The sequence below is a fragment of the Pagrus major genome, chromosome 15, assembly GCF_040436345.1.
Source record: "Pagrus major chromosome 15, Pma_NU_1.0".
Taxonomy (NCBI): domain Eukaryota; kingdom Metazoa; phylum Chordata; class Actinopteri; order Spariformes; family Sparidae; genus Pagrus; species Pagrus major.
Window position 1 is genome coordinate 11,075,209 of NC_133229.1, and position 134,812 is coordinate 11,210,020.

The following is a 134,812-nucleotide window of genomic DNA, read 5'->3' on the forward strand; positions in this document are numbered from 1 at the left end:
ATCACAAACGAACATATCATAACTTTCCAACAGGCCAAATGGCGCAAGGAGGAGGGAAGCGGACCTTTAAGTGTCCCGAGGGATATTTTCGCCAACATATTGCCAGCTTTTTAACTGTCATAATCTTTTTTATCAAAAGCCACTTCAGAATGGAAAGCTAATGTAGAAGAGGAGTGGCTGACAGTGGATAAGCCTGCTTTGGATGCTTATCTCTCCGAAACATGCTGCAGCTGCAGTGTAGTGCTGCATCACTGTTGTCTTTTTATATTCAGCACATGTATCGTCATGTTTATACATGTGTTCATACATTAAGCAGAAGTGATTATAACAAGCTAATGCCTGACTGAGCACAATGAGATGTTGTAGTGTTTTCTATTTCAGATTGTCTTTATTCCTTAAAGACAAGAAAACACAGAAGCCACACTTGCAAAAACAGTAGGCTGGGATATAGCGAAGGCCTGTTAATTACTGGAAAAAAGCTGATTGGACAGCTTTACATCCCACAGGCTGCGTCCCTGCTTGCTGCAAATCCCCTGAAGCAGCAGGTGTCATGGTCTATTAGTTAAATCTGCTATCTCAGAAAGTCCCATTCCACATCTTTACTGTACATTTATTTAGTGCCACTTCTCAATTTCCTCAATATAAATGTGCTATGATGCAGCAATCACCCAAGATCGCTCCTCCTATTTATTACAGGATGATGACGCATCAGCCACAGAAAGGAACAATCGATCAATCCCCGGATAATATGTATTCCTGTTCATGTTCCGTGTAGGTAGAGTTCCTTTAAATTGGAATCTTGTTCGGCCCGTTGAGACTTCAGTGAAGTACAGTGAAGGAGATGTGACTCTCCCTGCAAATCATTCGTCATGCTGACAGCCGCCTATAGCTTCTCCCTCTCTCCATAGGCTCCATCTTTCTGTTTGGCCAATTTGCCCACAACTTTTTTAATTTAGATGTGCGGAGATGATAGCATTGCAGGATAACACACAGGGGATACACAACATACATCCTTGTTGCCGGTATCTGTGCGGGTATCATAGACAAGGCTATATCTGTGGATATCTACAGTCAGATGGGTTATAAAATCAGAAGTGTAATTTCCACAGGGGATGTAGAGACCTCACTTTTCAAAATCCTATTACTGTCCCTGCTCATTTTTTATAGTTTTCAAGATTATTCAAGATTATTGAAACTATAAAATTGAGCAGAAACTGAAAGTTTAATATTGTTTTCCCACTAAAGTCACTCTGAACAATGTTGTCTTATTTTGATGTTGCCGGAGTCGAGATGAGAGAGGAACTGAGCCGGTAATAGATGCTATAATTGAACATCAGTCAAAGTCAAGACAGTAAAGCAGAGTGCTCTTTGTAGTGCAAATACAGACAGTCCTGGTATCAGCTATAAAATGTGATTTGAAGTTGGGTAAGCACATTAATGACACAGAGATTTACATAACTTTGTTACACTCCCAGAAGAAAGGCTGACCAAATTCATCCAGAGACATTAAAGCGAGACAGAACACTTAAAGGTGCAATATGTAATTTTAGTTGTTGTCCACAGAATGTGAAAACATAACTTATGTATAATGTTTCAAGGATATCTGTTGAAGGTAAACAGCTAGCCCCCAGCCACTTTGTAACTCAAGAGGTGATAGTCTGACAGGAAACATCACCAACACTCCCCCGATGCTCCAAGCCCCCAGAGTCAGCTAGCTTCATGGTTAACTGAGCATACGAGCTGATGGCAGCTGGAAATAGGCTGCCCCCTATTAGTTTGGAGTGTGAATTCGACAGGTGGCCAATTCTTACACAGGGTGCCCTTAAGGCGTTTTAAGTGGAAAAGATGTAAAGTCGGAGATGGCGGTTCTAAGACACATACAGTATACTGCCCTTTCGCCCAAAGCCAATGGTCTGCTTTATCGCAGCCGAATGGTGTTGTTGCATTGACGGGGAGCACACAGTTGAGTTTCATGACAGTTTCACAGATCAGAAATTAGACTTGCATTTGTTTAAATTGCTATTCGTAAGAAAAATTGACTTTTGAGTCTCATTCCCAAATCGTCAAAAAACGACACTTTGGGAGCACCACTCTGTATTGAGCCATAAAAGAAGCTGGTGTCATGAAACAAGCGCTGCAGAGGTACAAGCTGTAGGAAAAGGACATATTAAACCTTATTTTGTCACCAAACATTTCAAGCGTTTTTTTTTATCAGATTCTATACAAGCAGTTTTAATATCCCGGTTTTTTACCATTAAAGTAAGATAGGGGCCTGGTCTTGTTAGCGCGAAATAATTGCCTGGGGGTGTTGCAAAGACGGCTGCCGAGTGGCATGCCTTGCCTGTAAGGATTTTGATTACTCATACTTTAATTTAAATTTTATATTACATTACCCCCACCTCTGAAACCAAACCTACGTCCTTGTTATATACAAACAATTTTAATTGGGTTTTACTCTTATAGCAGGCAATTTAATCTGTAGTATAAAGGGATAGGAGGTAAAGGAGGTAAACAGGCACTTCTTAGTTGCAGTCACTGCTCTGACAACCTAACAGACAATACAGACTCTTAAAGCTGCCTTAATCCCTATAAGTCCTGTCGCTAACAATGATGCCTAGACTGTGCTTGCATGCCAAATAAAAGCAGCCTGGAAAGGTACTTTTTTTCGAACATGTTTCTGATTTAGTAATTTAATTTATGCTTGTTAATTTAGTCCCTTTAGTCTTGTCTTGTCTGTGTTTTTTATGGATATTTTGCCATTTTTATAAAATGACTCATTGACGGCTCAGAAATCCTCTCATCCAGAACTGGATGTTCAGCAGGTGCTGTGAGATGTTGAGAGAATTAGACAGCATGTTATGTTGTTGTGGAACAGAGGCTGTAATGTCACAGTACATTAAGAGTGATTTGATAAGGTATGCTGCGTTCTTAGCAAGCATCTTAGTCAGCAGATTGTGGGAGACGGTGCAGCCCCACGATGCTCTTTATAAAAAAACAACAACATCTCTTTCAGCCAGTGGGAAGATTTTATCAGACTATGTGTTGATGTTATGGATCCAGCCTCCTAAAGGTCATGGCCTAGATATGTGTGAATATAACTCATGCCCACACATTTCAAAATAAATGTTTCTTACACAGTGCTTTACCAGCGAGACAGGACATAAACAGCAGAAATATGTTGCTATAAAATACACCCATCAGCCACAACATTACAACCACCTGCCTAATGTTCTGCAGGTTTCCTTCCTGCCCACAAGACAGCCCTGACTTGTCGAGCCGTTGACACAGGACTGGCCTTGTCGGCAGATCCTCTCAGTCCGGGGGCTGCAAGTTGGGCCTCCATGGAACGGACTTGTTCTAGCAGGTCCCACAGATGCTTGATCTGATTGGGATCTGGGGAATTTGGAGTCTAGTTCGAAGCCTTGAGCTCCTTGCCACATTGCCCCTGAGGAGTACCGTTGCCATGAGGGGATGTAGTTGGTGTGTAATGGTGTTTTTCTTGGGTGTTTGTCAAAAAGCATCCACAGGAGTGCAAGGACCCAAGGTGTTTCCAGCAGAACATTGCATGGTAACAAGAGGATGAATGTTGTTCACTTCAGCTGTCAGTGGTTTTAATGTTGCGGCTGATCGGTGTGATGTAACGGCATGAAGCAAGTCACTGAAAATATAGAAAACGCTGATCCAGTTCTAATGCCGCACTGACATCGCTGACATAACATTCACGCTGACGACTGTAGTGCTGATGGTAATGAGACGCACAGTGACATGATTAAAATAATAGTTCCATATCTGAGGAAAAAATGCCTGCACACTGACAAAAAAAGGAAAAGAAAAGCAGAAGAGAATCCTCATTCAATATGAATCTTTATACATAAATATTACATGTGCAAAAGGTGACGATGTGAAAATGTGACAGAAAATGGACGTTTCCTTCTCAGCACTGCTTCCAAACTCAAAGAGCCACCTCCGGTTTCTTTGTCAGTGAGTTTGGGCATTTTTCTGATGATCAGAATGATCCAAGAGCAAAAAACTCTTCAGTTGATTGTCTTGTAAAGCAGGAAATCATCAGACATGCCCTTAGGGGGGAAATAAATTATAGTAAATACCCCACTGTTGATTTAATGAGATACAACTCATTTCTCAAGAATTGATTTTGTTCATTCCAAATATACTCTGAACGAGGTGAGGAGTTGTGAAAATGAATTTCTACCATTACTGTAAATCTATTCTTCCAAAATCTAGACTATAAATGGTATAGTCAAACACTGGCTGAAGCTTTAGAGCAGTATTTGATCAACTTAGACAAACTAAACATGAATGAACTACAGTCTTTTTCAATCACTGTTAGTGACTGTCACCTTTTGGCACTCGTCCAGCATGCAATCCACTTAACGAGCCTATAGAGCCCATCTATATGTTGTATATGCTGCTGTCAGGTGAGTGACGGGTTATCATGATGATACAGACACCAGAATATGACCGGAATTGCACAGATGTCATCTGATGTAAGCACAGAACAAATGGGAAATTGATGTTTGCTCCGGGGCAGACAGTTGAGATTATAGCACCATTGACTGATGCTGCATTTGCTCCTATAGGACATGATCAGATTACTGCTCCTTTCTCCTCTAATGGCTTCTCAGTCTCAGCCCCGCCCCCACAAGCTCTGAGGGAGAGGAATCAAAGATATCAGCAGGGCTGCTTTTATCCTCTGCCACAAAGCAGCATTTTATTACCACTGGCATGGTGATGAGGGGGCAGATAGATAACCCTTCTAGACGTTGCCCAAAAAGAAACTGCCCCTGTGTGTGCACTGTGAGACTCTACCCACAGCTGTTCACACAGTCTGATTTTTATCAAACCCCATTCAAGGTTGCACCCTGACAATGGTGGCCACAGTAAGGACACACTAGAGACATTTTAATAGGCTAGCTAGAGTGATGTTTGTCTGATCATTGTCAGCAACAGATGAGCGTCTATCTGTGGTGCCAGATGCTCCGTAGTATTCTAAAAACATGAAAGTGTATCTAATGAGACACATCTTTGTATAAGTGTACAGGCTAATTGGAACTCACTTGATGGGATCTGTGGAGATGAGTGACAAGTTTCAGCTCTGTGGTTATTATGCAACACTGCTTCCTCCTGTCTGACATCCATACGGAGCACTCTCCTATTATTTCTGCATAATAAAGTTGTACAGCCAGGGCTTTAGAAACGCTGCGGTGATGGGTCTCTGTCCCCAACATGTGATGCACAACCCCACCTCCCTCCAACCCTCCCTGCGCTTTATAAAGTGTTTTCAGAGTCATCTATAAAACATTTTTGTGTGTTATGTTTATATTAAAGTTGATTCGGTGACTCCTGCTATTGCATTAAAACAGCAAGTGAGTTTAATGCTCCAGAGAACAATGAAATACAACACAACAGAAACTGGTGTATCCTTTTGCAGTGCAGCCAAACAATCTCATGCTGTTTTAATAAAGAAGTCATCCGAAAATAACTGCACAGTCGCAACCGACATCTGATCTAATGTTGCACATGGTGCAAGTAGTTTTTGACACAACAGCAGGTCTTGGATTTATTTAGCCTGTTCATCTAACAGCTCACTGTGGCTCCTAAAGTTGTTCCCTTTGCAAAAATCAAAAATGGTCCATGCACAAAAAAATCCAAAAATGACTGTTTTTGTGGACACATTTTTGAGAGCAGCAGTCTCCTGTTTGTGTCCCCTGTGTTTGTTTGACCTATCAGTCCTCCCCAACCTCCTTGATATGCAGACTTTGTCCCTCTTTTTAGAAAGTCGCTGGATTTCCTTCTTTGCTGTGAAAATATTACAACATCTGCTAGAGGTTGCCACCTAACAATAAATGTGAATATGTGTTGTAATAAGCTGCTTGCGCAGTCAACCTTTATGGTCGTATATATGGCTTCTGTTCAGGACAGGCTGGATAAAACCTGGCAGGCAGGTAATTTCAGTCCATAGCGAGAGTGGCAGACTCTGTCACTGCCAGTAAAAAATAAAAAGGTGGTAACAGAATGTAAATATATTGAGGTGCTGGTGTTTAAACATAAATGCTGACCATGATATCAAAAATAGGATTCATTACATGAAAATCTTAAGGATTCTTACTTGAAGATCTAAATTGTGTTTTCACACTGCCAGGGCTCAATATCTAGTGGGAAAACACTGAATCTTTTGTTTTCTCACAAGATACTGAAATCAACTCATAAAATACCCTCCACAAGTTACCTTATTTTAAATACGCAATGTAAACTCTACCCGTGTTGCCTTAACTTTCAAACAAAGAGAAAAAATACCACGAGCATTATCTCAATTTCCTCGCCAGCCCTGAAAACAAAGTATAAGCGCAAAAGATATGTGCTATGCAATATTGCATACTTTTCAGTGGATCTGCCCTTTCATGTAAAAGAACTATAAGGGAGCACTAATGGGTCTTGTAGATGAGTTAAGACTTGGATGAATATGCTGTGTATTTGCCATCTGGAGATGCCAGTGTTCCTGACCACAGAGAAGGATGGAAATCCAATTGCTTGAGTGATAATAACACTGGGACCTGTGCAGCCTTCTGGACAGATTATCCTTGTTGCATAAAACATGCCCATCCAGGTGTATCCTCCTCCCCTCAAGATGCTGCATCTTCTAACAGCGGGGGTCTTTGTAACTACCGCCCTCATTCTCATCAAACAAACACAACCAATCCCCAGATGGAAACACACAGATGCCTGAACATTTACCAGTACACGTAGATCATCCTCCCCGTTTTTTCTCTTCAACTCCGATGTTCAGCTCTGCTTTTTGTTATTTCTAAAGCTGCCATAGAAGTGTGGCAGCAGCAAAACAAATTGCAGCAGTAAAGTTGATACCTCCAAAGAGCGAGATCCATCCCACCGCAATTAGATAGAAAATTATGATTTACTGATGGATGAGACAAACGGAAGAAACTGAAAAAAGCAATTATGCCCTCAGGGGGAATGTGTGGTTCAGTGTGAATCCCCAACTGTGGAGAATGTCTTGTAATAGCTTCTGTTTCTGAAGGAGACAGCAATTTAACCGTTTAACATTCAGTGTCTGAGTCTCGTATTCTTGGCCACGAGAGACTCTGGCCAGTTATATTATATCGATAGACGCCCGTTCTCTACGCCGAATCACATCTGTGACATTACTTGCAAGGTGAAAAAATATGTAGAAAGTTATGTGGTGGAAAAAACCTCCATAACTAACCCACAGAGACATTCAGTGGTCTTTTGGCTGGCATGTTTATCACATTATTCAAAGAGCTCACATATTGTTCTTTTTCAAGATTTATTATTCACACTCTTGCTGGCAGAAAATTAGATTCTGATTTATGTTGGGGGAGTCACTTTTCATGTGGAAATAAATCGAAGCGTGTAAGTAAACACATCTCTGATCTTTGATTCATTCAAGGTAATAGTCCTGAAGAGTCAATCAAATGCCAGCCGGCCCACCCATCACACCGAAAGCATGCCTTTATTTGACCTCTTTTTATGCGTTCACAATCATTTATTTTGATGTTTTTTTCACAGGTTCTCATACTTGAACATAATTGTGATTTATTGTCAGTGAATTCTTCACTCATATGGCCATTTTTGGATTGGTGCTGCTACAGCACACAGTTAAAGTTTGTGGAAGAGACCGTGGTCATGGCGAGGTGCAATCACAGTCTCATTGTGGTGTCAGTCTGCCAGTCATGAAACGGAGAGTAAATGCATATTTTGCTGAACAGTGTATAATGTAGCCAAATGTTATGAAGGAATATCTATCTAAAGTTTGGTAGCCAACTAGTTGATGGTCATACCACACCGAATGAGGCTGTAGCAGATGCATCCCAGAGTGAAGTGGATTGAGCAAAGGTGTGTTGAATTCTTAAAGAATCTAACTTTTCATTGGCAAAAGGAGGAGATGTTTCAGAGGTTATATTGTCTCGCTTAAGCTAATGCTATGGTATATGGTATGGTAATTACGTACCTTTTTAAGGTAGTTAGCATTGCCCTGGTTCCCTCGTCAAAAAGCCTATGGGATTTTTCCATTGGATTTTCGGATTATTGCAGAAAATAAGCTCTGTGGCAAACACAGGTTTATGATACTTACATGTTTTGTTCAGGAGGATAATCGTCACAGATAAACACCACTTTTATACATTTTTTAAGCATAAATGAGTCTGCCCTGTAAAGACGGACTAGTGAGTGAGATGCCACCCGATCTGATATGATAGGCTGCCGGAAAAATAACGACAGTGATGAACCCCAGTGCCTTTCTGAAAAATTTAAAAAGATTGAGTGCTCTGATAAAAGATGCTGGTTCTCAGAGAGAATTGTTATGTAACCTCTGGTATTATTCCCTTCCTTTCTAGCATTAACGTAGGGTGACACACGCACAAATTCAGACATATGCTGATGCAAAGTTTGCATCAAACTCCCTAAATTAAATACGCAAATTTGAGAGGAAGAATTTTATCTCTTGGTTCATTTCCTTCCATTCCAGCGTTAGTGCAGAGTCACACGTACAAAATTAACAGTGGTGAGTCTTTGGGAGAGGAGGGCCGAATAAAACATTAGCAAAACATTTGTTCTATTTGCATCTTTGCCTTGCATGGAGTCCAACTTTGGTGAACTTTGGCTGTCGAAGTCGCAGCCTCAACCAACTGTCATCCAAGCATTCCCAGTGTGTTCCCCACTGTTTCTCATCACCCGCCTGCACGTCTGCTCCCAATTCGTTAATTAGCTCCCCAGCACACAGTTCACTGTATATCTTCCCTTTCGTTATAGTATGTGTCCAGAGCCTTTGCTTTACCTGACATCCTGCTTATGTTCCCTTGGACATGACTGCCTTGTTTTACTGACCCAGTACAAAGATAGTTCCAGTTCATTACAACTTGGGTCTTATTTAGGCCTTTTTTGCCACAATTTCCTCTTGTTATGATATCCCCTTCACCAAGTGATTTCTGAGATCTGGAAAAACACTGACATCCACAGAGGTCCAATGGGGGGCAGGATACAAGCTGTCTGACGATTAGACAGGCTGTGAACAAGCCAACAGTTGTTCCACCATGAGCTGCAAATATCAGACAGCATTAGGAAGTTCAGCGTCTACACTGTCATGACTTACCGGGGCGCTTGAATAGAACAGATCGTCATCGTTGATGTTATTAGCAACACCTGTGCTTCTCATACTATGACATGTTCAAATGTCTGGCGTGAAAAATGCACAATCTGCCTCACCGTCACAGCTTATTGGCTCACCTGTATGGAACAGAGCCATCGTTAATGTTATTGGTCACACCTGTGCTTTTCCTTCTACGTCACATCAAAATATCTGCTGAAGCAACAGACTTGTGCCAACGTTTCACATGAAGCTTTAAGAAGCTGGAAGGTGACAGAAACTTTTGAATGATGATGACCTGCTGTCGCTACATATTATATATCAGGCTACCATAAATACAAGACAAGTAGCACATGAATGGATGATGCTCTGTCACGTATACAATGAAAGTAAATGCCATCTCTGTAGGCTAAGATGAATAATCAGAGGATGATCCAGATGCAGCCAGTCCAAAGAGACAAACAGAGCTGCATTGTCTCTCACTCACTCACATTATGACACAAAACCTTATACTGTGCTGAGTAAGGTGGTTGTGATGCAGTGGTAGCTCCCTCTAGTGGATCCATCCTACATGAAACCACAGCATCAACCTGCAGCAACATGAAAAACAAAGAAAAAAAAATACCATAGAGAGCAATGTTTCACAGAATTTCCACCCAGTTTCACCACAGTACATTTTGTGTGTAATGTTTTTTTTGAGACACTTAAAGGAGACATATCATGCTCATTCTCATTCTCAATTTTACTTTGGGTTACCACTAGAATTGGTTTACATACTCATTTCTCATACTGTATTCCCCCTCTGTCTGACACACTTGCTAGCACTAGCTCCTGTCTCTTTAAGGCCCGCCTCTCCTTAATATCCAGTCTGCTCTGATTGGTCAGCTTGCACATGCCTGAGCCAGCACTACTGAAAACAGTGGAGAAGCTGTACTTAATGAATTCTTATGTGCTTAACTAGCCACTAGGCTGACTAGACATAGTGTGATGTCACAAATTCACAGAATTAACGGCCGGACTACAAACAAGTGTTTAAGGCGCAGGAGCAGTGTTTTCTGCCGCAGACTCTCACCTGTTTAACTTTCACGATCTTTTACATGCACAAGAAGCTATGTAAAACAAAAAGCATAATAGATGTCCTTTAAAATAAGTATCCTTTTTTTTTTTTTACTTTTTTGTGCTTCATTTGGTATTTGGCCTTATCATACTTTCATCACTGCATTACCAGTCCAGCTAACTGCTATTCAAGCTCTTATTGAAATTCTACACAACAAGGTTTGCAAATCATCACGTACCATTGTTTCTGTGGACAGGGCACCAGAGTTGATGTCTGTGCTCTTAGCTGTGCAATGCTTATGCCCCATGCCAGTGACAAAGACGTGCCCGGGATCTGCTTTTGAGGCTCTTCAAGCTGGCACGGCCTCACTGTGACAGGAGGCATGGACACAAAACAACCAGATGATGACTCCATGGGAGATGGGAATGGGGCTGGAGCTGGTCAGTGTAGCAGCCCTTAATCATCCGTCAGTATCCAAAACAGTTGTTACATCAACTCGAGCACAGGACTGACACATTTTTTCAATTAATGGGAACATAAAGTTAAACTTAGTGTGAAAATCAATAAGAAGCTCTTGAGCATTTTAGAGTTAAAGCTGTTGTATTTAGTTCTTTGTGTCTGAAGCCCTTTGGTCGCACAGACAGCTTGCAGATCTGGGCAGGGAGGCAGATTGTAAGTAGCCTGGAAGATTTGTCGTGGTACAAATCTGTTTGAATAAACCAAATGGACATCATCGAACACAAGGGGCACAACTTGTGGCCGCAAATGTTGAAATCATGTCAGATACTTATGGGTCTTGTAGTCAATAGTCAAATAGTCAAATAGTCAAATAGCCTTTAAAACAGGGGTACCAATAGGAATTATTCAGACTGTGGTGGGGATTTTACTTCAAGTTTGTCCTTTATTGCCTGCTTGACCCCTCATAGAGGAGACTGTAAGGAAGAAAAACTGATAAGGATCCAGTGAAGCAACAGAATTGGTATTTTTGGGGATTTGCAGCCCCTACAGTGTTGGATTGCAATTCACTTATGCTATGCTGTTGTAAATATGGACAGCTGTACACATGCATTTGTAATGATTACATATAACACAGCCAAATACCAAACAAGTGCAACAACACAAGACATACTTACAAGTCCACCAAAGCCAGCTCGACATCTGTCTTTCAGCCTTTAATTCCCCACAAAACTCTCTAAAAGCAAGTCTGGCATTTACTCTTGTCCGACCTCTAGCTTGGTTGCTGTGTCGATTTCTCTTCCTAGCTCCCTCCAACAATCAATCAATCAATCAATCAATCAATCAATCAATCAATCAATCAATCAATCAATCAATCCATCTTTATTTGTATAGCACCAATTCACAACAAAAGTCATCTCATGACACTTTCCAAATTGAACAGGTCTAGACCACACTCCTTGATTAATTTATTTACAGAGACCCAGCATTTCCCCCATGAGCGAGCTCTTGGCGACAGTGACAAGAAAAAACTGCCTTCTACCAGGCAGAAACCACGAGCAGAACCAGACTCAAATGTGGGCGGCCAAAACGTCTCTTTGGTCTTTTCACCTCTGTCATGATGTCCGTAGAGGCTGGTGCCTATTCCCCGCTCGATCTTTCCCACCATAACCTAGCTGCATGGCTAACTGAGCTAACTAGGTGACAGGAGCTACAGTAAGCAGCAGTTAGCAGTTACTTTAGCAACAAGTAAAGCTATGTGTTCATCAGGAAATTCTGTAAATCACAGAGACAAAAATAGATACGCCTGTTTCAAAAGATATAATCGATTTAATTGTCACATACTTCCATGCATTCTTCACGTTAGCATGGATGTTAAGCTACACACCCACTACAGTGCGCTGATGAGGGTCTCGAACGGACCACTTCCCTCTCCACCGTCCAGTCTCCTCCCAGCGGTTCTGTAGTAACTATTTGTCTTGTGCCTGGGTAAAGTAACATCATATAGATGTCCAAAATTTTAAAACTTGTCCTGTCGTCGTGTCTCGCTTGAGCTGGCTACACTGCCACACTGCCCGCAACGACTACCCGAGGTACTGCTCTGTTGGTACATATCTGTACGGATAAATACGGATGAAATAAACACAGAGTACAGACAGAGGGCTTGAGCATAAATGAGCCTTTAGCGCTGTTATGCACTTTTTGCAGGAGGTCTTACCTGCTCACCCAAGTTAAACAGTGCAAGAATAAGTTCGGGGCGCAGAGAGGGAAAAACAGAGGCACTATTCTCCACAATATGAGTCAGTTTACCATCAAAATGAGTTTGAAGGTGTTTTGTGAAGGTGTAATTTTAGAATAAAATAGTTATATAACGTTGCTTTAAACGTGGCAGCAGAGAAAGCGAGGCTACCTCACATGACCTTCCTTTGTGCAGGAAGAAGAGGTGCAGCCAGGATCCTGTCTTATTGTGGAGAGGACTTTGGAGAGGAAGGAGGTGAGACAGTGTCGTGACAAGCCAAGGCAAGTCAGGTGAAGTGTATTAATATTTAATGAGATTGGTTCTTTTTCTCAGGGGGTTCGCTGCAGGAGAGTGTGAGGAGATACTACATGAGGCAGATATACAGTACAGGACCTCTACTCCTTCAAAGCTCCCCTGCACTGTGAGAAACCTCTGAGTGCAAAGTGGAAAGTACTTATTATTATTATTATTATTATTATTTTATTGTATCCGATTTTATTAGTTATTGGTTATCAAACTATTTAAGAATGCACTGTTGTGTTTATGTTTTCTGAGAAAATGACTCATGTAGGTCTTCCTATGGTAACTCTTGTCAGCATTTCTCTCAGTCTGATCCTCAGAGACCGAGCTGTGTAACTTTTGCTCGGTCTTCAAGTGCTCCTGCAGATTGCTTTAGATTGGGCATCAATAACCTCCAGGGATTTATAGCTTTCTTCTTATTGATCTGGTCTCTGAAGCCCGCTGTGTTGTCGGCAGTGAGCTGTCCTGTGCGGTGTATATTGGACAGCTTTACTCCCAAGTGAATGTGCTGGGTGGTCTCCCCCTTCAACCTGCTGTCCAACAAGGTGTCAGTAAGGTGGCGAAGTGGTGGAATGTAACTAAGTACATTTATTCAAGTACTGTACTGAAGTACAATTTTAAGGTACTTTACTTGAGTGTGTACATTTTATGCGACTCCACTACATTTCAGAGGGGGTATTGTAGTTATTACTCCACTACATTTGAAGGTGAAAAGTGAAAAGTTACTTGTTTTGGGCCTCTTGTTGCATTTCTGATGTCTTTATTGGCAGCTCCATCAAACTTCTCATATAAATGGTTTGATTTAAATAACTGTTCAAGGTCCAACTTGCATTATGCAATATTTCATTTAAAAAAAAGCTAGAATTAGAAATAAGTCTGAAAAATGACTATATTTTTGTAGCAGAGTTTGTTGTTACTTCTTTCCAACAGCATTAATCATCTCAGAAGCCCTCCAATTTATCTTGTGATAGTTTTGAGTGGGTCTGAGCCACTACTTATGCATGGAAGCATCAATATTACCAAACTAACCGTGTCATATATAATAATTTTCTGCAGTATGAGTACTTTTTACTTTGATACTTTATTTTGTGACCTTCTTAATTGTGCTTTTACTTCAGTGAAGGATCTAAATACTTCTACCATTGAAAATAGTAAACATTTAACAGCACTGGCAACATTGCTTTGTTTTTGATTGGTAATTGATCATTAGTTGATAAAAACACACATTAGTTGTATTACAGTTTACTTGGTTTATTGGTACACATGTTTCTTGAAACTGTTCTGAAGGCTGCAGTTTGTGGTAAAGCATCTCTGTGCACAACAAGGACTGAACAGCTGATGAAGACAGAAAAGCAACTTAATGGACCTTGTGGTGAGACTGCATTCTCAACTGCTGTTTCCAAAGCTGCGACTGACAACCTGCCAAACTCAATTTGATGATGAAGCTCATGTGATATAATCCAGAGCTCCAAAACAGCTACTCAATGGAAACAGGTGTTCCAAATGTCAAGAACGAACGTTGAACCTTAGTATAATTCTTATTCAGGGATATTTGCATAGTTTATGTTACCAAAGTACTACAGTACTGTGGTTACAGTTAAAGTATGATATTTGGACTTCTTCTTGCAAATCAAGAACTTTTTTAAAACAATTTTTGCTATAAACTACTTCAACTCACTACTCGCCTGTTTTGACTGTTTCCTCTCTGCTGTATCCCTCAGGGTGTCGAATAGTGGGAGCACCATCACTCTGCCGTTAACCACCCATCGTTCATACTCACTGTTCCGGGCACCCACCGTAGATCAAAAGCCCTGCTGTGGTGTAAACATTAGAGCCAGAATGGTGAAAAAATGCAAATCACATATTCATTCTCCTCTTCATTTCAATGGATTCTGTCCCCAAAATGCCATGTCTTGTATTCTGTCTCCACCAGACAACAAATTCTGACTCAGAAATGTTTATTTCAGATATTTGCACATGGCCAGATCCCAAAGGAGGGAAAATACCACCTATTTAAACTATGACTCATACCTCCAGTATGATCTCTTCTATCAGCTTCTGTAGCTGAGACACTATGACTCAGATGCAGTGCAAACATACAGACTTTCTATCTTTAGATATGCACTCATATAAGATTAATATAAAAGATCAGAGTGCAGGGACTCTACCACAGATCATTAGATCATCAATAAACAAGAAGACATTGATCTGTATGTGATGTACGTGTCGAATGGAACTTGTTTTTTTGCTGTTGATTTTTTACTGTGAAAACAAATCCAATAATCGTAAATCACTGTGGCTCAGTATAGGCCTCACAGGATGGGTTGCCCTCTGCAAAAAAAAAAATAACGCAGATGAAATATGTTCATACATTTACAGAGTTTGTGCTCTCTGCCGCTTTCCAATCGACAGGTTTAATACCCTGAAATCAAGGGGTACTAGAATTTTGTGGATGTAGTTTGACTGAATCGGAAATAAAGTTTCGGCACCAAGTTGGTGCCAACTTTATTGAATACATGAATCTTTGAAAACTACATTACGGCAGTAGAAAATCTCCATTCTGCTCAGTTCCACATAGACAAAAAAACACTGCTGTGCAAGATAGAGGCCATCTGCTTTAATTGCAAGAACTCAGTGTGCCCAGCTCAATATAAACACACTGGTAAGATTGACAGTGCTTCAGGTGTAGTAGCACAAAGGCATTAATTACCACCCCAGAAGTCATTAAGTTAGCAACAGTGTGTTAAACTGCAGGTTTTCTCTGTGACATTCACTTTCAGGGATGCTGCCAATGACTAAAAAGAAGTAATTAGTGTTCTTTTAGCAGGGGAAATGGTGCCAACCTTGAAAACAAGGTTGCACATAAACATTATGCAAGTCTTGTTAGTTGTGCTTTTAACTGGCCTGAAGCAAAATCACAGTAAACATGCTTAAGCAGTGCCCTCTGCTGTCCAAGCAATACTACTGTATGCTTCTGTGGTGCCTTTTTCTTTCTGATTTATGCAAACATGTAAATACAAAACACATTTTTACAAAGCAAAAGCACAATTGTGGATGTTGAATAGTAAGGATGTTTTTTTGTATTTTTATTTCATTTATTTTTGTTGATTATATTTGATGCATGCACTTATGTAGATGATTAAAGGAAGAAGACACAGACAGAATAAAAGCACGACTCTTAAATTGCATCAAATTCTGAGTTTTATGTAATTTGAGGATTTTCTTGTGAATTATCAGATTATTGTTCCTCTTTAGGCTTGTGAAAATTCTTTAAATGAAGCACTGCAAGAAGGAAAAATCACTCTGACTGAAATGCTACCAACTGATACCCACAGTAGCCTCCAGCTATAACTTGAGATGAGGGGTCATGAGTGTGTTGCTCAGTTATAGAGAAGTTACAAGCCGAAAAGGTTGGGAGCCACTGTACCACTGAAAATAAATCAGTATTGAATGAAGAAACATAACATTATTTTTAACGACATCACAGGTTGCATTAGGAAAAACAATTATACCTTTCTTCCTCCAAGGGTGGCGCTGTAGCTAATTTATCCCGGACTGGCCCTTTAACTCTGACGTTTCAGTTTTCCTCCACGTTGGCCGCACATGCGCAGAGAGCGCGTTCACCTGCTGGAAATCAGAGGCGAACAAGGAAGTCTAGCACCGAGCATTGGATGTCAGCTTAAAAGAAACTAAATACATCTCCGCCGGATAGTAGTCATCTGCTCGTCAGCTGTTTGCTCCATCGGCGTGACGAGATGTTTAAAAAACTGAAGCAGAGGATAAACGAGGAGCAGTCCCCGCAGAGGAATGCGCAGTCACCACAGCAGGCCCAGGTTGGTTGTTGTTGCTGGGAGCTAACTAGCTAAGCTAAGCTCTGTTTACACTGCCGAGCTGCTAGTCAGTGAAGATAGCTGACCTATCGCAGGAGTTATAATTGCTTCGGAAATTGTTTAGTACTATATGGTTCGCATAACTCATTAAGCTGTCAACTTTTGTTAATTGTTTGTCCCTTTTTAGCACCATGCTAGGTCATTTAGCTGCCTAACTTAGCTGTCATTAACTGCTGCTAGTAAGGTGCGTTCAGGTGAACTTGTAACTGGTAAAACTAGTTGTCCCGGGGGTAGAGAAAAAACAGTAACATGCACCCAGCCGTGAACTTCATTGTAGCCAAAACACTGGCAAGAAATATTATAATACTTACACGGTATGGGCGTGGATTGGCTGGGAGTGGATGTCAGCTGGGAGCTTTATTTGACACATGCAAATACTACCAGTGCCAAAGGCCTGCCATCATAGTACAGGAATACAAAAGGGCAGGCAAGTAGCGTACTGACAAACCCTGCTGGTCTAGTTCAGCCTGTCCTTATTTGACACTGCAGGTTGTCAATGTTTTACAATGGGAATAGCTACTATTTGGCATTCACTTTTATAACTGTGTCCCAGTTGCTTCAAGCCGTTTTTCCATAGTGCACAACATTTTTTGTCTACTTTTATTAATGTCTGAGCTGCTCTTTTTGTGATTTGGGGCTTGTGTGGAGCAAACTTACATTTATTCCTCAAAGTTTGTTTGTTTTTGGGTTCAAGGCACCCATTGTGTGTCTTTAAAACCAGCATGTTTAGCTGATTGGGTTCAAAGGTGAAGACTGGGAAACACTGGGTGACATTGTCAAGAAAAGTTAGGTAAGGCTAATTGTAATATTACAGTGTATGTCAGGGAATAAAAGTTATCAGAAAAAGCAATAAGATTATAGTTATGATCGTGTGAATTCAGTATTTTTGATACAAATATGGTTTGATTCATGTTAACAGACGGGCAGTGGAGACCGGCGAGGCAGCCAAACCCTCCCGTTTCACCACGATGGCTCGCCCTCTCCCAGTGACAGAGAGGTGAGCATGGTGTCGGCCTGTGATAGACATGTGTTTTAATATCTGTGAGCTTAAACTGCAGCCTGCAGAGATGTCTTGTTCTCTCCACAGCTTATATTCTAATTTTCAACGTGTTCCCTTCAGTCCTAAAAAACCTGCCATGTGTTTTGTTACGCTTTATCCTCCCTCAATAACAAACTGGTGCCTTTTTGATTGCTGTGCCAAGTGAAAGTAAATCAGTGACCAAGTAGTTGTGTCAGTTTTATTTCTGTTTTATTCTGTTCTATTCTTTTTCAAGACATATAATCTACTCTCAAATTAAGTTTAAATGTTAACTCTGTCCCAGACTGATCAAAATGTATTAATATAATAAAAGTTATATCATACCGAGGCATATTTCCTGAATCGTTGCAGTTCCATGACTTTAGCCAACAGATGACAGTCCATCACCACAGCGTTCTTTAATTTCATGAGAACACAGAAGCCAAAATAACATTGTGATAACTGATGTTGTAGAGCAATGAGCACAGTGATTTAATTAAATACAGGAATGGTCTGTTATTCTTTCTTTTCATATAACTGTATGCGTTATTACAAGGGACGATGAAGTTGCACTTTGGGTTATAATCGGGTGTTTTAATGTTCATCTTTAAGAGCATTTGGCTAATTATTAAATGTGATAGCATTCAGTACACTGTATATAGAGTAGCTGATTTAACGACACATTATCAGTTTTTTTTTTATTATTCTGACACTGCTCGTCAAAAAGAGACACTGGGAAGGTCATTCTAGCTCTGGAGAGCCGGCCATATTTCAGCATGTGTATGAATAATTGATGCAACCTCCTCTCAGTGTTTTTCTCTCTGGTGATTTGTTTGGGGAATATCCCTCCCCCCTGCGGATATGGGCAAGTTTATGCAAGACTTCTTTGATTCATTGGGGGGCGGGGGGTAGTCCCACGATGAGGTACTGACCACGACTGTAAGATTGATGATGCAACATGTGGTTAATAATCTGTTTTGGAGCTCAGACATGGAAGTTTACAGTCTCGGCTGTTTGATCTTCAGATCAAAAACTGGCCCTAATAACTCATTCATGACAAATTTTCTACATTTCAACACTGCAGACCCAAAACTGGAAAAGTGATAGTGCCGACCTTTAGTTTCTCTGCTCTGCTTTCTCCCCGATCCTTTGGAAGCACAGGTGTGTTGTAGTAACTCGGCCTCATGTGCCGTCAGTTTAGAAGCTTCTTGTCATCACAGCATCTTTTTTCACCTCACAAATCTTTAACACTTTGACATCTCTGGAAATGTTAATTGGATTTTTCAGGGTAGATTAAACCCTTTTTCAAGACTACATGCAGAGATGTCAAACTGTTATCCATAACATTAATGTTGATTGAGTGTTTCACTTTCCCGTTTTTTCTTATTTTTCTTCCTGTCCCATGTAGTCTCTCTCTCTCTCTCTCTCTTCCTCTCCATCCATCTCAGTCTCTCTCGGCCAGACGCCCCCTCCAGCACTATTTCACACTCATGGTGTTGTTTTTCTCATTGCTCTCTGTGTTCCTCTCCTTTCCCCACCTTTCGTCCCGTTACTGCACTGACGGGGTCAGGTGCTGGCCGGGATGATAGCAGAGCCCGCTTTTCTCTCTGAGTATACTATCTTTGCTCTGGACCATTCAAAACGACCCAAAACGGCCCAGGTAGCCAGTGTGGTGAGTTTGCCCTCACTTCCTGTCTCTTCCTCCTCCTCCTCCTCCTCATCTTTCTCCTCCTCCTCCTCCTCCTCCCGCCCTGTTCCTTCCTCCCGTCTCCGCGCCTTTGGGGAATCGGTAGAGGACTGTGGCCCGAGTAGGGACAGCTTGTTCCCTGCTCTCTGTCTCCTGTTTCCTTTGGATTAGCATCAAGAAGGCATCTCATATGTAGGCTAACCCTGCATCTAATGGGATTTATGGTTTACATGGTGGGTTAGAAGCTTGTGTGCTTTCTGCTGTATGTTGGTTTATTGCCCTACCTTTCAGTTATTATTATCTGTCTCAGATTTGAATATTGACCCTTGTCTTTAGGTCTCCTTAGTTGCTTGCTTTAGAGACCCTCAACACCCTGTTATGTTGCCTGACGGCCTTTGTCCCCTCTCCCCACAAGTCTGTTTATTTGGAGAGTTGACGTTTCCATCTTCCAAGCTGTGGGCAGGCTTTCTCAGCAGTTTAAATGTTGACTTGCTTGTAACTCTTCCAAGTAAACAAACAGACCCAAAACACCTTTTGTAGATGCCTCAAAGACTAAATGATGTGTGCTCATGTGGAGGCAGTAAGAGGACTAGAGGAAAACAAGATTTGAAAGAATGCATCATTTGTGATACAGACAGATTCTGAATGCATACAATACATTCATTTTGCCTCCGTTTTGTATGTCTGTTCAAATGTCTCAGATATATTTGTGTAATGTAAAATGTTTGATGTAAGTAGATATTTGTGTTTTGACAACTAACTAACTCCTCACTATAAAAGGGCTTTGGCCATAATGTACATCTTATTTTTAAAACCCTAATTTTAAGTGCTGATTGAGGTTGTTACCCAAACCGTTTATATTCAGTACTGTTATTGTCCAGTGATATGAATATTTTATTTTAGCAAACACAGTTTGACATTAATTGTAACTGGGGTCAGTGGTAACGTGTGATTAACCTTGTCAGTGTTTACTAACACAAGTAAGGGCATACTGGTAAAGCGGGTAAATTAATGTTGGAACCTTTAAACTCTTTATTACATCAAATTGAAATGAAGATGTATAAGATATACATATAGAATTAAACTACACAGGTTAGCGGAAAAATTTTTCCTCTGTTGATATAACGTCTATTGTCATTATTGGGAGATCAGTGAAATATTTTTACTACAGTGTGGAGAATTTTAACTTGTGTTGCAGCTACAGAAACAAACAACTGGTGTCATTGTCATCTCTTGTGATGAACCACAAATATCTTAAACCCATCAAACTGTCTTTTTTTATCATGTTTCACCTACATCTTGTTAAAATATCAACTCATCCTCACAAAATGTTAATTGCTCAACCCAACAATAGTAATCCATCAAACTATCTCAATTATTTTGTTGTTTTAACATTTTATTTTGGAGGTAAAAACTTTCTTTGTCTTTGACCAGAGATATACCAAGGAGTCGTTCTGTCTTTTGGAGTTATGTTTGTCTTGGTGCTTGATCAAGGTTGTTGTAGTTGTCATTACTGTTGTGAGTGACATTCAGAAACACTTTGAATTTAGCCAGTCATTCTGTTGGGATCAAGTGTTTCCACATGTAGTGCTGAAACACAGCAGAGGCATTCAAGTCTTGGTTTACTGTAGGCAAAGGTGACCATCATCTACATGGTGAAGTAGTGAAAGAAGTCAGTAAGTAATGTGTGCTGTATGGAGTTTTTAAATGTGGTCCTTTATCCCTGTTTATTCACAAAAACCTGTGAGAATGAAGTAAGTATCGGTTTGTTTAAATATAAATCAATATTTACCCTTCTACTGTTGATAGCGAAACCTACAGTGAAATTAGTGCTTCCTTTGTATTCAGTTAGCTCTGTTGCCCACAACACAAACACACATTAACAAACTCATTCATTCAAAAAACAGGAGAATGAAAATAACAGTTTAAACATTCAGTTGTGTGGAAAAGACCTTTTCCTAACCTGCAACGCCCTCTTAAACAGATCCTGGAAGTGACTACAGTCAAAATATTTCCATAAGAAACAGGACAGATATGTTGAATGTTTTGCACAGTAATCCCGCGGAGCGAGTAGCTTGGAGCCGGACAAGGGAGGAGAAAATGTGCTCACTGATCCTGCTTCTAACAAGACAACTAAACCAACTAAGCCGCTCGATGTTCACTTACTTCAATACTCTCTTGTGCTCTTGTAATACAGCTGCACACGGCACTGCCGAGCATCTTTAATTCAAATACCAGCTCTCCTACTTGACTTTTAACTGTTTGTTTGTTCTGACCTCATGGCTGTTCTGTAGAGTCCAGTTTTAACCCTTTTTGTTTGATGTACAGTAGAGATGCCTTCTTTTATGTATTTAACCCCTCTGTTTTTTCCAAGTTGCATGAGGGTACCCATTGCCCCTGCATTGCTCCCAGCAATACTAATATTGCTCCCTCCAGAGTAATCAGGGAGAGCCATGCTGGGTGTGGATGACTAACTTGCCCAGGACAAGTCCACTGGCACAGTTTTCCTTTCTCTCATGATGTCTTTTTAACTGCAGAGTGCCTCTAAAGGACCAGCAAGATCTCCCAGAGGTAGCATCAATGGGGACGGAAGTGCCTCTCCTCATGTATGTTCACCCTTCCTCCTCTTTGATTTTCGAGTTAAAGTTATAACACTGTTGCTTATTCTTCGATATGTTTAAAATGAGCTTTTTCCTCCCAACAGAGAGAGGAGACACCGTCACTTGTCCAAAAACTGCAGTTAAAAGTTCCCTCGATGGAGTCGTTGATTCGTGGCGGCGCCAGTCGTGCAGAGAACCTGTTCCGCTCTCCCTCTAAAGAAAACCTTGTCCGAAGCTCATCACGAGATTCTCTGACACCTTTGGGAGAAAATGAGTCCCCTGGCGCCCCTACATATGATCCCCCCTCAGATATTGAGAGCGAGGCTGAGGAGCCACCAGGAACTACAGAGTCCCTCTCCAAAGAGCAGCTGATGCACCGACTGCTCAGAGTGGAGAGGAGCCTGGGGAAGTACAGGGGGAAGTACTCAGAGGTAAGAGTCACACTAAGAGTGTATAGCACTCAGTCATACAAGTGTGTATAACTATAGTTACTTTTGATGTATCCTTATTAATGATTTTGTCTTTTTCTTACTCTGTTTCTCTCCCTTTTATTCACCTCCACTCCTTCACCCTCCAGCTGGTCACTGCGTACAGAACAGTGCAGCGAGATAAAGAAAAAACACAGGTAATTTGTCTTAACTGTCATTTTGAATAATACTTAATTTTTGATACAATGTTTTTGGCCAGAGGAACATTTTGATCATCCTGAGCTGATCATATGAGTCTGCAGGAGAAGCTCACAGGAGTCATATCTGTTCTCCGTCCCTTCAGGTTATCCTCAGTCAGAGTCAAGATAAAGCTCTCCGCAGGATAGGGGAGCTGCGGGAGGTATGGCTATATGTTATGAATGGTCAATGGTCAATATCTGTCTTCCTTTTATATTAAAGTTTACGCATGAGTGAACATATTGAATGATCTGCAGGAGCTTCAAATGGACCAGCAAGCCAAGAAACACCTACAGGATGAGTTTGATGCTGCGCTGGAGGAGAAGGATCAGATGATCACTGTATTGCAAACACAGGTGAGTGTTGGCTTCATGTGAGGCAGAAAAATGTAGTCTTTTGAAAACAACACAAAGATGCCATGTTTGTTTGCCACTAGTACTATAATATAAAATACTTTGATTAAACGTGACTGATTAACAATGCAAAAAAGTGGTATTAAAGTTTAACATATGGTGATTTTACTGCAGTGATCATCAAATAAATGTGGCTACATTTTACATTAAATCTGCCTGCTTAATTTAGTGAGTTCATTAAAAAAATAAGGATGCAGAGTATAATGCCAGATTCTGGTCTTGAACCCAAGTAGTCAGAGGTTTATTTTGCTAAGTGTTTTTTGCTCTTGCTAACAGGTTGCTCTGTTGAAGAAACGAGCTAAGGGTTTCACTGACGGTCCTGTGCCTACTGAGGATGACGTCCCTCAATCTGAAGATGCTCCAGACTCTTCCACACAAAGTCCTTCGAAGGAGCAAGGAGAAGAGCCTGAAGGCACCGAGGGTGGGAAAAGTTTTTGTGTATACTTGTGATTTGTTTGGGAGCAACACTAAAACATTTAGTTGCTTCAATCAAACTTATATGAGAATCATTTTCTATTTCATTCTAATGTTATTTTTGTAACCAATGCATTCTATTTTCTGGGCAGGAGAGGGCAACAGTGATCCGACCAAACTCATGGAGGCCCTGCAGAAGAGAGTGAAGAGGCAGGAAAACCTCCTGCAGAAGTGCAAAGAAGTGATGCGCACACACAAGGAGCGGAGCGCCCAGCTGGGCACAGAGAATGAAACTTTGCAGGAGCAGCTGCAGGAGAGGCTTCAGGAGCTGGAGAAGATTAAGGTGGCTAACCCGTGTTTAATGGCAGCGATATATTAGGACATTTCTCATAAATTTTAGATGATATCTCCTCATGCGCTTTATCACTTTGTCAGTGAGGTGCAAAGTAACCATACATTTCAAGGCCATTTCCTGAGACAGCCGCTCACTAGAAATTGATGTGGCGGTAAACTGTAATTACGAGGTTTGATTAAAATGAGGCTGGCCAGAGATGCAGCAAATGACTGAGCAGTTTGTTTAGGGTCATTAATGTTGTGCTGCAAAATGTCTGCCAGAGTCTTTATGGTCCACTGATAATGTGGGTCAATTATCTCAGTGACACAGTGGTTTGCTATGGTTCTCAGAGTCCGAACATCCAAATTCTCTGGCCGAGCTCCAGGACAAGGGTTCATGTCAGTGTGACATGACTGGATCATTGTTTTCATCGATTTCAAAACATTTAGCTCCAGTGGTATGATCGGCTTGTTTAGCTTGTCCGTAGCTGCTCTGATGTTTTGCAGCGTCTGATAACAGATGTTTGTTGTTTCAGAGACACTGATAATGGACAGCTTGCCTGTGACTGTACGATGGACTCATGTTCATTTTTGCCATAATTTCTGTGTTGAATCTGCACTCTGTTTGGGCCTTTCCTGTCTCAGGAAAAGCAGAGGTTAACAGGCGTTTAGCCCTCTTAAGCAGCATGAAGGCATCCTGGAACTGCTGGGCGGGCCGTGATCATCCCCTGCCTCAGACAAATATCCCATAAAACAGACCATCTGTCTGCGTTTCAGCTCAGGGATTTTTGAATTTTCTATTTACAGTCTGGTTTCACAGAGTACTGTGCACTTTATTCGCCTTTTTTGTATGTTCAAAATGAAATAATACATTTTCTTGATTCTTTTAATCCATAGACTGCATAGACACCTTGCCTTGTTGCACAGATAGACCAAACAACATGACAAATACAGTCATCCAAGCATTTCCTGTTTAGTAACCACTGGTTACACATTGGTGGCACAGAGACATGGCTGCTACATGCCGCTGCTGCTAAGCTGGGCTGTAATTTGGGTTGACTTGTTGGTTTAGCTGGGTTTGTGTACACTGTCTGGTTATTTGGCTTGTGGGTGAGGCATCCTGGGTGGTGCAGCAAACATGTGATTTTGATGTTATTTGACCAAAGCATATACAGGATATGAGTCCCAACATCAGAAATGTCCCTGTGTAAAGTGGGGTGTTGACCATATGTGACATTCTCATTTGTAATTCTGTCAAATGTTTTATATTATAGGAGCTTCACACAACAGAAAAGACTAAGTTGATCACTCAGCTTCGAGATGCAAAGAACCTCATTGAGCAGCTGGAGCAGGACAAGGTGAGTGAGGAGTTTTTTAGGCTTGAGTCACATCTTGATTGACAGTCCTGAAGATTCAGTTGTAGTCGAAAACTAGATGTGTTTTTTTACTCTGCCACTGAGTAAAGAAGTGTGACACCTTGACACCCTATATTGTTCCTCTTAAACTTTGACCCCAGCTCTGCAGGACGGACAGCAGCTTATGAGATCTGTGTGAGGAATGCTTTAAATCAAAAACAGTTACACACACAGGCCTTGAGTTTTGGTGTAAATTTTAAGGATAATACTTATCAAACCCAACATTACAGATATTAAAAGGGTGATTTTCTTTTCTGGGTTGTTGTCTTTCAGGGAATGGTCATTGCCGAGACAAAGCGCCAGATGCATGAGACACTGGAAATGAAAGAAGAGGAGGTTGCACAGCTTCGCTCCAGGCTCCAGCAGGTTACTGTCCAGAAAGAAGAACTACAGGAACAGAAAGAAAAGGCTGAGAAATCAGGTGAGTGGAATCCACTTCTGAATGTGAACAGGAATAACCTCTTTTAGTATGTTAACAATGTATTTCCATGTTTGTTTTGTTTTGTTTTTAAAATAGCATTTGAAGAACTTGAACGTGCGCTGGGTGTAGCTCAGAAGGCGGAGGAGGCCCGAAAACAGCTGCAGGTTCAGCTGGAGGAGAGAGTGAAAGAAGTCGAAAGGGTCAATGAGGAAGAGAGGAAGAGTCTGCAGGAGAAGCTCACACGAGTCAAACAGGAGGTCGTCACCATCATGAAGGTCTGGAAGTGACTTCTGCCGGATGCTCTTGATTTTATTTTCATTTAGAAGAATTTGTTAGAACATTAACATTACTGATATTACTACATGAGATGCAAATGAGTAGCATTAACTCAACAATTGAAGGGTTTTCATTTGGAAGAATAACAGGAATCAGCAAACTGTTATCTACGGAAGCCCTAAAGGGCCATGCATTCATACATTTTATTTCCTCCGCTTTCCCGTGATAACGAGTTAATTTCATTTGTTTTCTCGAGATCTCGAGTTATTATCTCGAAATAACAGCTGCTGTTTTCCCGAGATAACGGCATCATTTTCTCGAGATCTCGAGATAACGAAACTTTTTTTTTCCCCGAGATAACGATATAATTAATTCAAGATCTTGTGAAAGCAAAACGATAGTGTAGTATATTAAATCATTGCAGGAAACATCATTCAGTGTAGCAATATCAGAGGAGCAGGAGCATATCGATCACTGCGTCACATATCTTTTCAATCAAGGCCTGACACAGGCTGAAATAGCATTATGCCTTGCTATTACAGATAATATACACATTAGTGTGCGTAATCTAAAAAGACAGTTAGCAAGGCTTCAGCTATATCGGCGGCGCAATCTAAGTGAGCCTGATGTCGTCTTTAACTACATAGCTGACCAGCTACGAGGTCCCGGGCGTCTCCATAATCTCAGGCCTATCATATCACAGTCATTATCTCGAGATCTTGAATTAATTATATCGTTATCTCGGGAAAACAAAGTTTCGTTATCTCGAGATCTCAAGAAAATTATCCCGTTATCTCGGGAAACGGCAGTTGTTATTTCGAGATAATAACTCGAGATCTTGAGAAAACAAATGAAATTAACTCGTTATCACGGGAAAACGGAGGAAATAAAATGTATGAATGCATGGCTTTTTAGGGCTTCCGTAGTTATCAACAATATTGCCCAGTTAAACTATTCCAAAACTGTATTTTTATTTATGTTTGGTAATATTCACATTTTATGTACCGATGATATTTACAATGTATGTTATTGTGATATCCTATTTTTTCATTAATATATATATATATTACTAGAAGTCATCGGAGGAAACGGTGGTCAATATGGAAAAACTCCACAAGGAAGCTCTGGCTGCTAAAGAAGAAGAGATGAGTGCCAGAATCAACAAAGCTGTCGTATGTGCCAAAGATTTTCATTTATTAGATTTCACAACATGATCGAGTAAATTAGATGAAAAACAACCACTTTTTGGTTTTTACATTCCTTGTGCTTCTTTTGTATTTAGGAGCAGTGCAAAGAGGAGTTTGCCCAGTTAGGTAAGGAACGAGATCAGCAGGCGTCTCTGGCTCTGGAGGATGTAGAGTTACAGAAGACGGCTATAAGGACAGAAGGTGATAACAAGGTTAAAGAGATACAATTGGAGCTGGAGGCTGCAAGAACTGTGAGTTTGTTTTTTTTGAGGGGGTTTTTTAATTGTACATTTTTCAAATGTACTTACGTGGATGTTATTGGAAGTAATAATTAGGGCTAACTGAATTTTTTGAGGGTCAAATCTTTGTTCATTTCCATGTTAATTTATTGAATGATATTTCACAACCACTAAGCTCTCCAGGAAGACACACAGACAGTGAGGGCAAGATGCATTTATTGAAGATGCCTATATAATCATCATATTTGAGTGTATTTTACTGCAAAGCATTGTACATTTGATTCAATTGCTGAATTTGTTGCAAAGTAAAAGCTTTAAATTAATTTAATTCATCTTCTGTTGTTAGTAAAAAACACACACACACCCATCCCTCCTTGCTCTTGAAGCTTTGAATATTTGGTGCTAGCTGTACTCTTTCAGTCCCACTGTTCAAAATAATCTTAATTACTGACCATGTATTTTGTCTCATAAGTCTGTTAAATAATTTCTTTGTAAGATAATCTAATAACCTACGTGTATGTGGTTACAGAGAATATTGGAGCTGGAGAGCTCTCTCGACAAGATCTCACAAGACGGATCATGTCTGTCCCATGAACTTTCCAAGCAGTTGGACGAGCTGAAGGATAAACACAAAGAGCAAATCTCTGCATTAGAGGAAAAGCACCAGGAGCAGCTGGAAAAGCACAAGGGCACCCTAACCCAGCAGCATAATGCTGCTCTCGAGGAACTCAAGGAAAAACACCGAGCTGAAGTGGAGACCCTCCTGAAAGATAAAGAACTGCAGTTCCAAGCACATGTTGAAGACATGAACCAGAAAACTTTAGAGAAACTGGAAGCAAAGCAGGCAGAGCTAGAGGCAGTTTCCGCTGAACTTTCTGAGGCTTTGAAGGGTAAACAGCTCCTGGAGGAGAAGTTGGTTGCAGCTGAAGAGGTTCATAGGTTAGCTCAACAGGAACATGAGAAGAGGCTTCAAGAGCGGCAGGCAAAGCACAATGTAGAGCTGGCAAATATCAAACAGGAGCACGAGCAGTCTCTTGGAGGAATAGAGAAAACTCTGAAGGAGGAACTTAACGCATTGAAGATTGTTCTGAGGGAAAAGGAAAAGGAAATTAAAGAACACATGCTTAAGCAAAAAACATTACAAGAGGAATCACAAGAGCTAAATGTCAAGGTAAAGGAAGTGGAGGAGCTGCAGCAGTGTTTATCACAATCCAAGCTAGATAATGAGAGCCTAAAGGAATCTAATGCACAGTTGAGTAAGATCTCAAAGGATCTTGTTCAGTGTAAGAAGGATTTGTCAGATTTGGAGCATCAGTTGGAAGTAGCGAAGGATGATTGCCAACAGAAAGAGAAGTCGCTTCAAGAGCTAGAGCACCAATTACAAGAAGGCAAAAAGGAGCTGTCAGAGAAGGAGAAGTCATTTACTGCAGAGCTGAACACTAAACAGGAAGAACAGACGCGCCTCACGAAACAGCTGGATGATGAAAAAGCGGATCATGAGAAGAAGATGAAAAACACTATAAGAGAGAGGGATGAGATAGAAGCTAAGCTGAAAACACAGGAAACAAAAATGGAAAAGCTTAAACAGAAGGCCAAAGACATGCATGAGAGCTATAAGAAAAAGATTCAGCAGAATGAAGAAAACATGAAGAAGGAACTTGCAAAGAAGGAGAAAGAGCTTCAGCAGAAGGAGCAACAAGTTCAAGAGAAAATCGTAGAGATGGCTCAAAAAAGTTCCCAAGGCCTGAGCAGCACAGTGTCAGAGCTGCAGGCCAACCATAAGCAAGAGGTGGAGAAGCTACATGACACCCACAAGCATGAGATTGAGGAGCTGGAGCGTCGGTGGCAGGAGAAGTTAGGACAGCAAGAGGAGGAATTAACAGAGAAACACTCGCACATATTACAGGAGAAGGCTCAGGAACTGGAGGAAATTTCTCAGCAACTTAGCCGAGGGAAAGAGGAGAACGACCAAGTGTTGCGTGAATTAAAGGATCTAAAGGAGGAGCTGGTGATTCGAGAAACCACCGTGCAGAAGCTGCAAGAAGAGCTGAATGAAGCAGCGGTTAAGCTTGAAAGTTTGTCTCAGGCCGAGGCGCTGCTGAAAGAGCAAATGGAGTCAGTGGAGAGGAACCTCAACCAGGCTCTGAATGAGAGGAACTCCCTGCAAGACCAGCTTAACACAACAAAGGAGGAGAACACAGAGAAGTTAAAGACCTTGTCAGATAAGCTGGAGGGAACAGAGATGCAGCTCAAAGCTCTGGAAGGTTCCAGAGGTAAAGAGAGTGAGGACTTGCAGACTAAATTTGAGGAAAGTTCCTCTCAGCTACAAGCTGTTATCCATACTAAAGAAGAAAGAATTTGCACTTTAGAGGAGGATCTCCGCCAGCAGACGGAGGCGAATAAGAATCTATGCATTTCATTAGACCAGATGACTGCTCAGGTAAATGCTCAAACGGAGCATGTCGAAGCCTTAACACATGAGAAGGAGAATCATTCTCAATCTATCAGTGAGAAAGTTCAGAAAATTGAGGAGCTGAGTGAGGCAAACAGAATCATATCAGAAAGTATTAAAGCCAACGAGTTGCGTATCAGCGACTTGGAAAGCATCATCAGTGACTTGAAAAATCAGCTAGCAAGTAGCATAAAAGAGAAGGAGGAAGCCATAAATCAGCTGAACCAGCAGTATAAAGAGGAGAGACGACAGGCTGCTGAGACCACAGAGAGATTAGAGCAGGAGAGAAAGTCTGCGTTGGAGCAGGCGGCTGCACTCAGGAACAGTCTGTCTGAGTATGAGACCAAGTTCACCCAGAATGACAACACTATCACATGTCTGCAGAGCAGACTTGATGATCTGGAGCGTGAAATCTCTGAAAAGAATGAAGCCCTGCAAAGGCTGACAGCGAGTATTGACAATCAGTCCATCAGCAAGTCGGAGATGGACCAGGTGTTGAGTGAGAAAGAGCAGAAGGTCAGCGGACTTACTTCGGAGCTGGAGAGTTGCATCAGTCGACTTGGCGAGCTCCAGGAGCAGTTAGCCTTAAAGACAAAAGAGTGTGAACAACTCACAGCTGACCTCAAACAGCAGCACAGCGTCAGGGAGAGCGAAAAGAAAGAATTAGTAGAGCAGCTGCAGCAGACCCAGATGCAGTGCACTCAGAACGGTAATTTGGAGCAGGAGATGGTAGAAAAACTACGCTCTCTGGAGGAAGAGTGTAAACACAAGCTTGAATGTCAGAGGGAGGAATTCGAAAAAACAAAAGATGAGATTCTAAAGAGCAAAGAGGAGAATCTGAAGGCAACTGAAGAGAAGTTGTCTGCAGACAGTGCCCGGAAAGTATCCGAGCTGAAGAAGAAAGCTGAGCAGAAAATCGGTCAGATTAAGAAACAGCTAACCTCGCAGCTTGAGGAAAAAGAGCAGACGATCAAGGCTCTTCAAACGAGCCTGGAGGAAATCAAGAGCAACGAAACGGCCGGCAAACAACACGCAGAAACGTTAGAAGAGAAAACAAAAACACTCGAGGATGCTCTTATCAAGCTTAAGGAAGAGCAGGAGAAAAATCTCGAACAGATTCTGAGTAATGAAAAGCTTGAGAAAGAAAAGTCTTTAGAGGAATTGAAAATCATGTACGAAGAGAAGCTGAGAGACGTAGCACAACAAGGGGAGCTCAAAGAAAATGAATCAGCACTACATGAAATCGAGGCCAGACTCAAAGGAGCAGAAGAGCAGAATGGAAACCTTGTCGCAGAAATAAATCGGCTGAAAGAAGAAATATGTGAGAAGGATGCTCAGCTCGATCAACATCAGGAAACTATTAAACAGATCCAGAATTCATCACAACCTGGGGCTGAGATGATGGTGGAGCGAAGCAGCGTACAGCAAACCATGAGCGCGATGGAAAACCACTCTCCGACGGAAGGCGGCGATTCTCTCGAGTCTGTCAAGAGTAATCTGACTCAGGTGAAGAACGAGAAGGAGAAAATCCACAAGGACTTCACCAGGCTACAGAAAGACATCCGATTACTGAGGAAGGAGCACGAGCAGGATCTTGAATACATGAAGAAAGAGTTGTTAGAGGAGCAGGAGAAAAAGTTAAAGTAAGTTCATGATTTCATCTTGTTAATGATTCTTGATAGTAAAGACTTGAAAATGAAAACTAACATTTCCTTTACTGTCTGTTCTAATAGATTGGAGGTGGAAGATGTGGAAATGAAGCACAATTCTGCTATCAAGCAGCTGATGAGGGAGTTCAACACACAACTGGCCTTGAAGGAGGCGGAGCTCGATACATCGGTGAAGGAGGCCATTGGTGAGGCAGAGGAAAATAATTCTCCATTCATTAAATTAAACTGGCGAGATTTACAGCTGTGTTGTAAGACATGGGATTGAATTGGTTGTCTTGTTGTGGTGAAATCGCTACTTACTACTTACGTTTTAGGCACCAAAATAACTGCCTTAAAATGGAAAATCAAAGTAAATCTGATCTGACATTCATGTACAACAGCAGGGTGGAATAACTACATGGAAACATTATGTATTTTTTTTAATTTCGACACTGACTGGAACAAAATTAAGGGATCATTGCATTCGGAAACAGTGCGTCTGAACTGCCATGTTTCCTCCATGTCGTGTTTCATTCCAGATGGGATGTGAGTGAGTGGTTTGGAATATGAATTCCTTTTTTTTTTTCTTCATGTACTAACTCTGGCTATTTTCCTTGACACAGCAAAAGCCCAGAGTGTTGAAGCCGAGCTCATCAGTATCCATCGTGAGGAAGTCAGTCAGCTGAAAAAGCTGGTTGCCGAGAAGGAGGATGATTTGCACAGAACTGTTCAGAAATATGAACAGGTTATACAGGTACTGTCAAAAGATGGAGCTTCAAAATACTTACCTAAAATAAGGCCCAGTGTTTATCATGGAAGGGCAATTAACCCCATCCACCATTTGGAAGCTATTACTGTTGGCAGCTACCTTTCCGAGCAGTGGTTTACACCTTTGTTGGCAGATATACCTCCACATCCCCGTCAGATGAACTCAAGTACCCCTTCAATGACATCAAAAATGTTTTAAAAAATGTTTAGCTAACTGTTCAGCTGTTCATGATTTCATTTAGCCTTTTCTTAATTATTGTTCTCTTACTTTAAGCTAACTTTTAGAACTGTTATCAGGTACTTTAAGCTATTTCAGCCATATTACTTTAAGCTAGCTGACAATTTCCACTGTTTAAATCATATTTTTCATATTAAATTGGCTATTTTAACAAATCTATCCATCACTTTAAACTAGTTAACTAATTCAGCTGTTTGTCTACATTGTTTAGATCATTTGTCTATCAATTTAAGCAGACTATTTCAACCTTTATCCATTACTGTTAGCTATTTCAGCAGTTCTGTTCATTAACTACTTTGAGCTAGCTAAATACTTCAGCTGTTTGTCCACCTTGTTTAGACTTTTCAATCATTTATCTATTACTTTTAGCAAACTATTTTAATCAGCAGTGTATCACTTTTAACTATTTCAGCTCTTATCTGGTAACTTTAGCTTTTTCAGCAATTCTGTTCCCTACTCTGAGCTTGCTAACTAGTTTTCACCCATTCTTAATCACAACATTGTTTAAGTGTTATGGCTGACTTAATATATGGATATATTTTTCTTAATCAAATCATTAATTCTACTGCTGCTGCACAATGTTTTCACATTTCCTCTGGCAGCCAATCTGTAATCACTTAAAAAACTGCACTTAATCATCAATCAATGCCTGCTGAATGGTATGAACTTGGAAAATTGCCAAATGACTCTTTAATTATAATATAAGCATAATTAAGGACGGGATGTCTAAAATAAGACGGAGAGATCTGATCAACATACTTGAGTTGTGATGCTCAGATGAAACAGAGGAAATGACTCAGCCATTGTTGTTTCGTTTTATTTTTTTCCAGAGTCGAGAGGAGGAGATGGGTGACAGAGTGTGGCAGGTCCAGAAAGAACTGGAGGAGTTGCAAGGAAGGAGCCAGGGCACAGATGAGGTACAAACATTTCTGACCCATATTCATGGGGTGACTATGGGTCATCAAACATCTGCGATTGGTGTCACAACTGGTTGATGTATAAGGAACATTTTAATGTTTGCACAGATGTAGAAATTCATACCTGCTGCTATTAAAGTCCATTATATACGAGACTGGGGGTTTCTATTGAATTTATGTAGTGATTCTGTTGAAATCGTAAGTCACTCACCATAGCTGTAGGAAATCAGGTCTTGTCAGCTCCCTCTCATGCTCCTCTGGGAAAAGGCTGAAGTCTGATGGAAGCATTACTAGTTTTGAATGACAGCCTAATCCAGATGCATTTTTGTTTCCATACCTAATCATTTGAAAGTTCACATCCAGGTTAACAGACTTAACAGTTATCCGTTATCGTTTCCTTTGTCTTGCTTCGTAATTGAAGGATTCCGTCTTAGAGCTCAGGGACAATTTGCTTACATACTTTGCTCTGATCAGTCTTCTGCCCCAGTCGTGTGGCTGCTCTCCAAAGCACGCCGGATCCTGTGAAGCTCGTTTGAATCACTCAGGAATGTTCTCCTCGGAAAAAAGAGATTGTGAGGCAGCAGCCAGCCTCAATCCCTGTTCTCAATTATCATCATATGAGGTGATTCTCGGCCTTAAGATTTATACTACAGGAATACTCGCATGCATACTGGAAAGGAGCCAGATAGGACAAGAGTACTCCAGGGAGACGCTTTACCCTGGTGTTGAGGTGCTGTGAGACCTGATTCTTCTACCTTTACACGGTGTCCAGATGCACACAAACACAAAGAATTACACTGCTCTCTCTGCTGCATTTTTCCCTGGTGAGGTAATAATTTTATGGGTGGATTGTATGGGTTTAAGCTCAGGGAGGCCAAACCTTCCAACGGGCCTCACAAACCATTTTTCATTTCGACAGTGGGTCAGTGTGTCTCTCTATAGAGACAATAGACCAGCACTCTTTTAGAAGTAAAAGTCTGGTTTAGTTAGGTTTATTTATTTTTACAAAATAAATACACCAAACCAACAGTGTGTTAGTTCAGTACTTAGTATTTTCATCTTCCACCTGTTGTGGCTTTCAAAACGGGCCACAAAAACATATAGTCTAATTTAAGCCCCACACCAGTGTACTTTGGCATTTTTAGATTTCTTTAAAAATGGACCAATGATGTATCACTTTAGAAGAATCCCCAAGTGATACAGCATCCTTCAAACTTGCGCAGGTGCTCACAGCAGACAGGTGTTTGCGATCAGAGCAGAGGTTAAATTTAGCAATGAACTTTCTAATGGCAGTAAATGTACAGTGAAGGCTACAGTTTGCCCATAAATAAAGTCTACAGCTCCTCAATATCCATGAAGACCTCACGATTGCATGACAGCTATCGCTATCCAGGCTAATATTTATGCTATTGCTTTGGAAAACATTATTCAAACAAGACTAAATGTTTGTTAGGAACTATTTTGAGCAGTGGATTATGCACATTTGGTGCTTAGCAACAGTGCTCATGTTCATTGTAGCACAGGAACATGTCACACTGTGTAACAGTGTGGCTCATTTCTATGTTTCTAGTAGTTTATGGACAACAGTGGAGCTCTATGGCAGCAATACGATGAATCAGGCTTTGGATACACAAACGATGCTTGTGTATGCAGGATGCATTTTTTGTTGGTTTTGGTCCTTTAATGGGATTTGTTGACGATAAGAAAGATAGCGTATACCGGCAGACTTCTTCTTTAAATGTAAACTGCCTGTTTATTTTATTATCATGCCGTTATAGATTAAATGTATATGTTATTATTTTACTTTAACTACACATGTATCTTCTTATTTTTCTATTCTAACATAAAGTATCTATTTTTTATTTATTTAGGCAGAGATGACTCCAGAAGAACTGCAGGTAGGTTTGCTGGTTCCAGTTTGACTTCTTTCACCGTTTCTAGAATTCATATCATTTAAGCCAGTTACCACTGTATTTTAATTGTTTAATCAAGTAAAACATGCATCATTGATAGCAACATACTGTTTGTACTATTTGTTTTGTCCTCATCGACATTGATGTTCTGTCCTTTCCAACCACAGGCTCAGCTAGCGGAGAAGACAACTTTGCTGAGCGAGGCTCGACTGAAGGAGCAGGGCTTTATTGAGAAAGTGAGTGTCGGGCCCTGTGTTTGTGTGTGCACACCCTCTTCGCTGGGGACAAGTGAACAGCAAATCCCATGCAGTGTATTCCCAGGATTCTGGGGCCTCCAGCAAGAGAAGCTACTGCTATCCTGCTGCATCAACTTAATTACACAGCACATCTGTTTACATTTGGTTTAACCCTATAAACACTCAGAGCAACGCCTCCCACAGTTTTTCTCACACACATCGTCATTCTCACAAACATCCCCCAGGGATGATCAACAAAATGCTGTGCTCGTGTCCCATACAACAATTAGACTAATGCATAGAATTAACCCACAGGGGTCAAATGGCTTGTTTTATGATTAATCTGTGCATGCTTGTGTGTTTCTCCACGGTAGATTCACTCGCTTGAGGACAAGATTAAATGTTTCCACCGGAGCACTGTTGTAACTCATCTTGGGAGCACATTTAAAGGTAATGTTAACACCATGAATCACTTAGTTCTGCTTGGCGAGCCAGTTTCCTACTCAACGAAGGTACAAAAAGCTTGAACACATGCATTGTCATAAGAAACTTTTAACATAAGCTAAATACACCCAAAGCATAAAGTAGGTAAACTAACTTTTATATTGTAATAGGGATTTTTAACATATAATTATATGTTTTAAAGGTCCCTTATTGTAGAAAGTAAGATTTTAAATCAGGGTTTCCGTAAGGTTGGGATGTCACAACTAAACAAACGCTGCCCTCAAAACGGTCGTGGTTGCAAAAACATTGACAGAGCTGATGCAGAAACAAGGCAATCAGTGCTGGCTCAGGCCTGTGAGAACTGACCAATCAAAGGAGACTATGGGAAGAGGGGGGTCTTGATGACACATGCGCTAAAACAGAGCTTTCAGACAAGAAAATGGAAATATTCAGGTAAATTCATTTACTTTATTCAAGTACAGTACTTGAATAAATGTACTTAGTTACATTGCTACATCACTGGACAGGTTAAATAGAGGTGCTGCAGCAATGGACAGTACAAGAAAAGTAAGGTGCTTTTTGAGCATTAAAAACATGTAAACATTTTCTAGTAGACATCCAAAATAATACTAAGAACCTGAAAATGAGCAGTAAACGGGGCCTTCAAAATATGAATTGTAGAGTTATAGTCCAAAGATCTCTGTAGGAGTTTTGACACACTACCAGTAATCTGCCGGCCCCCACATCTCTTCATGGGATTTGACTGAAGACAAGAGACAGAGATCCTGAATAGTGTGCGATGGTGTGTGGGTGTGTGGTCTGGTTTAACTGTAAGAACTGTAACTGAAGATTTTTGCCAACTAAGCGTGATTTTAGGCTTACTGGTTATGGTTAGAGCTGCGGTTATAATTATGGTTTGGTTAAGGTTAGAGTAAAGGTTCGGGTTAGACATATAAGCGGTGTGGTTAAGGTTAGGGTAAGCCTCTAGGTACTGACTGTAAGTCAATGCGATACCCTCAAGGATATCGTAAACTGAACATGATGTGTGTGTGAGAGTCTGCAGAGCTTCCCTGCTGGTGTAATAAAGAGAATCTGCTGTCAGAAGGGGGGCGGTGAAGAAGCCATCCTTGGATTTAATGGGTTTTACAGATTGTGGTCCTGTTTCCCGCACAGGACCCTGCAGCAGACAGACGTTTACTTCTTAAAACCTTTACTTTCAATACACACACTATATCCAGCCTGATACCTGCTCTGTCCTGTATTTGGACTATTGTACATATTAGTGAAAGTGTCTTCCACTCAGTATGACTCTTTTGAACCTACTTAAATCACCTTCGTACGTAGTTTCATGTGTGTAGCTCCCTGAATGGTTTGATGGTAGGCTCAGCTGGGGCAACATGGGGTCAGCAGGACAAAGGCTGTAGGATTTATTGGAAACCCAGTACTTACCACGAGATCAAAGAACTGTTTGCACTCCTCTATCACCTTCTCTTGACGCCTAATCACAAGTCTCTGTCTCGTGCTGTAATCTGAATGATTATTCCAAATAGTCAGGGAGCAAGTTGGTGTTGTTCCATATTAAAGACCTGACGCAGATATTTTATAGGTAGAAGCGGTAGTGTTAAGTGTTACCAGGCCTATCCATGCGGCAGCACTGTTTTCCATTCATAGTTTTTAGAGGAATGATGGTGTTAAAGCTTTGGGCGGAGAATTAAAGTGTTCATTCTTGGACTCTGGAGGTATTATTGGACTCCTGCTGAGCCTCGCCATTCTTTCCTGCACTTATAGCTGGTGCTTAATTTGAACCCGTACCTGCAGAAAGTGGCTGTGTGTATGGTTGCTAATACAAACATAAAGTTGACTGTGACAGGTATTGTTGTTTGCTAGATTTAATTAAAAACTAGACAAGAAAAGTAAACTTTGTACATTTTAAAACCACCTTTGCAATGTTTGTAGACATGCATCCTGATAAAGATCGTAGAAATGTTTTATTTTATATTTGTTTATTGTATATGACCAGAAATATTCAGAGACCTGGTCAAAATGGCAGCATAGTTAACACATAGTCCCATAAAAACACTATGAACAGAGAGGGATGAAAGAGAGAGAAGCCCAACTATTTCTAACATTCTTTATTAAAGATTATTTGACGGCAGTTTATTATCAGAGTCTTGCACTATAGTGTGACTGAGCAGGTCTCAGATTAGTAATTGGCTGTTTTTGCTTGATTTCACAGATCCTGGATTCAACAGCTCAGATTCACTCTCAGAAGCCACAGAGATGGAGTACCTGAGGAAGGTGCTGTTTGAATACATGATGGGACGGGAAACAAAAGTATGCTTTTATTTTTCTTACATTGTTGTGCACAAAAGAAATGCATGGTTGTTTATATAACTCAGTTTTCTAATACATCTCAGTGTCAGATATTAAATGCCTGTCAGTTTACTGTGAAAACACCAGGAACAACAGTGGAAGCAATGGGCTCTATTTTACTCACGCAACGACAAACACGCAGCAGTAGGTCTTCAGTACACAAACTGTGTGGGCGACTCCGAGTGCACCTGCTGTTTTGGTTCATGTATGTACAGCGCAGTGCTAAAGGTCTGGGTGAAGGTGGTGATTAACAAATACACATTCAGCCAGTCACATCGCTGGTCTCAGATCTTTGAGCCAATCAAACTGAAGCATGACAACGGCAGCTTAAGACATGAAGAAATGTGCCTTCAGGAAACTATTGTCGAGAGGGTGTAGAGCGGCACGATGTGAACACACAGCACCGCAAGTCTGCAGCCAGAGTGATGTGGTGCTGTTTACATTTTATATGTACAGCAGAAGATACCAAACAATCAGAGTGCTGCTTGCACTGGTGGTTGTTGCGCCACCACAGCAATAGAGCCCCATGGCTTAATCGTTCTTTCCCTGACAAAGACTGACATGTTGTAATTTCTAGTTATATGAGGATGTGGTCAATAAACGAAACCACAGCATTTAAAAAACACTGCATTTAAATCAGAACGGGCAAAAATGGGAGATTCAGGCCATCCCATTTTTTTCGTGGGGTATCCAATGACCTCCATCTGCCACACAAAATGTGAGAGCATTTTAGGACGCCACATAAAAATCATGTTGTGTCCAGTCTTCCTGGGTTAAAATTAACAGCGATCTCCCTAATTAACAGTGTTGTTGACACGGTCCTAAAGTCAGCGGGTTTTTCCCAGCTCCTCAGCAAACAGTTAGTCTTTATGGCAACATGGCAGACCTCCCCTGTGTGGAGGATGTCCCCCAGGCTGCCTGCGAGAACATACATCTCGCATGACGCAGAGTTGCCATTCAAAGACATGCTGGCCTTGTTCCGTGTTGGTTGAGCGGTTATATTTCCTACACGGGAGCCCTGTTTCTGATTATCCCTTGTGTTTATGGGGAAATGCATGCGCACTGGCAGATAGGCCTGGAGTTATTTATTTATTTATTTGTTTATTTATTTGGGCTTTTTTATATCTGGTGTTGGAAAAAATGTATATTTTAAAACTTGAAAATAAAATATGAAACATTAACATAAACGTGTTTATGTTAAAGATGAAGTTCACAGCTTCTTCTTTTAAATGCTGCAAGCTTTATTAAATGATTTATTTGCTCCTCTTCCACAGACGATGGCCAAAGTGATTACCTCCATGCTCAAGTTTCCTCCCGACCAAGCGCAAAAGGTTTTGGACAAAGAAGACACAAAAACGATTGTAAGCATCCATCACTGGAGTCATCTCAGTCCTCTTGCAGTTAAACACATACGACTTCAGTTCTTCACTGATTATTGCACAGTTAATTAAATTAATTTCTTGCGTGTCTCTCTACAGACTTGGTTACGATGAGTGTTTGAACAATCCGTGTACTATTGGATGAAAATCTGCTGCTATTGCTGCTGAAGGGGAAGACTGCCATGGATCTGATCGAGCCCTGCTCTCTGCATTTCCTGTCGTGTGTGTGTGTGTGTGTGTGTGTGTGTGTGTGTGTGTGTGTGTGTGTGTGTGTGTGTGTGTGTGTGTGTGTGTGTGTGTGTGTGTGTGTGTGCGCGCGCGTGTGTGTGTGTGTGTGTGCGCGCGCGTGTGTGTGTGTGCGCGTGTGTGTGTGTGTGTGCGCGTGTGTGTGTGCGCGTGCGCACATGTGTGTGTGGTGCAGAATGTGTGAATATATCTAAAGGTATGAGGGATTTAGAGAATATGCCAGAAACACAAATCTTCCATGAATTCAGTTTTACTCTGAGAATTAAGTTTGTTAATTTATATATTTTAGATTAAGTTAAATTGTTTCCTCTTTGTTTTAGAATGTGTTTATACCGATTGGCTTGTGCAATAAATAATGTCACTATCACGTCTTGATGCTGACAGGTCAGTTGATTTATAGGTTTCTGTGTCGTGCTGTTGTCTGAATCACTTCCTGTGTTAAACTGTAAACGACCCTTTAACTGTGCACTCGCTCCACATTAAGATATATATATACTGGCCTCTGGACCTTGTATGTTTAACACAGCTTTTCTATGCTTTATATTTTGTCACTGACATGAACACAAAAACACAAAATGTAAATTGTACTATGATAATTGAAACTGTACTATAGGGCACTATATGACTTACTATACATTTTCAGACTAACAGATTAAATCTTATTTACAGAACACCTTTTGTCACGCCTTTATCCTTACTATCATACAATGTGTTGCCTGTCAAATCCAATAGCTTATCTCATTAGCCTGTGTTACGCTGTCTCGTCTGTCTAATGGAGGATAAAGTATGATAACATCCTGTTGAAATGGACACACGTGGAATGCAGACATCACAACAAGTCTGGGTTTTGAAGATCTCGTTGGTGATGGGTCACATACTTCAGCAAGGACCTTTGTTTGACCTTTACTTCTTTCCCCCACAGCAAATGCATTTTTATATATAAAGAGATGAGAGTATAAACTAGTAGAGATTTGTCTGTGGTTCTCTTGTGGCACTCAATATACAGTAGAAGGATAGAGGTACGGACAGTGTAATTGAAAAGTACTACAAGCTTAAAGGTGCAATTTGTAAGAATTTTGGTTAAAACATTCAAAAATTAGCTGAAAATATCCACAGATGTGAAGAAATAACACTTGACATTATGGCAAAGACATCTAGTATTGCGCTGCAGAGATATACACTGAAGTTAGCATGCTGATCAACTAGCTCCTGCCTGTCCAGCCTCATAAAACCTCTCCAGCTCCCAGTCTGGACCACTAGCTGCACTGCTAACTGAGTTAAATAGCTACCGGCAGCTACAATTTGCAGCAGTTAGAGGTAAATCTGGTGATAATGTGCCCCATGTTTGTTTGGTGTGACCTTTGTTAGGTGCCAGTTCCTACATATTACACCTTTAAAAACTATAATGAAATAGCATATAGCTATTTCATATAGCTAGACAACTAAACTTCTGAGTATACAGGTCAGATTGTTTTTATATTACATTTTATATTGTTATGTTAATATGTCTAGGTTGTTCTCTTTATTTTACTGTGTTGTCATTCGTCTCTGTGTGTAATGCTGCTGCTACACCTTAATTTCCCAGCTTGGGATCAATAAAGTATATCTATTCTATTCTATTCTATTCTATTAGTATGTACTCAGAGTCCATGTCACAGAGAATACTGGAATACTGTATGGATTATAAAATACTTTATTTAAAGACGTGGTTCATGTGCATATTAAGAGAATATGTAAAGTGTAGTCATACATATGAATGAAGGGATGTGTAACTCTAGCATTCTGGTCCCAAACCAACACAATTCTGTGACAAAATTCTGCTTATCTTTGCTTTTTTTTTCTTGTAAATGTTGATCCTTCATTTTGTCACATCAAATAAGCAAATTAAAATCAGTCTGTAGCTGAGTGGTCACAACTGCTTTGTTTTAAGGGGACAGAGAAGAAACCACATCAGAGGGGAACTTGACAGTTGCATCTAAAGCTCTTTTTTGGAGTTTACTCATATTGTTGTCCAGTTGTGCAGACAGACTGCTCTGTCCCTGATTTAAACTCAACTCTCGAATGAGCATAAATCTGTGAACTTCTCCTTGAAAGTAAAGCTTTTTTTAAAAAATATGAAAATGCACATTGTGAGTGTGAAACGTTAGATGGCAGCAGTGCGCCCTCATCTCTCAGCCGAGGTGAGCAGAGCCCCTGAACCCCACGGCTGAAATGTGATGCTTTGCGCCTCAGAAAACCATTCGCGTCTCTCCATGACCGCGTCCCCCCGTGTCACCGCGCCAAGATAAACACACGGCTTCCGGTTCCAGCTTTCACATTAAAACCCCTCAGCTGTCCTAACAGCAGCGATGCTTTTATTCTGAGTCGAACTGCTCTTGTTTCCTGTCTTCCTCTGCTTAACTTGACACCCCTGACCACATTTATCTCCACGACAGGGAGCCTGCGAGCAACAACTTTGTCAGATTGACACAGAATGGAGAGAAGCTGACGCACCGTTATTTACCGGACCGTTAACTCTCCTCCTCGAGCCTCTCCTCATGCCATCACAGCCTGCATGCTGCTCCACACCGGGAAGAAATAAGTGAAAGATAGTTTTGTAAAAGTTTAGCTGACAGTTCCTCATTATTGGTTCTTTTTTTCCCCCCTCCTCTGCTTTTTTTGGACACTTTAACCGCGTTATTACGCATGATGCGCAAAGGGATGGCTCCGCTTCGGGGACAAAAAACGGGATTACAAAATGTTTTTTATGTCTGTCTCTCTATTTCAGTGGCTTATTCTTACAATATAGACTTAGAACATCCTCTGGTGTTCCGCGGACCAAATTCTAGTTTTTTTGGCTATTCTGTGCTGGAGCACTATCATGACAACACACGCTGGTGAGTCCCGTCTTGTGATTTTCCCTGGAAATGCTGTGATTTTCTGTAAATTGTGCTTTTGGAGCAAATGTTGAACTTCTCGGAGCTCAGGCTGCATCCACGCCCATTCAACGTAAACAATAATGAGTGATATTCTGCATGGAAAGCAACTTTTGTTCATGATGTAACTTTCTGCTCCTGCCAGAGACAGATTTTCTTTGAAATCAAAAGTTTTAGGGACACAGTTTAAAGAGAAGGTGTTTGGCCCATCCTCTCCCCTCTCCTCATGTCTGCAGGGTAATAGTAGGGGCTCCCAGGGCAAACTCTACCTACAGTAGCTCTGTGCACTCCCCCGGAGCTGTGTATAAGTGTCGAATTCACAGCAACCCAGAGCGCCGCTGCACGGAGATGGATCTGGGAAGAGGTCAGTCACCACTGCCTGCCTGCCTGCAGCACAAACACAAGAGCATGCAGTATATCCACACTAACTGCAGGAACACACATGCACCCCCACACACACAACTTAAACAGTCTAACACTGAAAAGCTCTCTCACACACATGCATGCTGGACTTTCCTGCAGCCTCTTCTTGTCCACTCGTTGCTCAAACTCCCCCAAGCATCTGTTTTGTTTTATCAGAATAATGCAGCCTTATACTTCTCATAACAGTGCCACAGTTGTTCTTTTAGCTCTCAACCTGCTATACTGAGAAAAAAGAAAAGGGGGTTCTGTGTGCAGAGGTCCATAAATATTTTGATAAATATGATTTATGCCCCTGCTAATATTTTCCAAGCACGTGTGCCAAAAAGTTGAGCGTTACCCCCCTCAGACCTCCAACTCCCAGGCTCTTCTGTTGTGGTCAGGAGAGCCGGGGTGCAGGCATGGCTTTAATATTAACCCCTATGATCAGTCAATGTGTCACCAGAGAAACTAATACATTATAACAGTGAACGTGCCCCAGCCCGGTGCTCAGTGAACCACATGGACCAGAGGAGCTGGACTCAGAGAACATACACTGACTGAGAGCAGCTACATGCCATTGTGCTGAATCAATTGTCTTCAGGGAGAAAGAGAATAAAACTTGGAGAAGGGGGACGATAAGGGAAGTCTGGACTCTTAAAAAGAGAAATGTGGAATTTATGCAAAAGCTTTCATTTGGTCACCTTGTTCTTAATCATCTTTATAGAGCTGCAACTAACGATTACTTTCATTGTCGATCAATCTGTTGATTATTTTCTCAATGAATCAACGAGTTGTTGATGAAGATTCTCAGTCAATGAGTTGTTTAGTCTATAAGCCTAAATGATGTCCACTGGGAAATTGTTGATGGGCATTTTTCATTTTTTTTCTGATGTTTTATTGACCAAACAATCAAAGCAACAGAACGTAACTACCTGGTTAAAGATAGCTGACTGTTGAGTCTCATCCCCAGATGGTTAAATACTGACACTCTGGGCTGGCAGCTCGGGTCAGACGCCAACCCAAAGCATCAGCATTTGAAGACCTGGTGATGAGACTGAACAATCAACTATCTTTAACCAGGAAGTTACATTCTGTTGCTTTACTGGACAGATTAAGAAAATAATTGGTCAACTACTCAATCATAAAAATACCATATCAAATATCATGCAGCCCTAAAGGGATTCGTATTGAAAAGAAATGTTTGTTTAGGTTATGTGTCAATGGTCCAGTTATATATCCAAATATATGGATTAAAAATATTCATAGTTATGTTTTCATTAGTGTATAATTACCTGAAATCAGTGTTTTCATTACCTTAGAATGAGCCTTTTATATCTACAGAGTCCCGTCATGTAAGAATCAGAAACAAGTGATAGAGACATCATTCACCCTTTTACAAGACACTGTACCGTCAACAAGATTCTGAAGCTGTCAGACTTGTTTAATTCACTAATATTAATGATAATATCAACCTCAAATTCCAGTGTTGTTTGGCTATACTACCTTAGATAGATAGATAGATAGATAGATAGATAGATAGATAGATAGATAGATAGATAGATAGATAGATAGATATTTCTCTTGAGTGAAGGTGACTTACAGTATTGACTGTCAGAACTGTACAATGACAGAAGAGTTGTTGTGAAATTTTTTAACCGAGAAGAAAATGTTGCCTTGGTCGACAGAATTTTAAACTGTCAACTGTGTATAAAAATCACATTCAGGGGAAATGAAGAATAAATCCCAGGACTGAAAAAAGCTGACAATGGCTAACAAGCAACAACTTATTCGCTCCAAGACATCCTCCGTCCTGATGACTCAACGTCTGCTAACTGCTCTCATTGTCTTTCAGGAAACAAGCCGAGAGAGTCGTGTGGGAAGACGTGCCAGGGAGACAGGGATGATGAGTGGATGGGGGTCAGCCTGGCCCGCCAGGACAAGGCTGATGGCAAAATACTGGTGAGCCAGGGGACGACGACGGCACAGTCACGTCAACAAATTTTTTAATGCGAACCATGTTCACTCGTAAAAGCAGACCTGATTAAACCCACATCATTGTTACAAACGGACCGCACTGTTAAACCACAGCTGGTCTCAACATTACAGCTCAGAAAGACCTTTTCTTTACAAGCTTTTTGCACAAGTAAGAGCTTAAATGATGATTTTCTTTTTTTTTTTGCATATTCAAAGCTCGAGTAACAACTAAAGTCAGACAGATTTGGAAACTGCTGTGCGGTTACATAACACTGTGAAACATTTACCTCGTGTTTGGAGCTGGACGAGTCAGTGGAACAGGGTTTGTCAAGAGTAGATTGCTGTTTATAAGAACTGAGAGAGGGATTTGGAGAAATAGACTAACTAGTGGTGCTAATCCCAGAGGTGCTCAGCTGGGTGTTTGCACAGAGATCATAGGGCAGCTGGCAGAGTTTGTTTAGGCTTCAGCCCCTCTGCGGTGGTCCAAGGGCGGCCTTTGATTAAACGTTAACCCCGCGAAACTAGAGCGAACAGTCCAGGGCGGTTGAGTGGACGATTCTTTAAACGCTCGTGGCAGGTGTGAAAGTGTTTTAATACCTGTTGCGGATCGACCGCCTCCTCTGGGAGTCAAAGAAATCACAAGAATGTCTCCCTCTGCAGCGTCCAGATAACTGTTTTGGTCTGTTAAACCCCTATTCCTTTCAAAATGTTTGTCTTTTATACCTCAGTGGAATGTATTGGCCTGAGTTTCAAACCGTTAGCCTTGGCTTTACTCGTCAGTCAAGGTTTGAAGACTTCTTGGAGTTGTCAGTTTTGGGAATTTGAGGGTAGAGTTGGTTTTTAGCTGCACACAGATTGGGTTCATGATAAAATGAAAGGTGGGGACTCTCCAGAGCCACGTGTTGCTGTGCCCCGTTTTTTTTCTATCTCATCCGAATGGACTGCACGTTCCTGTGCGAGAGGAGGGAAACGGCTGCTTGGCAGATGTGTTTTGGGGTGATTTCATCTGGGCTTTTCAGTGAAGGCCTTGTTTGTGACCAGTGAGGCCTTTAACTGAACAGGGAGACGACAACAGCACAGACTCAGCACTCCAACTGTAAAAGCTTCTTTTGCAGCAAGAGCTTCCATTTCTTTGTTTATGTCAGCTGATCCTTTTTTTAATGCTGGTATTGCTACTAGCGTCGGCCAAGCTGTCCTGTTTCTCTGCTTCCAGGCTGTCATCTGGCGCTCTGTGTGCGCCCACAATCTGCCGAGCTCTTATATCCATTTAGATTGGCTGTGTGCGTGCGTGTGTGTGTCTGCAGGGTGAGGGGGCTGGAGGAGTTAAACAGTGCGAGGGGAAATGAAGTGAACTTTGTCTGCACAGAGGCGTCCAGATCTGTCCCCAGAGCCGCAGGAGCCCCACCACCAGCCCCCTTGGGTACTAAATTATTCCCACATTTACACATTTATGTGGCCTGATCTGTGCAGAGTTTGAAATCGAGTCTACATTATGCTGTTTGCTCACCGATCTGTGTGGACTTCTGAAAAAGCACAGCAGCAAAATATTGTTTTGAGAATTATTCTCTGTCTGTTTCAGCAGCAGCATAATAAAGTAGGAGTTTGTTCTTTTGTCTTTTGATCCGCTTTTTCGTCTACTCGCTGAACGTTTTGGCTCCTCAGGCTGCCTGGAGGAGCTGCTTTTTGAAATGAAAACTTTCTAAAAACACAAATGTCACTGCGAAGATTAACTTGGGACACAGTTTTCATGCAGCAGCGGAGATATTCACACCACAGACCATGGCTCTTATGGTCAGGGTTATGGATGGGCTTTAATTCCCCCTCTCATCAGTGACGATCATTTGACAGCCACAGAGACACTCTGACTCCAGCTCAGCGAGGACGGGGACTAAACTATCCTGCAGTCTGAAGTGTTTGTGTTTACAGAGTGAGCATGTGTCTGAAGTTGTTTTCCGTTCATGCTTTTCTCTCGCAGGCTTGTGCCCACCGCTGGAAAAACGTCTACTACGACTCAGAGCACATCCTTCCGCATGGGTACTGCTCCATCATTCCCCCCACCCTGCAGGGCAGGACCAAACCGCTCATCCCCTGTTATGAAGGTAAAGTAGAGGCACTTACGGTGGTCAAGTAAAACACAAATTTAAGTCGGATATTGAGAAGAGAACTGGTTTGCGTGACATGTAGGAAATCGAAGGTGTTAATGGTTGTTCCACATGTTAATAATGGAAAGAGAGGTGAACAGCAAGAGAGACTGGAAGACACAATATCGTTAATGTCATGTGGATAATATATTTCACAGTCTCTCCTCGAAGGAATTCAAAGTGCTGTACTCTGTCTTTTGTTAACATAAAATGTGACATAAAAACAGCTGAGTAAAGGAAGCGAGAAGAGAAGTTCAAAATCACAAATGGTCTCACCTCAAAAGCTCGTTGGCCAGCTTTTGAGGTCGGTTGGAGCAGCCCGAGGTGTGAAAGATGTCAGGGTCACAAGCAGTGCTGATGAAGCGTATTGGAGCCTTAAGTTGGTGGATATTAGACCTGATAATCAACATGTTAGCACTGACATTACCTGACCTGCATTTAGCTCTAAGCACTACTGTGCCTATTTACAGCCACACAAAGCTGCTAGCATGACTGTAGACTTATTCCTTTAATCATCTTGTGACATGTCAGATTCATCCTGGGACCCCTCGAGGGGTCCAGACCACCAGGTTGGGAACCACTGCTTTGGTCTGTTTATCCTCTTCTTTTGTGGTTACCTTTTATCTTTGCACGTGATCTCTTTAAGCCTCACATCTGCTTCTGGGCTCTGATTGGTGTTTTGGCACCGAAGACTAGTAGCAGGAGAGCCTTGAAGTGTGATCGCTCTCCTTCAGCCAGCTCTAACCACTGGACAGTTTGTTAAACTGAATACATTGGAGATGGAGAGTTTGTATTCCCTGTGCACCTTTTTGCAAAATGAAAACATTTTTATAAAGGTGTAATTATGCCACAGACTTTTGCTTGATTTTCCAGAAATCAGGTGCGTTTAAGGACAGATTTGCTTGCACGGTCTAGAAATCACATTTATGTTATGATTGCAGTAAATCAAATCCATTTGGGCTGCAGGTTGTTTTCTCTAGCGAGCCCTCTGCAACACTTAAAATCCAGTTCCAGTCGAAAAAATAATGCACTGCATAACATTTTACGCTGACTCATGCAAATGTGTCCTTCATGTGTTTTGATTTGTGACTCAGAGCTATTTATCAAAGGCTGTTTTACGCCCTAATTGTGCTCCCAGGTCAGGATTTCACTTCCTTCCGTAACTCTGGTTGCCAGCAGTTGCGGAGAAGCCAGACTAGACTTTGCATGGGACCGTATTTACAGTGCATTTTCACCAGATCCAAACTCAATATTTTTGTAACCTGAGAGCACTGTGTCCCCCCACAAGTAAGCGGTGTTGAATGTGGCGTTGCACCCCTTCTCTCGGTCTAGCTTTCTGCCCCCAGATTCCTCGCGGATGGGACTGGGACTTTGACTAGCTCCATATGGAATGCAGGAAAAACTCCAGTAAATGCTGGCTCAGGCACACAGTGAAATAATTTGTGGTTTGTTTTTTCTTACAGACTATAAGCAGAAGTATGGGGAAGAGCACGGCTCGTGCCAAGCCGGGATAGCGGGAGTTTTTACGGAGGTCAGTGACAGTTCCTGTTCATCTTTTTAATCCATGTAACGCTCTCTTTCTGTTGGTCTAACATGGAGGTAGTTGTTTGTTGTCTTCAAACTCTGTTGTCAAGAGCTTCACCTTTCCATTCAATCATCAATCGCTCTTACTGTCCCTTTTTTCTTATCATTCTCCCTCGAGAGCATGATTACCGTTAACATTACCACATGCCTAATGTGTAAAAGAACCTCTTTTCCCTCACTCTTTGTTGACTTTGACTGTGTGGTATTATGGGAATCGTTAGCAGAGACATTATATATGTGGGCGAGGGGGATTTCTCTCCTCCCATGTTGTTTAAGATGTCAAATGATGTGGAAAATCTGAATTCTACACTCAGATATACATGAGTATTTGTTTCAAAGCAGCCGACGCTGTGCTGACTAACTGCTGATAACTGTTAGCTTATGTTTCCATACTGAAGGGAAGGCTGCAGCGGCCTCGCTTGACCTGGTGTGGTTCCACAAGATAAAGCGTTTAAGAAAATATGACTTTCCTTGTCTCTATAGCATAGATGTGCTACTGTGTTTGTTTTAACATGTGACATCATCCTTGGTTGCACAAGGCCTTTTTGTATCTTTGATTATCTTTGTCTGTTGGAAGATGAGGCCGGTGCAGTGAGCAGAAGTGGTGGGAGGAAGGTCAAACTGATTTAACCTATAAATGCATTTAAGCTCAAATATAGTTTGACAGGAAAAAATGTGCATACAAGGGATACATGTATACTTGACTAGTTTGGACATTTTGTTTTCAATACATTAGCAATATAATTCTTTCCTGATGTTCCCCGTGAGCGACATGTTCTGTAGAGGTCCATTACAAGTCTTAAATTACAGATACGCTCAATTTGGAACAGACAGTAATGTACAGTAGACTGAAGGGGACTTAAAATGTGTCCACGGAGCACAGCTGTGCCCGGAGAGGGTGTTATGTTCTTTATTTTACCAAAGCTAAATAATATTATTTTAGCTTCTGAGTTTAAATATTTTTTTAAAGTCATTTTCTGGCAGAAACATCATCATTCTCTGGATTTCCAGTGTGAGGACTCGCTGCTTTTTCTCACTGTTATGTCTTTGGCTACGTTTACATGCACACAGAATTCTGTTTTTTGCACTTATTCTGAAAAAAGAGAACATTGCGACTAAGTTGTTTACACGGCAAATGAAAATTAATTTTCCACTAATATTCCTGTTAACATGCAGCTGTGCATACTCCGATTAATGTAATGGCGCCCCTCCTATTTAAGCGCTGTGGAGAATGAATATTCACGCAAATCCAAAAACCTTTCTTGAAGTCTTTTTTAAATTTTTTAAAGTAGTTGTGTTTGTCCTTCCGACCAGAAATATGGGCTTTTCTTCTGTGCATGAAAAACAAAAAAAAAAAAAACAATTGTGACGCATATTCCTAATGCGCTGAATAATGTCCAGAGAATGCTTCTAAAACAAGAATAACACCAGCATATCGCACATGTCTTAATCGGAAAATGCCACATTCAGAAGATTAGGTGTGATATTAGGAATATCCAAGCGGAATATGCTGTTTTCATGACCTGTATCCAATTCTGAATGTTGTCATATTTGGAATAATAGTGGGAAATTATTGTGAATGTAAACGTAGCCACTGTAAACTGACTATATTCAGGTTTTGGACCATTTGACAGATAAAACAAGACATCTGATTGTTGATGCAGGAGGAAAAAAATTCTGATATACTACAGATCTTTGCAATGATCCTTCAAATGTGGTTATGAAACACTGGGGGCAAAGATATTTAACGGTGGCAGGATCCTAACCGTAGTTTAACAATTAACTTTAGGTCATGTCAGATTAACTGATAATGAAAATAATTGGCCTAAAACTCTTCATTTACTTCCCCACATTTAAAGACACGTGCATGACAGACTCATGCATGCTCGCATAAGAATGGTTTCCCTGTCACAGATACTAAAATGGGATCATTTCACATGATCTGCCTGCTAACGGTTGGAACGTTTCCCACGAATTCAAAGCATCAAAGAGCCTTTGAAAGTCTTGTTCACGGCTGTTATGAAGACTCATACTTGTAACAGTGTATGATGTAATGTTTAGTCGGGCTTAGTTTCATCATTCTGTGACGTAAACCATAATAAATAAACACAACACAAGAGCTGAAAAGAGCTGTACAGGTGAGGAGCTCGTATGTGGGAGTTTTACTGCAGCATGAGACGGTTCAGTCGACTTCATGTGAAACCTGTAAATAACACTTAAGAGAAGTCTTTTGGTCTTTAGGAAGGAAAAGATTGTGATAGCGGTGGATTCCACAATGAACCTACTGTTTCAAACCCAAAGACACAATCATCAAAGACCGAGGGCGTCAGTGTCGATCTGTTAAAGCATTTGAACGACCCCCCCTCCTTGAAAGAATGTGAGGAATTTAAAGAAAAGATGTCCAACTGTTAAACCTTATCCCTGTCTGAACCGTGGTGCACACGCCTGGTGGTGCCCAGATGTTTGACACCACAGCACAGGGGATTTAAACTGCTGAGTCAGTTCCTCGCTGTGCTGTTTGGTTTGTTAGAGCTCTCGGTGGTAGCGTCACATCCTCCGACACAGATAACATCAGTGGTGAAAACCAGGATGTGTTGAGCAATGGCACCACGCTTTTAGTAAAAACAAAGGATCTTGATTGTCGTGCTCTGGTCCCTTTAATAGCTGTGGAGCATCAAAACAACAATAGCTGTGAACAACTCATTTTACAGCTGTCAGTCTTGCCCAGCCTCTGAATTCCTCATCACATCAAAGGGGGCAGCTAAGCTGGCCTCCTGTCTGGCTGTGTGGTTAAGACCAGATAGCACAAACCAGTCTGTGGCCACTGGTTAACCAGACATTCACCCAGCAGCGTTTTCCTTTCTTTCTTCTTTCTTCCCTTTAGCAGTCTATTACAGAGCAGACTGAAGGTGAATAAACATGAAAATCATCTGAATGAATGTGGGGGATTTCATTTTCAGGAGCTGGTGGTGATGGGGGCACCGGGGTCATACTACTGGACCGGGACGATCAAGGTGTACAACCTGACTTCGGACTCCTTCTACAGCCCAATCAAAGAAAACGTCGACTCACACAGATACAGCTACCTTGGTGAGAACCTTTTAAAGGTGCAATATGTGAGATATGGCCAGAATCGACTGAGTGTGTACTGATTTGTAGACTGATCGGAGCCGCTGTAAATCGCCTCTGTATTAGGGACGCTACTGGGGCCACTCCACTCCACGGCAGCCACTAATTGCACCTTTAATGAAGCTACTTGTGTTGAATGTCAGATTTATCAAGAAAGCTGTGCCTGATTATCATCTGTCTCTCCAGGTTATGCTGTGACTGCTGGACACTTCTCCTCTCCTAATGTAATAGACGTAGCTGCAGGGGCACCTCAGCACAGCGGCAGTGGAAAAGTAGGCACTTCATCTTTCGTCCTGCTTCCAGCTGTTGAGTCTTCTTCTGTTGCTTTGCTACAGTGCTGTGTTTTTTTCTCCTGCACAGGTTTACATTTTCAAAATCGATGGTGGGTCTTTGGTGAAGAGTTTTCAAGCCTCAGGGAAAATGGTATGAGCTCGGATGTGGTCTTACGTTCCTGTTTTCAATCACTATACAGCACATTTGCATTGAGGCTATTTTAAAACTATAGTTTTCCATCAGAAAACAGCATAACAACATTATTTTTTTTAAAACCTAATCTTCCTCAGGGATCGTGTGGTAGATTCTTGTGATGCAGTGCAGACACGCTACTCTAATTGCTTTGTTGTCAGAACTGCACTGTTTATGTCTGCGTCAAGTGTTTAGACAGCGATTTAAAGAAGGAACACACTTGCCAGAAACCAAAGCTAATGCTTTCCATTCAGTGTAAATAAAAGGAAGTAGGGGCAGCTTTGAGATATAAGTTGTGTAAATATCCCTTTAATATTGGTATGGGTGTAAAAAGGGGAGATAAATCCAGTCCAAGCGTGAATCGTATGTCAATCGTATGAACTGAAGAACGAAGTGTCTGTGATCTGACCCATTGCTCTGTGGCTCGGCTTGGTTCCAGATGGGCTCTTACTTTGGCTCCTCATTGTGTGCAGTTGATCTGAACCAGGACGGCCTGTCAGACCTGCTGGTGGGGGCACCCATGCACAGCCAGCTCCGGGACGAGGGCCAGGTGTCTGTGTACCTCAGCAAGGGCAATGTGAGTGGGATCCGTGAGTCAGTGGGAACATGACACCATAACTTGCAGATTTATTTTACTACAGTATGTCCAGTCTTTGAACTTCACATATGTACATTTCTGCACTGTTATTAATGTCTGCTGTGTCGATTTTTAGCTCTGCTCATGTTTGATTTCCTTCTGCCCGTGTTTGTTATCATGATACCAGAATAAAACAGCAGAACATTGTGTGACTCGGCAGTGAGATTGTTTAACTGACTGAGACTAGAGCTTCTGTTTGTACATTTTATATTTATGAGTTATTATGCGAGGAAGTTGACTGTCTGTTTGGTTGTTAAATTGTTTGGAACGAAGCCAAACGACTGCAGTCGAGGCCAAAAGAATTTTATCAGAGAAAAGCTGCAATCATTTCAGCGCAGTAGTTTACTGTAGGACCTTTCTTTTTTCTCCTGCCAGCTCAGTTTATGAACTGTTATCTTTCCTGCTGCTGTTTCCAGGGCGTGATGGAGGAGCAAGATGTTTTGACTGGTGACAATTCTTTCAATGCACACTTTGGAGAATGCATCACGGCAATCGGAGACATAGATGACGATGGATATCAAGGTCAGTTTCAGTGGAAACTGTGTCCACTTTAGATCTGCGACAGTTAACCCATTAGTTGTCAACCATTCAATTAATCTCCAACTGTTTTTGTAATCGAATAATCAGTTTGAGTACTTTTTAAGAAAACAAACTCAAAATGATCTGATTCCAGCTCCTTAAATGTGAATGTTTTCTGGTTTCTGTACTCCTCTGTGACAGTGAACTTAACATATATGAGTTGTGGACTAAACAAGATATGTGAGGACTTAATGTTGGCCTTCAGGAAACAATGATGGACATTTTCCACCATTTTCTGACATTTTCTAGACCAATCGACTGATCGATTATCGAGAAAAAAATCAACAGATTAATCAACAGTTGTTAGTTGCAGCCCTAGTCCATTTATCTACACATGTAGGATTTTTCATCCACTTTCCCCTGAAAAATTGTAGAAGGTATGATATTATATTATTTTATTCTAAACTAAAAACTGAATTTTATATTATTTAAAGCTACTACAAGCAGTTTTTCACTGTTTATGAAACAGTCTCAGTTTCATACTGATGCCTGTGTATGAACTACATAAGCAAACAAGACCATAAGTGAGAAGATTTAACATGTACACAAATGTATGTGTACATTTTCCCCGGCAAAGTTACAGTGACTAGAGTACGTTACTACAGTACGTTAGCCAGTTAAAAAGAAGCAGGAGGAGATTTTTCTTTAGATAATTTCATTTTTGACATTATATTTTGTGGTTTCGACAGAGGAAACACTCCCACTTTTGTCCACAGGGGCCTCCAAAATCAAAAAATATAAAGTAATTTGGAGTAGCTTTAAGTATTTCATATATTTTTATGTTTTTAAAGAGACAGCACACTCATGCTAGTGTTTCAACGTTCTGTATTTTGCCAATGGGAAGACAGAGAAACAGAAATACTTAAGATGGTCAGGATTCCTTCAGAGGGTCACAACATAAATCTGAGGGGTTGTGAAATGATTGATGGGATAGTAAATAAGAAGAGTTTTTTGATGCACTTTTCTCCTTCTACCTCTTCTTCTTTGTTTATCTGTGAAATTTGGTCTAGTCTTACATTATTGAGCCTGAAACAATAACTCAATAACACAACCTGAGAGGTTTAGGGGACTGCTTACAACTGAGAGACATCTGAAACCAACCTGTGTCGGGGGTCACGAGCAGCAACTGATTTACTTCAAGTGGTCAAAAGCCAAAAAGGTTGGGAACCGCTGACTTAAAGGACCACACTGAGGGTTTAACATGCTCCAGTCCATTAAACACAAATCACTTGTGTTTTACAGTAGTGCTGACCATTTTTACAACCATGCTGCAAGTTTCAAGATTGACTTCCTACCTTGCAGGCAGCCACTGTTTTTAATTTGTTCACTACAAAACCCATCACAGTAACCAAATGAGATTTTATGTCTCTGTTTTTATTGTTGGAGTGTAATTATTGTTTCGTAATAGTAATCAAGAGTTTAATATTCTCCTTATGAATCAGCTTGTGCAATACAAACCAAAACAAATATCATGCTCATTTTGGCCTCAGTCGCAGATGCCAGATGGTCCTTGAATGCACCAGAGAGAAAAATTGAAAAACTTAACTAGACTTTCTCTGGCTGTGTGAACTGTTCGTGGAGCCACTGGTGAAAGGTCAGACCTCAGATGGGGGTCGTGTTTTATATATATATAAGTCTTATTATGGCCCTCCAGTGGTCTGTGAATTTATAATCCAGACAATAGCAGCTACTTTACAATAAAACTCATTGCTATTTGCGTGGCATTGTCCTGTTTTCATGCAACAAAACCATTTCCCCTCTCATCTGGCGAGTAATAAACTCACACAGTTCATATTCCTCACACGAGCCCACAAGCAAATGTAGGCTGCTTGAGATGTCATTTTCACAGACATTTTGTTTTGATTACCCTGCGGCGAGGAGGATCTTAACAAAATATTGCCCTCTCTCACCCTCATGTGCGCACGGGACATACATTTACGCTGTCTGTTTTCCTGGCATTCGCGTGGCTTGGCTTTGAGGGCTCCACTTGGCGTCCGTCTCACACTCGAGACTGGAATCTGCTGCCCGGTTTCATCTCCGTGTGAGATACGCCTCAGGGCTTGCAGCCTGGCACATTTCGTGTGTGTGTGTGAGTGTGTGTGGAGAAAGATGGCAGCTGGGAAGTATAACTCTTCTGCGTGTCGAAAGAGCCTGACTCGCTCGCTGACTGACAATCTATTATTTACAACTGAACTGCTACCATTTAATTTGAAAGAGCTACTGTAGAAGTCAGAACACACATTTGGTTTCAGTGACAAATGACCTGTTTTATTCTATCCTAACATAATGAGTTCATTATTGTGTGGTGTTCACTGAAAAAAAGGGCCATTCTCTTTTACCCTTTCTGCTTCGGTGTGCTGCTCCACATGTCATGGAAGTGTTTTGGTTTATAAAAAGAAAGTTTATATATGGGCTTGCTGTGGAAATGGGATAAGGAGACGTTGTTTCAGTGCTCTCGCCAGCACTTTATAGTCTTGTTTCCACTCTCTCAGAGGTTGCACAAGTTTTTACGGCCACTAACAACACTTAATTGTCTATTAAGACTTACTGTAACAGCTTGTTTCCCAGGCACAGGCCAGCGGAAAGTAAACAGGTTAATGAAAGCTGTTGTGCGCATTCACAAACACATGCGGTCGTTTATGTACTCATTCAGACTTTTCACAGAAACACTTTTGTCCTCTATCTGTCTGTTCAGATGTGGCCATAGGAGCGCCTAAAGAGGACGAGTACGCAGGAGCTGTTTATATCTACCACGGGGATCCCACAGGAATCATCAGCAAATACTCCATGGTAAGGACGTCGTCTGCTGTCAAACATCCTAATATCTATCGATTTTTCTGTTCTCTTGTACCGCATTTGGAGGTGTACTCGTTTCTCTACTCCTTGGCATGCTAAGTTTTGATGAAAACCATGTGTTCACCTCCTGTATTGACACAGTAGCTGTAGCTGAAGCAGCTGAGTAATGTGCGGTAAAGTCGCAGGTGGTGATGTAGCCTCGGGAATATGCAGAAGACCACCGTAGCTCTGAATGAAGCACAAGAACTTCTCATGGGCTTCTCTTGTTAATTTTTAACAGGGGGGGATGGCCCAATTGTAGCAACCCCTGTACCAAGACTACCATCCAGCACGCACACACACGTACACCTCTCAAGCTTGACAGACAAGACTGAGTTACATGGATATATTATAGGAATATTATAGGCATACAACCAGCAGCAGTGTGTCTCTATGATCCCTTGCTCGTCTGCGACTACACGTTGCTACTTGTCACTTTGATCATAAAGGTTTTTATAGTATGTATTGATGTGATAGATACATGAAGAAATTGCCAGAAGGGTGGGACTGAGCGCAAAAGGCACATTACAAATCTGTCTGCTGGTGTATTTTGGGAACAGCCACTCAAGTGCGCTCCATTGTGTGGCAGCAACATGTCATTGTAAACAATGTTATCATTCAAATAGAAAGGTCATTTTTTTGGTTTCTCAGTGGATAAAGTGCAGCTTCCTCTGTTAAGTTGATTTGACAGTAGCGATGGACAATTTAAGTCTGCCTCATTCACTGTAGTCAGTGTTCCCGCTGTCGCACTGAAGGCAACCACCAGCTTTCTCACCAGTCACCATTGACATGCATCCCTGTGCAAGGTTTAAAAGCGTCTGCCTCTCCACACCACATGTCCGTGCCCCAGCTGTGTTCAGCCTCAGAAGCTCAGTTAGCCGGCTAGCTACATGGAGGAAGCTAAGCTAAGAAAAAGTGAATAACGCAGCACGGTTGAAAAAAACAGAATACACTAACAGCGACCCGCAGAAAAGAAACTTGTCTTTTTTACGCTTGTTTGTGTACAGATTAAATAAACGAGATATAGCTGTTTACACTCATTTACATTTCTGTAAATCTAAAAGCAACGATCATTCTTCTATGAAAAACAAACACAGAGCAAAAAACAAATCACACATTTTTTCCATGTTGGCTCACGTGTTGTTTGAAGCCTGGTATGATCTGTTACAGAAACTGTCTGGGCGCAGTGTAAACCCTGGCCTGCAGATGTTTGGCCAGTCGATCTCAGGCAACGTGGACATGGATGGCAACGGATACGCAGGTACGGTCAGAGCATACGAGACGAAGGCTTGAAAGACTTTTTCTCGACACATCTAATCGGGAAATTAAGATGAAAACATCCTATAGGAACGGATGAGATTATTACATGTTTATTTTGTTCATGGTTTTGGACTCTCATTCATTTGCAACAGCAGTGCAAAGACTCGTGATAAAGGCATCTTGTTTACTGCATTCCACAGCTGACACTCAGACTTAGCCAGCATGACGGTTTAAAACCTCTGTGCATTGTTCTGGATCTGCAGGTGTAGAGAGTGCTGTCTGCAGATGCTGCGGTAATATCAAATTTTTTGTGTCATTTTCCAAATCAATCAAGCTGATGTTTGTGTTTCAGATGTGACAATCGGGGCCTTCATGGCAGACAGTGTGGTGCTGCTGAGGTGAGTGACCGTATCATTCACTGTCACACTGCAGTATGTTTTTCCACCTCTGAGTCATTTTAATGTCCACTCTCTCCCACACTGTGTTCCTGTCTCGGTTTGTGTGGTTGTAGGTCCAGGCCTGTCATTACAGTGGACGTCTCCATCTTCCTGCCAGTCTCCATCAACATCTCTGTGCCGCAGTGCCACGAGGGCCACCAGAATCTAAACTGCTTCAATGTCACCGTCTGCATGCGCTTCAGGGGACGACAGCTGCCCGGGCAGATAGGTGAGAAACAGCAACTAAGCTACCTGCGATTAATATTAGTTGCTCTCACCCACTGACACCAAAACATTTCCATAAGACCAAAGCGTAGGCAAACTAAATGGAGATCAGATTGAAAAAACAGAAAAGTTTAATCATTTGTGGTTTGATATATTGGGAAATGTGGCTTGTTAGCTTTCTTGCAGAGTAACAAAATCGATACCACTTGTGTCAGTATGCTGCAGTAATTATGGAGCTAGAGCCCGGAGGTGATTAGCTTAGCTTAGCATAAGGACTGGACACTAAAAGCTTTTCTCGATTGAAAAGATGTTTTCGCTCTACTCTCGACTGGCTTTGGTAAGAGTTTGATTTACCAGCTGGCTCAGCTGGTGCTAGCGCTCTCCTACTGTTGATCTGATTGGTTGAAGTTGGCCAGTGAACACCAGTGATAGACAGATGGATCATCCAATCACGTGCCATGTATTTTTTTTAAAAGTGAGGGTCCTTTTCCAAACAGATTCTATTAGTGCCTTTACAAATGGCTCTGTGTAACAAACCATCTGGTGCCACAGGTTAACAGCTAGCCTCTATCCAAAGTAATTAAAAAAAACCTACAAACCTTTAACTTAGTATTTTACACTTTGTATCACCTTTTGATTAATCTGTTCAACCAGAAATGTAAAAACGACGAAGTCGTGGTGTTTTATTTCTTGGCGACCAGCACCCAGGCAAGGTGTCTTCCTTCAACCCCATGAATAATCTTAGTATGTGTTGCTGGTGTAGATCCAGAATCCTGTCAAACCCCTGCAGATGCATTATATTTCCCTCATTTTGTGTTGTGAGGAAGTGAAATTCATTCTCCTTGAACATGACAAATTGTAAACATGATCATGGTGAGCTATTCTCCCCATGCTTGGCGACGGACAGTGCGGTTAGCCTTTGGCCCGTGTCTGAGTGTGCGCTTGGTCGATGGTTTACCCTTCAGCCTCTGCTAACAGGCTCTTGGGTGCGGTGCCTGTCGAGTGCCGAGGTGTAGTCCTGTTCCAGTGTTTGGGTGTGGTCATTCGCTGCCCCCCCAGGGGAGCAGGAGCCCTGTCGTTACATAATGACTACGTCTTGGCTCGCAGGAATAAAGCCTCTCTGTTTAGACGTCTGGCGAACGCCATGGAAAGTGCAGCACCATGTGTTTGGTGACTCCCATAATGAAACCTTCCTTTGCCTCCTCTGCAGTGAGCTCATGGCGTTCCCTCTGTAGGATGGAGGAAACAGTTAGGCTTTGGTCCAAATGGGGTGTGTTTGCCACCCTTCCCACTGTTTTAGCAGTTTGACACCCACTGAAGCAATTACTACAGACTGAGGCTGATTCATTCAGATGAATGGATGTTAAATGACCAGAGGCCCATATATGGTTTTCTCGGAAATGGCGGTGAAGTTTGACTTCATGCTCAAGATTTCTCATTGGAAAATAGATGTGACGTTATTGCGTGTCTCAGTTTCGCTAAAGCCAGGGGTGGAACCAACAGGAATGTTGAAATGAGATGTTTTCTTTCACAGTAATACTAGTTCTGCCCCTCCAGCTGCAAAATTAATTTCCTTTTTTTGTTCATTCTTGTCTGCTTACCTTAAGCTATGAAAAATATTGGCACAAAAAGGCTGTTTTTATGTGTTAGTTTGGTTTGTCAGGAGTCATTCAGGCATTAGCTCACATTAAATTGATTCTGCACAGTTCTTCGTCACGTGTTCGTCGACACGTGGATGAAAGTTTGTGCAAAATTTGAACTTAATTCGTGACTGTTTAAAACCAACCTACTGTATGGGGCACATTACATTAATTATACTGAGATTATCGCTGCTTTCACTACACAACACCGAACAAAGGGCTCTTGTTCAGTTAGAGTAATATCAGATGATTTGACCAAGAAATGTTCCCATGTTCCCATCTCCCCTCTCACTCACAGTCATTTTACTGCGTTGAGCGATAATTTATTTGTTCCCATGTTTTTGTTTTTTTTCTGTTACCAGAAAACCAAACCCTGCATACTTGAAGTGTTTCTCAAGATTATCTTTACTCGAAGAACCACCGCTGTCACTTCATGTTATGTGTTAGAGGTTTTTATCTCCAATATTATATATTTTATTGGAAGAAGCGTTAAAGGTGCACTTTGTGGTTTTGGGAAATAACTTTTGATGACTGAATAAATAATAAACAAACTGAAATAACTAGAAAGGATGTAAAGTAGGTTAATAATTTTGACTTTTTAGCGCATAAGATTTAAATTTAATAGTCTACTTTTGTAAAGTAAAGTCAACTTTTTAAAATTTACAGTGTAAGTAGTCACCTTTCTAGTTTCTAACAGTGTTCTGGGGACATTATTTCCCTCTGAGGACAGCTTGTTAATTAAGTTACGTTACCTATGATGTAATGATCAAAATAAGATAAGGGTAACATTTCTGGGCTTATGGCACATTTTTTTTCTAGTTTAAGGAACACCTTCATGTCCTCGGTCAGGCATGATGAAGATGAGCTGTAACTGTATTTCTGTCTCCTCTCAGAGTTGCTGTACAACCTGACAGCTGATGTGGATAAGCGTCAGAAGAGCCAGCCTGCGCGGGTCTACTTCACTCAGAGCGGATCTCAGATCAGCCAGATGAGCCGGCAGCTCAGCCTGGAGATCAACAGGGAGGAGTGCCAGCGCTACACCGCCTACGTGAAGGTAAGGACAGGTTTTCTGGTTCTAGCGCTGGCTGTGTTTGTGTTGTTTTGTGCTGCTCGTGTCCTCAGCTGATCTTTCTCATGACCCTGAGAACTCTAACCCAGCAGTGTTGACGCGTGATATGAGTTATTTGCTTATGTTCTTATCTATTTTTGTGTTTTTTGGCTGGAGCATCAATGTTTGTTCCTTTTTTCAGCTAAAATATTTAAAGCGAAAATTTAAATGTCAAAGTGAAGTAAGTGCCATCACATAAGAGCAGTGGCCTCTGTAGCTGAAGGCTGCAGATCAACAGGAGTCTGCTGGGAAGCTCTCAGCGTCGCCCTGCTGGGTGAGGTTAAAAGGTAACACTCAGGCGCTTGACGGTTCGTTAAACCACGCTGCTCAAGAGAGCGTCTGCAGAAACTGACAGAAACAGGAAACAGAGTCTCCTTTGTCACTGCATAGTCCCTCTATTGTGTTCCTCTGTGATTTAGCCGTGCTGCCCCAGTGAGGGTCCTCGTCCTGAGGGCAACATCCATGTTTCACCTCCTCTAATACGGAGGCCCACTGCAGGCCTGTAAATTTCACTGGCTTTCTTAACTGTGCTCTCCAGGCGCTTTCACCGTGGGAGGCTGAGCTGCCAGCTGAGGGGGGCTGTCATTACCACGCCTGCCTCTCTTCCTTCAGCCACTCAGACTATAATGAGTGTATATCACACAGAGCAGTTGTAGCAATGAGCTCCTTTATTCATCACAACACACACATCACAGTTATCAGGGAAGTCTGGCATGTGTTTTTCCAGCCTCTTCAGTAAACCTGGATGGAAGAATCTAGCATTTCAAATGTAATATTCACTTCTCTCCGCCTAAGTTTAGCAGCAGGACTTTAACAGGAGGGTATAAGTCATGTAAAATAGTGTTTCCGCGCAAAGTAAAACTGACATTTCAGCACTTGAACCAAACATATTCGTGTTTGTGGGTGGGCGAGCGTATTATCACTCAGTCGTTGCTCGTAGCTGCCACATATCTGGGGCATCTCTCTAGCGGTGAGATAAACACACTTGTACTTTAAGTGCCATCCATCATGCCCGATGTTACTTCAGGGAGGAGACACTTTTTGCAGCTCTGTCCGTTAGGTTGAGCATTAATGTTGCAGGATGAAATTACACTTTCATGTGAAAGGAACTGTTCTTTTTTGGGACATTTTGGGATTTGCTTTCATGCCGCGAGTTAGATGAGAAGTTCAATACCACAATCATGTCTGTCTGGTTATGATTAAGCTGGAGCCAGGAGGCTATTAGCTTAGCTTCGCATTAAGACTGGTAAGGGGGGAAACAGCTAGCAGCTGGCTCTGTCCAAAGGTAGAAGAAATCTGCATACCAGCACCTGTAAAGCTCACTAAGAGACTAGTTTCTTTAATCCTTTGAAAAAATGAAATGAAAAAAAAAACTGCAAGTTGAGGTTTTACGGGGGGTTATGTGCTGGATTTTTTTCTTGGTCTGGCACAGAGACTTTCTGTGAGGTTGCAACTTGTAGTTTTTTTTTACCTTTCAGTTTTTGTACAGAATGAAATATTTTGTACAGATTGAGTGTTATCTAGTGACCTTTAAAGGTCCTGGTAGGGATTTTTATCATCAAACCAAGCCAGACCAGTGGTTTCCTCCTGTTTCCATTCTTATAAGATAAGCTACTGTAAGTTAATGATCTCCTGCCTTCAGCTGTTTAAAGAGACAAATACGAGAATGGTATCCATCTTCTCATTTGACTCAGCAATGATGAGTACATTTCCCAAACTGTGGTACTATTCCTTTAAAGGTGCAAAATGTACAAATTTAGTTTAAGACATTCAAAAATAAACAAAAATTATCAACAGAATGTGAAGAAATAATATTTTTGACATTACGTTGAAGTCGTCGATGCACTGTGTTGCACAGCAGAAGTTAGCATGCTAACCAGCTGGCCTATGGTCTGAAAACCTTGTTCTTCTGGCTGTAAACACCAAGCCTACCCAAGTAGTCCAGCCAACTGCATGGCTAACTGAGCTAACAAGCCAACGGCAGCTACAGTTAGAATAGAATACAGTTAGCATCAGTAAGCAGTGGTTGGAGTATGAATTCAACAGGTGGCCAATTTCACACATGTTGCACCTTTGATTCTCTCTGACGAGTGTATTTCAGGGTGATTTCATGCAGATGTCATTTAATCTTTAGTCTGTATGCAAATTTGTATTGGCTTGACTGAGGTGTGAAGTGCGGGGTGGTTGCCACTCCAGCTGTGTGGATTATTATTATTTCTCTATATGTTGCCACAAATTGCACCTGCTGCTCAGCAGAAAGCAGAGGTGAGATTGCCAGAGTTACCAAAAGCTGGAAAGCCACACAGGACGGTTGAGGTGTGGTGCCCAAATTACAACTTTGCCAAACTGTTTACAGGCTGAATGACCATAGATATGCATGAAAAGTAAATGGGACAAAGATTATGACCTGGCATGATAAATGCCTGCCATGAATGTTTGTCATCACATTTGTCCCGAACCTGAGAGAGGAGCTGAAGAATCACCATAATCAGAGGTGATCTGGCTCCACTAGTCTGCTTGACCAATCGCATCATTTATCTTCCTCATGTGTCTTGCCCACATGCGCCAGTCCTCCCATTCCCCAGAAGAGGTATGCTAATGGAAACCAGCTGGTTGCCCGACTGCATCCTCCAGGGATCGCGCACCCCCGCCCCACCCTTCTCTCAGCTAAAACATACAGTGAAAACACAGGACTGAGGCTCGCGTCACAGCAGGGCGCTGGGCTGCTGTTGTGTCAACTGGAGCTGCATGCTGGCGCTGCTGATGGAAAACCCTCACGTCAGGGCTGATTGCTCAAGCCCCGATGCATGAGGGGCCGGTGGAAGGAGGCCATGAGCTATTCTGAGCCACTCTCACGTTTGTAACTGCGCTGACCATCTGTCGACCCCATTTGTTGACTTTATAAATTACATAAACACTTTTAAAGGACCTCAGTTAACGGCTAAACTTAATAAGGCGCTGTTAAAGTTGTATTTCGCTCCGCATAATGTACATTCAGCAACACGGCTGGAACAGACATGCTCAATTTTCACCATCTGAAATCAAGTAAAAAGCTGGAGCGGCCACTCAGTAAATCATGCAGTGTTGAAAACACAAGGGCAGAACAAGAGTTATCCAGAGAGCAAAGAGTGCAGAAGCTTAGAGTTCAATCTCGAACTTTTTTCAAGAGTAATTCCCGCTGAAATTATGCAAGGATTCCATGTTCATCACTTTAAACATGTTTTCATTGGCATCGACTAACAGCATACCAGCCCTCCAGATGGTCTTTGTTTGGTTATTTTTAGCTGAATAAACTCAACGCAGGCTTTTACTTCAGTTGTACCTCACATGCAGGAAGGGAAAACAGTTCCTAGAAGTGATGACTGATGAATGATTAGGGATGAGATGATCAGAATCGCTGTGCGTGAGCTGGCAGTGAGTCATTGAACGAGAGAGCCGCCGACTTTAAGGAGAAATTCTTCAGCTTGATGTGTTGTATTAAGCGATTTCTTTCCAATTGGCATGTTATCCCTTTGTGGTCGCACTTATTGTGAAATAGCTTGAAGGTTTTGAATGTGATTCATCTTCGACTGGACGCCTCAGCAATTAGAATTAATTATTGAGGCGTCAAGGATAGAAAACTGGAGCAGTACAAATATTTATGAGACATAATCAATTACCTTATGTAGGGTGGGCATGAGGGATGACAGGTTGAAGAGTCACCAGGGCAGTCAAAGAGACCAAAAATGTTTTTTCTGTACGAGGCTGGAAACATGTTTATTTCTTGGGTATTTGAATATGAGGCTCTATGAGGATTAACTCACCTTTGGACCCACCGTGAAGTGGCCATTCGAGGTACTGCAGTTAGTTGGCGCTTTTGCGCTGACTTCCTCTTTCAGCCCTCAAGGTTGCAGCTTGGTCAGCGCTAAACCCAAAGTACAGCTGAGGCTGATAGGAATGTCAGTAGTTATGCAGGAATTGGTTAATAAAAGCACAAAGTATTTGATAAATTAAAATTTTGACCTGATAGTGACGCTACATAAAAGGTTAAAGAATCATCAACGGTGTTACAATTCATCATGATGGGAACGTAAATGATAAATGTTCCAACAGATGTCTTGCCAGTCTGAACCAAAAATGTCAAAAGTTCATGTGAATCAATGACAGATTGATATTGCCATCCACAGAGCCACACCGCTAGCATGGCTAAAAAAACAAAACAATACAAGTGAAATGAGAAAAGTATTCAGATCATGTTATGTACTGTTCGCACGCTATATGCTGAGTGGAGGACATCAGTGTCTGCAGATTTAAAGTGCAACGGGTGTAATGTGAGCAGTGCATTGTGACATACAGTATATGTCACACTGTAAGTAAGACATACTGTATATGTCTCACTATAAACTATAAAGCATTCGTTATTCATTGTGTCAAGTGCTATTTGGTTGCAGTCTGGCTTTTACGGCTCACTTGCCTTTGATTTATTGCTCGTCTTGGTAAACATGCGTTAAGTATCCCTATGTTAGACGTTCTGCACTTCTCCTGTGATCACATCTCATGGCATGTTTACGTCTTTGGCGGTTTATCAGTCGTCATCTCCGTGTTTTTTACTCCAGCATTCCCATCACAGCGTTGTGCACGTGAGCCTTGAAACCGTGCCAAGAACCGATTCCATTTGTGGTCATGAGTGGTATTGTGTAGCTCTGTAGATGCGTCGCAGTCTCCAAGGAGGAGCTAAAATAGGCAGTTAAAGCCCTGCCTGTAACAGTTGTCTGTTTAATTTAGCTCGTAAAGTATCCTGCTCACTTTCCCCTCACTCTTTCCTCTGGCCTATATTCCGCTGAGTATGTGCCCTATATCTCATGTCCCCCTAACATTTGCTTGGCACCACCGGAGTATTTAAAGGTCCATCAAACTTTACTCTGATGACTGCTGCTGTTATTGGGTCAGCTGCAGGATGAACATCTATCTGTCAGAGCTTAATGCCCCGAGGCCATCGGCAGTCTCATGTGACTGAATGGAAAAACTATGTGTTGGATTTGAGAAACACAATGCAGGAGATTTGACGGGGATGATGATGATGTATGGAGTTACAGAAGGAATCAGGTTCTTGGTATCATCATCTCTGCCAATTCAATTGACAGGAGGAAATGAATTATCCTGCTCGTGTGCCTGTTTGTTGGCATCACGCTGTAGCTCATTCATATCTCATTGGGCTTCATTTGGTGGACAGATTCATCTTTTAAATGCTATATTTTATTAGAAAACAAAGGAAGACAGCAACAAATAGAAACTATTAGAGAATTAGTCTGTGTTATGGGAGGTTTGTGTTCTCGTGCATCTATTAGGTTCACTGATTTAGTGTCAGCTCCACTTTTACAACTGCTATAACATATAACCTGCTGCCTGTATCCTCAATTGACTGATGATGACATTGGGGACTACCAAAATCGTTAAGTCCGAATAGTCCAAGGCAATCTGCAAAAATGCTGATAATCGTTTAATTGTTAAGCTCACGACTGTTTGCCATTTGTCTGTTCGGGCTCCACAATGATGATTTAAACACTTGAAGCAAATCAGCATATTTGATCAGGTTTGACGAAGCAGGCAATGTACTTACTGTGAGTTGCTTTGGATAAAAGCTAAATGAATGTACAGTAATGAGCTTAACAAGGGTCATCAAAGTTATTTTATAAGCAAAATCGCCAAATATTCACCATTTGCAGGTTTTTTCCAGCAGTGAACAACCTTTGGGTTTCAAACAAAAGAACAATTTGAATATCTGAAGTTGGGCCTTGGGAAAAATGTTCAGACATTTTGTAAACCAGTGATGATTAATTGATTAGTTCAGAAAGTGATTGTTTGATCGATACTGAAAATATGTGTTTGTTTCAGCTCTAGTCGATAGAGATCGTGACTCTGATGAGCAGTTTGATTTGATAGAAAATGATCGATCAATCTCTAGAGATTCCTCATCGACACTGACTGCTGAATTTCCCATCCTGGAAGACTTTGCTAGAACAGTTTTTAAAGGTATTTTTCCAGTTGCTTTACCCAAATGGATATGATGCCAACAGGTTGCGTGGTTCTCAGGACATTCTACTGTTTCTAGTTCTACACGTTTGTTTTGATTGACAACCTACATGACAGCATTAAAACTGCGTTTAAAGTTAAAACAAATGTTAAAAATCATTTACACTTGCTGTCTGACCTCAGTCTGCTCTCCACAGACAAACAGGAAACCTTAGAGAGTAACACAAGGCAGGAGTTCCTGTCACTGCATCCTCAAGAATCTCCTTCAAGACAGAGTCCCAGAGCCTCAACACTGTCTGGCATGTGGAGACCCGGAGCCGGGCCGCTGCCACACTGCCGGCTTTGTTTGCCTCTTTACAGTTCAACAGAAACGTGCAATTCCCTTGATGCCGTCCCCCCGGTTTCATTTACCTCAGGCCAAGAGAGCTGATACAATGAAAGTATATAGCAGGAAGTTAATCAAATCCAGCTGCCCTCTATTACACATGGAAGCCAGTCAACCATCTATTTATAAAGAATATAATGAAAAAAAGAAAAAAATTACTCGTGCAGTGCACCTTGACAATAAATCGAGTGGAAAATGTCACAGTGTCATCTAAATTAGTTCAGCTGAATGCTTTGTCTGCAAGTATTAGTGTTAATAGTATTTACTGGATACTAAAGAAGAGCTATTCAGGTTAAATTTAGCTCGGGGTAATATTTTGGTCAGGATTTCCCTACATGGTCGTGCCAGAGTGAACAGTTCTTCTGCAGGCTTGTTTTGGGAGTGCACAGCCGGCAGACTTTTTGTTACAGTTAAACAAATTTATCGTGTAGTTCCTCTCATGCATGTGCACTGAAGATATAAGTGAGCTATTATTTTCTGCTACGGCTGCTCATTAGACCTGCTCTGTGTTGTTGCCATAGTAAATCCATCGTCGTTACACATATCAAGAGCGACCAAAGGTTGGACAGATTTGACGATTTGTTGATTTTGGCAGCTTTGCATGCCGGGCAAAATGTTTCCCCAGTCTTTTGGCCGCGCCGCTGCCACACGATGCCACCGCAAGGCAACGTAATGGGTGGCCAAGTCTGACCACAATGAAAGAGTCTCTCTTGCCATGTTTCCCACATCCACTGCAGAGGAAACATGTATGTGTGCGGGTGTTCAGTGTGAACGTGTTGAATGTCAGAAGTGCTGCCTGTGACGGGCCCTTTGCTTCACCGCACAGAGAAGACAAAAGGCTGGGATTACTTCATCACTTGGCATCTCCACCAACCTGGCTGTGACCCCGTTATCATTTCCCACTGCTTGGCCCATTTGTTAATATTAGTGTATATTCCTCATGTGGTGACGTCAACATCAACTTCGTCTTCCTGTATAAACAGGCAAGATCCGCCACAAAGGAAGCAGCACATACACAAGAGATTTGTTTACATCCGGCAGAGACTGGTACCTGCCCTGATCAGGTGGATTTGACAAATTTGTGTTTAGCGTGCTGCAGTTTTATCTGCGCTTTGTCTGAAAACAACGGCGCCAACAATAACAGTGTAGTAAAAGTGCCCCAGATTTTGAACACAGTGACGGAATCAGCTGCAGGAAGCATCTGGAGACCTCCTCTATCACCAGGATGGAACAGACTCACACACGAAAACACACCAAACTCCACTTTAAAAACGGCACATTTTGTGCTTCTGTTATCTCATCCATCAGAGGGTTGTTCTCTCATGAGATTGAAACAGCAAATCTCACTGTTTGTAATTACAATGTAGTGTTGTTTGAACTTATGCAACGTGATGCAAAAATCAGCTGCTGTGAACTTTAACTCCTTTTTTTTAATAAAAGAACTTCAAATCTTTAGAAAAATGTGCCTCAGCGATTAATTACATAGGAGTGCAGATAAAGGGCTTCCTGTTTATGCTCAAAGACAGTTTGTCAGGATGTTGAGCAAAGTTAATCTCTCAGATACAGGAAGCCATCAGATGCTTGTTGTTCAACACAATTCAGAAATAGAATTGTGTTGCTTTTAGTTAGACGAGCAAAACCGCATGAAACATTTTCTGTGCACAGAATTGACCCTCCGCCATTTTACTGTACAACAAATAGGGGGCAGCGTGTCAGCAGAGTAACCACTAATTGTTGTTAACTGTAGCTTCTGTTAGCAACTTAGCCCAGTTCACCTTGCAGGCACCAGTTCTGACTGGGAGCTTGGAGTGGTACTGCGAGACAGGACGGACCAGGGGTAGCTGATTAGCATGCTAACTTCAGTAGATATCTCTGCAGTCCATTACATAGACCTCTATGTTATTTATTATTATTATTTCTATGTTATACCTCTATGTAACTTGTTATTTCTTTCAATTTTGTTGACAGTTTCAGTTCATATTTGAATGATTTAAACGAAATGTCTCACATATTGCGCCTTTAAGTGTCCAAAAACTCAAAAATTCACTTTAGAGCAAACCACTATGTGTTTATTATAAAAGTAATTGTGAACAAGAGAGTGATTTAAACACAGCTTTTATCTCACTTGGTTTGAAGCATTATTCTTTTTTTTGTGTGTTCTTAGTCTGGTTTTTCTCATTAATAGTAGAAGTAGTAATATTTCCATCATTGTAGATATAAACAGAGTTATGTGGTGACTAAAGCCACCTTGTCTCTTTGTAATTCCCAGTTCTCAAAACCCAAAGCTGCTTCCTTAAAAGGACCTCATCTGGATTCTTCCCTTTTGTTCACCTCTGGGTTTGTTTTGCTTCCTAGGAGAGCCGTGCACGTGTCCTTGTGGTGACTCCACACTCGTCACTCAGATTACAATAGAGATCAGTGAAAGGGTTAAAGGTAGATAGACATGATGATGATGATGACTGGAGCCCCGGGGTCAAGAATTTAGGGAATGAAGGGGCTATAAAACAGAGCATTTAGGGCTAATTTCCCTTCGGTTCAGCTCCTGTTGCTGCTGAATTTCCAGAGCTCAACTTTACGGTTCATTTCAGAGTGTTTTCAGGAGTATAAAGCTCTTAAATGTGATGTTGTAATGACGCTGGAAATAGCACAGAAATAAAATAAAAGTGTTGAGAATATCAAAATGTGGGAGTTGAGTGAGGAGGAACTGAGATATGAAAGAACACATCTGTGTATTTATGGGAGGCTGGCTGGATTTCAGTTCCAGACATTACACTAATGTGGCTATAGTTAGCATTGGCGCTAAATCAAGTTGTTGTTGATAGTATGTAGTAAAAATAACACGCTGATGAATTTGGTATGTTTGAGCAGTGAACCTCTTCCATCTGCCAATTCCACCGGGGGGAAGTGAGGCACCTTTTCTCTCCTCCTTTATAAATCCCAGCTGTGGTTTTAACTGTCCGAGGGTCAAATGTTGAATGCCTTCTTCATGATGCATGCGAGGCCGTAAAAGTTTCCTGTAATTTGTGTTTACGTGAACGTTGTTTTAAAAAGCAATAAATTCAATACACTTGGATCCTAGAAGGCGTAAACGATGTATATCTGCACCTCGGGGATCCTAGATGAGGAGAGTTGTTTTACTAAAAGGCAAAGAGGTGTGTGTTTTTGTTTGTGTGCTTCAGAGTGTGAATATCATGTAGTATGCACTTCTGCAAATGCATGTTGCCGTATGCAGTGAGCAGTGCGTTTGTTCGTGAGGGGGACTCATGCATGACACTACAGATGGTACACGTTTCCTGTCAGTTAAGTGATGGTGCTCCTCTGTCTTTAGCCAGGAGGAAATATGTGTTTCGCTCATGGGAAACATTACAACACACAGCCGTATCTAGCAGCACTCAGTCTCGCTTAAGGTTAGGATTTGGTAGATTTATGTTTTCATGGAAATTGTAGTCAGGATTCAGTGTTCTGTCTTTGAAAAAGTTGTTTTTTTCTCTCACATTCTGTGATTTTTGTGGGTGGTAGAGCTCCATCAATTTATCGATTAGTTGATCAAAACCAACTTCTTCTCTGCTGTTTTTCATGCAAAAATGTCAAACATTTGCGTCTCCGATTTCTTACATGTAAGGATTTGCTGCTTTTCTTTGTCATTTAAGACAAGTTTTGGGGGTTTTCGACTGTTGGTGGGACAAAAGAAGCGATTTGAAGATGACACTTTTGGCTCTGGGAAATTGTGATGATCATTTTTCACTTTACACCAAAATATTCATAGTTTAAACGTGAAAATATTTATATTCATTTGGCAGATTAATGGATAATGAAACAAATGGTACGTTGCAGCCCTAAAATTCTTGGACTATTCTAATCAGGGATAGCAATGATGGATGATCCTGCAAATGTATCATCAAACTGGACATGAAGTGGAAATATGAGACACTAATTATTAAAAATGAAGGAATGGAAAGAAAGGGGAATGGAGGGATTGAGCTGAGAGTTAGAAGTGAAGGAGAAAATACTCTAGATTCAAACTCCATGACTCCAGGGTCACCTGACACATTTATTGTACCTACAATTGTGATGTCAAAATACATTCCTGTCCTCATTTTTTCCATCTTGTCGAGGTGCCACACTGGGTTCTTTTTTATTTCTTTGTGCCAAAGTTCATTGTAAGAACTATTTACTCCTAATCCCATGAATGTACAACTGTGTAAATCCACTCATTTGTTTTCATTTCTAACTAAATTAGCCTAATGAGAAGAATTATCCCTGGAGTAGCTCTCAGTAATAACAACATATTTGCTTTCTGTCCTCGACACAATGTGCGATGGACTCTGAACCCTGCTGTGCTCTCATATGAAACGCTCGATGTGTGTTTGTGGTCACAGTGTTTGTGTATTGATGCACAACAGGCTGCAGTGGAGCTGCAGTGTGTGATTTATCAGGTTGGTGCCTGACCCTGGACAGACATCTGAGAATCACTCACTGCCTCGTACACCAACATCAGACAGGCTGAAATATTTTCCGTTAGTTGGAGTAAACATGGCTCATGTTGAATGGAGCTGCATACATTAGGTATGACTGCTAGTCTGGCATTTTCACATTACTCAGAATAGTTTGGTTTTGGACGGGCTGAAGGTATTAAAAAGTGCATTTTTTGTTGATTTGTAACTTTACTTAAACCAGACGGGCCGTTAAGGACACTGTTACTCTCACTGACTCATTTAATTGTTTCAGACAAGAGGCCTGGCTTAAATTGGCTAAAATCTGTATTTTTTTATAATAAGAATATATCAAATGACAATGTGAAAACAATGTAACAGAAATCACGCTTAATGGGCTTCACTGAGTTTCATAGTGAGAGAGTTATTCACTGAATGGTTCGCTCATACAGTGTCCTACTCGGCACCAAACAGCAGACAGGTAGCGACAAGCTGGTGAACATAGTGGAGCATTTAGCTCAAGAGCCAGATGTTTCCATCTGGAGAGCGGAGAGCTAATGTATGCTAATGTTTGCAAACAATATACTGTTCGCTGTATGAACATAAAGGGGATGATATGTCTTTTTTATGTTCACAAAAAATAAGTTATATTTACAATGGATCAGATTATTATGAACATTGTCTCTTGCATGAATAAACCCACGGATAATTATCATAATTCTTTGCAGTTTTGGTGTGTTTTAGCTCCTTTCAGCTCATTGTCTTGATTTTACAGCCTGCAACATTACTGTTTTAGTCCACTCTCGCTGCTGCTGTCATGGGAGTCGTTTCCAAGCACCTGTTTGTAAAAGCAGCGCCAGCTGCTAGTGAGCATAGTGGAACTTTCAGCTAAAAAGCTGTTTATTTTCCATCAGGAGATCAAAATAAAGCTAACAGGGTATTATATAGTAGACTTATAATCACCAGGGGACGGAAACTCAACTCCAAATGAATGCAGATGTTGCTCTGTGTCTGCTAGATGTGTAAATAAGCAACTATTTACTGACATATTAGCATCAAGCATCATCAAGTTCATAACATGATAATATGTCAGTGCCTCCAAGTGTCCAGAAAAATCAATTAATGCTAAACTAACACCAGAAACATGACAAAAAGACCTCTAAATCAACAAAAACATTACAAAAGAAGCTAATTTATTTTCTTAAAAACTTACGCCAGACAAGTCAATGAGGGCACAATGCTGGGCGCAGGAACTGAGCAATAAGGGCACGGTTAAAATAACAAAACAACAAGAGGAAAAGCACATAAAGAACATAACAGTAAAAAAAACTCCACCAGGTTCAGAGGCAGCTGTGTTCATTCTCACTGAGAGGTCCTTGACAGTGTCCTTGAAGGAAGTTTTTCACATTTTTAACCAAAATATCCCGTCACGAGCAAAAGCAGTTCGAAATGAGGGGCTGCTCCTCTGGGAAGTTAAGCAGGATTTTAAAAGTGGTTCACAGCAGATAAATCACAAGCAAGAGGGGATTCAACCAAAAATAATTCTTGTTAATACGAGTGTGCACCGTGGCAGTTGTGTCTTTTTAAGAAGCTCTGGTGACAGGGCAGGCACAGACTTCTCACCTTTCTGCCATGACGCACGGGACCAGAAAGATTTACAGCATGAGGATCATTTTCACGGACAGAATGAAGCTGTTCATATTTGATTCCTCCAATAACTTTTCTTGCTGAAACAATTGGACGACACTCTGTCCTCCTCCTACACGGTTTGTCATTCTAGGCTTCTCCACATCTGCTAACCTATTCTGAGCCGAGCAGCTGCTTTAGATTGACCTGTAGTCGATCGGGCAGAGAGTTACACACTAAAAACTTCAGCGATTGTCTCATTTCTTCACTTTTTTCAAGGACAAGCAGAGATAAGCTGCTTGAGTGCATGTCTGCCGTATGCTGCGGACATTATTGTAAATAATTTCAATTTCAACTTGTCTCCTGGTGTCTCAGTATACACACATAACCCCAACCTCTGACAGGCTGAATCCATTCATCACTTAGCTATAAAGCTTTTTTCCATTCCCTGGCGTTTAGCCCTTGAATGAAATGGCCTCAACCTGCAAGTCATCCAAACATCCATTGTCCTAAAAAGGAGTGCTGTGTGCGCGTTTCTCTCACGAGTTAATAAAGACTTCCCATGACCGGGCTTAAGCTATATGCTTTTGAGGGAATGGTTTGGCTGAGAGAGCAGCGCTTGTGTGTTCCAGCCAAGCATGAGGCGTTTAAAACTGAGGATCAGAGCCTTTCGCAGCCTGACGTCATCCTCCCCGCACCCACCGTGGTGGAGCTGCTCTGTGTGCATGAAGGGGCAGCTTGGTGCGTTGCCATCTTGTTGATCAGATTAACATGTGAGAATCAGAGCTTCCAACACGAGCTCAAGTAGAGTTCAGAGCAAAATCTATGAAATATGTTCAACCAAGTCCGATTAATACACTCAGTAGCTGCGTTTATGTTCCTGAAAACATGCAAGCATAAAGTGTGAAGGGGAAAGAACGGATGGTAAGTTGGGAGTCATGCTCTGCCGTACCAAATAAATGGGTCCAGTGTGTGAACATAAACAGCAAGATAGTAAATTGGCAGGAACCTTGTTCCACAGAGAACGGCTGCTTTAGGTGAAGGTTTGCTATCCCAGTTGTTTTCTTTCCAAACATGCAGAGTCACAAGCTGTCCTCCATCCTGTGAGTGAACCCTATGAATATGCATACAGGGAGAAAGAGTTTGTATCAAGTGTGCCATAAATGATCCGAACATGCAGATTCGCCGTCCTATCGTTGAGGATTTACAGTTTCCAAAGTACGGTGGGAACTGCTGGAAAACTGTTGCTTCCCGCTGAGTTTGCTGGCATCACTGCAGTATGACTGGAACCAATAAGTCATTTAGTCCATGGGTTGATGAGAGGGTTCAGACCATTTTTAAAGTGACCATGGAGGAAATGTACCTTTTTCATTGGCACTATTCCCCTCTCTAAGGATACTGTATAAAAAGTACTTGTTTAAAGCCATTATGTTGGCACCCCGCAGTGGCAGTATCAAAACAGACTCAATACAAGCTCCTAACCTTAAAAAATGAGACTGAAAATATTGCGTTAATTGCACAGATTTTAACCAGAATGAAATGGTCCATCAAATTTGAATGTCATTTTCAGTCAATAAGAAGGTAGGAGTAGTTAACAGTTCTCAATATTCAAAGTTTCTCTTGTAGCCATTTTTCTGTCACTACTTCTTCATGGATGTAGCCAGGTAACTAGTGAGCTATATGAGAGGATGATATCAACATTTTTAATCCTGTTTAAAATGCTGTGATTAGTCGATTGTTTCTCCGTGCAGCAGAAACAGCCACTAACATCAAACCTATTTGAGTCTCTGAACATTGTATGTTGGTGGTCATTCAGAGGTCTGGAAAAAGACTTATGCCACCAGAATAATTTAAAAGATTATAATTGCCTAAAGACGACATAAGTATGCATAAGTACACATGGATAAGTAAAACGTCTACACATACTGGCTTTAAAGCAAGACTTGGCCACAATTGGTAGTTACAGGACAATGGCACACTTCATTTTCCTTCCTTTTTTCAGGATCAGGTCAGTTGCCTTCAAAACTTCAGTGGCCAAACCTGACAAAAATGAAATGTAGTGTGTACGTCTTGATTTTTAATGGTTGTTTTGTGATGGTAGAAACATGCTAAAACATAGTGAAACTGAGGACAAGTAGAAAAGAGTCATAAAGTCAGCACATACTGACTCAGTAATGTCATCTGAAGCTGGTTTACACTGGCCAACATAAGCGACTGGTCATACCAGACTAAGTGAGGCTGTAGCGGCAAAACCCCTGACTGTATTAAAATGAGTAAGGGTGTGTTTTATTGCTCATGAGTTCCACTTTTCATTCATAGGAGGGAAACAGTTTTATTTCTTCTTTAAATGTCATATACTGTCGCTTTAAAATTGTCCAAAACACATATAGACTTTAAACATAAATCCCAGAACTGCTCTATCTACTATGAGATCAGGGACCCACCCTGCAGCCTCTATACATGAATGAGGATTAACACAGTGGAAGTCTTTGAGCAGAGAATGAGCTGTCACAAGCTTTCTGTTGTGAACTTCACCCGCATGTAAGGAACAGTTGTTGGGTTCCTCACCATAAAATTATAGATACCAGGCAGTTAACACCAGCCGGTGTCCCCCAGGAACTCCTCTGTTCCACAAATACAGGAATTAAAAGCAGGATCAGGAGGGAGTAGGTGACTGGGCCAGGGGCGTGGACTCGGGCGGGGCAAATGGCAACATTGATCAAGGGATAATAAAAGCTGAGACCAAGTGTTGCCGAACGGCCTCCGGCACTTCTAATATGAGCTTCCTGTGAGTCTTGGGAGCTCTCCAGTTAGTTAGCAGTCTGTGTTTGAAGAAAAGTGATCCTGTATGTGCACAATAATAGATGCTCTGTTAAAAAAGATGTGGAAATCCCTCCACAGCACAGAGTTTAATGGAATGATTATGCCTGTTTACTTGTGCACTCTTTAAGCATGAGATTGCGCAAAAGCACCACATTTCATTTGGAGTCATTACGTCTCTGTTGTGCTCTCCTGTGGCTTGTGAAAATGTGAGATAAGCGGTGGGAGTTTGGGGCTGGAGGCCCGGGCAGTGGACTCCCAGGGGGTCAGTTCACCCGGAGGCCAGCGGACAGGGGCGAGTTCAAGCATTCTGCCTTTAATGGCTATTGAGGCTGAAGGCTTTGCCAGTCCTTCACATGGTTTACCACCACTTGTCCAGCACTGACTACAACATTGTGTCATGTTACCTCCCAGCTGAGCCGACATGCTACTAGAACAACACCGTCTCTATAAGTCCAATGAGGCATGAACTGCAGTCGAGTGATGGATGTGAGGTCAACCTCTTGCCTCTGAGCCTTGTTATTGACCAGGTCTGCTGTGGTAATGACAACTTAATGGTGTCCGTCTCAATTAGAACTTTAAGGATCAGTTGATTGGTTGATTAAAAGACTCTTTTCTGCTACTATTTTAATGATTGTTAATCATTTAAAGTTAGATACCGGTCTGTTCATTTGCCAAACTAAGATGCTAAACATACCAAACTTTATTTGAGCATTATAAATGGACTACAACTGTCATTTTGTGGTACGGTCCTGGTTGTATTATGACAAATACATTGAATCTTGAATAGTTGTTTATCGTTACCATGTTAGCATTGTCATTGTGAAGATGTTAATATTCTTATTTTAATAGTTTAGCCCCACTAAGCTGCAAGCATGGCAGGAGACTTTAGCAAAAGATCAAAATATTCACTGGTTCCACCTTTCAAATGTGAATATTTGCTGTTGTTCTCAGTTTTATAAGATAATGAATTCTACTTTTTTAAAGGTGCAATATGTAAGTATTGGCCACCCGTCAAATTCATACTGCACCTTTAACCAAACAAAGACATAAAACTGTTCAAATCTGATGATATTATCAAGGCCGTGCCTTTATCTGTGTGCAGCACCATTTCCCAAATGAGCCCCTGCTGTTTTTTGTCTATTCATGTCCTGCGCTAACGTTCACTCTTTCCTGCTATAACTCTAACTGTTGATGAGTTGGGTGGGTTCTCCGCTGCTGATGTCTAATGTGTTCAAAGCCCAGACTGGCTCTGCGCCCGCCTGCTTCCCTGAGGAAAGAGGACGGGTGGGTGGACACTGGAAAAAGCTACGATAATGGACAAAAGACAGAAAGTGCAAAAGAACGAGTGGCCCGAGTGACCACCGGATAACACAGGGAAGCCCTTTGTGTTTAGATTGTGGGTTTGGCTGCATGTTGGTAGACATCAGTTGAGCTAAAGGACACAGGTTGCCTATGGAGTTTGTGTGTGTTTTGCTATGGCTTGTGGTCACTAAGGGCTGAGCCAGACCCACCGAGCCGCCTTCAAAGACCTGAGTTAAACCGTGATGGACAGACGAGATGAAAAAGACACTATCTTCTTTTCCCATGTATGTCTTTCAGCGCTGTCAGCTAATGAAGATATGGGATTTGATCACATTTAGCTCTCTGTTTTCATTCTGTCTGCATTGTTTCCAAACCTGATGCCAAATCAAATACTTCTTTTGTGGTCTTACATGGAGCCGCCAGAAACGCAAAGAAATCTCTCAGACGCAGAGCCAGCAGCTTAAAAAAAAAAAGATCCATGTTTGTTTGCTGAGAACTTAGTGGTGGCCCTGCTTTTATTACTTTCTGAAAATGACACACTGATAAATAAAAATAATTGATGGGAACGTTTGTGTCCCCCGTCCATTAAACCAGTTCAGATCGGATTGGTTTTGTGGTTCTTCAGTATTTTTACATCTGTGGATCTTTGGCACAGTAATTGCAGTGATAACATCACAACCAGACTGTATGATCTCCCCGATAATCTGCTGTGCAATCAGTCTTTGCGCCAGGCGTCGATTACAGAAAGATGTTTAATTACCATAATTACCCAGGCTGTTACATGACAGTTGTCTTTTCTGCGGTCAGAATCAGTCTGATGTCTATGGTGGGACAAATCCTCTGCAACAGCCCTGTTTTTGTTTTTGTGCTCTCTGCAGAAAGATGTGAAGGAAGTGTTCACAGCCATCACGTTCGAGGTGGTTTACAGTCTGGGGAAGCATGTGCTGACGGGACACCAGGAGCGAGATCTGCCGGCGCTCACTCCGGTGCTACGATGGAGGAAAGGAAACAAGATCGCAGTGAGGAACGAGGTAAATCACTCTGAGAAACATATGATTATGAAATCTATTGGAATTTAATTTTATATGTAAGAGAAATCCTTAATTTCAGTTAATTTCTTTATTGTAAAAAAGTTAGATTTCCATATTTTTTATTGTGAAGCATTTATTGTGAAGTGCCATATAGATACTATGAAAGTATCAAAATCCACGGACAACAGCAGAAACTGTCTTAAAACAAGCTGTCAAGATGTCACAACTATACAGTCACCGCCCTTAGCACGGCTGTGGTGGCAAAAACAAGAGAGGGGCTGGGGCAAAAACATGGACAGTGGACGGTGCCTGCTCAGGCCTGTAAGAGCTAACCAATCAGAGCAGACTGGGCTTCCTTAAAGAGACAGGCACCAAAACGTGTTCAGTGTTCAGACAGGGCTAATCGGGGTGCAGCAGCAACCGGACATCATGAGAACAATAATGTGTTTTTATAGTATGAACCTGAAAGTGAGCATAACAGGGGGACTTTAAGGTATCAAGGTTTCTCAGTGTCTGATGTTGTGCAGTTAAAGTGAATTTAAAAAAAGATCAAAATATTGTAACAAACAAGTGTGTTAAAAAGTGTGATGATTCAAAATGAACCCTGACCAGTTTTATGCTTCATTATCTGCACATTTTGTACAAATCTGATACAGTTATTATGTGGAGAATTGTTGTCTGTTGTTGCATTAAAGATATCAGGAAACTCTTCTAAGACAGATGAATACAAACCTCTTTTAACCATTCTCAGTGTATATTGCAAAAGATATTTTTCTTATGAAATGATTGCATTGGATATTTATTTTTCTGTGGTAGGGTCATGACATATAACTCATCGTTACAGTGTTTAAAACTTAAAATTGTATTATAGCAGAAATATTAGCAGTGAGATTCAGAATCTCTTTTACAGCGAAGTCCTGCTCAAGACAGCAACATAACAAGTTTCACATAAAGGAACAAGGGTCTGACTGGAAACAATCAGCAAATTGCTTCAAGTCAATATTATATTAAATGTATTACTCTGAGCAAGAACATGATCAGAGGATTTGTCACACTTTCATTTAAATATAGTGTCACAAGACACATATGTTCATAAGTTATTCAAACACCATATCATCCTTTGAAGTAGAAAAGCTTCAGATCAGGCGTGCTGCAGCAGATGAGGACAAGAAATCAGTCAGCTCTTGTCAGCTAATTCAGATTCTGATGTAGGTCATCTCCTCAATTGATAATAAAGAACAAAGTCGCCCCTCGGACCACAGAAGGAATGAAGGAAATAGCTCAAATTGAGGTTATAATGATTCGGTGTTGGTTACCGGCTTATTATTGTCAGTGTTAGCTTTTCTTGAGTGGAATCCAAAAAGACTGATTCATTTATTTTCTTTGCAACCACCTCTAACCTGCCCCACATGTGTTTCCCCACTGTCTGCACTTCTGGAAACACGGAGGGATTTGCGTCTCTTAGCACCTACAGAATCCATTTATCTGAAGCTCATCAACGTTACATCAAACTTCCCTGCTCGACTTAAGTTTCCTTTCATGATTTAAACCGGAGACCATGCTCTGACTGATTGAAAGACAGATCAGATGGAGTAAAGATTGTGGCCTTCAGCTCCAACGACAACACAACACTGCCCCCTAGTCTGAATGTGTAGTTGGTGTGTTCAGTGCACGGCCAGCATGAGGTCATATGATCTGTGTACTTTGCTGTTTCCTCATCAGACTTGGTTTGAGAAGAACTGCCTGTCAGACGACTGCGCTGCAGACCTGAGGCTTCATGGGAAAATGCTGCTCTCCGGGTAAAAAACCTTCGACTTCACAGTTTACATTCACTCTCTGTCTTGGCCTTTACTTCAGCACTGAGGAAGCGAGCTGACGTCATAGGCCATGTGGGTGTGGGGAGTGGAACCATGACGCATGCTTGGAGGATATCCATATGTTTTTCCATACTTAGGGAGTTCCCTCTCTTTTTATTGTGTGTCTTTGCCCTCTGTACATTTACTGACGGGATGTGTCTGTCTCGGCAAACCGTACCCCTCACATATATTCTTTGTTTCACTCCAAAAACAAAGCCACTCCTCTTTGTTTACTGCTGTTTTAAAGTAAAAAATGTTCAAAACAAAACAAACTTAGACACCTAAGCTATAAATCTTCTGTGACTGCTCCTCCTGTGACATCCCAAACTTTATTTATTCTCTGAAATGCATTGTTTACTTCCTCTTCCCATCAGGCAACACAGCAAACCCCATTTGGCGCTCGGAGGAGTGAAGAACGTCTCTTTGAACCTGACCATCTCCAACTCCGGCGACGACGCCTACGACACCAACATCTACTTCAACTTCTCCAGAGAAGTTTTCTACATCAACTTTTGGCAGAAGGTCTGTCGCTCTTGAAGTATCTGCTGTTTATTTACCCGAGTGCACGTGTTTATTTCTGCTGAAAAGATGTGGATAAGGCACAAGCGAATCCAGTGATACAGAGTGCCAGATTTTACACGAGTATCAGCCGAATACCATTAGATTTCCACTGCATTTTCAACAAGACGGTTTATTTTAAAAGACTGATTACGTGTCAGGATTACAGTCTAAACAGTGCAGCGTACAGAAACACAGACCTGCGAGACGACAGTTCAACCTAAAGCTTTGCCTGAGCCCTGCGGATGAAAGGATACAGAGCAGCAGAGCCCTGCAACAGCTGCCCCGTCTCGTAGGTCAGCTCCTCGGGCCGACCTGTCACACGCTCCTCTGTCTCATTCAAGGCAGACACACCATGTCAGCAACATATCAGCTGCATGCATGAGAACAAATCAGAACGCACATGCTTCATATTCCCACAAGCTTGACTTATGTACCGTTCAAAACACATTATTCATGTCAGAAAAATCCCTCACACCAGATTAAATACTGCCATGTTTAATCGGGTAAATGCAGGTATGTAAAGCGCAGATTATGACTGACCTTCATGGAGATATTGATCAGGCCTCGGACTCTCTGACCCCCAAAAGAAAACGATTTCAGCATTCTGTCACTGTTAAAGAAATATCTACCCACTGCCATCCCACATTAAACCTGAGAGAATTTCCTCGACACTCATCACGCTCCATGTGGATGGATTTCACAGCGGCCTCCTCTGCCTCTGCTCACGTCTGCTCGCTCACTTGTTGCAAAGAGGACGGAGCGCTCTGACACGAGCCTGTCCAGGTTCACGGCAGCTTATTCAGTCGCTCGAGGGGACAGCATCCATCACGGAGGCTTTTCCCCAACATAATGGACCTCGTGTTTATCCTCCAGCTGGGTTCTGCGCCCCTGTGATGGATGAGGATTGGCTCTGTAAAGCGCACAACCTGCGACATGATTTAAACCCCCCCAACAAAGCTGAAATTGAATTTAAATAGAATACATGCCGCAGGCAAATATTAGAAAAACAGTGTGTCAGTTTGAGTTTCATAGCAAATCTAATGAAGTAATTAAGTATCAGGTTACCAGCCGCCGCAGAGCCTCATTTTGAGCAGGAATCTGATAAGTCGGGGTGGCCTGCTGCACAAAGGGAACAGGAAGTGAGCAGCATGAAGAGATGACAGAGAGGCCACCGAGCAGATTTACCACCAGATGCTCTTTGAGACATTTCTAATTACTACTGGAGAAGTCTGAGGTGATGATGTGACCCCTTTTTGGTAAAGTTAAGGTCAGCTCACCATCCTCCCCTGAGGCTTTGTTCCAGTGAGCGAAGCGTTCCTTGCACTCCCCTTCATATTTAGTGTGAGTGGGCTGAGTTATCTCTCTGTTGTTCTTGCAACACAAGCTGTCAGAAAGCTGTGGAGGTGAATTGGCTTCACTGCCTTTACTCCCGTGGGACTCAGAGACTGCAGCACTGGCTTCTGGGTTTTCTTTTTTTATCTCTGTTGTTTTTTTTTTCCTAAAAGGCCAGAGCCGTGGCAGATGTTTAGTGCCACTGTATTTCTTGCAGAGGTTTATATTTCTACACCAGTGTATCTGAACACCATAGTAACTTGTTTTTTTTTTTTTTTCAATTAAACCACACAGCAATACATAGAGTTAGCTTCATGTCAACCGGTTACGATATTGAAATACTGCTTATATTTTAACCCTCTTGAACCCCAAGCATTTTCTGGGCATTTTTTGCTTCTGTCACGTTTTAACTTTTAATACTTTAAGTTTATTTTGCTGATAATACCTCTGTAATTTTACTTAAAGGGAAACATTATTTTTTAAATTTTCTTTAGTGTTTTAGGTATGGTTCTTGTGTATCTTGAAAAAGATCTTGAAAGTTATAAGGGTCAGAGTCCACGCCAACAGAAGCTCCTCTCTCCTACAGAAAACACTGCTCCTGAAATGCCTCGTCACTAGACCCGCCTTTAATTCCGGGACTTTGTGACATCACACTACGTCAGAGTCACACATTTTCATAATTTATGCCCAGCAACTAGTTTTGCATGTTATGTGTTTTTGTTAGCAGTGCTGGCTCATGCATGTGCGAGTTGGCCAATCAGAGCAGACTGGGTTAGCATGTTGAAGTGTCCCCAGCAATGTCGTGGGGTGCCTGGGTTAAGAAATGCTGTATCACTCCCGATGAATTGGTTGGTGCCTTGCATGGCAGCCTCTGTCATCAATGCGTGAATGGCTGATTGTGGCAAGTGTTGTGAATGGTGGGTAAACGAGAAAAGCGCTGGAATATTATTTTATTGCGGTTAAACTACTGGAATACTTCTTCCACCACTGATTTCTGGTGATTCAACTGTTGGAACAAAATGAGCATCGTGGTAAAAAGCCCAGAAGTTGGGAATGCAACTGAGAAATGTGTGAAGTTGTGAATTTCAGTCGACTTTCAAACCTAAGAAAGCTTGAATCTTGGCTGTGAAGTGCAGCTTTGCACATACCATGTAAACCAGAAGTAGATCTTGATCTTCATACCTGTTTCTAAAGTACAAAGAAGGCAAAAATGAAATTAAAGAAATGTACAAGTACCTCAGTGGTTTGAGCCATACAGAGGCATGTAGAACATGCAGAAAATGAGCCTCTTGTGTGTTGTCATCCACACTGACGTTATCCTCCACTCGAGGCTTCATCTGACACTACACCAGTGCAAACAATCCCGGTGATATTTAATGGGCCTGCCATTTGTGAAAACCCCAGCGTGTATTTGTTTCTGACAGAGAAAGACAAGAGAAAGAAAGTGAAGAAGTGCTGAACAAACAGACTTTTGTCGCTCTTCTCCCCGTGGAGGCACCACTCTCCATATGTCTGAGTGCTCTGCTCTCTCTCAAGGGCTGCCAGGTGGATGATGGGTAAACAGGCTGACTTCCCCAATCCTGCCCAGCCCCGTGGGACAGGCGGTGTTTGCACAGCAGCACAGAGGAATACAGGAAATAGAGGAAATTCCATCAGTGCCAGTTGTGCTGGGGTCCCCACCTCCCCCCTCCTCACAGGACTCGACGTAGCCTCCATGCAAAGGGCAGCGCTGCTTATTTGAGCTGACTTAATGAAGATGGAGGGCACGGCCACACCCTGAACTCTGGGAATCTGCTGAATAAGGGGAATGGGAGTGTGGATGATACTGTAGATGGATGTGCACCTTTAAATATGTCAGTTGAGACAACCTTCACACCTCTTTTCTTTATCGCTTTTGGAAGCGTGTCATAAACACAGGCCCAAACTGGACAGCCGCCCATGCACGCAGACGTTTTGTATGACTTACCTTAAGCCCCCTGCTGAATCTTCCAGCGGCGCTTGTCTGTCTCTTTATCGTTTTATATATCTCTGCCCTCTTTCATGCTCCCAGCACACGAGCTCAGTCGACAGCCTCGCAGTGAACCCTCGCTGAAAGAATTCTTACTCCTCGTCGGGTCAAGGCCTAAGTGTTTACACAGCGCAGCCGGTGAAGCTCCATACTGTTTAGACAAGCTTCCAAACACACAGCCTGGAGGCTGTCCAATTACCCACCCGCTAAGATGTGTGTGTGCCATCACCGCTTTGTACATTCTTCATTTAACCTAATTTAGGACTTCAATAAGATGTGAGAACCTATTCTTTTCCATATCGACATCTGTTTCGAGCAAAACACTTCGATCTTACTGTAAATGACGGCAGGTGTGTGTCTTTGTGTGTGGTTTCAGCCTCACATGTGTAGCAGATTACACTGTGCATACAACATACAACTTATCAAAACTGACTGTTCCCTGTCACAGTCTGCATCTTGTCTACTTCCTCCGCGAGTGTCACCCACTCTGTCTCCAGGCTGTCTGTCCCTATCTCCTCCTCTTACACTCTGTCTATCTGTCTTTTTGCAGGAAGAGAAAGGTATTTCCTGTGGACTTGTTGGTTTGGACTTCCTCAAATGCAGCGTGGGATTTCCCTTCATGAGAGCACAGACTAAGGTAGCTCAAACGAACATGGAATTTATTGCATACAAACTGCTTTCAGAGTTGTTGTACTCTCAGTGAAGAACAATGGTGAAGAGAGGGCACGAAGACAAACAGCAATTATACTGTATCATGTGGAAAACAGTCAATGACACACTGGTTTATTCTGTCTTTTGCTCTCCAGTATCATTTTGCAGTGATATTTGACACGAGTCAGCTCTCCGGGGAAAATGACACGTTGCAGTTCTTAGTTCAAGCAAAAAGGTGAGTGTGACGACTCTCACATTTTAATGCATACCTACGAGTTGTTTTTAAAGGGATTCCTATGAGTAAAAACACTGGTTTATCATCATTAAAGGTGCAACATGTAAGAATTGGCCATCTGTGGAAGCCGAGGCTAGTTGGTTAGCATGCTAACTTCAGTAGATATCTCTGTAATAACATACATAGACAACATAATGTCAAAACTGTTATTTTTTCATATTATGTTGATCGTTTTTTATGTTTTTAATTAAAATTCTCACATTTTGCACCTTTAATGTGTCCGAATGTATGCCCCATACAATACAGAAGTTTATTATGAGTGTCTGTAGAATTGAATCCTGAATTGATTCACAAAATTCCTGAGTAACTTTATTCCTCCTTGTTTGTTGTAGCGCCAATCCCGAGCACAAACTCTCTGACAACAGTCTGGATCTGTCCATCCCTCTGGTTCATGAGACAGACACGACTATTACTGGGTAAGAACAAGACAAAAACACAAACACCCATAACAGTATACTTACTATTATATCAACTTAAATATATAATACGCAACATTTCTGCATTAAAACAGCTAGAATTGAGTTTATGCTTTGTTGAGTTATGTACTTAAATCATCCCAAATGTTTTCAACAATGTACAAACCCATGGAAATCCAAATTTTACTCAAGGTAACTGTGTTTTATTCAGTCACCTGTCGCTATAACCTCTTGGAAAGTCAGAGAATGAAAAGGAAGCTGGCGAAGGAGACTCAACATAACGTGAATAAAACTTTATACATGACCTAGATTTTCAGCAATGGCTGTTGTTTAACAATAAAGACACTGACTCCCATGATCACAATTGTTTTGAGTGCAAGACTCCTAGCGGCAGAAATAACATACACTGCTTTTAAAGCTGTCTGAGTTGATTTGCCTCAAATGGAGACTTTAGTTGCTCATCTGTTGGCTCTCACAAGGCGAGGGAGTGCTTTTGTCAGTATGGAGCATGTCAACTTGAAAAGCCTTATCTCTGAGCGCTTTATCATAGCTCTGCTTCACAGAGAAGGGAAAGAGATGTAAAACAGCCCAAATCTGCCAGAACCCTGACATCTGATAAGGCTGCTGTGCTATGTGTCTTTAATGTGAAGGGAGGCTTCAGAGCAAAGCTGGGCACATCTGACTCATGCCTGAAAAAAAACCCTCTGCTGTCCAGCTAATAACATGACTGAAGCCAGACATTTTGATGAAGCTCTTTAAGTTTATGTGTGCGTGCATTTAAATAAATGAATGTCTGTCGGCTGCAGTGTGGTTACCCCGAGCTCCTTCGTGTACGGAAACTCCATCGATGCCTCGCGCTTCGTCCAGTTGGAGGACATGGAGTGCAACTTTCAGCCTCTCAATCTCACTTTCCAGGTACTGCCAGCTCAAATCATACAGGATTTCAGTGTTTTTATATGTCTCTATATATTCACTTCTCTTTTCCTTTGTCTCCATCTCTCTCTGTCTCTGTATGATGTGGTTCCAGGCCATAAACAAGGGGCCCAGCAGGCTGCCTGGCTCCACTGTGGACATCAGGATACCCAACCGGCTGGCTGGCAGCGGAGCTGACATGTTCCACATCATTGAAACACAGGTGGATGCCAACAGCAGTCAATCTACATTGTTTATCCAGCCCAGATCGTTATTTATTAGTTTACTCACCTGCAGGCAGCCACATTTTGAGCTCATTTATCCAACCTATGTCTCTCCGCCTTGCCTCTCTTCCTCAGAGGACACTTTTATGTACAGAAAGCTGCTAATCCGCAGGCTTTTTGTCATAGCATGGGCAATTTGCTTAGTGCAAGGCACCACTGGGCCAGTGAAAATCTGAGCCAAAGTGTTGACGTTGCTACTGAAGCTCGCCAGCCATTTTGTTTCACAACATTTTGCATTTAGATAAAGAAACACAATCCTCCCGCTGGGTGTAGATGTTTTCTTAACCCTTGCATTGCTCCTTTCATATAGGTAGATTGTGGGGGGGCTCAAGCCGTTAATTGTATTTACTGTGAATGGGCAGACGGGGTGGACTGTATCCCACCCTCCTTGAGCCCATCTGGAATAGCTTTCAGGGGATCAGACAGCTTGCACGAAACAGGAATGGGACACCTGCAGAGCTGGCTACTGCTCTGTACCATCCCCAGCCTGGAACCACACATCATAAACGCTGTTCACACTGCGTCTGGCCTGTGGCACACCGGACAGTTGCACACTTATATTTTATAGCCAGATATTCTTACGTTTTATTTCTTTAGACATGACTTACAAGTTCTTGACCGTTGCTCCACATGTTCCACTTTTTCTGCACATAATCCCTTTAACCTTTATTTACTGTGGAATAATAACAGTAAAGTTAAGTTTAAGTTAGCGCAGCCTATGAATCCGCACACCAGCGCGGGACGTGAGAAAGTGCAGCCATAAAAGCGCAGACATGCTGGGTGGCAACGGAGCAGACAATGAGGAAGGCCAGAGGAGGTTTCCACCTCCAGAGCTTCGGGTCGGTCCGAGCTGGAGAGGGGAAAAGGGGAAGTGTTCCCTGGGGGGTGGGCAGTAAACCAGACACCTCTAAATCACTCCATATGGGAAATGTGTGTGGGAGGGGTACCAGCTTCTTGTTTGGGAGAACTTCCTGTTAGCCCTGGAGACTCATAACAATAGTGGGATTGGGCCAGTTTAGGTGACAAAAGTGCTTATGTCTACATTTTTGCTGTCAAACCCAAATCCAAATTTATCTTTGCGACATAAACCTGCCAACACCATGCCGCATGTCCTATTTGAACTCAACTATGTTACATTTATGTTTTAGTTTATGTTAACTGCATATGATTTTACCTGAAAATCTCACAGTTTATCTTCACTACTGTTCTGTTTCAGGTGGCCGACGGCCGAGGGAACTGCACCCCTCACAGGAACCCGACACCATGCACCATCCCCCAGGACAGGGAGAGCATCTTCCACTCCATATTTGCCTTCTTCACCAAATCAGGACGCAAAGTCTTGGTAAATAAGCAGCTCTCAACTTGCACTTTAACCTTTCAGAGGTCACTGACAGTCGCCCCCCTGTGAGGATTCCTTATTTTTGTTAGTCGGTGCAACATCTGTTTATCACACTTCTCTCTCCCACACACTTTCCCCTGCTCTTTCCTCACTTTCCATTTCTTCTTCCCTCTTTTTTTTTTTTAAATAAAAGGACTGCGACCGACCTGGAAGAGCGTGTATGACAATCTCCTGCAGTCTGGGTCCACAGTTAACTGAAGAAGCTCTGAGCATAGATATAAAACTTCTACTCAACACTGAAATTCTTAAAAGGGTAAGACACATGTCACAACCTTGATAGATTTAGTTGCAGGTTATTGTGACCCTGATATTAACAGGCATCCGCCGTCTTTCAACCCACAGGACAGTTCCTCTGTCATCCAGTTTGTGACACGGGGCAATGTGCAAGTAAATGACAGGACAGTGGAGGTGCCAAAGGGCCTGCCGGAGGACATTTCTGTGAGTACATCATGAACTGTTAGTTCACCATCTGACACATCGATTCCAACTCTTTAGCTGCTTTTGACAGAATGCAAAAAAGGTTAAATACAGCACACAGAATAAAGGTTGGGTTTTATTGTGTAAAAACTACATCAAAGTCCAGTGTATAGAATTTAGTGGCATCTAGCAGTGAGGATGGAGATTGCACCCAGCTCAATACTGGGCTACTGTCGAATCATGGCGGAGATAACATCTTTCACAGAGGAGGATCTTCACAAAGCAAAATTGTTAAAATTAGACCATAAGTAAAACATAAGCAACAACAGATCATAAAAAACCAAAAAAATATAAACACTAGACGGCACTAGGTGAGACAAAGGCCAGTTTGAATAAATAAGCTGCTTTTTAAAGGCGTCAGCAGAGGGCTTGGTTTTTCCATGGTGTCGGAGTTGAGCATTTAGCTGCTGAAGATGTAAACTTACCCTGTAAACCTTGAGTGAAAGCTAGATAAGGCTTGAATCCAGGCTTTCCTGTTTATGGATGGGGTTCTCGCTACATATGCTGGCCACAAATCTATTAATAAGCATATACATTTTTATGTTTAGATGCACAGTCCATCATGATGTGGTTAGGCAGTCCTTGAGCGGCTGATGTGAGCTCAGGAAACAGCTGGGGACTGCGGGTATACTGTACGTTGGCTGCTTTTAGGGGTCCTCAGCTGTGCTGAAGGACAGACCCTCCCCCCGCTGTTGTTCGCTGAGTGATTGAATGCTCCACCAGATCGGACCTGATGATTATATTGAGCCCCCAGCAGGCTCGCAGTGTGATCTCTCAAGTGATTAGGGTGCTGACCGGGCTGCGGCCCTGCTGACCCTGAGCTTCAGACGTGTACGGAAAATTCAGACCCGCCATGAATCTGTCCATACCATGCTGCTCTTTCAGCACTCAGCGAGTGTGCTCATTCCAGCGATTATTCCCCCCCTAGGTTTTAGTAAACACAGTTACCTTCTCCCCCAGGATGCCTGCTTGCTAGAGTACACACTGCAAAGTTTAATTTGTGGTCCCTGCTTGTATTGCTCATGGCGAGCACAGCTCACTTTATCCCTTGTGGCATGTAAACAATAACTCTATAGGAATCTGTTGTGAGTACGCGTGTTACATATTTAGCATCGCAGAGCTGAGTTGAATGAACCTCGCATTCAATCGCACATTCCTTGAATTAACCGATTGCACAAGCTAAATGGGGAAAGTCAGAGTCAGAGAGCAACGACCAGCCGAGCTTTCATCTTTTCTGCACACGCAAGCGCCATGGCATGCATAACAACGGTTAGATTTCAGAGCTCGGAGTAAAGGGGGAGGTGTTAATGTGGGAAACTATTCAACAGAGAGATTAATCTTCACTTGTCCACTCGGTTGTGTCTTGGCTCACAGTTGGCGTCTCATGCCACAAATTATGTTTGAAGCCCATGCAGCGCTGCACGTTGGACAATGGAGTTCCGCAGTCGCCTCTGACATTGTCCCGCCATCGTTTGCAGCAGGATTATCTGACATTTGGAAGTTACACATTTATTTATACAGTTATTTGCCTTTGTTTAGGATCTTAAGTAAATAAACCCGACTATTTCAGGATCCTAGAATGTGTTGTTTTCCATTTAAGGCCTGGATGCTGACATTAAAGCAGGCCGAGCCGTGGTGCTGAGTAATGCAATACTTCACTCCAGTCAAACTACTGTGAATTCAGTGCAAATCAATTAAAGCCATCAAAGAAGTTAAAATGGCTCGTGTACAGAAGTATCAAATAGCTTCCAATTGTTTCAAAGCAGAACACAAATAAAATGGATGGTAATTGTTAGACAATGATGACAAAATGAAAGTCAAAGCACTGGTGCTAGAAAGTGATTTAAAATAATTGTGTTTGCTTAATAATTACAATAAATGCAGCGTCTCTCACCGGATACTGCCCTCTGTTATTTTTAAGTGTTACAGTGTGCTTTGGGTTAAGTGAAATGCATTTGCTGTCAGTAACAGATTATCCAGTAGGTCAGTGTTCACTCATGTCATGGGAAACAGCCTAAATAGCTCTTATTTATTGTGGAACCAGGCTATTTTTTAAGAGTTGCCGAGCCTCCCGGAGCGGACGAGATAACTCTCAGAAATTAGTCTCATTCTGGGCTTCGTGGAATCAGTGTAAAGGAATGAGGCTTCGAATTGAAAAAGGGAGCGGATGATACATTATTTTGAAGTGCACTGACCTCAGAAGATGAATACTTGTTGGCATTAAACACATTGATGTGTACCAGTGATTGTCAAGCTTATGCCTAGTTTGATGTTGTTCATACAGTACCAGTGATAAAAGACATATTATCTTACACAGTTGGAGGCACTGATGAAGACTGAGTTTACAGCCATGCTACCAGCTTGTTGAGGCTGAAGTCAGGCACAGTGGTGCTTTGAGCTCAAGTTAACATTACAGCTTACATGTTTACCAGTTATGATGTTTACCATGTTGACCACCTGCGTGTTCGCATGCCAACATTTAATATGTAGCACTAAAATGTACGGCTGAGACTGATGGGAGGGTCATCAGTTTCATTTTGCCACACACCAAAGTACTGGACTATGGAAGTGTGTTGCTGCCATGCCTGAAAAACACAAATGGTTCAGGTTCAAGTTTATTGCTATAACAGGATGTTTTTCACAGTATAACAAGATACTTTCACATTATTGCACCATGCAAACTTATCACATTATAACAAGAAGATTTATTTGGTGTAACGTGAAACGTTCAACATGACAATATCAGGAAAATACTGCATCATAAAGAAATCATAACCAAATCATAATAATACACAACTTGTTAAATCATGTTATATCAAGATACTGATCCATTTTTCTTTTCTGCTTCCATACTGGACACATTTAAAGTAGGAAGGCTTCATCCTCTGAAACCACAACTATCTGTACAAACTGTCGTGGCTGTCCATCTAATAGTTTCTGAGATATTTCAGTCTGGACCAAAGTGGTGGACTGACCGTCAGACTGACATTGCAACGCTGCTTGCGTCACTAAAACCATTTCTTATGACATGGATAAAAAATGTTTCACTGCACAACAAGTTGTTTACTATCTGTGCTGCTGGCTGTTTGTTGCATGTGGAGCAAAGGTCACTGTAACCTTGTCCTGTCCTGGGTCTGCTCAAAACTCTAAAGAGTTTAGACTTTCACCTTGGTTGAAACATGATTGTGTACACCATAAAACTAATTTTGAATCAACATTGATTTTGACTGGTTTTGTGTCGTTGTGTTCGATGTAAAATAAATTCCATTAGTGTCCAGTTTCATGCTGTTTTAGGCTTAACATGCAGCGTCTCTTGAGCTCTAACAACAGCTACAAGCAGACTGAACTCAGATGTGTCTTGGGATGGTCTTGTTGCACTACATTGCATCACCAGAAACACATGACTTAATGAGTAATTGTGTGTGTCCCTTGCCTGTGTGTGTTGTGTGATTCACTGACTGACGTGTTGTTTGTGTTTCAGCTGGTGTTCGAGGCGCTCCACAGTCAGGAGCCGAGGGGTTACGTAGTCGGCTGGATCATCGCCATCAGTCTGCTGGTGGGAATCCTCATCTTTTTGCTGTTAGCTGTGCTACTCTGGAAGGTAAACACATGAACACAGATTGTGATCTTACAGAACTGTTTTGAAAAAATATTTTTGCTGAAGCTTCAACAGTAAACAAGAGGGGAGTTGTCCCAAACTCGTGTGTCTGACTCTGGTTAGACGACGGCACAGCATCCAGTTGTAGAGAGACAGCTGGAGGCAGGGGAGGAGGTGGGGGTGAGAGTTTGCTTTGGGCCTTAAACAACCATGAAAAGGACAAATCACAGACTGGACAATAATTCACACCATACCGCTCACATGAAAGAGGAATCTAAAAGGGAAATGGCAATTACACTGATGTCCAGAGGCCCTGTTAGCACAGAACTCCTTTTCTTTTTCTCTGCTTCATTTACCACCGGGAATACCACAACTAAACCTTGGAATGTTGGTCCTGGGATACATTTCCCCCCCGATCCCCAGGTCCTCGGATCATGCCAAAATAAACCCCACTTACAAGAGCAGCACATGTCCTGTATTGCTCTCTTCAGGAAATGCCTGAGGAGAGTACAGGTCTGTATCAATAAACTTTAGTAGTCAAACGCAGATAAATGAATGGAGTCGTAGTGAGAGCGGCATCACGGCTTTGTTTAGATACACACCAAGAATCCACCGCTCTCCCCGATCCTCTCGTATCTACTTTACATTACACTTGGTAAATGCATGTTACAGGTCAGGTAAATGTAAATTAGAAGACAATATTCGATTCCTAAAGAAACAACATATTTCTACAGGGGAAATGCTTGAATTGCTTCTATCCATGTTGGTGGTTTTTCCCATTAACTTCAAATTGCATATGTTTTACATTACTGGTGCCCATTTTTTTAAAGCATACCGTGCCATGATGTTTTAAATTGATTTCCTACAGGCCAGACATCCATTGTTTTCCAGTTGTTTCACACTACATGAGAAGTTTTACAGCAGAGATTTGTAACTTAAACATTCAGTATATAATCCATCACATGGAACTTAAAGTCTGAGTAAGATTATGTTATTATTGTAACAATGGGGCTGAAAGAAAAACTCAAATTCTCTCATTGGTGGTGCATTCAATGACACTCCTGAGAGTAAGTTGCTAACTAACATCACATTTACAAGTTATACAATCAAATCCAGAAGACAAGTAAGAAAATATTAAAGTCGTAAATCTGATTTCTTGTTTCCTTTTTTTTTTTTTTTTTTTTCAAATTAAAATGTTGCTGTCTGCAGAGGAATGTCATAAGTCTTATTGGTCAGAGCACCCCTGAATGCACCACGAGTGTTTTACAACAGTACCTTGTAGCGACCCAATACAATGCTGTGAAATTAATAAAAATCTAAATGAAATCTAACTAAAAGTGATTAACAGTATTAAAACAAAGTCTTTAAAGGGACCATTCTACCGTGTTGTGGGTCTTTGTGAAACAGTTACTAAACAATGACAACATTTATTTGTCGAAAGAAAAGAAAATCAAGCTGTCTAAACAGATACGGGATGTCAATATTGATATTTATAAGTTAGAAAAATCTATATACAAGATCAGATAACACCTTTTTTTAAACATAAATGCAGAACACTACCAACATTTTTGTTAGCACCCCTTAAATTTAGTTATTATACAACAAAGACCATTTTACTGTTAAAAAATACTTGAAAAAACTAGACTGCCATGTCTTAAAGGAATAGATCAACATTTTGAAAGACGCTTATTCATTTTCTTTCCATGGTTGAGAAAATCAATACTACTCCTTTGTCTGCACAGTGAAGATAAAACTACAGCCAGCAGCTGGTTAGCTTAGCACAAAGACTGAAAACAGGGGGAAAAAGCTAGTCTGGTTCTGTCCAAAGGTAACAAAATCCACCTGAGAAACTGTCCTGCACAATCACCCATAACACCACATCGTGATGTATATTTACAGACATGAGAGTGTTATCTATCATCTCATCTAACTCTGTGCAAGAAAGTGAATAAATGTATTTTCTTTTCGAACAATTCCTTTAAAGGGTGACATCTCAACCAGGTCTTGTTTGAAAAAATGACCCTCTCAAGAGAGGAAAGTCACCCTGAAAAGTTTTGTAAAATGTTCAGCAGAAATTTAAGTCCATGTGATTTGTATTTAATGTGCTTGAACATGCAAAACCACAAGTTTTTCGCTCCTATAGTAAGATTTGACCACAGATGCTTCGTACTGACCGCTCACATTATTGCTCTTCTCGTTCTTCGACAGATGGGATTCTTCCGTCGGCGCTACAGAGAGATCATTGAAGCCGAAAAGAACAGGAAGGACAGCGATGAAAGCTGGGACTGGATGGAAAAGAACCACTGAGACTTGCGATGGGGGGGTCCCAGAGGAGCCAATGAGATTAGGGATTGGGTCGGGAAGGATCCAATAGCACGGGGTCTCGTAGCCCAGCCGCCCCAGTGGCACCAGTGGCCCTTCAGTCTTCCATATGTGGAAGAGAAGAATATTCTCCATATTTTTTGGAGCCTTGATATTTTTTTGTGGGTGGGGGTCCAGGAAACAGGCTTCTGAGGTGACAGTGTGGCTTGCCAGAGGACACTTGCTGTGGAATTCAGCTAATCTCAAAGGAGGTAACTCCCAGCCAGCGGAGCGGAGCTGTTGATGGAGACCCACATCCGTATGGGGATGTGGAGACGGCATGAATACTGGTGGACAACAAAACCCTCAGGGCTGTGTTACATAGCAAATTTATTTTTATACATACACTTTAAGCCATATTGTGTTAAACTGGGCTTCGAGAAGAGTTTGGGGTTTGAAGGCCATTATAAACATACTGTGTCTACAGTATGTTTTCCGAAAAAGCACTGATGTTTGATAAGAATGACTGCCTCGGCTCCATGGCTTTACTTTTTATGCCAAAGATATGTCCTGTATAGTAAATGATTGGAGTCGTTTGTATATTCAGTTCTTCCTGGGAGTGAAAGATTGTATCTTTTCTTTACTGTTTCCGGCTTATGAATATCTGTTTCTCACATCTGACTGCCCCTTCCTCCCACAGATAATCAACCAGAGATAATTCTGTTTTAGACACACAGTGATTAAAACGCTGTGTCCTCGTGTCATCCGCTAGTGATGTGTCAGAGGTGCTGGAGGCCCAGTGAAAGCTCTCCAAGGTCATTAGGACCGTAAAAGTCACCATTCACACTAACCCTAACCCTAAGCATTCCATTTGTTACGGTCAGCAGAGAGATGCACCAATCCACTTTATTCAGCGTTGTTCAGACAACAGTGTTTAATTAATAAGCTGTATGTCTCACTGTGTGGATGATTCTTTTATGCGTGAGGCAACATCAGGCTTGATTTAAACATTGCACAAGCAACTAAGAAATCTTCAAAATTAATTGGAATAACAATTCAGTAAACCTTTCAAATGCAGCAACAAATTGGTCAGGAAAACAGCGTTTCAGCATTCTCCTTAACAACTGAAGTAAACATAATTCAGATCATTCAAATCTCCAGAATCCCAAGATCCAAAATTGATTTGAAAATCATTTTTTTTACAAGCAGAAATCTTTACTGTAGCTGCTAAGCTAAAAGCATTAGCATAAACCCCCGTCTGAAGTGGGTACATGAGCTCAACCGTGCAGCAGGGGTATCAATCTTTTCCAATCAGTATGTGATCTTGGGGGTTCCAGAGACTTGGATTACACTATAGGAGCTGTATGGAGCCATTTTATGTTTTTAAAACGACTCCCTATCTACTTCACTTGTTTAGGGGAACGCTGCAACACTGCTTTGCTGTGAAGCTCCAGACAGGAATCAAAAGTCTTTCTAAACCTAAAGAAACTCTACATAGACATTAACATAGAATCAAATGAAATAGATCGACTGCATTGTCACGATACCTGATCAAGCTATTTGAGTCAGTATTGGACATATCAGTATCGGGTCGGTGCATCCCTGGTCTGGCCTTTAATCAAGTTGTTTGGATGTAACATGAGTGATTGAATTTCAACCTTTACTCTCTGCAAATTAACAGTAAATTAACAAATGCCTTGAAGGTGCAATGTGCATTAGAGCAAATTATCTAAAGCTGCTTTGCAAGGAACATACGCTCAGGTATGCAGCTGACTTTTCAGATGAATCCCAAAAAGTTTCCAGTGAAGATATCTCAGTTGATTGTGTTGTAAATTCTCACTGAAATACTGCAGGAAATGATCCTCTCCACATCCTGACATGAGACCTGATCATGATTTATTTCCAAAACCTTTCCAGGCTTCACCTCAGCAGACCATATTTAATTTTACTATTATGCTATTAGGCATTGGGTTTTAGCGTGAAACATGAGATACATTACTCTCCACGGCCAGATGAAAGTCTGCGATGGGAGTCCACCTACAGTCATTTACAGGGGCCCACAGCATGAGTAATGCCCTAAAAATAGGTGGGAATGTGCTGCACTCAATCACGACACATAAACGAGCTCTTTGGGGCTCCTGGGAAAAGCTTATTTTAAGTCAACATGGAGGAATGTCAGCGTCCTGGAAATGTGCCACTATTAAAGTTCACAGCTCCAGTTTTTACCCCACATGTTCGTTATAAACCCGGGCTTGATTGCGAATGAAATTTGATGTTAAATGTCCCCAAAGAAGAAAACATATGAAGTGTTTCATACACTTGAAGAGCTTTATCTCCAAATGCAAACCAGAAAATATATATTTTGATGAATTTATGGGTGATAATTAATTATATGAAAGGAGGCATACAGTATGTTAGGATGAAACTCTGCAGCCTCGTGCATTTTAGGTATTTCTGCAGTCGACCGGAGTCAGATTTAAACGTGCAATGCCAAAGAACAAAAACTATATTTGAATATGTTTCACACTTTTCTCTAAGGCTTCAGTGCCAAGACACTTTATGGCTCACAATGACTCTCTTTTGTGCTGTATGAACCTTTGTATTGATCCGATACACTTTATTTTACCATTTAATTCCACTGGCATGACGGCATATACTGTACACATTCACGTCTTCTCTCTGCGTCTGTTGAAGCGATGCTATACCTGTATGCAGAGAACCCGACACTTGACTTTTTTTTTTTTTTTTGGGTAAAATTTGACTGTGATGGTTATATTTTGTTTGTATGTTTGTTGTCACCGTTAATCACGCCGTTATTTGGGGTTTTGTTCCAAGTATACTACTGTCAATGAATATCATTTCCATTATAGTGTGCTGTATGTATGATGTTTGAAGTCATGTTCGAGCTGTATATTTATCTGTTGATAAAGTGAGTGAAATTTCACGGCTCTGTCTGCTGTTTTTGTCAATGTGAGTCTGGTGTGGTCGGCGCTTGCTTCGCTGTTTTGATGGCTTGTGGTGCTCTCTGCTGGCTGCTCTCTTCTAAATGTAAACACAGAAACTCAGTGGGAAAAACACAACATACTACCTAAAAAAGAACATATTCAAAGTAGTTGGAAAATGATTTAGGATGTATTTGTGGTTATATTTGCTTGAACATCGTTATTTGTGCAAAAACAGCAATCTAACTATTTATTGCTTATATTATGTATGTACATCATAAAGCAATCAGTCGATCAACATAAACTTTAAAGTCGCTTTTATTTATTTTGATTATCTATTTGTAATTTATCAAGAAAAGACGCCAAAGTACTCTCTACATTCACTGGGGGAAATGTGGTAGTGTAAAACTGTGACAAATATTCACACAGGTACCAGTTTTGTGAAACGACACAATCTCTCTCATAGCTCTCATGTAAGGTTTTAAAAGGAATGTATTACTTTTTAAATATTATACACTCAAACAGGATAAAAGGTCACGTGTGATTTTCAAAATAACACATTTAAATCATTTTTGATGTTATACGTATATATTATATATACTTTTATATAAATGATATACATATAATATAAATAGCCACAAATCTAATTGGGAACAAAAAATTGAAATGGAATTCAAATGTATAATATTGTAGGGAAAGCTCCAAGATAAAAAAAAATAAGAATAAGAATAAAATGACTCTTCAAACCTCTTGAGGTTGTGTGTGTTTGGTCAGGTGACCCAAGTTGCTATGAAACACTGAAATCAAGCTCCTCTGTGGAGTACAGTAAATTATTCATATAGCCACCACACTAAAAACAGCAGGAACACCACAGCAGATGGTACTGCACGTTCCTCTTAACCAGGCAGAATCACTCTGCCAACTATGTCCTCTCTGTTGGATCAAGGGTTGATCCGGACCTCGGCGGTGGAGCAGGTGGTGGCACCGTTCGCAAGTCACTTATGCCACTTGGTGCTGCTGTGTGACAATGCAGAGGAACCTGAACAGTTCAGCCAGCTGGAGGAGGCAGCTCAGGCTGTGGCTAAAGCTACAGAGAACATGGCAGCAGTGGCCTCCAGGTACGTACAGTGTGGAGTTCACTGAGATAAAGAAATTAAACGTACATGGCTGCTCGTACAAGAATATAAAAGTCACATTCCGACATGTGACTTTTAAGTTTGTAGAGACAGACGTTTGTGATATATTACTTCCAGGCAAATAAGTGAGACAGAGGATGCAGTTCTGCACATGGAGATGTCGTCCCTGTTGGAGTCAGTCACTGTGTCTGGACAACATGTGCTGCTGGCAGCCCAGAAACTCAGCATCCAGCCCAGTCTGACCGAGCACAGAGAGGAACTCATCGCTGCTACACAGAACGTCTTCCTGGGAGTTGTCAAAGTAGGTTTTTTTTCTTTCCCATCAAATATGTTACTAAATATACCATTCAATTGAAGATATTACACTTCTGAAAATAAACAGAGACAGGGAGATAGGGAGTGATTCAAATCCCTGACACGCTCCAATAGATTCATCTTCCACAGCTGCATCAGCTTTTTACTTTCCCAGATGTTTCCTTAAATGGGAATATTACCGAACACAACAAGTGGCCAAACTGCTGGCTGTTTCAAATATTGAAACCTGCGATATCTCAGATATTCATCCAAGATCCTTGGCCTAAACTTACAGTGTTGTTATTTTAAAAAAAATGTTTAAATCATGAGGATAATGAATTTCCCAACGTTAGCTCCTGACTTGAGATCCATAATGTCATGCCAACTTACAAGCTGTAATTTATGAAAGGGGATTACATCAGCTATTACTTGGAAATTGGAAAAAGTACACAAAAGTCTACTTTGTTGACACTGTCATAATATTTTATGACACTGGTATGGCATCACATGGTGTGTGACAACAAGCTCTTCTTTCTTCCCTTTGGTTATGGGAAATACTCTCTACATTTGCCAAATCTATTGCAGCACAATAGAGCACCAATTAAATACAGCAATTTTTGCAATTTCAACACATTCTGTAAACAAAAGCTCTTACTGTCAGTTTTGTTTCCCATCATTGTCTAAGATTTGGGAACAGATTGCAAAATGGACTCCTGTTTTGACCCATAATTTCTTGTCATAATATTTCCCACTCATTCTGCCAAACAAGTCACTTTATATATGCAGTGCCTGTGCACCATGATGTAGAACTTGTTCATCAGTATTTAGGTGCATATTTTCTACTGAAGGTATGTACATTTCGTCTTTAAAACAACATTATGTAGAAAGTGGCATTTTTGGCGTCCCCCACAGTTTCTGAGTACAACACCACTGTGGTAAATACAAATCCCAGGTTTGTAACAACTTGTCAGACATAATGTAGGTTCTAATTACAAACAAAACTCATGATGTCATGACAATGCTGTGTTGAACACTTGTATGTTGAAGTAAACATGTATGTAACACTGTGATCCTACCCTCTCATTGAAGTTACATAGTGCAGAAACAAGTGATGGGGGGGCGGAGTGGCTGAGACACCATTCACTCTATTACAAGACACTGTACCATCAACATGATTTTGAAGCTGTTATTCTAAAGGTAAAAATGTTACATAATGTTACTTTAAAATCAATCAATGACATTATTGAATAACTAGAATAATGAATATTTATTATGTTCTTACATGAATACAGTCAGCATGTATGAAATACAAACCAGATTAAGCGTCTATATTAGCAGCTCTCCAGGAGTGTTCAGGCACAGCAGTGCTTTGAGCTAAATGCTTACGTCATCATGCTCATAATGACAACACTAAAATGTTGACAATTAGCAGCTAGAATGTTTGCATAATGTTCTCCATCTTACTTCAATGCTGTGGTTCCCAAACTTTTTCTGCGGGGCAGATAACAATATTTTCAGCCCCACATCCAAACACACACACACATCTTTTGCTTGCAAATTCCTGTAGCAGCGTTTTTCAATCCTGGTTCTGGTGGCCCCCCTGCCCTACATGTTTTATATGGATTCCTGCCCCAACACACCTGATTCAAATGATCAGCTCATCATCAAGCTCTGCTGAAGTCTGATAACAACCCATTCATCTGAATCAGGTGTGTTGGGGCAGGGAAACATCTAAAACATGCAGAACAGGTCCCCCAAAAGGGCAGGATCATAAAACACTGCCCTGTAGAGTTTATTTTAAACAATGTCTGTCGTTAATACAGAACTGCAAATTCAGTGTGACATCTCACTGAAAAAAAGCTGAATAAGGAACAAGTTACTGCATCATGCATGTTAATTTTTTCCAGTGTAACAGAAGTGACTCTGTTGTGCACGACTGTTGAGATGTTTTTGTCAAATCAACAGGCTTATTTTTGTGTTCAGGATGTGAAGTCTCCACGTGGCATCTTAACTTATTCACTACATACTGTTAGTAGCTAATATTTTGAGACACACAACACACTGTGGTCTTGAGCACACGATATACCTTTTCACATTTTCTTGTCTTTGTTTTGGCTTTGTTTGGTAGCCTTGCCGCTTTCATGGCAGTCAATCACTCAATCTAATGGTTGTTGAAATATTTCAGTCAGGACCAAAATGCCAATAGCATGGCTACAAAACCATAAGAAACTGTTCTTCATGAAAAACAAGTATCCTTATCTGTCTTTCTGCTCTCAGGTTCTGTTAGTGGACGACGATGCTACCGTGAGGAGAGTTATAGCTGCTGCTGATTGTGTTTTGGAGTGCCTCTCCGAGCTTGGCTCTTCCTCAGACATCAAGTCGCTGCTCAAATCTTTCCAGGTGTTTTCTCAGGCTCTGCTTCTCCTCAACAGTCTGACAGTGGAGAGGGCAAATTCTTTACAGGATCCCAGACAAACAAAACAGCTTCTTGATTGCTTGGAGACCCTGAGGAGGTGCATCTCCATGCTGCAAACGGCCATGTGCACAACCATCAAACACCCTTCAAGCGAGCAGGCACAGGCTGCCAAGAGATACATTCTGGATAAGGTGCAGAGCACGGTGAGTGATATTGTCATCACCCTGAAAAGTGAACGCCACAGTGGATCACTGGGTCCATGTGGGTATTACACAGGGAGAAGGAACAGTCTGTTACAACAACTTACTAGGTCTTCGACTTTGTCAATCCCAGGCAGTGGCTTTGACAGCGTGGTGAGAGATCTTGTGTTCCACTGCATGGTTGTTGCAAACTCTTCTCGAAGAGAGTTTCAGCAGAGAGTGGTGGGTCATTGTCGTCACATCCTGCAGTTCTGGTCAGACATAAAACGGATCTTAAAGTCCTCAGAGGATCCTGATGATTCTGAGCAGAGCCTTGAGACGACCTGCACTTTGTTGGCGCAGCAAATCCAAATGCTTGATGAAGCTTTGATGATGACTGTTCTTTATCAAGTCCTGGACACATTTCTCACAGCATCCTCTACAGTTGAGGAACTTTTAAGCGTGACAAGACAGATCCTGGTCGCACATTCTTCCACACAGATGGATCTGAACTTTGTACAGCCGCTAGTTGAGGATTTCATATCTTCCACTGATGGAATAATCCAAGTGGCAACTTTTGTCTCAGCTGTGGCCGTTGATGTGAAGAGTTTGGAGAACGTGGAGAACTCGCGAGCGTGCCTCACACGACTGAGAGCTCGAATTGCACCGCTTTCGCTGGAGCTTGCAGATAATTCAATGCAAACTGTTCAAAAGCTTCACGAGGTGTGTCAGAAATGGGAGGAAGAGAGTAGTCAGCTTCAGGATGCTCTCAGCGATGTATTGGACGTGAAGGAGTTCACCAGTATTGCTATTAATGAGATGGTCAATGATCGGCATGGATGTGATGCAGCGTACAGAGAGCAAAGCTATAAACTGTTTAATGCTCATGCGACAGACCTTAACTGTCACATGAAGCTGGTGATTCAGTCAGTGAGGAGGCACTTGGATAGAAGTGATGACCCCATCTACAGGAATGGCCTCCTGGTCCTGCTGAAACAGGTTCAGTCATCTCAAATCAAAGTGAGCGAGTCAGTCAGAGACATGCTTTCATGTTCCAGTCTAAATGTGGAAGCTTATACTCCGTTTTCAGATAACGTTTCCATGGCTATTCAGCATTTTAAAGTTCTCAGACAGGGGCTGGATGGACAACAGCATCCACATCTCCTGAGCCCGCTGCGAGAGGGGGCACGGCAGCCTGAAACCTCACAGCCACGTTTACCAGTCAAAGTCGCCTGTGATCTGAACCTGGATCATGTGAGAAGAGGCTCTGAGTCTCCTGTTTTGGAGGTTACAGAGAGGGATTCCCAAACAGAACACGAGGAGGAGGATCACTCAGATGAGGAAACCATAGAAGCAGAACTGTCTCATAAATATGACAGAGATGATTTAAAGATCCCAGCTGTCTCCGATGAGCCCAGACTGATCCACAAGCCTCTTGAATTTGACCTTTTACCCCTCCTGTATGAAGTTGTGGCTGTGACTAAAGAGAAAGATGTGACAGCACTCAACCAGGCCTGCACTGGTGTGCTTGAGCTGTCCAACTGGTACGCTCAAGCTGCAAAAGAAGCCCTGGCCATTGTTGATGCCATTGATCATCAGACGTTGGAAAGTTTCAGAGCTGAGCTGGTGTCTCTGACTCCGCTGCTAGTCCAGACGGCTCAAGAGACGGCGATGAGCTCGGCGATGAGCACGGAGAGCATCTACAAACACAGCACACAGTTTTCTGACCTTATTAACAACACCCGAAAGGTTTTACTGCCGGTGGCTGGAACTTGGTATCATGCTGTTTACACTGAGCTGCAAGGAAATCTGATGGCAGCCACTGTTAAGCAGCAACTAAATGAAGTGATGACTCTGTGTGCTGATACGGTCCAGTTCCTGACATTGTCTGATTTAACCTCACAATGTGACGGTCAAGAAACATTCAGTGTTTTACACAACAAGCTGAACAAAGCACAGAACAACACAAGGTTTCTGGTCGAGTTTTCTACCTCAGTAGAAGGACAGGTAGATCAACTAGAGGGACTCTGTATCCTCTGGGGCCTGTCTGTTCAGATTCTGTTGAATTCTGTTGATAAGATTTTGGGAACATCAACTGCCATGAACCAGCTGGGCCCTCAGAAACAGCTATCCGTGTTGTCTGAGAACTCGCTTCGAATCCAAGAGGCAGCAAGGCTAACAAGCCTGAATTGTAAAAGTGCTTACAAATCCAAACAGTTAACAGGATACCAGGATGAACTGAAGACACTGACTGACACCTATCTCAAATCTGCCGAAGAGCTTGATATCATGCCGAATGTAATGCAACTTGCAAAGTCAGAATTCTTTCAGAGACATCTTTTGATTAAAATCAGAGTGCTTTCTGGACATTTAAGCAAAGCAAATCAAGATTACGACACTGCACTTAAAAACATTGTCAGCACTGCTTATTTCGCTGCTGAACACTTTAGAGATAACGACGCAGAAGACGCAAAGAAGTTCGAAAACGCAGCAGAAGCGCTTTTTCAAAATGTCAAACTCGCGACCAAGAGAGTCGAGAATTCCTTGAACTACATCCGCGACCCACGCGCACGGTCTAACCTGAGGTCTATCAACGACCACTTGTCTTTTCAAATCTCAGATATAATCAGCCGGGCGAGGCTCATGGTGGAGACTCACTACATCTGTGACACGCTCAGTCTGGAGGTGCAGATACAGTGCTGGTCGGCCAAAGCTCACTATGTGGTGGAGGAGATCAGGAAGCAGGATGGGATCCACCAAGAGGCTAAAGAGCACATCATGGCTGGTCTACAAGGAGGAGCACCAGAAGATGTCAAAGAAGTGTTGGCTTCAATCCCACCTAAAGTCAAAGAAATGGAATTTCCCTCCGATGCAACGATGTCCTGGCAGAGAGGAAACACAGAAAGGGTTGATGGTGCAGAACTGAAGATGAACATGGCAGCCGTGGCCAAATATGAACCTGGAAATAAGGGAAAAGATGTAGGTAGCTCATGATTAACAAGATTTTACAGCTCAGTCATTCTTATATGTACAAAATAAATCATGTCCTCATTTTCTCTACAGGATGGTGTATGGTGTGCTGCATACAAAGAAGCTTCTTGCCTCACCTCCACCTCCCTTTCTTTAAAGCAAGAAAGTGACAGCTGGGATCCTAAGGACAACAGAATTGTCCAGGTGACCAGGAAGATGGCTGACACAATATGTTACATGACCCAGTACTTGAGGAAGAAAGGCCCAATACCGGTAACGACCACCAGAGGGCACTTTTGTGCCTTGATCTTGATATTTGCAGACACTCTCACTCACAATCATTTCTTGTTTTTCCAGAATAAAGAGGCTTTTGTCACTGCGGCCAAAGATGTGATCTCAAACTGTCAGTCAGTAACTCACTTTATCAGAGTGATCGCCAACCACTGCCTGGATAAACAGTGTACGGTCGAACTCTCCCTCATAGTGGAGCAGATTCTCACCATCAGCAACCAGCTGAACATCATCTCCAGGTCAGAGGACTTCAGGGGTGGGAGAAATGTAAAAGTAGCAATAACAATAGTGTAGTTGTTTTGAGCCATATAAGGTTTTAAACTATTTTTTTCACACATGCAGTAGTACATCACAATCCCTGTAAACACACTTCAATGTGTAAAATTGGCAAAGTTATCCTTTAAGTACAGAAGTTGAGTATACGTACTTAGTTCCTTTCCACCACAGGAGGAAAAAAAGGGAAAAAAGAAAAGACAGAAAGATAATGAGACAGTTTCCTTTACTTTATCTCTACTCAGTGTCAATGCTGTAACACCTGGGTGCAAATCATCTGATGAGATCCTGGTGAAGAATGCACAAAATCTACTCCAGACGGTCCTGCGTGGGGTCCATGCTGCAGAGACGGCCTGCATGACAGTAAATCTAACTTTAAAAAAACAAAAAATCTGTAATGATGTGACATCTTAATGTGCAAACTATCTCCAAACTGTATCTTATTCCAGGGTTTGAAACAGCCTGAGCCAAACTCAGATGGGGCAGAGGCCACAGCCTTGTGTTTCCAGTGGAGGAGGAAGCTGGAGATCCATCGAGCCCAGCAGACCTCTAACCCAGAGACTGATGACCTGGGTTTGAGGAAGACCTCATCCCACCCTGTGGCACCCAGCCTTGCCCCACCAGTTAAAGTGACCACTACCCCCTCAAAACACGTGTAGTACTTGTGTCTCAAGACATAAGAACACTAACACAGATCACATTTTTGTTTTCAGTTTGATATAAATACGGGAAACCCACTTTACCTTTGCCAGCTTTCATAGACATGCTCAAGGTCACTTCAGCAAGCTGGACGATGTGAAATATTTTGTTCTGAAGCTGAGATTTGATTTGATCTGAGGTGGAATGGAGGAAAAAGTCCTGCATTTTTCAAGTCTTACTTTTTTCATGTACAAAAGTAGCATAAGCAAAAGTAAAAGTATTTGTTCTGGCTGTTGTTTGGCGTATTAATATTATATATTAGATTGATTCATCAATGTGTTAGCAGAATTTTGCTGCTGTAGCTGCTTGCAGTAGAGATAATTCAGTCTTGTGGGGTTCAGGCCCCTCTGATCGGTCACAACGTAAATCTAAAGGGAGATGAAATGATTGATGTGAGATAGAAGAAGAATAAAAGTTATGCTTCAAATCTCTGCAGTAATTTTAGGGACTTTTCCCCCTTTCACTTTATGAAATATAGAATAATTTGACCTCTCTGAGCCTCAAACTGATTTAAATTAAACCATCTGAAAAGTTTAACACTTGAAATGTAAGAAAGGCCCCAACCACATTTCTCTTATAAAAGGTCACAAACAAGGTTGGAAACCCATGGCTTAATAATCTTTAACAGTCTTGTGTATCTATATGTTTTATGCAAAACATTTATCTGAAAGGAAAGTAGAAGCTATATCTATCACAATATTTGCCTCTGAAATATAATGGAGTAGCATTAAATGGAAATACTCAAGAAAGGTGCCTCAAAATTGTACTCACAAGTGTCATAGTTGAGTAAATGTACATAGTTAGTCTCAACAACTGGATATAACACTGGATGTGTACATTTATACAAACTAAAATGAGACACTGCAACTTGGTGTGTGATTCTGAAATAAAATGACTTATGTTTTATTTCTTTATTTCAGATATTCATAATAAAATCACTGAAATGTGACGGGCATATGTGTTGTTAAAATGTCATACAGTATTATTACAACCATAATCACCATACTGACAGGAAAAAAATAAAGCATTATTCATTAAAACACTCAAAAACTGACTGTACACGTGATACAAAATAGGCATTTACAATGTGACTTGTGAAAAACAAATAAAAGTACGTAGCTTAGTTGCAGCTCACCTTAACAGACAAAGAGCTGTCGAATTATACAAACTGCCTCACGGCCTACAGCACTTACTCTTTGTAGCACTTACAGTATAACCCTGCATGAGTACATCTGCAGTCAACTCCAACAAGTTTACATGAAACATAGTCATTACGGTCATATTTGTATCATAGATATCCGCATCTCTCTTTTCATAGTATACGTTATTTCTTTCTTGATTTCTTATTCTGATGAAAACAGGTGAAAGACAGTTCAACTGCTATTTACAAGCTTGAAAGCAGCGAGTCTTTTAAGAAAAGACGGTGACAGATCAAATGAAGAAGCCCATAATGACTCACTGCCTTTAAATACTGGTTTGCAAGTTAGAAAAGCCTACAACAGTAATGTTAAACCCTCAAATATGTAGACCCCTTCCAATGAAAAGAGGCCACACATGTATAAAACAGATATTTAGATGTTCTTTTCATCTAAACAGGAAACTGTTTCATATTGCACAACAACTCTGCAAGCTAGCTTAACTGTAGGGCAAGGGTGCCCAAACCTTTCACCCTGGATGGCCAAAATTCAAACTTGATGTTGGGCCACAGGAGAAACACAAACACCCATTGTATTCTTAAAATGGAAAATGGTACTTTGAACCCAAGTTCACTTAACTGTGTCTGCCTGCTGTGCTCACTCTATGAAAAATAAATTGGGATCCTACATTTTCAAAGAACACTTTTACTTTACAAAAATAAAACAGCATAAATAACAATTTGTATTATAATTTTTAAAATATTTTTTTATTTTCACTAGAAACATCTGTGAGTCCAAATCAAACCTAAGACTCTGGGCAGCCCTGTTGTAGAGAATTTAATTTAAAAACACAATGCTGTGAAAGAGAACAGCAATCAATCATTTCTAGTTGCATTTCAGGCTAAGAATTGAAGAATTAACTTGTGTATCTCAACATATGTGCCTTTCTGGGAAAAGTGCAGTAAAAAAAGGGCCTATTTTGATTATCTGACCTGATCATGTAAGATGATGACGTCACAAACTCGTATCAGGCTGTGTGGTAAAAAAAAAATGGAAATGTACAATAAAACATCTGTCGACTTCTATTTTATATAGTCAATGGCTGACTTATTGTGAAAAAAATCCCTTCTCATAAAAGTGGGCATAAACATAAAAATCTCATGTATAAAAGTGTCTTGAAATAAATAAGTAAATACAAAAAATCTCAAGGGAATTCTTACAACTGCTGTTTGATCGATCGCTGCACATTATCTCTCTGCATGTAGAGTGAATGAATGAGCTATAATACAGAGTGTAATGCCTGGAATGAACCCAGAGAATAGTAAACAACATGTGGGTCAGTCCTTAGTGAAAACTACACAGTTAAAATAATTCCTCTTTTCTGATTGTTTCAAACGTACATGAAAATTACAAATGGGTGGTGCACTAGATAGCATGTGTTTTTATACAGGATCGTTTATATACAGAAATAAATAGGTTCATGTAAAGCTGAATAATGATTAATAATGTTCACTGGCAGAAAGGGGAAGCAGTGGGATCAAAAGTCTTGAACACATCTTTGAGTGTCCTGTCGTCTGCCTCCTCCTCTGGATCGTCCTGTTTCGGCTCTTCCTCAATAGCCTCCTCCTCCTCCTTCTGATCCTTCTCCTTCTCCTTCTCCTTCTTTTCCTCTGCCTCTTCTTGTGCACCTGTAGAGGCTTGTCCTCCCGGTTTGGCCTGCCTGGGGTCGGTGTACTGAGGTCGGATCAGCCCGGCCAGTGCCTGGATGGGGAGGTTATGAACGGCAGGGGGTTTTACAGGTGACGCAGGAGGCACTGCGGGAGAACTGGTAGGTGGAGTCTGATCTGAGGCAACGTCTGTGCTTTTGGGGTCTTCGAAAGAGCTACTTCGTTGGGGTGGTGAGAGTGATGGCGGCGGAGTGTTGTCTTTCTTATCAGGGAGTTTGAGAATCCCTGCCTTTTTAGGAGGCTCCACTTGCTCCTTCTGAGCCTGCCCGGTTTGATTACGAGGATCGTACAGACTGATGCCCCCAAGGATTGTAGTGGGACTCTCTAGCCCTCCACCAGAGGATGCCAGACGAGGCGCATACGGTGGCAGCTTCTCAGGCTCTAGTTTGGCTCGAGTGGCATGAGGAGAGGGGCTAACATTGGCCTTCTGTAGCCTAGGGTCCACAACACCTCCCCCAGAGGAGGGCTCTTTTTGACCCAGCAGCTTGGAGTCCAGACTGCCTGTACGCTTAAGTCTAGGGTCCAGAGTCTTCTGCTGACGTGGATCTGCAGGTCTTTCAGTGGATGATCGAGACTCTAGAGATCCAGAGGACAAACGACTCATGCGCTCCTTCAAACGTGCGGCTGCCAGTCTGGGGTCAGTCGGCGGAGGACTGGAAACGGGCGGATGGTCAGGCAGGCTTGTTCGGTTCATCTGAGCATCTGCAATCAGGGGAGGAAGAGGCAGGTTGATGGAGTGTTCCTGTTTGGGCACCAAGGAAGGTATGAGGTCCTCAGGGGCCCACACCACTGTCTGAGCGAAGGCTGGCCGCTGGAGCAGGATGTCCACCTTGATGTGGCTGAACTGCTTTAACTGGCAACGAGGGTCTCGCAGCACCACACCAGGGCCGGCATCTACAGGGATGAGAACAGCCTTTTCCCTGAGCTCCCTCTCTCCTTCATCATCTTCATCTCCTGTAGGCTTCTGAGGAGCAGGGTGGCTCTGCTGGCGATAGGAGCTTGTTTCCATCGGTCTGATCTTCCTGGGGTCTCTGGAGAGCCTTGGGTCTGCAGATCCGTCCGAATCCTTTTTCATATCAGGGGGTCGCTGTCGAGGGTCTGTCTTCATACGGGGGTCGCTGGGTGGGGCCCTCTCCTTCACAAGCCGAGGGTCACCCAGTGCTGGAGTTCCTGCGGCAGCCTGGAGGGGCTTGGAATGAGACATCTCGCTCTGCTTCTTTAGAGATTTAAGGATTGCAGAAACACAGCTCCCATCCTCCTCATCGCTTGAGTACCAGTTTGTAGTTTCATCTGCGAATTAAAATGAAATAACATTTTAGTGTTTGTCCTCTCAGGGCATGATGTAGATTATCCATGTAACACCGTTTTAGAAACTCATTTGTGCCTACCTCAAGTAAAATGTTAAATTATGTTGCTTGAGGCTGCAGGAGTGTAATATGTGTAATTTGGGTTGTGGTTGGTTATGTTTTTATTTTTTTATCACTATTACGATGGCAGCTATATGTGCACAGGATTTGATTCCAGGACAAATTTTCCTACAGTGATAATACAGTGTATCATATCGTGTCGCAAGGTATTGTAACTTATAGTATCATATCAAAAAAACAGGTTTACTGAGATATTTGGGTTATTTGGGTTTATTCCCACATAAGTCTTTTTTACTTCAGTTTGTGCTCAATTTCTGAAGAGCTTCTAGGTTTTAGTTTATTTTATTCATCAAACCTGCATCTTGCCTCTGGGACTTACCTCTATTTGCATTATCATCCTGGCCCTCTGCTCTCTGTGGCTCATTCCCCTGTTGATGTGACTCTTGTTGTTGCTGTGTCAGGTGTAGAAAGATGGCTTTCTGCACGGCTGGTGGTAAAGACTGCAACTGTGACTCTGCACCCATCTGCTGCTGGAGGTTCTGTATGAAGGCCAGACCAGGGTCTATCAAATAGGAAATAAAAGATAAAGACACATTTTTGTATTTTCAGTAACATTAAAAAGGTAATTAACCTGTTGGACAGCCACATTAATATAACACTGACCTCCCTGCTGACCCATGGCCTGATTTCGGAGGAAGCTGCTGAAGAGCTCTACTGGGTTCTGACCCATGGATGGAAAAGGGAAGAGACTTTGCAGCATCTGCAGATCTGGCATAGCAGGGAATGGAGGCCTCTGCATATTCATCTGAGGGTGGTTTCCGTGGAAGGGTGGGGGTTGACCAGAGGGGAGGATTGGTGGCGGCATTGGAAATCCTGGGGGGCTCTGTGGCATGGGTGGCCCAGTGGGATGACCCATGGGACTAGGTGATCCAGGGGGAGGAATAGGTGGCGCAGAGGGGCCTGAAGGCACCATACCTCCACTCTGTGGGTCCTCTGAGCCTCCACTAAACTGATTGGTGCCTTCACCTTGATTCTGGGAGAAGTTGGAGCCACTGAAAAATAATGTGCACAAGTAGGTTTAGGGTGAGCTCAAAACAATTCTTTGAATTTGGTCTTTTAGTTTGATGACTGATTATTTTAGTTACCTCAGACCAATTTTTTGTGCCAAGTTCACAGTAGGTTGAACCTTGATTTCAAACAGGGAGGGGATTTTCTTCCCTGCTTGGCCAGAGGCTCCATCTGTGGGACTGCTCTGACCAGGAGTGGGCAGCAACCCCACCCCAGGAGGAGGCTTCGGAAGCGGGGCGATTCCCTGCTTTCTCAGATCCTCAAGCTCCAATTCGTCCTCACGGGCATTCTCCTCTTCAGTGTTAATTATCTGAGAAATGATTCAGAGAACAGAAACAGGACAATTGTTGACCGTTAGACCTGAGACTGTCATGTCATAGAGTTGTTAAAAATCCCCCGAACCTACTTTTTTCTATTTGTCTTACCTTATCAAGCAACTCTTTGGTCACATCATTCAAAGCCTCGTGGGAGAACTTACAGTTGTCCCCTTGATAACATTTGGCTCCTGTGTGAAAGAACTTGCAGGGGTATTCATGTGCAATCACAGGTTAAGGAACAGGACTAATTAAAAGGTATAATGAGATTTAAGTTAATCATGCAGTGCAATTACACAAATGTAATTAAAAACACTTGTAGTCATTAGTGAAGGATATTGTGCATGTAAATGCAATTATCTCCTTTACTGCAGTAACCCTGGAGGTAAAATTTACAAAGCTCCTTTTTCTTATCAGGTATGACGAGCTCATGTTCAAACTTGCACTGTTCCCCCTGCATGAAGAAAATATATTATCATGTTACAGTTAGGAAACGATTATCTTTTTCAAATATTTCAACGTATATCAGCTTACATTGTTAAAACAAGAGGTATAGCATTAGTGCTACTTTACCTTGATGCATCGACCCTCCAAGAAATACTTGCAGATGTATCTGCCATTGTGTTCAACTGTGTGCTGATTGATGAACTCCTTGCTCATAATTGGCCGTTTCTTCTGAAAACCAGAGGAATTTTTTCCTTCCTTTGACACAAAATAAACAAGAGGATGTAGTCTGAGTTTTGCCTCTTTCCGCAATTAATTTGCAAATGTAAAGATTATTTCATCATTATTTTAATGCTTTATAGATAAAAGAGCACTTAAACATGCTGGAATAACTTTACCTTACATTTTCTTAAGAAACAATAATTTTAATTGCATCGCACAAATTACACACATCATTTTTAGCTGACCTCCTTTTTAGTGACGCACAAACAATCAAATTGTTGGTGGTCACTGAGACAGGAGTGCAAATTAGAGGTGTAGTTATTCACAATATTCACAATTATCCCCATTTACAATTATCCTGAAAATGGGAATTCACCACGATCAACTGAGTGTTTTTATCCCAATCAGAGATAAAATCTTATATCCTCCTGTTCATAGTAGATAACAGGAAATATCTACAATCAAAGGCTACCTGTTTTTTAATACTATAATAGTTAGTCTGTGTTCTAAAGTAATATTTTTTACATTGTGGTGCTGACACTAAAAATATTTAGTACTAGTTTGATTCCTCATGACTAATATAATATTATCTACCTACAGGTGGAAGAGCAGGCAGGAATGGGTGAATGAGAGGCAGATTGTAGTTCTTTGTCCGTTAAGGTAGAAGGTGCACACATATAAACACACTAATCTAATCTAATCTAATGTAATCTAACCTGGTTCTAATACATTGCCATACTTACTGGCATCATTTCTTCCATGCCTTGGTCTCCTCCTCGACCTCGTCCACGTCCTCCCCAGGGTTTGCCCTTCAGCTTCTTGTTCTTGTTGAGCATCCCGCGTCCTCTCCCTGGTCCACTCCCTCTGCCCCTTCCTCTCTGCCCATCTGAAAAGGAGATTTTTGAAGACATGATGAAACTCTGTGCATCCTAACCAATGCATAACATTTTATTTATTAACTGTGTTGACTCTATCACATAATATACAAACTCTTATATCAAAAGCAATCATACACTGCTGTTGTTTCATCCCTCTCATGTTTCCTCTCCTCATCTGGTCTTTAGGATGGCGTCCCCTTCCGTGACTCTGGGAATCTTTTGACTGAGGATACTCATCATCTTCGTAATCATCCTCCTCTTCATCGTAGTCATATTTGTCATCACTGTAGTCACTGTATTTGTCAAAATCGCTGCTCTTGTGCGGCGGGGACTTGCCATGGCCTCCTTTTGAATCCCGTCCATGCTGGAAAGTTGACAGAGAGGAAATCGTCTCACAATGATGCTTAGATGAATATTTAGCTTATATAAATGGTTAGCGGTGAGGAGCTCACCTGAGAGGACTGGCCGTCAGACTCACGGCTACATCCCTGGCTCTTCCGGTTTTTGGGCCTTTCTGGTCGGTCGTAGTCAGAGTCATAACTGTCAGAGCTTGAGCTGCTGGAGGGGGAGTGGTGCTGAGGGAACAAAGGAAAAACAACATTAAAGAGAATTTTGAATTAGTTCACATTTATGCCTTAACTGCAGTAGCACTATGAGATATTGATCAAAAGCATGATTGCATCTTACTTTCTGTCGGTCACGCCTCCTCCTTTTAGACCTCCTCTTCTCTCTGTTTTTTTTGTATCTTTTCCTCGAGTGCCTGTGGGTCTTTTCTTCTTTGTCTTTAGATTTTTCTTTTTCCTTTTCTTTTTCTTTGTCGTCATTCACCTCCACAGACTCTTTGTTTTCCTCTTCAATTCCAATCCCTTCATCATCTATTTCTCCATCTTCCAGTTCGCCATCCTCTCTATAAAGAGAAAAACATACAGCACAGTGAATGACCTGTATGGAAGTTATATGCTGTATTTGTGTCTCAGACATGTTTTGTCTTGGACATGTTTTTCAAATCATGAGAAAAACATCTGATGAGCAAATAAACTAGACCTTCTGTAATAATCTCATAAGGAATAACAAAATAAATTACAGTGAACCTGTCATAACATCCTTTCACTTCATTTGGAGCAAGGTAGCACTATCATGCCAGACAGTTTCCAAGACACCCTAAGCCTTTCCTGTACCAAAAACATCCTGTCAATAATTCAAGGCTAAGTTCTGATTTCCTGTGAACCAGTGTGTAGTTATTTTATGAAAACCAAATTAAGTTTGACCTCAGATTTCTAGCAGTGAGGTTATTCAGTTTCTTTATATAATGGCCACCTGGAATCAGAGACGGATAAGTATGATTTAGCACACATATGTTGCCAAATTACAAATCTTGATGACAAAGTTCCTCTGTCATAGTTAAGTACAAGTAAATATTTCTTATTTGAATAGCAATATTGCATATGTTTTGATGGAATTTTAACAAAAGCTATGAGGCTAAAAGCCCATGGGAACTCTCCAAAGCAATAATTACAAGGATTGAGAGCACTGTATTCAATGCTGGACACTGAAATACTGTGACATTCATGTTCAAAGACACAGACGTCTATTACTGTTCAGTAACAGATGTAGATCAGTACGTATTAGGTTTGCAGGATGCATACATTTCAGCCAATAAATTAGGCAGGATGTTAGGAAATTTATATTATCGCCTGTATATTGGCAGCGGTGAAATTCTAACCAATAGAGCTGATAGCATGAAGCCAGATTGCTTTCATTGACTTAACAAATGCAGCGTTTACAAGAAAAGGGACAAGGAGAAGAACAAGTGCAGCATGTTGCACTAATGATGTCAAACTGCTACATCTGGTTAGAGCCATGCATTGTCGACTAGACAGCCAAACATGTCTTGTTAAATTATCAGTATCAGCCATGAGAAGCAGGCTGTTTTTGGGTTATCAGCATTGGCTGAAAAAGAATATATTTTGCATCCCTAGTAATTTTGGAAAAATGTGGAATTTTCTATTAGTTTGCTGCAGCACCCATGACCCTTTGTGGAGGCGTTATTACTGAATGAGTGAGCTGGTACCCAGGTGACTACTTCCAACAGATGATGCTTTTATCTGCCGTGTATCAAACAGTAACAGTCAATTTAAATCTAATCAGTTATAACACAAGTTGGCAGTTAAAAGCAAGCTTTTATAACACTTGATCCACATTTAAAATGATGCCTCAACTGGCTGTGATTCAAATATTTAAAACCGAAATGAAAACATACTGTATTATATCAGATGACTAATACAGAGCAGGTATTTCATATAATAATATATCCTAAAATATTTTAAAGCAAATTGTCCATGTGAAACCATCTAACATCACAGTATGACAATAGTTTATATATATATATATCACCATTTCAGTGTTGATATTATTTCCGTGACATGTAACATTAGCTGCTTTATAGATATACTGCAGGTAGGAGCATGAAACAAAGACACCATGAAATGGGAAAGAATGTCCACCCACTGACATCAATGCAGATCAGACTTCACCCTGACACCCTCCACATCCAAAGCTACCACCATACTGTACTTAAACTTAACTTCCAGTCCAGTGAAAGCAGCACAGACCTCAGGATGCGATGTGGAACACTTGCCAACTTAAATACAACGCATTTGAAATTGCATGCTCATGTAACTAATTGAAGACAGATAACAAATGTAGGCAAATTCTGCTAGAATACCATTTATAAGGATGGCATACGAACATCCCAGCATAACTAATCAATGTGAAGAGAGAAATGTATTTTTGCACACCACAGAAAGAACTCAAAAGCAGCGGTCTATCCATTTAAGAGGAACAACTAGATGCCCAGAGCGCGGCATGGAAGGTGCACAGTCACAGCTTCAATAGCTGACACTCCACAAGTTTTTGCTCCAAACACTACATCAGCTTTTCCTTCTTCCTTGCTTCACCTTGTGTTAGACAGTGAAATCTCTTTTCTTTGACACCAGCAAACACTTGGCCCTCTTTGTTCACCTGGTCTGGCAGCCCTGTTTTGACTAGGGACCAATCACAAGGACACAGACATGGCCTAAACCCAGCAGAAGCACATAATCTCTCAACCCTGCCTGAACCCTGCCTCAGCTGTACTCCCAGGTGCCCGGTAGGGGGAGTACGGTACGAGGATGGGCGTGGCATTTACATCATAGTCATTTGCATAGCCTCCTGCAGATGGCAACAACGAAGCCATGAATCCATCCCAGTACCACAACAGCACAAACGATGAGGTCTGCTATCTTGCATGGAAATGATCATGAATGAGTCTTATCGACACGGTGATGGGAAACTAGGCTATTTGGACAGCACCAAAGAGGCATGCAAAGATCTTTTGAGGGGGGAAACCGTGGACTCTGCACCCTGCAATTCATGGTTAAATAATAATAATAAAAAAAGATAGAAAACAGTAACACAAGCATGTAGACCCACAGCACTGAAACGCACAGATGAGCGTATTAAGAATTGCATAAGAATGTTACTCGACCTTTCATCCCCTGCAAGCTCAGAGTCTGTCATGTTTTTGTCAAGAACAGGGGCTGGGGGACTGGAAACAAGGCTCACAGAAGCCATTGGAAAACGGATCTGCCTCCCTTCTCCCCGGCACCAGAGTGAATTAACTCAGTCACTCAAGGAGACGTTGGGTTGTGAGAGATGCTGCAAGATTTCAGACTGGAAAAAACTCACGGTGTTACATGTCTCGACAGAGACAGTAAACAGACACTCTCCTCTTTCATATCAATGACGTTTTAACTCTGTGAGCACAGCTTGATACCCCGCTTTGCTAATGTCCCGTCGGTTGACAGCTGCCATGGTGCAATAGAGGAGACGGAGGGAGAAACAGACAGAAATGTAACCATGTTCGTTGATTTCAGCATCTTCATAGGCTTTCTCAACAGGGACATCATCTCAAAATGGCTTCTGAGGTCTGCAGCAGCACATTCCTCGATTGTGTATCCCTCCACCTATATATAGCCCTCTCGGGATCTATCTAACTTGAGCGCGGCACATCCTCATCAGCTATTGGCCAGAGAGCGCACGTAAAGAAAGCTGCGATTCTTATTGGTCCAAAGCGGTGTCAGTTATTTTCAACATCTGCAACGACGAATGTATACGACGCTCAGTTTTGTCCTTTGTTAATGTTTTCATGTATGACTGTGTGTATCACGCAGTCGTAACGACGCGGGTATATTGTAATTAAAAGACAAAAACAGCTGAAGCTAATTTAACGCTTAAATTATCAGCTACGTATTTTCTGTCCTTCATTTTCTCAAGCTCAGGCGCGCGAACGCATAACGCGCACGAACGTTGGAGGAGCTCTCGCGCATTCTTGTCTCTGACCAGCAGGTGTAGCTACGACTCTACAAAACAAACCCTAAAAACTTCACATTTTGCTTCCACAACAGTAACACCGAGCTAATAAACGCAAAGAAGTTCAGGTAGTGTGCAAAATATTTCGCCAGTGGACAAACAATATGCTTACAATGAAAGCGGCTCTTTCTAGACATCAAAACAATGTAATGTTAGCTTGTACTGTTAGCTTAATTATGGCTGAAATTAGAGATAGCTATTTTACATTTGTAGTTTTAGGTGCTTTGAGGTTAATCAGTCAGCTAGACGGCTGAACGACCTCATTTGTAATGAACTCAATAATAAATGCTAATGTTAAAAGTCTTATTCTGAGGGAAAATAAGTTATTTAAGTTTGTATTCTTACCCTTAAATAACGTCCCACGTTTAAGTGTTTCATTATTATGCTCGTGCAATTTGTCAGATTGCCTCCAGCTAACTTTCTATCATGTGAACTTTTCCCTGTCAGCCACAGAGAGATGTAAGCTAAAGAGAAAAGGACATGTAAATGTTTGAGAGTATCTCGGTGGGAGGGATTCCTGCTGCAGGAAACCTTGCTAGGTGGCGTGCAGAGCTCAGAGGCTAAACCTTTCCGAGAGCGCACATAAAGAGACGGCAGCGCATCTCTGTCTCAGACACCTGATGAGCATCTTCCAAACTCTTGGAACCAGGGGACGAAACCTCACAACATATAGCTGTTGCTTGGATTTTAAACAGGCACCATAAAAAGATAGAAGCCTACTAAATCTTGGAGAACATCATCAGAGGACAGTATTACTCTGTTATTACTGCCGGACGTTCAGAGATGACACTGTCTTTTCGACACAGGTGTTTGCTTTTACTGTGTTTGACAGCCATCCAGAGTGGTCATGCTGCCGTTCAGGTAAGAGCAATTTACCTCACATCAGTTTATACAACAACAACAACTTGTCCAAGAAGTCATCTGGGGAAAAAATGGCTTTTAAGTTTGATATGTGAAATCTCAAAAGCTGATCAAACTGTATTTTGAAAATAACATTATTCATATATTTGATTGAAAGTTATTTATTTTAGTATTTTAACCCTTTTATGAATAAAAAGTCACCTCAACAACTAATATAATTGTTTTTGTTATGTATTACCACTTTGTCCAGCATCCACCTATTGTGAGCAGTCAGTTTCCACTGGAGAAATTACTAGATATTTTTTGCATTTAAAAACATCACTATAGCATCCGGATATGAGTCCGCTCATGTCTTGTCAGCTGGTGGTATTTCCCCTTTGCCTGCGGCAGGTAAAAAGAACATGGCACTGTTGAACTTCTACACAGGTCCAAACTATGTGCCCATTGGATTTGAATGTATTGAAGCTAGTTGTTATTGTACAAAGTCCTCCCAGTGCAGGAATTTAAGGTATGCTGCGCAGAGAAATTGTTCCAATGAGCATGTGATTAATAAACCCCTTCTGAAAGGATTAGAGGCACTTTTCTCTGAGGTACCTTGTAATGGCTTGACAAGCTTTCTTCGCCCTAAAGTAACTGCTAGTGGCACCCATGCTGTTTTGAGTCTGCCCATTCAGGATTATCCAATGAGCATGTGCCTTCCTACCACCATGCAAAATATACAAAAGAACAGCATTTTGGACTTAGGTCCCATTGACATCTGCCAGACAGCTTTCGTCCAGCTGTGTCTGCCACTGGAGTTGTGGTAGTAAGAGAAAAGGGGTGAAGGAGAGAAGAAGAGAGATGGTAGGCCAGGGACATCTCACATGTGAGTGCAATTAGGTCTAATGGAAAATTGTAGAAGGAAGTAAAAGAAACCATGGTGAGTTACTGTATCAAGTACAGTAAAAACATCCCACTAATATGTTTTGTCAGTGTTACATAATGAATTTTGATATCATTGAAAACTCTTGGTAACCATAACAACCATGTGCCCACCAGTAAGTTGGATTTAGTTTCAATTACATCATGCTCCACAGCTGCACATGAATGTTTATTCACTGCTCATGTTTTATATTTTATGGCCGTTAAACTGAGGTAACCTTTATTTCTGGTTGGAAAGTTATTGCTTTTAGAAATGTTTTGCCAAGGCTCTTTTATAACTCTTAATTCTGCTCATAGTGCTCATGCTTCATTCACAGACGTGCATGGATAAGCACCAGGTGGTGGGGGTGCTTCGTCAGATGGAGAAGTTTCTGAAAGGCCAGGAGATGCGGTTCACAGAGGGCCTCAGGATCATGAAGTCAAAGCTGGCGACACTTCAAAACTCCGTCTCTAAGTTGCCGCAAGCAGACCAGTCAGCTGGTGAGTCTTAAACAGATAACAGCACACACCACCAACACTTACAGTCATCATATCCATCCTGATAATCGGCAATCAGTTTTTACAGGACTTTTTCACAGCAGTCATTTCGACTTTTCATAGTAGGAAAAGTACAGGTGTTACTAATAACAATAATAATGGCTCTGTTCTATTCAGTAATAGAGTGATAATAGAGAGTCTATTCAGTGTCCAGTAAGTCATGACAGTGAGTGAGCATGCACAATACAAGAACACTGAAACTGAAGAAGCTAAATGGAATTCAGCCATCATTTGTGTAATTATTATTTTCCCACTGTAACATATCAAAATGTCTCCCGTGTAAAAGATCTTTTGTTCTCAATGATCATCCTCATCGACTTGTTCTCAGATTAAATTATATGACATGTACTTGGAAACAGAATACATATATTCAACACCATGCACACACACACCAATGTGGCTGATTAGACCTATGCACAGGTTAAAGTTGAGCAGAGCTATACAATGATGTACATACATGTACATCAAGCACATAATGGTTGGTTGTAAAACTATAGCAATGTTTCACATGCATGCATGATATAACTGAGGTTTTGTTAAACAATTCAGTGAATGGTTTTGCAGTTGAAGGCAATAGAAGATTCCAAAGTATCAAATTTACAACATGTTAGGATCATTCAACTGTTTGAAGATGATCTTCAAACTGTTTTGTTTTGAACCAGTGACAATAGAGAGCCATTATAGGATTATGCAGGATATTCATCCAACAGTGCGAGGCCATCTCAGTTTCAGAGCTGGGTACTTGACAGGGGAAGTGGATTTGTGGAAATGTGTTGTTTGGCAGCAAACACTGAGGCCAATTTGTTAGTGATGGACTGGTGCAGTCCAGAACTCTATGGAGAGTTCTTGGCAAGACAGGAGAAGCTGATATTTTACGTTTACAGCAATAAAGGCTCAACAAAATGAAAAGACAAAAGTGAAATTACAGCACCACCTGCTTAAAATGCTCAGATCAGGAGGAAAATCTGACAATCCACAACCATGTATTAAGATAATATATTTTGATTTTGATGTAGTTCAAAATAAATGAATAAGTAATATAATATAGATATTATGAAATAGTAATATAATATAGATTGTATTTTGCTAATATTATCTAAATGTTGTACAGCAATCCCCATCTTCTTTTAGCATTTTAAAGTAAAATTAAGCAGAGCTAGCCTACTCTAAAGTTTATGCTTCCCTTTATAAAATATATGCAAAAAACATATTACACACAATTATCTTACTGTGACATCAAGCTCAAAGTTAAACACAAAATTTGGTGAGAAAACTGTGCAGTTGACAATCATTGTACTGCAAACCTGAGCTGGACATAGTGGATATCTGGCCATGCGAGTATGACTGATCGTACAGTATCTAAAGTGTACAGATGTTGGTTTTCATTGGAGGAATAGGAAACATTTTCTCACAATCCTCCTACACTTCTCAAAAGCCCAAAATATAATCTATTCATAATGTTATGTAATGTAATTATGTTTAATACTGTGCAAACACTAAACTTTCCAGAGCATGCAACATAGCATAACATTTGGCTGCTGGTGAAGCTGTGACACATATAAACGACTGCTCGTGTGCTGGTTGACTGTAAATGAGGCATTTGAACCGTCCTTTCCCATGAAGGCTCTGCACTGCCGGTGACACGTGTATATCCCCAGGCAGAGAATGCCAGAGGATGTCGGGAGGCTTACTCCACATGTGACCAGCCTTCCTCTCATGCTCTCTTTTCTCTCTCCCACAGCTCCCACCACCTGCCCCTCTCTGGAAGCCCCCACTCATGGAACCAAGTTTGGCTCAAAGTATTTTGTCGGACATGAGGTCCATTTCACTTGTTCACAGGGCTACCATCTTGTCGGTTCTGCCACGCGTGTTTGCCGGGACAACGGGACCTGGACTGGCATCAGTGCCATCTGTAAAGGTGAGCCTCATAGGGAGCATGTAGTTTGTTGAGCAAGATAAAGCCATTCCTGGCCTTTGACAATGTGAGAGACCAGTGTTACATGTTTTCATCATCATAGGGAGTAGAGGCTTTTCACCCCCATGACTTCCTCCCAATACAAACACACATTCCCTACCACTTTTGTATGATTTGGTGGAATGTTTTTGGGAACAATTCACTGTTGAACGAAAATCCCCACACCCATTTAAGGCGACCTTGTCTGAGCAGAGGCTGAATGCCAGGCTGAAAGAGACCCAGACGCCAAACTGAGCTCCTCACACATACACAGATAACAGGCAAAGAAAAGAGGCATTCTTTCGAGTGGCTGGAGCTGCTCAGCATACTGAATGAAGCCCTCGTTAAAATGGCATTAAATGTCTCTGAACACAGAAAAACACCTGTACTGCATTCCACTGTGGGGTGCCTTACCCTCCAGGTTTCTTCTCCTCATGAGCAGTAGTGGTTGAGCTACTGTAAGATACCCCCACCCCCCACCCCCCCTTGCTCATGTTTCCCTGTTTCTTTGACAGTGGTCCCACTGGACAGGGTTAGGTCCAGGCATTATACCCACACCATGGTCTGATAGCACAGAAGTATGCTAAGCATGCTATTGATAGCCCCTTTCGCCTATGCCGGTGGCTCTCTTCCAAAAATTCCAAGTGGCGCACTCAGCTGAACATGTGCATACGTTTATTGACATTCATGGCTAAAACAACATGAGAAGGCTTGACTCTGCACAGTATTATCCCTGTTCATGTTTTTCAGCCCAGCGTAAGAGGTTTAAATTTAGTCATGCTTAAAAAGCAGTATTGACAGAGCGTGAAAACTTTAAAGTTAAGAAGAGTTTAAAAATATCTAGCAGAGTGAAGTGGGCCTTTTCATGTTATGGCCCTGTGGTGGCCCCCAGGGGAAGTCAAATAAACATTAAAGGGATTGGTGGTCATCCAGTATACTGTGGCCTCAGCGCTGGAGCCCAAAGAGCAGAAGCTGCTTCATGATATAAACATCTGCACAGAACTGACTACAGAAACAAAGACCATAAGGCATGATGTCCACTTGTGTCCTAACTTTGACAGACTGAACAACTTTTAGAGCTGATCAGTAGTGTCATCCCACCTTCTGTTGTTTTCAACAGTGTGCAGTTTGTAGTATTTCTATATCAAGTGATATATTTTTTATTCAGTTGAATTATCTTCTTGGTCATTGTTTGATGATATATATGCTAATAAGACTTTGCACTGGTTGGTGAATCAATGGATCTGAGCTTGTCATACCAATTTGTGTTCACTTGTATTTTACCACGGTACTGACCATTCCTGACACTACTGTACTCTTAGTCAAAGGCATTTACAGTAATACCAATTTGCAGTAGAGTATGTATGTAGAGTATTTGCAGAGTAGAATTGCTGTAAACCTGAGAACGGTTTTATGGGAACTGAGAAGGTGTTGACAGCAAGATACTTTACTTCTGTTTTGCTGTAAGGAAACACCTTTAAATCTTTATAAAAACAAGGGCATTTGTGTATTTAATCTTATGTGCTACTTAGAAAGATATGACTAAAACATTGTTTACATCGATATAAAAACTAACAGGTTAAACTTCTAACTTTGTAAATGCAGATGGACTTCATTTGATTACAATTTAATAATAATCTCCATTAAATGTCATCAACATAACTACTGCTTTTCCACAAATGGAACAAATTAAAGGGCATCACTGACTTACAGTTGGCTGCAGTGCCCATAATGACAGTACCAGTTTCTCATTCTTAAGTATCAGTCCAGACTGGGTGGACACTCATTGCTGCTCTACGGATGGATGATAAACAGGTTTGCAGAGGCTCTTTAATTTTTTGCTGTATGTGTCACACATGCTTTTCAGTGAAACCTCAGACTGCTGCAGTTCACTTAGTTCAGACTCTATCAAAGGGACCCAATCTCACCATCACTTTTCCCAAATGCTGTTTGATGAATAGGGCTGCAGATGACCATAAACCTTCCTGAGAGTCTTTGATGATGAATTTTTCTCTGTATTTTATTCTGAATCCTGTTTCAAGCAACTCATTTTCTACATTTTGTCTGGGTTGACAGAAGTGATAAGTTGTTTAGATAGATCTGGATGAACTTGTCAAACCTTTACACAGCTATGTATAGGCAACCTTCAGCCTTAGGCAAAAATTATATAAGGAACTGTGAATTAAAACTGCGAATAGAGAATAGGTTTCTCTTTGATCTCAGAAATATGTATCTCAAAAGGAAGTAGCTCTGATGTGACTGGACTAAATTGCCCTCGTGCCTTTGATCTGTATGCATGAATATATGATGAAAAAATGGTAGCATGTGGTTTTGATTGAAAATTACTGGAGACTGCAGCCAGTTTTTGAACTTTAAAGTTCACTATAGTGATCATTCTCGCCTATACCAACAGATATAAGTGAGTGTGCAAGCAATCCCTGCCAAAATGGAGGTACCTGTGTGGAAGGTGTTAACCAGTACAAATGCACCTGCCCCCAGAGCTGGAGTGGCTCTCACTGCCAGCACCAAACCCAGACAGGTCAGAAACATAAAATTAATGTTTGAAACTCTTTGAGTCCATATTTGCATGTCTGACATCTATTACTGTACATCCTTACAATTTTATATAATATTTTCTCCCCTAATGCAGCCCCACCTGAGTGGAGTGTTATGAATGACCCAGCATTCAGCCGCAGACCTCGCTGTGCCCAGGTGAACCGAGCCCAACACTGCAGCTGTGATGCGGGCTTTCACATGAGTGGCACCTCTGACAACAGTATCTGTCAGGGTGAGCTGTAATTACGCTTTACTTAATTGACCCCTGGGGGGAAATTCTGCTTTTGCTACTCCTCCTCACAGGGAAGCAAGGTCAGCAACAGAGCAGTTCCCTCAAGCTGGCACCCTGCTCAGCTACTTCTCAGCAGGGAAAATAGAAGATGTTATAGGGTTTTTATTGCAGAAAAGATCCCAGAATACCTGGATTTTGTGATTGATATGGTAACAAATGAGAGTAATCTGTGGAGCCAGTCTGTGACAAACAAAATAATCCTTTCGAGAGGTCACAAGCTGATTAGCATCCATTTAGGTCACAGTTCAGTTGCTTTTAAGATGAATTTGCTTGAGTAACATTTTGAAATGGCAGTTTACATGCAGTAACTCCAAATTTGTTAAAGGGATTGTTCACTCTAAAATCAAAAATACATATTTTTTTCTCATACTTGTAGTGCAATTTATTCATCCAGATTGTTTTGGTGTGAGTTGCTACACTGTAAAATCTGACAAAGTGACTTCACTTAAAGGAACCAGGAAAACAAACCTCATTATTTCTAAGTAAAGTAGACTAATAATTTTAAATTGTTAAAACTTTTTAGCTTGTAGAATTTAAATGTAATAGTCTACTTTACTTTTTTACTTGTTTAAAGTAAAATCAACTTCACAGTGTAAGTTTTGGAGATGTCAGCCAAGATATCCGTCTTCTCTGGAATATAATGGAACTAGATGGCACTCGGCTTTTGTGGTGCACAAAGTGCCAAAAAAATACATTTGAAAAATCACAAAATCAACATTTTTCTTTCTGCCAAACACATGCTGACCATATAACTGCACAGAAGGAAGCGTGCATCTACTCATGGATGGGAGGCTAGCTACCTAAACCATCTAAGCTCGCTAACATCACAGCTCAGCAGAGAAGATGCCTTTAATGTTTCAGCCAAAGCATGTAACAGACCTGCTGACCATGGGTCGAGTCCCAGCCAGTGTTTTTAGAAAGTAGTTATTTTAAGCCAAATCTGACATTTTCCTAAACATAACCAGGTAGTTTCTGTGCCTGTATTGAAAATGTAACTGGACGTAGTTTGTCATTGGCAACGTGACCACGGATGAGACTATGTTGTATACAGGGATAGGCAAGGTCAAACACAACAGAGACATGGTGGATGGGCAGGTTTATTACATGGTATGGCGTGATAACAGGGTGGATGTTTACATCCTGCACTGAAACAAGTATGAGCCTCTCAAGTAGATGCACACCTCCCTCTGCATAGTGATATGGTTAGCAGGTGTAATGTGGTAGAAAAAATATGTCTGTTATCTTGAGTAACCAGATCATGATTTCTGGAAAGAGACATTGCTGCTGAGTTTTTCAGACGTGTATTTATTTTGGGGGTTTTTGGGCTGCTTAAGCACCACAAGCCAAGTGCCATCTTGTTCTCTCTCATCTCTATGGCCGATATTTAAGAAACACGGCAACTCAAACCAAAACAGTCTAGATGGATAAACAGCACTACAGGAAAGAGGGAAAATATGGAATTTTGATTATGGGCTGAACTGAAAGAACATACTTTGATTCCTGTGGGTGTGTATGAGTTATATCATCACATATATCCTCAACATCTCCTCCATCCTTGTAACTTTTACATGCACAATGCCTTGACCTGATCACGTGATGCATGTTTAAGGCAGACACACATAAGTGTTTCCTTTTCTGTTTCTTGACAGATGTAAACGAGTGTGAAGTGTACCGGCTAGACCAAGGAGGAAAGCTCTGTGTCCACGAATGTGTGAATGTCCCAGGCTCGTACCACTGCTCTTGCCCCAGCGGCTACAAGTTGCTCTCAGATGGGCGGAGCTGTGAGGGTGAGTGACAGCAAGGAGCAGAGGACAAAGGCTCATTCACTGCAGATCTGGCTGGGTATGCAGAGAGGAATACCTGTGATTTAGAAGGACGAGGAGCCTTTAGCAGCAGAGCTTTAAGTTTGTGCAGAGGTGTCTGTCAGCCCACTTTCATTTGCACCCATGAAGCTAACGGTGCTTGCCAGTGGAATGAATGACCTCACCCTTTCCCAGCAGAAGGGATCTTTGGGACATGAGGCGTTTGTGGGAGACTAAACTAAAAGACCAAATAAACAATCTCAGCACAGCACCCCCTGTTCAGACTGTGGTAACCAGGAAGCAGAGAGTCAATCTGGCAAGTCTCTCTTCCCGCTTCTCATTCTTACATACCTCCGCTGTTTTGTCTTCCAGATGTGGACGAGTGTTTGAGCCAGCAGCACAACTGTAGCCGCGGGACAACTTGTATCAACACAGGGGGAGGCTTTCAGTGTGTCAGCCCAGAGTGTCCCCGTTCTCATGGCAACATCAGCTACGTCAGGACATCTCCCTTGTAAGTGGATGCACCCCAATGTGCCCCTTCTTTGTCATTTGTTTTGTCAGTGAAAAGCTGAATAACAAAATAAACCAGGATCACATCTCAAAGTTTCAGCAGGAAATTGCACACTAAAAAGACCCAACTGTGAGACACTAATGGGCCCCTGGCAGACATTTTGACTTGTAATAGCAAGAAAAGCAGAAATTAAAGCGATGATTGCTGTGTTCAGGTGTGCCAGTAATACATGCCAGTGACCCACAAGGCACAAAGAGGTAATATATGTATCTGTAGTATGAAAGGTCTGTCTCAGCCTAGAGTTATCCAGCTAAACTACTTAAGGAGAAATTCAGGTTTTGTAAAATTTGGGACTTAATTTGGTAGATTTTGGCCGTAATATCTATTGGTAGAAACAACATTAAACTCACCATGGTAACTGCTAAGATCTGGCAATGCAGTGATATCGAATGGCCAGGTTAACCAAACTCTTTTGGAAGAGAAACTGAAGGCTGCGGATGAAACCGTAACTAAAACTGTTGTAAACATCCATTACCGTTTACCAACCAACCTCATGTGTTGGAAAAAACGTCACCCCGAATTAGGTAAAAAAAAAAAAAAATAGGAAAGGAAAGGAAAGGAAAACAAAGTGTTTCTTGCTTGTAATAAGCAAAAACAATCTGCCAATGGAACAAGTGAAAACTGTCTAAAAACAAGTGTCCAAGTATATCTCACTGAAATGTAAACTTTCTGTTGATTGGTAACATTTTGAGTTTTAGCAGCGTGGTTCAGCTTTGACTGGCTGATGTAATCTTTCAGTTTCACCTTTATATAAAGTGAGTTAGATAATCTGGATAAACTGTAAAACCTGACTCGTCGAGATTCTTTCTCCCATCAGGCTTTGTTGTAGTGATGCATCAATGATATTGGAACCAATAGAAGTGATGACAAAGAAGAAAACTAAGATTTGTGGTTATAGCTGTGTCACACTGAAGCAAATCCTTCCTGACAGAGAACCTGCATGCTCAGCAGAACTTCACAAGATGATGTTTTCTTTCTTTTAAACCATGTAGGACGTCTGTCCTGGCCAAATGTTTGGAGACATTACAACTTCCATCTCCCTGTTTGCCAGTCAACAGCAAGCTGCCTCATTTAAGAGCATGAAACAAAGCTCTGTCTGCTTCTGCTGAACCATCAATGTGGTGAAATACTGCCCCACTGCCAGCAAAGGGAATGGATAAATGTTTGGGAAAACACTTGTAACAAGGGAGAGAGCAGGGAACAGAGTAGAACAGGAGACGGGTCCCCATTTCATAGAATATATTAATGCAAAGCAGGTTTTGACTGTGTAGTGTATTCATGGTGACAAAGTGGGCAGCTGAATTAAGTATACATTTATACGTCAGTGTGCAAATCCTCTTCATTTTTGGTACAGTATGTCAAACAAAGCAGTGCTTAAAAGAAATTAAAACAAATTGCAGATGATGGCGAGATAGCTTCGGCAAGATCTCAGATAATAAAACGAAAATTGTATTATATCTTTGTAAAAATAGTGTCTTCCACAGTAACTGCAAAATAGTAGGCTATGTTATGAAATGTGTATATATAGTACTTGAGTACATTCTGTATTCTGTTAAGTGTTATGGAGGTAAATAGGGACAAAGCTTGTGTGTGTGTGTGTGAGCGGGAAAGAAAAAAGAAAAAAAATAGAAAAAAGTTCATAGCTTGCTTTGATCCAAGACTTCAGGCCACTTTACCTCATTCATACAGTATGTATGTGTGTCACTTCTCTTTGGTCACAAACACACTGTTATGAACACTTTCCCATGGGGCTAGATTAATGATGTAGTCATTTTCCTAGTGACAAAATGTTCACATTACGTGACAACTGTTAAACACTCATATACCACTTTGTCCTGTAATGCCCCCTGCTTAAAGTCCCCATTGGGTCAAAAATGTGTTTTTCTTCTTGTTCCTACAGTCGAGTGTGTGAGCTGTGTAGGAACATAATAATATGTGTGTGGGGGGGAACTTAAATAATTTCTGCAATTCTGTCCTGCAGTCAGTGTGAGAGAAACCCCTGCCCCATGGATAGCCGCTCCTGCCACCTGGCCCCTAAGACCGTGTCCTTCCACTACCTGTCTCTGCCCTCCAACACGAAGACTCCCGCCACGCTTTTCCGCATGGCGACCGCCGCAGCCCCAGGGCGCACTGGGCCCGACAGCCTGCGCTTCGGCATAGTGGGTGGAAACTCCCGAGGAATCTTTGTCATGCAGCGTTCAGACAGACAGACTGGTGAGCTCATCCTGGTCCAGGGACTGCGAGGGCCGCAGGAGATCAGTGTTGATGTGGACATGTCCGAGTACAGTGATCGCACCTTTCAGGCCAAACACGTGGCCAGGGTAAATGTTCTGGTTTCACCTTACAACTTTTAAAAGCCAGCTCGGAAGGATGGAGACAAGAGACAGAAATATGAAGAGGAAAGAGGAAGAGTGGGTGTTGGACACTGAGTTTACTGATCAGAAATTCATTTGTCTGAGGAGCTGAGGCCAGAATTTCTTCAGTGGCCAAATTACCAAGAGAGTGAGAGAATGACCACATATATTTAACAGTCCATTATAAAAAAACAATACATGGCAAACACATCATAGATGCTTCTTTAAATAGTGTCAGTATGAGCTTTGAATGATGTTTGACTGAGTGACTGTTTGCATGAATGAAAACTAGCTAAACAAAAGCATAATGAATGGGTTGGGAGGGATGTTTCTGTTTGTGTCATTGCTGTTGCTTTGTGTTTTTATTATTATTATGTCCATTATAGATCATGTCTGTGTAGCTCAGGGTCAGGCCCCGGGCCAGGGCTGGGTCAGGTTACTTTGAAATGTAGTCAGTTACTGTATACAAATTACATGGCAATTTTTGTAATTAGTAATGTAATCCATTGGATTACAAAAACAGTGTAATCTAATCTGAATCATTTTTGATAACTTCAAAATCAAATCAGAAAATATTGCACCTTATACAAAGAAATGTACACAGCAACAACAGCTCACCTTTTCAATGCACATAAAATGTATTTTAAACATTAGTATTTACAGTTGGTCAAATCAAACCACCCTCACAAAAACAGCAGTGACACAAACTACAGGTGTACTGTGTCTATTCTAAAACACTGTTTCTATTGTGCAAGTTCTTGTTGTTTCGTAAAAAAGGCCACATAGAAGACTCTGCTCTTGTAATGCAAAATGATCACATACTAAAACTTTAAATTTTCCTATTATCATTATTAAAAAACAAAAACAAATATTATTTAAAGCAGCTACATAGAACTTTAATTTTTGTTGATTCTGACGCTCTCTTTGGGCAAAAGTGGTATGAGCACCACTATCTTTTGTCATAAAGATCTTGATCTGATTTGTTTTGAACGCAAATGAAACAAAGATGCAACAATTTTTTACAATTTTTTTTTTTAACTCAGTTAATCCGACCCAGTGACAGGCATTAAGAATAACTATTAGAATTATATAGAAATAACCCTTTCGCTGATGGTCGTGTTTGCTTATGTAGGTCATACACAGTATTAAACCGACTGTTTCATAACCATTTAACTTCCTTATGGTACCTTTAAGTCACCATTAACAAAGCTGGTAACCTGAGAGATGTAACTCACTTTGATAAAGGCCACAGTAGAAGATATACAGCATATTTATTCTAATGAAAAAAGTTTTATAATTTGTCATATATAGATTGTCATATATGAAAGACGTAATCAAAAATGGATTCAAGTAATCCTTGACATGTAATGAAATCTGATGACACTTCTTTTTTTCAAATGTAATCTAGACTGATCATTGGTACTTGCTTTCTGTTATCTGATTACTTAATCCTGATTACATGTAATCCATTACCACCCAACCCTGCCCGGGGCTGATGCACTGCCCTCGCCTTATTGATGATTGATTGATCCTTTTAAGACATTAGTGCTCCTGTGGCTCTAACTTATTGGAAATATTGTTTCTGGTTTTTACATTGTAACATACTGTATGACACATGTTTATCTTCCATCATATACTGTATATTTGTTATTTTTTGTACTAGCTTGCCTTGTTGAAGGCACCATTCATTATACCAAGGGAGCTTTTTTTAAAAACATTAGCAGTATTGTACCTGGGCATATTTCCTCTATTACTCATATTCTGTATGTTACCCAGAAATAGTCTTGTTATATTTTAATCACAGATGATTTGGCAAGCCTTGCCAATGCACTACATAATTTATCTGGAATTGTAATTGTCTACATAACTGAAATAAAGTCAGTCCAACATTTCAGTATTTGTTAGACTTGATGCTGAGCAGTGTGCTGTTAAACGTCCTCGTGGCAGTGCTTGTTTTCATCCCACATCTATTGTGAGTGAATTTTAATGAGCAAAGTCCAAACCGAGGCATATTTGATAAATGAACTCTGGATGGCTATAAAAAGCGATCGGACTGAAAGGTTAGAAAGAAAGAATGTGTTTTATAATATAACCCTGGGGCAGCAGTTCAAAGACAATACAAGTCAGAGCAGTGTTTCCCACATGTGTCGGAAACAAAAAGTATTTCTATGTGACTTTAACACAAGGAGCAGCAGCTGTCACATTTTCAAAAACATCTCTGTGTGTCTATTTGTCAGAGAAAGAAGAGACTAATGTTCACCACATGTGTTCTCTTAACTTCCTTCACGTCTCCATCCAGGGGTTTACGTTGCAATAAAAGGGGCCAGAAGAGTCGCATGCTTCCAAGAGGAGGAGTGGATGGTGAGAGTCAAAACACATGCTCTGACGGCACACTCTGCTCCGAAAACGGCAACGTGCCTTAATGGCAGGTGTAATTTCCTCCAGTAACCACACCAGGAGCACTCACATTGCAGCCTTTGTTTCAAGGCTTGTGGTCGGCCTGTTTAATGTTCACGTTTCATCCATTCTGAGGCGGAAGGATATCGCCAGAGACAACTGGAGAGCAGCCCTGAGCTGCTTAACACAAGCCATTTGCTGGAGCGCATAATGATAAACATATACAGTGAAGGCCTTCAGGCAAAGCCGGAAAACAGTGTGGTTTAATGTCAAAGTCACAGAAACACGATGATGGTGAGTTTAGTGAAACATGCATAGGAGTAGACACAATAAAGTAAATACCAATCTGATGAAGGTTATAATTTGTTTTTTAAACTTTAAGTGAAACCGTTTTTAGTTCTTGTAAGGAAATAAAAAGTTTCTGGTGCCTTGTTAATGTCAATGCTGAATGCTGGGTGAAATGGGCACAAAATTGTAGTGTGTAAACAGTAACAAAAGTTTATACTTGAGTCAAAGTAATGTTAAAATATTACATTTGTAAAAGTAAAAAGTCACCCATATGAAAAGAATTTGAGTCAAAGTCTCAAAGTATTGTATTTTAATTGTTCGTACATAATTATCCAAAGTAATTTCTGGAGTTAAATTTACTTAAGTATCAAAATTACTACTTAAGTAAATTATATATATATTTACATGTGTACACACTGTATACGATGGGTCTTCTGATTTTTGGCACAGCTGATTATAGGATCAAAGTAGTAAAATGTACAATATTTGCCTCTAAATTGTATTGTAGTGGCAGTATTGTAGTTTAAAGTAACAGAAAATGGAAATACAATCAAGTAAAATACAAGTCCATTTTACTTAAGTAAATGTATTTAGTTACATTCCATCATTGCAAAATTGTGGCAAGTGAAAACATCACAGAAATCATGAAATTTGGCTGAACACAGGAAAACTGAAGTGCCAAACAGCAACAGTGTTTGAAAGTAAACGAACACTAAAAACAAACATTATCTTTGGTAATATGGTCTGTAACTACAGTGTGTATTTGTTATTTTGTCCACCTCCTGTATTCGGACTATAAAGCTCCTGGTCACATGCACCTTCTCACAGGAAGGCGGAAACAATCTCCACATCATAAATTCTTGACATTCCAGTACATACAGTTTCCTCCTGAAACATCAGTTCTCTCTTTATCACAAAACCATCAGTCATTTTAATGTGAAACACTTTAAATCTTTGGATCTCCATCAAAACAGACAAGAGGCACGTGTGCTGCTGATGAAAGGCATTGTAGAGGAATTTCTGCTCTACTTTTTATTATCCAGGAGGAGGGCGGAGAGGTCGGCTGCGGATCATCTTTCATGTGGGATAAATGTTTGGAAGAAATCCAGAAATATGTGAGAGCAGAGGGAAGCAGATTGAAGGTCCCTTTGCTTCTGTCTTTGGCTCAGAAGTGGCCTACAGTGTGCCAGCACAGGCCATAAAAATGACACTTTTATGATTCAAATACTGCCTGATGCAGAAAACAATCATGATGGGTCGACACGAACACAGAGAAAAATGAAAACATTCATGTAACAGAAACAATGTCAGTCAGCTCTGCTCAACAATGAGCAGAGCTGACTGACAAACACTTTGCCCTTGCCCTGACGAGGGCCTTTTAGGCTGAAACGCGTTGGCATGTTTTTATTAGACTAGCCATGTACTAATAAAGGCGTTTTAATCATTACCCTCTTGAGTGCCTCAGATCTTTCCTTATAAATTTATGTAACAGGTTGCTACTGAGATCATGTTGGATGGAGAAAGGCTGTGATTTCATAATTAAATAAGTGTTGGAAGAAGATAACTTTACTTAAGTTATAGTCGCAATACCAATCTGTAAAAATGCTCTGTTACGAGACAAAGTCTGACATTCAAAAAGGTGCAATCTTTAAGAATTTGTGTTTGAAACAATGAAAAATGAACTAAAATCAGCCCTGTTCTGTTGCCCTCCAACCCAGCTGTTTTTGGTGCTCAGTCCAGTGCTGCTCGTGCAAGTCCGCACCGCTAGCTGCACAGCTTACGCAGCTAACTGAGCTTACTAGTTATGGCAGTGACAGTTGCTCTGGTGATGTGCTGCCCCCTATCTGTTTGGAGTATGAATGTGAAATTCATTCAGGTGTCCATTCTTACATATTGCACCTTTAAGTAAAAGTACAAAAGCATTAACAGGAACATGTACTTAGTATTAAAGTACTTTTTGGGCAGAATGTTCCCTTTCAAAGAATTATATTAGTACAGAGACGTATGTACTGTATGTGTAATATTATTGGAATATAATTAACATGTAACCTGCATTTTAATGTTACAGCTGGTGGCGCTGGAGCACATTTTAATTACTTTATATACTGTGAGCTAATTTAATCTACAGCACAGTATATTTTATAGTGATTACACGTTTTGTTTGTTACATCCTAATTTGAAAAGTAACTAGTAACTAAGGCTGTTGGATAAATATGGTGGAGTAAAATTACAATACTGACGTCTGAAATGTGGTATAGTAGGAGAAGAAAGTATCATGAAATTGAAATATTCCAGTAAAGTCGAAGTACCTCAAATTCTTATTTGAGTCTAAATGTGCTGTTACCTTCCACTGCTGGGTCTTTCAAACCCAAATAGTGTTGTATTCTGGCCTACTCTGCAGCAGAGCTATTACTGTCTTCTTTTATGGAGGGCACAAACTCTGAAACGTCCCAACAACACCTGGTATACAGGTGTAACTTTGATTTCAAAGGTTTAACTAGCTTGGCCTCCATAAAACAACTTGTAACACCAACATGACAAATATATTAGGTTGTTGGTGGATTTCATGTTTCAGCCCTCTTAGTCACAAGCCTATTAAGGGCTAATGGCTTGAAAG

At 41.4% G+C, this 134,812-nt stretch overlaps 4 protein-coding genes across 5 annotated transcripts; 3 read left to right on the forward strand and 1 right to left on the reverse strand.

Annotated features, from left to right (window-relative positions):
* The first annotated feature begins 16,338 nt into the window (after positions 1-16,338).
* golga4 (golgin A4) lies at positions 16,339-40,534 on the forward strand. Of its 2 annotated transcripts, XM_073482277.1 has the most exons (25): positions 16,339-16,523; positions 17,500-17,577; positions 19,169-19,270; positions 21,823-21,891; positions 21,990-22,316; positions 22,463-22,510; positions 22,657-22,713; positions 22,808-22,906; positions 23,240-23,384; positions 23,530-23,720; positions 24,985-25,068; positions 25,399-25,546; positions 25,643-25,821; positions 26,896-26,994; positions 27,105-27,260; positions 27,778-31,343; positions 31,434-31,555; positions 31,973-32,103; positions 33,186-33,272; positions 35,144-35,170; positions 35,353-35,421; positions 35,796-35,871; positions 38,102-38,199; positions 39,513-39,599; positions 39,717-40,534. In XM_073482277.1, exons 1-25 carry the CDS (start codon positions 16,446-16,448, stop codon positions 39,729-39,731), a joined length of 6,138 nt encoding a protein of 2,045 aa, XP_073338378.1. In that variant the 5' UTR covers positions 16,339-16,445; the 3' UTR covers positions 39,732-40,534. The 2 variants fall into 2 exon arrangements, with proteins under 2 accessions (XP_073338378.1, XP_073338379.1); XM_073482278.1 differs by lacking the exon at positions 19,169-19,270.
* Positions 40,535-42,336: 1,802 nt separating this feature from the next.
* itga9 (integrin, alpha 9) lies at positions 42,337-97,840 on the forward strand. The gene is made up of 28 exons (XM_073481309.1): positions 42,337-42,739; positions 43,015-43,142; positions 45,033-45,139; positions 47,130-47,253; positions 48,759-48,826; positions 51,840-51,969; positions 52,195-52,280; positions 52,369-52,431; positions 52,913-53,050; positions 53,527-53,632; positions 56,385-56,479; positions 57,695-57,785; positions 58,137-58,182; positions 58,296-58,450; positions 60,980-61,140; positions 78,654-78,806; positions 80,529-80,605; positions 81,037-81,184; positions 85,114-85,200; positions 85,370-85,449; positions 85,842-85,925; positions 86,732-86,840; positions 86,953-87,060; positions 88,338-88,463; positions 88,654-88,773; positions 88,863-88,958; positions 92,479-92,598; positions 94,804-97,840. The coding sequence occupies exons 1-28, from the start codon at positions 42,549-42,551 to the stop codon at positions 94,900-94,902; spliced, it is 3,096 nt and encodes a 1,031-aa protein (XP_073337410.1). The 5' UTR covers positions 42,337-42,548; the 3' UTR covers positions 94,903-97,840.
* Positions 97,841-106,970: 9,130 nt separating this feature from the next.
* On the reverse strand, positions 106,971-117,194 carry zc3h6 (zinc finger CCCH-type containing 6). The gene is made up of 12 exons (XM_073482656.1): positions 116,779-117,194; positions 113,940-114,159; positions 113,705-113,827; positions 113,388-113,616; positions 113,118-113,260; positions 112,282-112,410; positions 112,048-112,162; positions 111,820-111,929; positions 111,472-111,704; positions 110,990-111,378; positions 110,706-110,888; positions 106,971-110,249 (listed from the first exon to the last, which is right to left on the reverse strand). Exons 1-12 carry the CDS (start codon positions 116,862-116,864, stop codon positions 108,742-108,744), a joined length of 3,468 nt encoding a protein of 1,155 aa, XP_073338757.1. The 5' UTR covers positions 116,865-117,194; the 3' UTR covers positions 106,971-108,741.
* A 1,251-nt stretch (positions 117,195-118,445) lies between these two features.
* Positions 118,446-129,679, forward strand: fbln7 (fibulin 7). The gene is made up of 8 exons (XM_073482456.1): positions 118,446-118,523; positions 119,762-119,924; positions 121,723-121,899; positions 124,349-124,474; positions 124,586-124,723; positions 126,433-126,570; positions 126,958-127,096; positions 129,138-129,679. The coding sequence occupies exons 1-8, from the start codon at positions 118,446-118,448 to the stop codon at positions 129,508-129,510; spliced, it is 1,332 nt and encodes a 443-aa protein (XP_073338557.1). The 3' UTR covers positions 129,511-129,679.
* Positions 129,680-134,812: the final 5,133 nt, after the last annotated feature.

What these genes read in the sequence shown, in the direction of transcription:
- golga4 (XM_073482277.1), top strand. Translation starts at nt 16,446, where the DNA reads ATGTTTAAAAAACTGAAGCAGAGGATAAACGAGGAGCAGTCCCCGCAG. An exon ending in ACAGGGGGAAGTACTCAGAG is followed by an intron (nt 22,317 to 22,462) that starts GTAAGAGTCACA and finishes TTCACCCTCCAG; the next exon opens with CTGGTCACTGCGTACAGAAC. An exon ending in AGAGCCTGAAGGCACCGAGG is followed by an intron (nt 23,385 to 23,529) that starts GTGGGAAAAGTT and finishes TTTTCTGGGCAG; the next exon opens with GAGAGGGCAACAGTGATCCG.
- itga9 (XM_073481309.1), top strand. Translation starts at nt 42,549, where the DNA reads ATGATGCGCAAAGGGATGGCTCCGCTTCGGGGACAAAAAACGGGATTA. An exon ending in TAGCGGGAGTTTTTACGGAG is followed by an intron (nt 48,827 to 51,839) that starts GTCAGTGACAGT and finishes TTTCATTTTCAG; the next exon opens with GAGCTGGTGGTGATGGGGGC. An exon ending in TTCAAGCCTCAGGGAAAATG is followed by an intron (nt 52,432 to 52,912) that starts GTATGAGCTCGG and finishes GCTTGGTTCCAG; the next exon opens with ATGGGCTCTTACTTTGGCTC.
- zc3h6 (XM_073482656.1), bottom strand. Translation starts at nt 116,864, where the DNA reads ATGGCTTCTGTGAGCCTTGTTTCCAGTCCCCCAGCCCCTGTTCTTGAC. An exon ending in GCATGGAAGAAATGATGCCA is followed by an intron (nt 112,411 to 113,117) that starts GTAAGTATGGCA and finishes TTTGTGTCAAAG; the next exon opens with GAAGGAAAAAATTCCTCTGG. An exon ending in TGGAGGGTCGATGCATCAAG is followed by an intron (nt 112,163 to 112,281) that starts GTAAAGTAGCAC and finishes TTCTTCATGCAG; the next exon opens with GGGGAACAGTGCAAGTTTGA.
- fbln7 (XM_073482456.1), top strand. Translation starts at nt 118,446, where the DNA reads ATGACACTGTCTTTTCGACACAGGTGTTTGCTTTTACTGTGTTTGACA. An exon ending in TGACAACAGTATCTGTCAGG is followed by an intron (nt 124,724 to 126,432) that starts GTGAGCTGTAAT and finishes GTTTCTTGACAG; the next exon opens with ATGTAAACGAGTGTGAAGTG. An exon ending in TACGTCAGGACATCTCCCTT is followed by an intron (nt 127,097 to 129,137) that starts GTAAGTGGATGC and finishes TCTGTCCTGCAG; the next exon opens with TCAGTGTGAGAGAAACCCCT.